Source organism: Anabrus simplex, chromosome 1, assembly GCF_040414725.1.
Source record: "Anabrus simplex isolate iqAnaSimp1 chromosome 1, ASM4041472v1, whole genome shotgun sequence".
NCBI classification, from domain to species: domain Eukaryota; kingdom Metazoa; phylum Arthropoda; class Insecta; order Orthoptera; family Tettigoniidae; genus Anabrus; species Anabrus simplex.
Genome location: NC_090265.1, coordinates 1155489956 through 1155634134, shown reverse-complemented (window position 1 = coordinate 1155634134; position 144179 = coordinate 1155489956). Strand labels below are relative to the sequence as shown.

Here is a 144179-nt window from a genome sequence, read left to right as displayed (position 1 = left end):
TCTGCCGTGGGCATGCGAGAAGAATAACACAACAACATATCGTATTCGTCGTAGGAAACTACTGGTTCGCATAGTGTGGGGGTGCAATGTAAACATTTCAATTGTCAATTACTAGCGCGGTGCAGCAGTTTTAAGGCAGATGCTCCAATGGAAGTGGGCGGTGACTGCGCCGTGTGAGGGACGCTGCAGAAAATTGTTGTGAGTGGTGAGTAAATTGCAGAAATGTCAGGGACATTGCGAACACCTTTTTCCCGAGCCATGAAAATAAACCGTTTAAGACTGAAGTATCTCCACCCGGCTAGGATTCGAGCTCGAGACCCTGAGAATCGAAGAAAACGCTGTCCACTCACTAATGGAGCTGGGGAACAGAAGTATGACACATATGCAGTGCCTACTAAGTAGTTTCAATCCCAACCAACGTTCTACCGTCGGAGTTTCTGAGCCCGGTGAGTAGGAAGAACGTTTCCATAGTCTATTCTATAGATAGATACTGTCGTAGTAATAACCTGGAAGAAATGGGAAAACTACACAAAAAATCACTCGCAGAATGATCCGAAAGCATGTAAAGTTGGTGAATAATAATAATAATAATAATAATAATAATAATAATAATAATAATAATAATAATAATAATAATAATAATAATAATAATTGTACCTCGAGGGTACACCCGCCCCATTCATTCAAATGAAGCGCCTTGGAAAACGCCTTCAATATAAACTTGCAACTACATGGGCAAGAAGTTTGGACTATTCCTCACAGATATCTCTACCAAACGAACGTATGTTATGCCCTCTAGTGCGAAGAGGAACGATTAAAATTCTAAAGTAATTTGTTATTTTAAGGTTCCCTAAACTGAGTTGATTCGCCTTTGTTTTTTTTGGTGTATCACAGTTGTCAACAATTCGATCTGTTTCTGCCAATTTCAAAATTAACCAATAAGAAATTTTGTATGCGTATTTTTCCACCAACCAGCATTTTCTTCTACATATTATTTAATTATCCAATAAAAAATTTGGCGGGGGGGGGGGTATCAGGCCTTAGTCCAGATCTCTCTCGAACCTCCCTCTCGGGTATAAAAGCTGGCAATTTTTCGAGCCACCGTGTCTTCTTGATCGGCCAGTTTACTGAGTGTGTGCTAATAGTGGAGGCGGAGGCGTCTCGCCCTTCATCGAACAGTCCAGCGCAGTAAGGTAATGGCAACCATTTAATAGGTGATAGACTCTGAAAACTAGCTCGCGGGGAAGGTTTCCTATCTTCAATAATGTAACCTTAAATTTCCAATCTTCTAAAATGTAACTTTCTACTGTATATTTCAAACAAGCCTGAAAGCACTTAGCTTAAATTCGGGAATAGAGAGTGTGGCACTCTGTCGAGTTCCCCATCGACTTGAATTTGAGGTGACTATGTTCTGTAACCGTTTTCTGACTTAGCTTGGTAACTTAAATCTTCCCCATCTAGTCACCTCAGTAGTATAGGATTAGCCTCTGTAACGTCGGGCAGTGAGCCCAACTAGGGTTTTAAACTTCTAAGTGTCAGTGTCAAGGAGTGCAAGTGTCTGCCTCAGCATTATTTTGATTTTTGGGCCATTAACTTTAACCTGTGTTTTTTTTCTTCCCACAAAGGCCCGGTAGAATGAGTATTCGATACTCCTGTGAAACTTAGTTATTTCTGTTAAGTGCTTAGACCGTGAGAGTTAAGACAGTGAATTCTGTTTGTATTGTAAAATGTTGGTCGTGCCTTGAGAGGCCTGAAAGTGTAAATTTTAGTGAGCAAATATGCTCTGGTTGTTGAAGGTTGTCCTGAGAAGGCAGTAAAGGTATAAGCTTTGGAGCGTAGTCTCCTAGATATTCATAGAGCATAGACACTCTTTCTATTTTTTGTAGAAGTGTTATTAAAACTCTGTAAAGGAAAGTGGTAGACCTGTCTCCTTGACTCTTGAGTGTACGGAGCAATAGTGCTCAAGTAATGTTTGTAAAATCGGGATGATTAACTGACAAATTTTGTTGATTTTCTGATTTATCCTACTTTGTATTTAAACTATTGTACCTGAAATCTTGTTCCGTCGCTGAGCGACTTGTTTTGTAAATATGTGGCATTTAAAAGAAAAAGAGAGGAGAAAAGAAATATAACTTAAATTTTAAAGCTTTTAATTAATCTTTTGATTGTGGTAGATAGATCCACTCATGCCCGCACCTCCTTTCACTTCTGTCCACCACAAAGCACGGTAATAATAATAATAGGTAATAATAACAATAACAATAATAATAATAATAATAATAATAATAATAATAATAATAATAATAATAATAATAATAATAATAACTAGAGGACCAGGTAAGATAACTCGTCTTGATATGCCTGCCACAGTCATATTGTTTTACCTGCCCTTTCCAATAGTTTTATGGACATTTAATACCGGTAATGCAGTTCATAACACTGCTTTCCATACAATATTCTCTGTGCTTCGACCATTTGGACGTATCTGGATCTTAACATTTTGAAATGATCTTGCCCGAGATAATTCAACATACAATTGGCCGTGGCTGAATACTGGTAGACTACCCACGTTTTCAAGAGCTTGTCCCTGAGCTTTATTAATGGTCATACAGATGGCTAGTCGACTTGATAACCTTCCCGTCTGTACGTACGTAGACTATTTTCTCCTAGCAGCATGTACGTTATTGGGAATGTTCTGCCATCTGTTGAGTATATTCAGAAGATGGGGAAGATCAGAGAATCAAAGAGTATCTAGCGGAGAATGGTATTCTTCCATCATCACAGGAATTGTATACTCTTTGGCTTCACGGGTAATAATCAAGCACGGCTGCATGGAATCACATTACGAAGAATGAAAATCACACATATCAGAATATTAATGAAAGTGTTAGTCGCTTAGCAACCTGCTAAGTACAGAATATATTGCGGGTTAGGGTAAGCCTTCGCCTGTAATTATTGGAGTGATCATTTAATGAATTTATTTTATGATTACTCAAAGTTGGTTGAACTTAGAGACCTATCAACGTCTCATGATTCACCGGCAGGTGATTCCGGAGAGAATAAAACAGAAATGAAGCAAATCGATCCAGTAGAACGGACGGATGGGTTTGCCAAATCTGTTTTAGTAAACTCTTTTAGTAGGTAAATATAGATAAAATATACTAACATATCGTCAACTCAAAGTAAGATAAGCATTGCTCGCACGGAATAGAAGGATGCATAGTAATTGGGCTCTGATACGCATTACGTTTGAACACATTCATAATTCTTGTTCAAGAACTTGTTCCAACGTTAGACTAAGGCATCCATGACGACATGGAATAACCCTTCATCAGTCCCTGAAGCCACGCCACGACAGCATTGTATTTACATGTTATTGTTGAATAGTTTACCACCCAGGTGCTTCTTCTGCGTTCTGAACGGATGAAAATCACAGGGTGCCATGTCTGGAGTGTAAGGAGGATGGTTCAGATTTCGTCGCCCGGGGACCAACAGTGAATGATGCCAGTTACTCTGACAAACTGCAGTGTTTGCCGGTAGAAAATATCGAATATCTTCAAATATCGAAATTTTCGACGAAGAAAACATCATTGTTATGCGTTCTTGAACTACTTTGTGATAAAATACCTTCGTGGCTATAAATGTCGTGATTAACAAAAATAGAAGCACAAAAGGTCACCTTCCACGAGGTAGTTACTCAGAATATTTGATAAGTACAATCCAGAAGTGATATTCCCCTACAGTTATCAGGATTTGTTCTATCTCATTTTCTGTGTAAAGTGTGGGTTACTGCAGTTGTCCAATGGTTCGGTAATTTTTCATCATTCCAAATTTTTGTCAAGCATTGGTGAAGTGATTCACTAATTGATTCCCCTGCAGTTTTTCCACAACTCGGTAAATGTTTGGTCTTCCCCACAAACTTTATAATTTTTCAGTTTTTTAATGACTTAATTATCTTCATCAAAGCTGGGTGGATCGATATTTACTGGTGGAGTTTTAATGGGCATGTCCGTGTATATATGAAGTAGTTCTATTGGTACTTCACAATTCAATAATTTATTGAATGTGTCTGCTATATTTTGAGTATTATCTTTATTATTATGTGCCATCTTTCCGTTTTTATCTTTTAGCACAAGTGTTGGCGGTTCATATTTTTGAATATATTTACTAAACATTTTATAGTCATCTCTAGAAATGGCATTTCTGTGATGTATTTCTATTTATTGAGTAGTGCTTTTTGATGTTTTCTTTTAATATATCTTAATGTTTTTTTGGGTTAGTTTCTTTGCTTGGTAAATTCTTCATGCGATATCTCTGTTTTCTGACTTTGATGATTTAACCATGCCTGGTGTCTACTTTCAAATGCTTTGTCGCATACCTCATTCCACCACTGATGCTTTCTCTTTCGACTTTGTAAGGCTATTTTGCTCAGCTATATATTTTAGTTTCAGGATGATCTCTTCTAATTTATCTGTTTTATCAATGACTCGAGTTAGTTCTTTATACTGCTCATTGTTTATTAGTTTATGGGGATCATAAACATTTCTCAATTTACATTTTGATTTTGGTTTCTTTACTGGTGTGAATTTAATTTTGATTTTCACCATTTCGTTATGTAATCATTTTCTACACAGACATGATCTAATTGCCATTCTCCTATCCTCCAATCAGGGTGCTTACATGTATTAAGTTTATTAGGTTTTCTCATAAAATAGGTAGATTTTGATATCATATTATGGTTTCTACAAACGTCTACCAAACTTATGCAATTTTTATTGGTCTATTTTTGAGCTGGGCATTTTCCTGTTATATCTCTGTAACTCTTTTCTTTTCCTAATTGTGCATTGAGGTCGCCTATTAAAAATTTGATAGAATTTTTATTAATATTTGTCACTGTTTGATCTAGGAGGTTTCAGAATTCATCCACCTCTTCTCGGGGTTTTCTCACATTGCTTTCATCATTTGTAGGAGCGTGGGCGTTAATTATCGTGTAGATTTTATTCGATGCCTTTATTATAAGCGTCGCGAGTCTTGGGGATTGCGCCTGAAAATCTATTATTGAGTCAATTATATTCAAGTTAACTATGAATCCTGTGCCAAATTGTGGACAATTCCTCATTATTCTTTCTCCAAGGATGCCTTTGTTTACACCTTTGGTATTCCATGGGTTCCTGGTCACAATTCCTCATCTCTTGAATTCTTGATATAAGGATCCCTTGTTTGTATAGTTCATTAGTTAGGATTTTTAATTTTCCGACATGTGCCAGAGAGTTGATATTATATCTTCCTAAACAGTTTATCTTTGATTTAGTCGTTGGTTTGTCTTGGATATTTCCAGATGCTCCGACTCATCTGACTCATCTTTCAAGCGACTGCCCACCATATCCGAATGCAGTCTTCCCTGGCTAGTACCAAGCGGTGGAAATTTACCGAAAGGATTTCCGTCCATTCTTGACTGTCAAAGGCATAGAGCCTTGGATGGAGCAAGCTCCGAGTTGCAACTATTGTTGTGAATCATAGAGGTTACCTCAAAATGTTTTGTCGCTGTCATTTTACGGTTTTGAACGAACCCTCCTCCTTTTGCCGGGCTTGGGACCGGCAACAGCAACTGCTCAACTACTCAATACATCCACTAGGTACTGCAGGCGGAGATATATATACTGGGTATGAAAACTTACAGGGGTAAGCCTTGATACCTGAAAATCTATCAGTAGATTCTTATCTGGCGGCCACGTCAGATTTTATCTCAATAATATCGAGAATATTAGTAAAAGTAGTTGAGGAGTCTGACAGAAAATTACTGTTTGGCCTTTTAAAATAGGCATCATCATCACTACCAAGTAACTGCAGATGATATACATTAGTGATTGTAGGAATTGAGACCGGGTGAGTTGGCCGTGCGGTTAGGGGCGCGCAGCTGTGATCTTGCATCCAGGAGATAGTGGGTTCGAACCCCACTGTCGGAAGCCCTGAAGATGGTTTTCCGTGGTTTCCCATTTTCACACCAGGCAAATGCTGGGGCTTTACCTTAATTAAGGCCACGGCCGCTTCCTTCTCATTCTTATGCCTTCCCTATCCCATCGTCGCCATAAGACCTATCTGTGTCGGTGCGACGTAAAACAAATAGCAAAAAAAGAAAAATTGAGAACTCCAAGTCATGCAGGAGGATAAATCTGGTGCCCATCATGGTGAGGGAGGGGAAGAGTGAATGCACTCAATTCAGCGACGGGGAAAGATCACCATTAATCTAACCATAGAATTAGTAAATAATATACTAAAGGTAGCAGCGGCGCCACCGTCTGCGAGATAATCACTTTAGCGGGTGGATGATGTTGAAATCGCAACTGTTTGGCAAAACGATTACTCCGCCTTATTCATCAATTTAAATAGGGGACTTTTAAAACTGTGTGGATATAGATATGAATTAAAATTCGTATATGTAAACATTCTCTGATACTGCAGTATATTTGCGATGCTTCTCTCCAGTGAAAAAGAAAGCCTAAAAAGCATAAATACAGGAGAAATGCGTGATGAAGGAGGACGGTGTCCAGGTCCAGCTAAGTAATACAAAATCAATTTACTGTTCATATTAAGACTTCTAACAACATACATTTAGAAGGAGGGCATGTATGGAAATGACCAGGACTTTGGTATATGCCCTAATTCTGCCCCAAAACCGAAAATGTTCTCTCTCGTACGAAGAGAATGATCGAGTTTTTAGGCCTAAAAGCATTGGCGAGGTTTTGGGATAAAGTAGACAAAATATTGTCATCGCCGGTTAAGACGTTGGCTTTCTGAGCCCAAGTTGGCAGGTTCGAGCGTGGATCAGTCCGGTGATACTAGAAGGTGCTCAAATATGTCAGCCTCTTGTAGATAGATTTACCGGCACATGAAAGAACTCCAGTGGGAAAAAATTCCGACACCACAGTGTCTCCGCAAACCGTGTAAGTAGTTAGTGGGACGTAAAGCCATCATTATAATTATTATTGTCGATGTTTTCTAAACGTGATTACAAGTGTAAATATGACACTCGGTTGTGGTTTCAACCTATTATGGAGTTTTATTTAGCTTTTCGTGAAATGTATGATATGCTTTAGGAATTTAATTTGTAAAATGATTTCCGTTAAGGGGAAGAGAGAATGGTAATTTATATGATTGAAGAGAACTGAAAATTTCTTACAATATTGTTTACAATTTGCTTTACATCAACCCGACACAGGTAGGTCTAATGGCGACGATGGCATAGTAAACGACTAGGAGTGGGAAGAAAGCGGTCGTTGGCTATTTAAGGTACAGACCCAGGATTTGCTTGGTGTGAAAATGGGAAAACACCGAAAACCATCTTTGGGGCTGCCGACAATGGGGGTTTGAACCCACTATTTCCCAAAAACAAGCCCTAACCACACGGCTAGCTCACTCGGTTTATAATTTATATGACATTTAAAGGAATAATAATATTGACAAAAGTAAAGGACTCACGGTGTTGCACATCTTCTTGTGTGTGTCCTCCGCATCACAAGCTCTGCGCCTACAAGCTCCGCAACCCGCCGCAGCGCCGGAGTTTCTAGCAGCTAAGAGGTGTCTTCTCTGCGCCATGGCACGCTCACCGATGACGTCAGCCAGCGATAGATAAGGAGCTTCGTTCCGAGCCTCTCCAGGACTACCCCAATGTTCGACGACCAGACCACACCGCAAGTCAGACACGGAGGCATTCCTCTTAAAAACGTGTTTTGAACAGGTGGACAAATTGCTGGCCGTGAGGTCTCACCTCTGAACATTGCCTCATTATCCTGATCCCCGTAGCCACGTCGAGCCCCGAGTATAGCATTCTGCTACTCCCTTTAGTCCTCACCAGTGCTCCGACATACACCTTAGCATTCTGCTATTTGAATAAATTAATGCAAGTTCCTTGCAAGTATAAATCTAGTACCAGCATTCTGCCTCTCTCTACAAGTTACGCTTGTAATTTCACAGAAGATAGTTTTCGACTATCAGGACAATTTATTAGTGAAACAGACTATCTCCTCAAGATAGAACTAAGTGTATATAGAACTCTCGTATTGTATAATTGTACATATGCAACAGACATTCAATTTAAGATTTAATTTCAACATTAACTGCGTGCATTCAAACAAGTTTCAAGAAGAATTCAGTTTTATTTCATATATATTGTATCAAATCATTGAAACAATAAACTTTATGTTGTGTCACTGTATACCAAGTTCCTTGTATACAACACATCTGCTCTCTAAATTCTAAAATCTGGTAAGGTATGAATGGGGACGAAGGGAAAGCAACACCCTGTATATACAGAAAATATATTCAGTTGCTTTTAATACTGTAAATACACACAAAAAGTGAAAAACTGAGCTCAATTCCAGGCTATCAGGCACATCTTTTCTTATTTTCTGTTTGTATCAATTTGCTTTACGTCGCATCGACAAAGATAGGTGTTCACATGACAATAAGTGTCACGCAAATTATTATTTTATACGCACGGAAATGAATTTTAAGGAAACATACGGGTGAAATGATACGCCATTACCATTTATGAACCTCTCTATGCAGCCATAAGTTGCACAGGAGACTGGCATTATCCTTCAGAGGAGAGTTTACCTCGATTTATCGGGAAGCTCCAGTAGTGACAGTGCCAAACAACCCAGCTTTTGCCAAACAGCGTGCTTGCTCAACTTGGCACGCGATTGCAGCGCCAGTGCTACCTCTAGTGTATTATTTACTAACTTTATGAATCTAACTCAACAAGCAGCGTGGTAGCACTCAGTCTTGTTGGCAATTGAAATCCTGGATATATTCTGATAAGTGTGGAGTTAGCCAAATAGATATCACTGACAGTGAACACAAACAAACAGTTTTACAAAAATTTGTAACCTTTCGGCAAGGAAGACATGGGAGTAATGGGACGAGCTGTTCGACTAAGTGGTATGTTTCAAGCTGTCAGTGGAGACATGGTGTGGAATGACATTCGCTGACGAATAAGCCGAGTGGATTTTTTAAAAGTAGGAAAGATGAACTTGATTTCAAGTTCGAATTCAAGAGGGAAATTTGGGGCAAATATTCATTTATAGGAAGAGGTGTTAGGGATTGGTATAATTTACCAAGGAGATGTTCGATGACTTTCCAGCTTCTTTGGAATCATTTGAGAAATGACTAGGTTAACAACTTATAGGGAATGTGCCAACTGGGCGACAGCCCTAAGAGCAGTTCAGTCATAAATGATAAAAAATACTGCAAGATGGAAACGAGCCGTAGACGTAGAGAAGAGAAGACAAAAAATGAAAAGAAAAGATAATCACCATTGACGAAGCACCAAAATGTTTCCTCATCTGGACACATACTGATTATTCATGTTCTCAGACAGACAAGTATTATGTCGTCTCTGGACATAACCCGTCATCTTCTAGGTGCCGTTCGAAAAACAGCCCACAACTAATCGTTAGACTGAAAGTATGGTCACGAAGCATTTAGCGCTTGTACATGTCCACCCAGAATGATTTTTTGCGAAGTCATTTTCGTAGAAAAGAGCTAGTTGTTATATTGATTCCAGCTTACACGACGTGTTGCAGTCACCTTTGGGCTTGAAAGAAATACGTTTCATTCATGTTTCTCAACCTCAGCAGTGGTCCCAATCTGCCTTCGTTTGAATTAGGTCATCAGTAGAATGGAAATTCTGAGGAAAAGACTAGATCTGTCTGGGTGCCAATTTCAAAATTCCGATTTGCTGCCATCTATAAGCTAAGTGATATTGTTTTGAAGGGTTCCTACGGCTAATTTTGGGTGGCGTCAGAGTGTACTACGTCTGAAAGTTATAGTTACCGACCGAGTTCAAACCCATGATCTTGGAGTCGTGAGTCAATCATTCTGTCTCTGATCCAGGGAGTCAGCTATAAGAGTATTTATTTATTTTTATTTTCGTTGGCCTATGGCTTTTAGTGCCGGAAGTGTTCGAGTACATTTTCGGCTTGTCTAGTGCAGGTCATTGTATACGATACCCACGAGTGACCTGCGCATCTTGGTGTGTGATGATGATACTCTCATGAGGTAGGGAGTGGATGACGTCCGGCGTCGGCACATAGTCTAGCATACAGTAGGAGAGCTGACTAGAGTTGAAGGCACAACGTAAAAATTCAAGCACAATTATTAGCCCAAGTTGCGTCAATAGAGAAGACTTTGATTTATAATGCTGAAGCCACACGATGTAACAATAATAAAGTCCGACTCATTGGCTGAATGATCAGCGTTGAGGCCTTCGGTTCAGAGGGTCCCGAGTTCGATTCCCGGCAGAGTTGGAGACTTTAATCGTCTCTGATTAATTCTTCTGGCCCGGGGACTGGGTGCTTGTGTTTGTCCCCACACATTCCTCTTCATATTCAGACAACACACTACATTACCAACCACCACAGAAACCCTCCATACAGAGTTGGCGTCAGGAAGGGCATCAGACCGTAAAACAGGGACAAATCCACATGTGAGATACAGTTCGCACTTGCGACTCCACACATGTGGGATGAGGGGTAATAATAATAATAATAATAATAATAATAATAATAATAATAATAATAATAATAATAATAATAATAAAGCCAACTTGTAGGTTTACGTGTCTGATGATGTCGTGGTCATTGCCACGGGACCTGCTGTTTTACGTGTAATTTAAACCACAGAAACGTGACTTTCCTTTTCGATAATCCCACATGTAGCGGGCGGAATTTAAACCTCAGCCAGCCACCTTGGTGAGAATCTAGAAATAATGCTACTGGCCTACCACAATAGTCTTCCTTCAAATCGCTTAAAATTATTATTATCATTATTATTATTCTTTTCGTAATTTGGCCATCTATGGACCGCGTAAACCTGAAGGCACGTTGGTTTTTCTTCCCAAAACCTCTCCATTCTTTTGCTTCTCATCTCTCTCTCCTCTTCGGAAATGATTAGTTTGGGTCTCAATTTTAGAGGTTTCTCTTCAAATAATTTTAGACTGTCGACTCTTCTTCTATTGTGGATCATCTGCAGTGCAATTCTACTTCTTCCGCATCCTTCTTGACATCTTCTACCCACATGGAGGTGACCTTCAACCCCATGATGTAGTTGAAGGTTCGTTTAGACAGCCGTTTTTCATCTATTCTTACTAGGTGCCCGCAGAATTTCAGCCTTCGTTTCGACATTGTGTCCATGATCTTTTCGGTGTACTTGTAGAGCTCATCATTTTTCCTCTTCTTCAGTAAGACTACTGGTCCCAGAATTTTCCGCAGAATCTTCCTTTCCTTCTTTTCGAGTTCTTGCAGCTCACCTTTTTATTTGCTTAAAGTCAGGCACTCTGAAGCGTACTATACTGCCAGTTTGATTACTAAGTTATACAGTTGGATTTTTGCCTTATATTATAAGATATTGCCCGTTTGTTATACCGGTACCGGTTTTGTGTTAGTTTGTAGGCCAAATGTAATTGTCTGGCTCTTGCCTTGTTTGCCTCTTTATCCAGTCCGCTGAGTTGGATCCATTCACCCAGGTATTTGAACTTCTCTGTCCTTTTTATCTTGCCATGTTTTACTTCCATGTACCTCTCCCTTTGGTACTTTTCTCCATATATTCAGTCTTTTCATAAGAGACTTTAAGATCTACTTTTTCGACGATTTCATGCAGGCTCTTCAGCATCTTTCGAGCATCTTCTCGGTTTTTGGTTAAGATGGCAAGGTCATCTGCAAAAGCTAAACTCTTGATTTCTAGGTCCTGTCCTTTCTTCTCCAGGTGTATTCGACTTAGTCCTTTCAATTTCAAAGCTTCATCCCAGGTTTTCATTATTTTCTTCAGTACGATAATGAATTTCATGAGGGGATAATCCGTCTCCTTGTCTGACTCCTGTCGTTATTTCAAACGGAGCAGAGATTTCTCCTAGGAACTTTACTTTGGAGATGGTGTCTGTCAGTGTTAGTTTGATTATTTCTCTCATTTTGTTGTCAATTCCAGACTCCTGTAAGGTTTGTCTATCAATCGAGTTGTATGCTTTTATGAAGTCAACACAGATGACCATGGTGTTCCGGCTCCTTAACGTTCTTGTTCTCAGAATGCTTTTAAGGTCGAACATCTGTCCTGCGCACGATTGCGCTTCTCGGAAACCAGCTTGGTATTCTCCAATGAGGTGATCAGCTTGATCTTTAACTCTATTCAGCAGCGCTTTAGAGAGTATCTTATAGGCGATTGGAAGTAGAGAGATCCCTCTGTAGTTATTCGGGTCCGTTCGGTTGTTATTAATATCATCAATTACTTTATTTCATTTACTTAGGGCAAATTTCGATGTATTCTGTAATTTCAAGATTCGTGGTGCCTATCGTATTTCCATGCACGAATAATTCGAATTACAAATATTAGGAAAAAAACAAGATAAAGAAAAAACAAAGAACACTCATGGTCCACTTGGGACAACAGAGAGTTCTGTTCTGTTTCTTCTGCGTTGAGGAGTATCCTCTTTAAGTGTGCGCACCCAGTATAGTGCCATTCTCTCTTTTTCCCGCTTAGATTTTCTTCGATGTTGGAGGCATGGCCACAAATCAGGCGTCCTCCCTCCAGAGCGGCACCATGCGGTGAGGGAGCGCGGGATGATTTATAATGGTGTGTGGTCTGGACCGGGATTCAGGCTGAGAAGAGCAAATCTACATGGGTCTATACTCATTGTTCCTAACTTTCTCATCCTGATACACATGTCAGCTGAGCTGCAACAGTTAGTAAGAGTTGCCATTTATTCTCGTTATGTTTCCTGCTGTATTCTCTCTTCAAAACTAAATCGCTCACACTTTTTATTTTATTCTTAATATTTTATTTTATTCATTCTTCTCTGTGCTATAGAAAATGTTGAAATATACAACTTACTGTCTTATATATGTATACTTCCTTGTAGCTATTGCTCACCTGGTGCAGCCCTTGTAAGACAAACCCTCCGATAGGGACGGGTGGCATCTACCCTGTATAGGAAACTGCGAGTTAATGTGGTGGAAGATAGTGTTGCGTGTGATTCGTGATTTGTGGGGATGTTCGGAACTGTACAAATACCCATTCCCCGAGCAGGGGACACATTTTTTAAGGTTAAAAGTATCCGAGCCGGCTGGGAATCGAACCTGGAGTCCTCTGCATGGAAGGCGACTATGCTGACCACTCACCTAAAGAGCTTACTGTCCTATGTTCGGGTGAAGGACAGACAGGCTCTCTGAAACCTAGACACATTATCAAGTATTCTAACCCCTCGGCTATATACTTGGAGACAAAACATGACGGCCTCAGTACCTGGAAACGGGCTGGAAGCCAACAATCAATAACACCCTGCACCTAGCTGAGTTAACGAGTTCTAAGTAATCCTTGTTTGATATGGAGAGGTTGCCTAACCAATTTCTTCAGTCTTTACTCTTTATTCGCGCCTAGTGATCTTTATTATTATTATTATTATTATTATTATTATTATTATTATTATTATTATTATTATTATTATTATTATTATTATTATTATTATTATTATTTTTTGCTTGCTTTACGTCGCACCGACACAGATATGTCTTACGGCGGCGATGGGATAGGAAAGGTCTAGGAATTGGAAGGTAGCGGCCGTGGCTAGTGGGGCTCGAACCCACGATCTCCCGATTACTGGATACTGGCCGCACTTAAGCGACTGCAGCTATCGAGCTCGGTAGTGATCCTTTTAGCATTAGCAATAGTAGTATAAAAATACCGTAATAAATAAATAAATAAATAAATAAATAAATAAATAAATAAATAAATAAATAAATAAATAAATAAATAAATAAATAAATTTAGATCGAAATGTCAAATATTGAAGTCCATTAAACTGTTTATTTTTGCTCTGGCTCTTTTGGTGTTGTTTTTACACTATGCACGCCTCTGTTAGCCGAATAGATGGCATTGCCAGTTAAATAATTTCGTTTGACTATTTCCAGCCGAGTGCCATGTAAGATAGACCCTCCGATGAGAGTGGGCGGCATCTGCAATCTGTAGGTAACTGCGTGTTATTGTGGTGGAGGATAGTACTATGTGTGATGTGTGAGTTGCAGGGATGTTGGAGACAGCACAAACACCTAGTCCCCGAGCCAAGGGAATTAACCCTTTAAGGTTAAACCCGGGACCCTGCGGCCAAAGGATAGCACGCTAACAATTTACCCATGGAGCGGGACAAAACTCGTGTCCTCATCCTGTTGCGGTGCAGCTCTTTTTTTCAGGCACACCACGAATAGAGGTGAGCCGCATGTACCATTTTAACCATATGCCAGCCCTCCTGCTATTATTAAATTTCTAGCAGTACCGGGAATCGAACCCGGACCCCCGAGGACGGCAGCTAATAACACTAGCGTTACGCTACGGAGAAGGACACATTGACACTTAACACAAACAAACAGTGTTACGAAGATGTTGCAATCTTTGGGCAAGGAAGCGTTGGGAGTACGGGGATGCACTACCCGACTACGCGGTATGTTGTGAAATGACATTCGCTGACGAATAAGCGTGAGCGGATTGTGTAGGCATTTAGTAAATTCACTCAGGCTTGCAGACTATACGCTAAAAGACATAATAGTCTATAATGAAGTTGTATGTATGCATGGATACTATGCAAATGGTGGAGTTATACCTTATTGAGACTACAATAACTATATACCATCCCAGTCCTACCCCTATACTACCCAGCGTCACTGGAAGCCTAAAAAAAAGACATAAATAAAGAAAATTACCTTTAGTAGTATAACAACAGCCGCTTCTGTGGTGTAGTGGTTAGTGTGATTAGCTGGTACCCCCGGAGGCTCGGGTTCGATTCCCGGCTTTGCCACGAAATTTGAAACTTAGTACAAAAGCTGGAACGAGGTCCACTCAGCCTCGGTAGGTAAACTGAGTATAGAGGGGGGGGGGGGGGTTCGATTCCAACCTCAGCCATCCTCGAAGTGCTTTTCCGTGGTTTCCCACTTCTTCTCCAGGCCAATGACGGTGTGGTACAAAATTTAAGGTCTCAGCCGTTTCCTTCCCTCTTCCTTGTCTATTCCTTCCGATCTTCCCATCCCTCCCAAAAAGCCCCTGTTCACCATAGGAAATGAGGCCGCCTGTGCGAGGTACTTGTCCTTCTCTCTAGTTGTTGACCCCGACGCATAGTCTCACGCTCCAGGACACTGCCCTTGAGATGGTAGAGGTGGGATCCCTCGCTGAGTCCGAGGGAAATACCAACCCTGGAGAGTAAACGAATTTAGAAGAAAAAAGAAAAAAAAAAAGAAAATGGAGCTCGGCATTTAATGATCTCTACTATTTAATGAATAACTAGAAAATTAAGTAATGATGATAAAAGCGAGTAAATATGAAATCAATTAAACACATACGTATCAAGTATTTCATTTAGTTACGTCATGGTCTGGCTGTAACCGATTCACAGAAGAAAATCTTCAGACCTAGTGAGTTGGCCGTGCGGTTAGGGGCGCGCAGCTACAAGTTGCATACGGGAGACAGTGGCTTCGAACCCCACTTTCGGCAGCCCTGAAGATGGTTTTCCGTGGTTTCCTATTTTCACACCAGCGCTGCTCAGCCCGAAGGCCTGCAGATTACGAGGTGTCGTGTGGTCAGCACGACGAATCCTCTCGGCCGTTATTCTTGGCTTTCGAGACCGGAGACGCTATCTCACAGTCAGATAGCTCCTCAATTCTAATCACGTAGGCTGAGTGGACCTCGATCCAGCCCTCAGGTCCAGGTAAAAATCCCTGACCTGGCCGGGAATCGAACCCGAGGCCTCCGCTACCCCTCCACCGCGGGGCCGGCAGCCGGTGTGCTTGGAGTGTACAAATAAAGTGTGTAAAACGTGCATGGAAGATGTGTGATAACCTTGAGAAAAGAAAAGTTGACTGTAAACTTTGAAACTGTAAACGCAAGAGCGTCACAAATGGCTTGAGGGTTCATGTATTGCCTGTTGAAAGTAGTGTTTTAAACATTTCTAGTTTTTGCTTTAAACATATCCCAGTTCAGTTTTTATTTCATTTAATAATTAAATGGATAGTACTCCGCTAATTTCATTCCATGACGAACATTAATACTTATTGAATTTCGATAGATACGTATGTATACACTCATGTATTTCCAACTAGAAGTTGCTACGGCATTGAGAATTTTTTATTTTATAATTAAAATAATCCATATATTGCATCTCTGCTTCTGAAATCAAACAAAGGAGTATAATATAACATCACTAGTTATTTTTTACATCCATTGTTTTATTACCGTGCCAACAACAATACTAAATACAACAGCGGTATCTGAGAGCGCACGTCTGTGGTTGAGGGTTCATGAATGTTATTTTTACCAGCGATTCATCCATACTGAATTCACAGCAGCATTCAACACTTGAGTACAAAGTTGCAAGTTACTACAAGATCCAGACTGTGTACTTCTCGAAAGACGATATTAAGGACGATGAGTTTCTCGTCTGGAAAGTATGTCAATGTTGTTCACGAACGATCACAAGTTATAGTGGCATTCGGCTTTGTACTCAGAGGTTATACTTACGTCATCTAGTTCTATACTGCCGATGGTGATACCATTATAACATCGAAATTAATCAACGTTGAATGCGATCAGTACTTGTGTAATTCACCTTATGCTCTTAATAACTTTACAAGTTAACTGAGACTCAGGACATCTAATCAGCTATCTGTCTGCTTAGCTGCGCAGAAACCTTTTCTTTCATACCTGCAGTACCTAATTCCATGAAAGAAAGGAAGTAATAGTTCAAATATGCCAAATAAAATAGACTAATCTAATCTAATCCTAGTTGTTAGTCATACAATGTAATTCAATCATCAATATTTCAATCAACAATCATCAATGATCTGCACTTAGCGCGGTCGCCTGGAGGCAGATTCCTTCTCAGTTGTTTACCAAACAGTTTTTAAAAGTGTTCAAAGAGCATAGAAATGTATCATACACTTCTTTTGATAAATTATTCCAATCCCTTAATCCTCGTCCTATTTGCCTGATATGTCCTCTTAAATTCCAACTTTATTTTCATGTTATGATCGTTCTCATGTTTCAATTCTCCGCACAAGCTTATTCGTCTACTAATGTCATTCCATGCCATCTCTCCGCTGACAGCTTTAAACATACTACTTAGTCGAACAGCTCCTCTCCTCACTCCCTAGTTTTCCCAACCCAAACTTTGCAAAATTTTCGTAACACTACTCTTTTGTCGGAAATCGCCCAGAACAAAACGTGCTTTCCTTTGGATCTTTCCCAGTTCTCGTATCAAGTATACCTGGTGTGAGTTCCATAGACTGAAAGCATACTCTGACTGGGGTATTACCAGAGACTTAAACGCCCTCTCCTTCACATCCTTACTACCACCCTTAAATACTCTAATAACCATATGAAGAGATCTGTATTCCTTCTTTACAACTTCGTTAATGTGTTTATCCCAATGAATATGATTCCGTACATTAACACCTAGGTACATACAGTACAGTGATCCCCATGAGGTACTATCACCTCATCAACACAGTAATGAAAATTGAAAGCTCCTCTTGGTAAAATTTTCAACCTGACTTTCCATCCCGTTGATCATCATACCAATGTTTGCTCTCCATCTCAGAACATTGTCAAGTATTTTTCTTGAAGTCGCTTACAGTACTTCAACTTACTTATTACTCTGTACTGCATAAGACTTAATTTATTGTAAATCCAGTTCTTTATTCATAACATTTGTGTTCATAAGAGAACATAAAGGTCCAATACTATTTCCTTGCAGGACCCCACATTAATCGTTATAGCAGGGCCTCTCAAACGCCCAAAATCTCACGCGTGCAGACAGCGGCGCAGAGTTCCTGTGCACAGTGCATCGGTCCCGCTTGGCTCGGCTCGGACCAACGCTTCGTCTCTGGGCTACATGGTAAAGTTCGGCTCAACTCGGCTCGGATTTGGAGTGCTACGGTGCATGTGAGGAAGAGGGAGACAGGCGGAGCGAGCGAGACGGGCGTGGGGAAAGAGAGATACAGCGCTGTTGCTCCAAATCGAGGAGTGGGAGGGACTGCACTCTGGTCAACCAAGCGAAGTCGTCTTTTGCACCGTGCACAGTGCATGCACCAGGCGCATGCACCCTGAGAGGCACTGCGTTAGAGAATCAGATAATACCTCACCTATTCTATTTAAATACTCCGAATTGTTTTTTCCAGACATTTTGCCACCCATACAACCACTCTTTTGTTTAGTTCAATGGTTTACATTTACGTCAGTAGTCTCCCCTGATCTACCCTATCAAAAGTCTTGGATAGGTCAATAACGATACAATCCGTTTCACCTCCTGGATCTAAAATATCTGCTACAGCTTTCAGGAATCCTACAAATTGAGCATAACTGGAATTACCTACTTAACCAAAACTGCCTTCTATCAAACCAATCAGTAATTTCATAAAATTATCTAAGATTCAGAAGTAATGCTTTGCCAGAGCTTACGAGAAACACATAACAAACTGATTGGCCCTTATTTCAAGAAATCATCTCAATCCCAGCAGCTATTCTAGCTTCAAACTTTTATATCTTTTCGTAATTCTATTTATTATCAGAGGTAAATTTCAGTAATTCGCCAGTAATACTCTATTTGAACATTATCCTTATACCCAACTACCTTTACATACTGGTGGATGATTACTTCTGCCTTCTGTAAGTCCTCACTTATTCACTCACCTTGCTCATTAATCATCCCTGGAATGTCCTTCCTGGAACCTATTTCTGTCTTAATGTACCAATAAATATCCTTCGTTTGTTCCCTAAAATTATGGCTGCCAATAATATTTGCTATCATGTTATCCTTATCCGACTTTTTGCTAAATTCAACTTTCCAGTAAGTTCCTTCAATCTCTCCTTACTTCCTTACATCTGCAGGCATGAATCGTACTAACTGATAAAATAACTACACTGCAATTATTCTACTTAGACGTATTATAGTTATAAAATACCAGTAATAAGAGGCTAATTATGTACCCCTGTGGGTGGGGGCGGTAGAGCAACACCCACGGTATATCCTGCCTGTCGTAAGAGACGACTAAAAGGGACACGGGGGACTCTGAACTTGGGAGTGTGGATTGGCGACCACAGGACCCTTGGCTGAGTCCTAGTATTGCTTCCACGTACTTGTGCCGGGCTCCTTACTTTCATCTATCGTCTACCACCTCCCTTGGTGGGCTCTTGTTTTTTTCTGACCCCGAAGATATTACATATGAAGTTCTAGGGTGTTTTTTTTATTTTCACGCCCTTCGTAACCCTTGTCTTTCTTAGGCCGATACCTTCATTTCCCAAGGTTTCGGATCCCTTCCCTCTGATTAGTGTTATGTAGAGGGTGGTTGCCTAGTTGCACTTCCCCTTAAAACAATAATCACCACCACCGAAAGCTAACTACACTAATACGTTTATATAGGCGGATTAACATTAATATTTTTTGATATATTTCTTTTTGACCTGTTACAAGGATCTCGGCGACGCAATGATGAGAAAGGGCTAGGTTTCGCCTTAATTAATATATATAATTTTCCTGGTGTGAAAATGGGAATCCACGGACAACCATCTTCAGGGCTGTGGATGGCTTTCTGTCATTCGAATTCCCTTCCGAGTTAACATTTGGTTAACTGGGATCACCCGCTACTGTAACGTTCCTTTCTGTGTCGTTCCCCACAAATACTTCGCATCAGCGTTAGCACCAGATCTGTATACCCCCAAAACGACAAGTTTCCTATTACCTGTAGAGAGAAGTCTTACACCTAGAATTTCATGTTTCTCATCCTTAACGTTTTCGCACGTTACAAAACCTTCTTTCATCGGTATGAATACTTCCCCTCCTATCTTTCCCATCCTACCTCTGCGATAAACACCCCACTTCTGTGAGAGAATTTCTATATCCACAATATCACTTCTCAACCATGATTCAGTTCCTATTACAATATCTATTAAATTAATTCTATAGATTTCATTACAATACTTCTCTAGTTTAACACTATCACTTTTTTTGTTAAGAAGGAAGCCATACTTTCGAATGTCGACATAGTCAAATGAGACATAAAAATGTTTCCAGTCTGTGAAACACACAAAATTTCGATACAAATGATAACACTGTAAACATACCTGTAAAAAATACATACTATTATACAACGAATGACATGTTTTGTTCTATAAGAACATCCTCAGATTCTATGAAATCACTTAGTCATGCGTATATATGTTCAGTATTCTTTACCTTGGGTAAACTTGTCATTGATAGAGAATTAAGTGATAATATGAACAAATATTAACAAATAATGATATAGTTTTACAGGTATGTTTATAGTGTTATTGTTTATATTGAAATTTTGTGTGTTTGACAGATTGGAAAGATTTTATGTCTCATTTAACAATTTTGTCATCTTTATTCCACTTCCTGCGTCCTTTATTGTCATCATCGCTCACTAGTCTACTCCGTATCCCTGAGTATACCTCCCTATAACTCTTCTAAACAAATCCCCTAGGTCAGGGATGGCGGTCCTATGACACGCGTTCTACTAGGTGACACTTGAACACGACTTCTGTGGCACGTCAGACAACATACTAATATATTTTAATGTTTTTAACATGTAATAAATAGGTATAAAATCTAGCAACATTGCATATTTTAACATTACAATTTCATAAAGGAGTAGGTCTCAATTAATTCTATGGTCATATTTTTGAATTAGCTTAAAGCAAAACTGCTTCTTAAAATGTATGTTTAAAAAACATGTAATTTTCAGTGATGTCTACAAAATAAAGTAATGAAATATTCAGTCGAATGGATTTATATGTAATGCAATCTAGTACTTAAATGCAGTTATGTGGGGTTTCGTTATGATTATGATGGCACACTAGACGGAAAAATGTAACAAACAAGACCTATCATTTAAAGTTAAAAACTTCATGATTGTTCCGTATTGAATAGAGAAATAAGAAGATGTACAATATTATAGGGAAGGATCCACCTTTCAATACTCCGTAGTAAAAAGTAGTTACAACCTGTTTATTGGGACCGGTTTCAACACATTTCAAGTGTCATCATCAGCCAATTAGCGAAGATCTTAAAACAACTAATATATTGAACACAGGCAAAATATTAACATTGTATCATATCGTAGCAATTCAGTTAATGTTCAAAACACAATAATCACAGTGATTAGTTGTTTTAAGATCTTCGCTAATTGGCTGATGATGATACTTGAAATGTGTTGAAACCGGTCCCAATAAACAGGTTGTAACTACTTTTTACTACGGAGTATTGAAAGGTGGATCCTTCACTATAATATTGTACATCTTCTTAAACAAGACCTAGATTGACAAGCTAGTTGGTAAAGGTTTGCCATCCCTACCCTAGACCATTTGTACCATTGCGGTTCAAGTGATGGCCATCTGAACGTAGATCCCTACTCCCACTCACCCATTTGGATCTACAAATCTCACTCCCAATTTTCCACAGACCCACTCCATAGTCTCATTTAAATCCACAATCACTTTCAGTGTCCCTCCTATAGAGTATTCTACTGATAACAACATCTGCTTCTTTAAACGTCTCCCGTGCTATCGTAACCAGATGCCGCACATCCCCAAGTATGTTAGTACCTACTCCTGCTTGCCTTGTGTTGTTGGTATCAACGTACGAATTATCACCTCCTCCTAACCCTCCTCATTCCCTTCTAATTTCTTAACATCTGCCTTAAACGAATTTCTGGATAACATTCTACCCTGATTCCATTTCCTCCACACACTTTCCCAACATGCTTAACAATTGAATCAACCATGACAAAGCATCAACCCCACCTACTTCATTAGATCTTCTCCTGTCTTAGTCTCCCTTAACTTCCGGAGTGCAGAACCTACTTCCTCCCTATCACGATCCTGTTCGATCTCTTTCAACTTATCCTCCACTCTACGTTTTCCTTTCATACTTGTCCCTTTCTTCTTGCATCGCTCCTCCTCTGTAACACTTCTCTGCTCCCCACATACCCTGTGCTGTTCTACCGGTAGTGACTCATACCGATTCCTCGCCAACACGTCCCCTGAACTCACTTCGTGATGAGTTCCTTTAGTTCTCATTTTCCTTTCCTTTAAAACATTAGTCAACCTGTCCTCCACAAATTATCTCGCTTTTTTTCTCCTGTCTTTTGCCTACATACCGTGTCCCCTACATTGATTGAGGGAGACCTCATTCATTTCTGTCCTCCGTTTCAAGCCTAATTATGTCCTTCAAACTCGCTACATCTTCCCTCATCTTCCTCACACCCAGAGGCCCTACACCTGCCTCCATCAGCTATTCTTTTATTTCATCAAGGAAGTGTGAAGTAATGTGCAAATATCAACAGAAGTAAAATAGCGTATTCTATGAATAGAAATACATATTAGTATGTCAGAGGAAGGAAATAGTGTGTACTACACAAAGATTTTTAAAAAAATTTTTACAACTTGATTTACGTCGCACCGTCACAGATAGATCTTATGGCAACGATGGGGTAGGGAAGGGCTAGGAATGGGAAGGGAGCGGCCGTGGTATTAATTAAGGTACAGCCCCAGCATTTTCTTGGTGTGAAAATGGTAAAGCATGGAAAACCCTCTTCAGGGGTTTGAAACTACTATCTCCCGTATGCAAGCTCACAGCTCCGCGCCCTTAACCACGCGGCTAACTCGCCCGGTACTGTACCAGGGACAATTAGGCATGAGGTTTGTCAAAGGGGTTTCGGGTTCTTATGGAGTGGTACACAGAAGGGTATGCGAAATGATGGTATATTATTATTTAATAACATTTATTCTTTTCATTGAACTCGAAAGGTTGATTCCTTATCATTTTTCTTGATAATGATTTCTATACCGAAAATGGCTAGCTTTAGTTGAAGTTATCGAATGTAACGTATTTATAATGCACATAGACTTTTTAAAATGATGAACTTTTCTCCAAGTCTTTAGAATTCTTCTTAAATGAAAATAAATTATATCTTAAGGTAACAAATTCTTCTGATAATGTCTCTCTTGAAATAAGTTCATTTAGTGAACGGAAATAAATACAATATCTTATCACTTGTAACATAAATTCTGTTTTTGAGTTTATTGCACTCGAGACGCAAATCTATACTTATAGTTTACCTAAATTTAACACTAAGATTCGCAAAATTGTGAAAGTAGAAAATAAAGTTTGTCTTGTAAAATTCAATCTTGACCTTTAAACAATTGCGTTAGACCCAAATGATTGTAGTTCAAGTTTATAGTATTCGTCGAGCTACCCACTCCTAAGCCACTGATTTTACTGTTCCACGAATAAAAAGTTAGTCTGGTGGAACTACAAAGGTTTAGCACTTATATCACCTGTATTACTGGAACACTGGACTGGATTGGAAAGCATGTAGTTCAGTGAACCGCACGTTGAGTTCACTGTAATCGGATGTCGTGATGTCCGCCATGGTACCACGTTTGATTCCTTCGTCAAACCACAATCCGATGTCCCTCGTTGACAGGTGTAGATAATTGCGATAGGCACTCGTCAGGATTTATCGTATTAAAATATACTTGTAGAACACGAAAAAGTCCAACTCACTATCATTAACTTCGAGAGTGCCCTATTTTAATATGGCACATTATTTAGGATAGTGCACACGAGTGGGGTATTTCATCACAGGTAGAATATTTTAAGATTCTTGTACTAGAAATCATTTGTCCGTAATACGCCTACGTCTATCGTCCGTAATCATTATCACTCAGATATCACAGTATATTTATAGCACAGTTCAATTTTCCGTAAATCATGTCACTCGGAAATTACATAGTTCATTAGGAATAATTATGAGTGTCCTTATTTGGGAACGAAGTCAGATTTATAAGTAGTGTCACTAGGAACAGAGTTTGTTAACGAAATTATATTTCACAAATGTCGTTGCAAAAATCAAATTTGCCTTCACGTAATTTTATAAGTGTCTGGACGCAATAATAGAGTCTACTCATGAAGAGGTATTGTAAGTCTCGTAATATTTAGAAGTATTAACACACGCCAATAAAGTTCATTCGTGAATACAACAGTCTCTAAAATTCAAAGTTTGAATGTGGAAGAAAGAAAGATTGTAACTCAATGACTCACACTCGCCACGAATGTATCACCGTTCCACAGTCTTTAAATGTACACGTTAAATTACGATTGCGACCAGTGTATTTTAGAGGGCTAAGTAGTCTGTAATTTTCTAAGAAGTGTTCTTAATTCACACGTGATCGTTAGTATTAAAAAGCTTTAAGTAACTTCTTCTCACTGACGTCTTAAACTGTGGTTAGAAACATGAAGTTGATAACTATAACCACAATAAATCACTGTTCTATTGAAAAGCTTCTAAGTGAATTTACAAGTCTATATTCAATCGAAAAATGTCTAAGTGTCGTATCATTCACTGAATTCACACAAGTCTGTTTCGAAGATCCTTCGCGTACCGTACTAAGTTCGAGTGTCGAGTATAAATTCTTTACCTGAAATTTTAAAATGTTTGAATAAAGGCCATATTTAAGATCAATTTTAGATTAGCTGATAAATACGCTACAGCTGTGAGTGTTGAACTTGAACTACAACTGACCCTGTCAATGCCACTCTCCTTTTATATCCACTAGCCGGGCAATCACCTGTGCCTTGTGGAAAATTGCATTCCTATCTCACTGAATATTTTCCAATTCCATGGGTCGATATTCACCATAGTTACAGGAGTTTACGTTTAAACTATGGGCTACAAGGTGATGTAGTTTTTAAATTGAAATTCCAACGTGATTAGATTTTAGAAAATGTTCTGGAAATTTCTAGATCACCACGCACTGTTCACGTGCTATTACGTCACCAGTGACGTGGAACAGGTGATGTGTACTGCATGCTGAATGCTTGGCCGTGCCGTGCCGATGAGAACCTAAACTTAGGCCATTCCGTTACAATTGTCGGATTTTAGAATTTATGTTCCAAGTGACCAATGGTTCCTGGTGCAGTACACAAAGATTCCCCGAAAATAATGCAAGCAAGATACTGATAAAATAACTGCACTACAATTAGGCCTGTCCTAATTATAACTTACTAGGTATAACAGGTTAACTATGGAAATGTGTAGTTAAACTAAATATGGACACACAGGGTGCAACAAAAATGTAAGGCAGGACACACTCCTCACACGTAGACGAATAAATTATGTTATATGAACATGGGTCCAGAAAGGCTTTCTTTCCATGTTACACCCCATTTACTTCAACTCATAAATTATGGGAACCATGGACTGTTGGTTACGTCTGGTGACGGTGTCATTATCGTAGGTGCACTGTTGGTGTTTTATTTTACATGTCCCTGTTGCCATGCGACCTATGTCAATGCTTATTTAAAGATAACATCGACCGTTCCAGTGATCAGTGCAACCTTGGCAAACATGTATCAAAGCTCACGGAGGGCTTATTGAACATCTCCTGTGAGAAAGAGTTGCATGCGGTATGCTGGTACGTTCTGTTCTTGTGTGTTTTCCATGATTAATGAGTTAGAGACAATGAGGTGTTACATGGGAACAAAGCGTTTCCGGGCCCACATTCATAGAACATAATTTCTTCACTTATGCATGAATAATGTGTCCTGCAATTTGTGCCGTACATTTTTGTTACACCCTGTATAGGGTGGCGTACTACTTCCGTAGTAAAGTACTCTTGAGGTCAGCATTCGGCGACTTCCATACGAGAGTAAATTATTCCAAAGTATTTTAGTCCTTTCAAATACTCCTGGACTAAATTATAAACAAGTAAATAAAGCACAAATAGAGGTTAGAATTTACTCCCACGTCATGCAAGGAGTAAGCTACGATTAGACTTGTTCACTGATTAGAATAACGTGTCGTATACCAGAGGAAGACGTTTCAAACGTGTTTATGGATTACTTAGACTATATTGACGATCTCGGAGAAGGAAACGACAGAAATGTAATTGTGCGTACAGTGCGTGAAAGGCGAATTCGTATGACATGTACACAGAGAGAGACTTTAAGGAACGTTTTGGTCTTAGCAAGGGATTCTTTGCTTTCCTTCTAAATATACTTGGAGATCATTTACAACAAAATTCAGACCGGAATTAAGCTATATATCCCAAATTACAGTTGCTGTGTGTGCCTTGCTAGTATTTCGTACTGGAACATTTCAATTACTTGCCGGTGATCTAATTAACGTTCACCGCATGACTGCTGGCCGTATCTTTCATGGCGAGGTTAGATCACTATTGATGTTAAGAGGGAGGTACATAAATATGCCTGAAAATGATGATGAATGTTCGGAAAATAAAAGTAAATTCTTCACGTTGTCGGCTTTCCCACACATCGTGGGTCCAATTGACTGCATGCATATTCCCATTTTGTGCCCTCCCGTTGACAACGGTGAAGTTTTCAGAAATAGGAAGGGGTATTTTTCTATTATTTGTGATGCAAGTATGAAAATCATGAATATTGTTTGTCGATGGCCTGGCCCACGAATTTGGGATAATAGTGCTGTTGCAGCGAACTTAGGGCATGGTTTATATAATGGAATGTTAGTGGGAGATAAGGGTGATGCCTGTACAATATTCCTCATGACACCGTTCCTAGAACCAAATACACCTGCTGCACCAGTACAACACTGTTCATGCAGAAATCCGCAATGCTGTGGAACGCACTTTTGGAGTGAAAAAAAAAAAAAAAGATTACAAGTCCTTGAAAAGAAAATGCGCTTCACGCCTTCATCATGCGGCTACGCAATAGCAGGTACGTCCGTCCTCCACAAATTCGCTCTGGATGTACGCGATCTGTACGAAGAAACCACCGCCAGTTTTAATTTTTTTCCCACGTGTCCATGACTTTCTGATTTTTAGACTTCGCTTTTAAGTCCTTCCACAGAATTGTACGTTGCTCTTGACTGTATCTTCCACCCTTCGAAGCATTGAATTCTTTTGTCACGACTTTCCATGCATTCCTTTTCTTATGTCTTTAGTTGTGTTTCGTACAGTCTATATCCTATGCATAGATCTTCATTATCTCTACTAACATGCATTTATCTTTTCCGCTTACCGTACGTTTTTCCCCACTTCCTATCACACATAACATTTTTAAAGATTTTTTTAAAGAAAACATGCAAACACAACACCACTCCAGGTGTAACGAATAGAGTAAATTGCACTTCAGCTCTCCGAAGTTACTTCCGGAGTAAATAATTCCCGTAGTAGTTTACTTCTGTAGTATGGACTTATTTAGTAGATGCTATTTCCGAAGTAATTTACTCCAAGATGGTGCACGCCACCCATAGAGTAGACAGGGTTTTTATTATTACATTTATTTTTTCATTACGACTACTACGCACAAACAGAAAAAGTAAGCAACATACTATATAATAAGGGTAGCTACACTATAATTATAAACTGCACTTGAGCCTATCCTAAATAGAATAGGTTAACTAAAACAATAAAAATCTAGAAAGAAAAAAATTCATGTAGAGATTTCTTCTTCTACTACACAAATCTTAAGCAAATAATTAAGCAAATAATAAAATAACTACACTTGTTATTCTTCTGCTTCATCTATTACTGCTTTTCTCACACCTATGGGGTCGTGGGTGCGAACTGTGTTGCACATGCTGATTTGACCCTGTTTTTCGGCCGTATACCCTTCCTGACGCCAACTCAATATGAAGAGATGTAATGACTATTGCGTGTTTCTGTGGTGGTTGGTAGTCTAGTGTGTTGCCTGATTTTGAAGAGGAGAGGTTTGGGATAAACGACATATACACCCAGTCACCGAGCCACACATTCACTGTTTGTTCCGTGGTACAAGTATAGATCAAACATCCCCTATTCATGAGAAGCATTTATTATGTAAACCTGTACTACGCTGAAGAGAGAGTCGAGTGAGGACCAATAAATTATCTGATCATTTCGTGGACAGCCTCAGTGCACTGCAATCTACTTCCGAACAATACATCTAAAAACGCCGAGTAAACCTTTTCTATTGTCATGCGCTTAACCACTTTTGTGACCATAAAGTATATTAATGGTAATCCCAGCCTATCTGCTGATTATCCCAAGCAATAAATTAAGAGTTTATCTAATATGTTCGCCAATTGTGAGTGTAAAACCAGAAGAATGACTTATGGGAAGCGGACAAACAAAGGAAGAATATCATAAAAGAGCTCGTAAACGCAGTGTTACAGTTGAACTTTATTCGCAATAATTTGGTCTTTTAGTGGCCATCAATGAGACAGCGCAACGAGCCGAGATAAGCTCATCAAAGATTTATTGGAGACTCAGATTTCTTACCGGGGCATCAAACACTGGCCAGAGAAAACTCCCCGTGGCACATATAGCCCATTAGGCATCTAGGGTTGCCAAGGCGGCTGCTGCCCAGCCAGATAGCCAGCAGATATTAAAGGAGACAAACAGAAAATAATTCTATCTAATTATCAACGTGTTGAATGACAGTTAAACTTTCAGTAATTCTTTCCGAACACTACGACGGAAGAGACGTCCACCTCATTAACAATGTGAGAAATGACTTAAATATTTTATAGTTTCTTCCAGAAAACATACTAGAAAATAATTTTAGCTCATTACCTGTATGGGAATGACTTACACTTTTAATAATTTCTTCCGGATAACTTTTCAGGAAAGGAGTCTACCTCGTTATCAGTCTGAGGATTGCCGGTTAAACTTGCAGTCGCTTATACTGGATAGTCTTTGTAGGAAAGTAACCTACTTCGTTATCAGTGTAAGGGAATGGCTGTTAAGCTTTCAATAGTTTCTTCCAGATAACATGTTAGGAAAGGTGTCAACTTCATTATCAGTGTGGGGAACATGGGCGGTGCGTGATATTGTTATAGTGTTGCACAACTCCTAATAATTTTACACTTCATTTGTCGTCTTTTCTTCCAATTTGTTAGTTAAATTAACCTCGCACATATTATTAAATATGTTAAAATCAACCTTCTTTGGTCGTTTGATATACTAATACTTGGTAATTGATCAATAGATGCTGCCGGCTTCGAATCAAACTCAGGGGGTTTGCTTTTCAACGGCAACACGCAAGTGATAAGCATCAGGTACCACGCTCGCCGGTATCAGTCCCTGGGTGTTGCACAGGACCAGCAAACCCCCTATCGAGTAATAACTCCGTTAGATTGCACCACTCTCCGGAGATGACTTCATGCCGGCTTTCTCTCCTCTCGTAATGGTAATTTCTTTTCCACGCTATTAGGGTACGCCATACCGGTCCACACACAATAACATTTTGCATCAATGAAAAGGTAGGAAGAAAATTTTCAATTCAAGTGAGGTAAGACTGTAGTTATACAGCGTAATTAGCCTCTTATTTCCTGTGTTTTAATTGCCGGGTATATTTCAGTATTAATAAGAATGTAGTACATTATTAAACGTTAATAGTGTTTCCTGATATTTCTGTAACTTTCTGATATAAGTCGCCACTGGTGGGAAATGACTGTTAACAGTTCATTAGTTTCTTACGAATAATATGCTAGGAAAAGTGATCTGATTATCAGTGTGAGGAATGACAATTGTACTTTAAATCATTTCTCACGCACAATATATCAGGAAAGGATTCTATCTCATCATCAGTGCAGTAGATTAATATTAAACTTCTAGTCGACTTTTAATATGTCGAGGTAGGCTGTATGTTTCATTAACAGTTCTGGATTTCAGTTCCCTATGAGTAGAAACAGAGTGATGGAGTGTTCTTTATGTTCTTTGTTGATCAAACTTTGAAGCAATCATTATTTTTCAGTGTGAAGGTAATGGAATAACGATGGGGTGCGTAAACTTGGCTTCATATACATATTTTATGGAATACCTAATACTAGCTCTGGGAGAAGGTAAGGTGGGTTGGGAGACAGTGGGGTTTAGCTTAATAATTCATGAACGAGGCTTAGGTTCTCTGCAAAACCAAACCCCGTCTACCTGTTCCTCATTCGCCACGTAATGAAGAAAGACAGTGTTCATCAACCGTTTAGTGTCCCTCTAGACTTCTCATCTCTCTACAGATCATAGATTTACTACAGCCCTAGGGCTCTTATGAGGTAATATATTCCAAGTACATTATAACCTCAGAGGTCCATTGCTCCTGAGTAATCCATCCACTTTCATAGCTGGGGGAATTGTTGGGCTCGTATAAGTAATATTCTCAGCATTTGCTTACGAAACGTTCAAAGCAGTATCCGCGAAGTCTTCCATACCTACTCGGGAAAGAGTCTTTTACTGTTCGTAAATTCAGTATAAGGTCAAACAGAATTGTCAGCCCTAAAGGCTGGTCACCTGTGTCCAAGAGTTTAACCTCGTACTACTGAAGGTTGGGCGAATTTCAAGGGCCTTTTGACCTTCCGGCCCTGCGGAGTATTGGTAGTGAGCCTGCATCTTACCCACAGGTTCGAATCCCGGTCAGGTCAGTTATTTTTGCCTGTAAATGAGGGCATATTCGAGGTACACATCTCTGCCACGTTATACCTTTCAGTGGATGATCCATGAAGACCACGAACAACAAAGGTGAAAGATTACAGCCATCTCTAATCCCCTGCGAATACCTTGAACCACGAACTCACTCTGCCATCAATTCTTACTGCAGCCCAATTCTCAGCATAAATGCCTTGTATTGCTTTCAATAATCTACCCTTAATCCCACAATCCCTCATTATGGCTAATATATTTATTGCCCTCTGTACTCCGTAAGATGTCTTCTTTAGATCTACTAACATAAATGTCCATTCCTCTCTTACCATATTTTCGATTACCTGGAGCATTTTGAAATTCTGATCCTGACATCTCCTCTGCGGTCTGAAACCACACTAGTTTTTTCATACCCTCAAAAACTGATAGCACCCTGTCTTCCAAAATGCCGATGTACACCGCGCCTGCTATACTGATTAATACCAGGCGAATTGGCCGTGCGGTTAGGGGCACGCGGCTGTGAGTTTGCATTCGGGAGATAGTGGGTTCGAATCCCTCTGTCGGCAGCCCTGAAGATGGATTCCCGTGGTTTCCTATTTTCACACCAGTGCTGGGGCTGTACCTTAATTAAAGCCATGGTCTCTTCCTTCCAACTCCTAGGCCTTTCCTCTCCCATCGTCGCCATAAGACCTATCTGGTGTCGGTGCGACGTGATGCCACCAGCATCTTTACGCACTTAGCTAAAGGTGCACATTCGGGATTTTTCTTGAAACTTTCAGCCTCCTGACACTTTGAGTGAGGATAGGATTTTTTTTTTGTTTTCAGTTTAAATGATCCTGAAAAGACGGTTAGGCTACAACTTTAGAATTATGGTCGGCAATACTAGGAAATTTACTGCACAATTCACATTTCGTAATTCTTTCTTCATAGCGTTGCCACGGTAGTAATTCAAGCCAGAATTGCTGAAATTTCCGTTTGCCTGGCAATTGAAATTTCAACTATTTTCAATGTTTGACTTATCATTGTCTTGAACACCATAAATTTCACACTGGTCATTGTTGTCATGGACACTACAATCGACACTTCCATCATGTGCTTTCTCACATTCACTCTCCTCTGTATCACTTTGTTTTACATTTACGGGCCTGCTTACGAAGAAATCAGAAAAAGTGCACTGTTTTTTACTCGCATCAGTCAATTTCTGCGGCTTTGTTCGTTTCATTTCGCCAATTTTCTCAAGTACAGCACAGAAATGTAAAACACGTAAGGTACTACAGTAAGACACCAGCGTTAAATGGCTTCCGAGTTCGCGTGCTTCGATGTCTGATGCAATGCAGCCAATTTTCCACCACCGCACACGAATGAAAACAACCGTATTTCTAAAGTGCAAACCGTTCAATACAAAAATGCTGTAATTAAATTTAAAGTACAAATAATGTTCAGTGTAACTACAAGAATTGATAAACCGTCATTCCGTATGTTTAAAATGCAAAGAATGAATCCCACGGGAATTTATCAGCACTGCTTTGGCGGCAATAGTTTAGGAATAGCTAATCACTTTTGTTCTCGCGCCTGACATTCAGGAGCCGTCATCGGCTAAAATCGCTCATTATCGTCGTGGCAGGATATTTACACACACACCCTCCCTCTGCTTGACCTTTTCAAAACTAAGGTTTTCACTTTCCTCGAGCTCAGTGTATTGCGGAGTATTGTGAACATAATCATAGGTCCACGCTCACAATGCCACTGCGTGCCCAGTTTATAATCAGTTCTAACGCTGCTTCGTACACATGCATTATTTCTAACATCTTAAACAGAAAATAACTGGCTAATATTATTAAAAAGGTGTACATCTACTTACCAATATTCACATTATCATATCGTTATGATGGAAGCCCATATAGTATTTTAGATGCAGAAGTTACATGTAAATATTACTGCTTCACTTGAATGTTTCACCTTAAAATGACGATTCAATTTTCTATAATTAAAGCATGTAGAACACATGTTAAGCACACCAAGTTACTCACGATTACTTTAGAATGAAATAATACACTAGCTTCATTAATAATTTCACTCAAGAATTCTCAAAAATGAAATAAAGTCCTTGTTTTAACAAACTTCATCTGACTACCGCAAGCTACAGATTGAGAGAAAGCATATTTTTGCGCGGGATACTTGGGGAAAGCATACACTACAAGAAAGAAAAGAAAGAGTAGTCTGTCTAGAATTAAAGGATGTACCGGTAGAACAACATACTGGGCACACGAAATTATTCATGACTCTTTTATAATTCAATAATACAGTAACTTAATTAATCATTTCATTCCCAGATTGTCAAAGAATCAAAGGTGAGCAGAACTTGTGATGACATGATGCGATCGGCTCTATGAGCCGAGTAACAACGAATATAGCTGATAACGGCTCACGAGTGTCAGTCGCTAGACGGAAGTTTGCTAGTCACGGGAATGAAGGCGGTAATATGGTGTTTGTGGAATTATTTAACGTCGTAGCTCTCTGTATTTCTCCACAACTCTGGTCTGAGCCTTGCACTCGGCTGCCGATAACTGATCATCTGTAATGGAACTCGAATTGTTATATTCTACTTGTTTGACGGGTTACAACGATGTCTCTCATGATCGCGAAGCAACTCTCGCGCAGAACTGAAACGTCAAGTTCCAAAAGAACGAACCGCCAATTACAGAATTCCAAGACTGCCAAAAGCAGTGAACATGTTTATTGCCGATATTAGAATATATGAGCTACAGTAAACACGCGAAACTCTATAAGTTACTACTTGTTACTATACAAAGTGGTGGTGGGGACGTACATTAAGGGAACTCCGGATTTCGGAAAATACATTTTCAAAACGTAATTTGAAGATTCAGGCCCCAGATAAAAAAAATTTCAGGCGCCATGGCGACTGGGCGCCCGGTATTTTTCGATCACTGGTTATAGTTCTGGTGCCCCTACCCTCCCATGCGTTGCGGTGAACAGTCTTATGCTTGGAGATTGTATTCGTAAATGCTAATCCCACACTAGCAATGAAGTCCAGTAAACACTTCAAATTCCTATTATCTTCCATTTCTTCCCCACATTTACTCATCACCTTCTAATATCCTTCAGTATCATTTCCAACTTTCGAGCTCAAATCGCACATTAACACTATACTGCCTTTGCATAAAACTTGTGAATTTAATCTTTCTTTGCACCCTTACATCTTCCCTTACTGAAATACTATTAATTCCTGACACATCCAGACTCGTCCTCTTTGCTTACTCAGCCAGTTCTACTTTATTTCTACCATAAGCCCCATTAATGCTGATAGTTGCCCATCAAATTCCATTTCGTTCGCCAAGTTGTTTTTAGGGAGTCCCTCGCCTGACAAATGGAAGTTGGACTCCGTTACTCTCAAAGGTCCGAGGCTTGCTTAACATATTCTGACCGAGCGAGTTGGCCCTGCGGTTACGGTCACGTAGCTGTGAGCTTGCGTCCAGGATATGGTGGGTTCAAATCCCACCGTCCCTCCGATCTCCGTAGTGCACAAACCACTCACCTCAAACTTTTTTCTCGGCCGGGTGGCCCACATCTCTAATCGCAGCCCAGCCGAGCTCAAAAAAGCACAAATAGGCAGACGCCTAGTTGGCAGTCGCCTCCCCAATACCATGCCCTATGTACTCCTCCCCTGGGTAGATCTCTCTATCCCAGAGATAGAAATACAGCAAGGACTACAAACACAGTATGCCCAAGTTGTAAAATCCTTTCGTGTAATAGATGGCCGAACGAAGAGACCTTCAGAGCACATCTTGCTACAAGTCATGACCGACCAAGAAGTGCACCGCCTAATACTGCAGGGAGTCAACCTCAGGAACTACAACTACGTGGTAATAACACCGCCACAGAACATCCTAGACCAACTTCAAGCCAAACCTGAATTAATTCCCATCCTCCATGAGCCTCCAATAAAGACAAAACCATTGCCACTCTCCCTCCCTATCACAACCACTACCACAACCATCATAACCACTACCAGCACCCATGCCACAACCACAACCGCCACCAGCACACCCTGCCACTCCTTCCCGGTCATGACATCAACCCTCCCCCGCCTTCCCATCTACCAACCCCCCAGTCCACAGCAAACAACGTCCGAAATAACTCTGCAGGACTATACCGCTGACCAGGTAACACCATCCGAACAAGAGTACTACACCGACCGAGCAACGCCGACCGAGCAGCCACCATCTCCCATGTCCATCCACAGCTGTGTACTGCGTGGCATCAACCCGGACATCCCTACAAGAGCCATCATTCAGGAACTCCGCACTGCAGGCATCCCAGTGAAGAAGGCCATAAGGATCCGAAACAACCATGGCCCTACCTATATGGTCCGCCTGCAACTACCATCGGAACGAGATGTACAACAACTCATCAACAACGGAGCACAAATCTACGGAGAACATCACCGAGTGGAACCCTCCTTTTCACCACCCCCATCCACCCGCCAACCATCAGCCACTATGCATCCCCGCCCCCGGCCACCCCCCACACAAATTCCACCATATCACCAAGCTCTCCCACCTCTCCCCCACTCCAGCCCCTACCAGCCGCCCACACCCTCACTGGATCTCCTCCACTTCCTCATCCTGTCTCTTCACAACTGTACCACCACTCTTCATCTCCTAACCTCACACCTGCTCCCAACCATGGTCATCCCACCATACCCACAGTCAAACCTAATCCCAAATCACATATACTAAAATTGTAACCCCTAGTATAACACCAAAATTGTAAATCAAATGTAAATATGAAACACCATTGTATCTATGTATAACCATTGTATCCAAAAATGTAAATATGAAACACTATTGTAACACCATTGTATCTAACCTAATAAAAAGCACAAGAGCAGATACTGCACACTTAGCCAAGAGGCCAAACTCCTTCACATCTCCAAATCCCAAAGCTACTTCCCTCTTAACTTCAAACCCCATCAAATCCCTAAACCCCGCCAAATCTCCTGGCCAGAGAGAAGGCGTAACCTTCTAGGTGGCCCGCCCCTCCCCTTCGGGGAGGGGAATGAAAACATCCCCCTTGGTCCTTGGTCCCACCGTCGGCAGTCCTGAAGATTGTTTTCCGTGATTTCCCATCTTCACACCATTCCCATCCTCGCGTCGCCGAAAACCTTCGATGTGTTTGACGTTAAACCACTAGCAAAAATAAATAAATAAATAAATAAATAAATAAATAAATAAATAAATAAATAAATAAATAAATAAATAAATAACATTCTTAGCGCTGTAAATCCTGCGTACACATTGTTGCAGTGAGAATCTCTCCTGAAACGGGTTAGGGAAAATCACTGAATTATATAAACGTAGCCGTCTGAGCGCAAGGGTGGTCATGACTCAGAACATGTCCGAGATGCCCACTCCTATTTCATAGTACCGGATATCCCGACTCTTGCGACCACTTATTAGGCCACTCAGCCGCTGTTCATGGTTCACGGAGTAGTATGTGACCACAGTAACCCATACTAGGAACCATAATTTTATATAGGAAATTAAATTCTAAATCCTTTATGTAGTTTATAATCCTTTTGTTTGCAGACTAACAATTTACCCATTAATTTCGTTTTTATCAGGCACAGCGCACGTGAAAGCAAAACAAAAAAAATGCGTATAAACAGTTTAAAATATTAAATTCAATTCTATGTACACTAGGTAAGCTCAATTTTCATTAACAGGACCTACTAACCGTTTAGTTTGCGTTCTCACTTTTAAGGCTCCCATTCGTACATTTTCTTCTAACTTGCTTCACACACATTGTCTCGTTAAGACCGAGTGCAATAGTAAGTAGTCTCAAAATGTCTGAATTCTAGATGACAGATAATAATAATAATAATAATAATAATAATAATAATAATAATAATAATAATATTTCCTTTACGTCCCACTAACTACTTTTACGGTTTTCGGAGACGCCGAGGTGCCGGAATTTATTCCCGCAGGAGTTCTTTTACGTGCCAGTAAATCTACCGACACGAGGCTGACATATTTGAGCACCTTCAAATATCACCGGACTGAGCCAGGATCGAACCTGCCAATTTGGGGTCAGAGGCCAGCGCCTCAACCGTCTGAGCCACTCAGCCCGGCAAAAAAAAAAAGTGAATTTACATTGTATGTTGTCATGGCCGTGTTGCCTATGTGTAGATGGTTCCATAAATGGTCATAATTTGGAAGTGTAACTTAAGTTTTGATTCGTCCTCGTAGCTGTATTACCCGACCCTGCTCGGGTACTTTATCGACAGTTTACATTAGATATTTTATTACCTGTTAATTATGTTAGAACCAATTTTTTGTAGATTTCTTTATTGAAACGTTGCCTAATATTTTAAGAACTATTTTGTAGATTAAGAGTTATTTTTATGTGTTTAATTTCATATTCGCTATACAGATTATTTTTTCTCGGTAATTAAACTAATCTCGATCAGTTCTTACATTTTCTTCATCACCGCTCCTCACCATGCCTATATAATTGAACTGGTATTGAAATGGCATCCAGGGTGTCACAATACATCTGAGCAGCCGCGGAAAGTATGAATTCGACCCCAATATTGGTCGTTTTCGATTTCTAGGGGTGTCTTACCCCTCCAGTATCTTTTCGAGATAATGATTTGTATTTGTACGAATTTTGATTGAGAGGTATTCAGTAAGGTACTGTACACACATCTTGTAATTTTGATCATTTTCCCTTTCACATCTTTTACTTTAGTATTTGTATTACCTATTTGAAATGATTTTTGTGAGTTTTCTTAATTGTGATGTTCATTGATAAGTAATGAATTCTTTGTAGATTTTACGTTTTAGTTTGGGATTATTTATTTTTGCATTAAAGTATCTCCTAGTGGCGACCCAGATTGTATGGGCGTTAGCCTACTTGATCCTTTCAAACAAATAATAAAAATAAGTTATAACGTAATGTTACGTGTCGCATTTTAGACATAATTTACATGATTCGAACTGTCACTGGGACAGTCACCAATCAGATAAAGGACCCCGAAAAGTGTGTACTCAACACGAATCTTGGCCAATTTGAACATTTTATTTTTCACCCTTCCTGAATCACCATGCCGATGAGTGCTGAACTTGGACTTCATGGACATTCGATGTGTCACTCTTCATCTCAGTGACCACAAAAACTATGACCTTCAACTTAAAGGTATCCGGAGTGTCAGTATTCATCAAAGTGACCCCGAAAGTTTTGGAATCGACAGTAATGTTTGTCATTTTCTATTAATTTCGGGGATGTTTCTACTTTGTTGCAGTATCCCGTAAACTACGGCTCATGGAGGTCCGTGTCCCAACACTGGTCGATGTACGAGACTCAAATGCCACCTTGGAATGTCGTTTCGAGCTGGGAGCTGGCCAAGGGCTCTATTCCGTGAAATGGTACAAGGACGATCTGGAGTTCTTTCGGTATATGCCGGACAACAGACCACCCGAGTGGTCATTTCCGGTATCAGGAGTGACGTTACAGGTATGTACAATAGTGAAAATACAGTACAAACAATTAAATTGAAGGCCACGTAGGTAATATAAGGCTCCTCATATCGATGCAGGAAGGTAAGTCAAAAGATATTTCGAGAAAGCTACCGAAGTTATTCAAGCAATTGTCATAGCTTAAAATGTGGGTCTTCTTTCCTTGATGATAATCCTGTTCATTGAACACCTCTGATTAAGGGTTAAATGTTTGTTCTCCCGTATTATTTCATCAATGGCATTAACTAAGGCGTCTGATGTTAAAGAACGGCCATTGCACTCTTCATCTGCTCACAGTCCTTCGAGCCTCAGCAAATTCACAGAGCCAGTTCCATGCTTACTGGGTAGACGTAACTTTCTTTCCGTACATAGACGCTATCCTCTTGTGAATATTGACAGGAACCATGAATTTACCCGCGGGAAACGGACCTTCTCCCACGACCACTCATTTGGAGCCTTCGTCATTTTGTAACTGTCACTGTTCCAACGTTCTGGTTTACTGACTTGCACGCCTGTGAGTACAAATTATCGGGTACAGCGAACTCTGTTCCTTTGTTTCTAAACAGCTTAACTGAAACCATCTGATAGTTCTTTCACCTCAGCTCTTTCCATTTTATGTATAGGATCTCTCCTTTTATGAGTCGATTCCATCATACCCAACCTTGTTCCTTTCATGGATGCAGCTGTCTCCCTGTTGCCCTTCATCATCTATTTTTCATCTTTTCTTAAGTGCTAGGCTGAGTGGCTTAGATAGAAAACAGGATTTCTGAGCCCAAGTTCGTGGGACCGATCTCAGCTCAGACTGGTGGTACTTGAAGGTTAGCCTTGTTTGGTAGGTTGTAAAAGATCTACGGAAATCCATTTCTGCACTTCCTGGACTTCAGCCTCTCCAAAATCTGTAAAACTGCCAAACATTATCATTGTTGCTTTCCTTTATTTCCTCGTTCATGAACTCCATCGGTTTCCAATCTCATCATCCTGCTGGGGATTAGTGGTAGAGTTCATACCCGGCAGAGTTATTCTAATTTTTGAAGGGCGGAAATACGTCAGTTCGATACTCCATGTCTTACATTGTCGGCCTTTAAATTATCTTTGATGATCCATTTGGTGTTTACCCGTCAAAATTAATCAAAATTCAACTACTGACACCGAAGAGAGATTTGGTTTATCCTATCCTCTAGTAGGCTTAGAGTAAAATGGAACGTCGAAACTCATGAGCAGGCAGCCAGATGGCGCCAAGTTAGAAATGTCTGCACGCGATGTTTGAGACTGCACAGTTATTCTTTTCTTCCCGTTATGGCCTTATAGGGACCACGTGCGAATTTCATTTCCTCAGCCTTTGAAGTCTCCCCTTCCTTTCTTTCCAGTACTCTTTCTTCGCTGAGTTTCTCCTTCTTATATTATTATTTTTATTATTATGATCTATCATTATTACACACTGTACTTATGTTCCCCACTCATTAGGTCTACATCTTCATACCATCTCAGTCTTGACTTTTGTGATTCTGTCAGTTTCAGTGATCCTCTGATGAATCAATTCCTGTGCCTCGTTAAACATTTTATCCGTCATAACATTTTCAATCTGGCAACAGGCAGATTTCTTGTGTGCTAAATCATCAGAGGGGCTGTTTCTCTTTCACTCAATAGAACTGATCTGACAACAGTGATTTTGACGTTCTTTATGGTTGTGATGGGCATTTTGTTATCAGAGGACTCATAACATTTCTCACAAATATCTCATTCGAGAAAGGACTTAGATTCTTAATTCTCGCTCCACTGTTCTGCTTCATTTCACAGAAACAAGTTATCTGAAGTGTTCGCTTCCAGATGTTCCAGTTTACCTTACCATATCCCAGTTCATTTACACACAGACACTCGGTCTTCCCTCAGCTAACCTTTAAACTTCTGCTCTCCACGGATTCACACCATTCTTCTAATTTCTGCTTTGCCTCATTCTTAGATCTGGAACATATGTAGGACGATATCATCTGCGTGCACAATGCTCCATGCTGCGCTCATTCTGGCCTGTTCTGTCACAGTAGCCTTCACTATGTTAAAAAGGAGAACGCTTAAGTCCGAACATTGATGGGTTCATGACTACCATGTCAAGTCTTTCCCGTTTTATTTTAAAGTAGAAAAACCCTTACTGCTTTGCAGCACAGCGAATGTTATTATTATTATTATTATTATTATTATTATTATTATTATTATTATTATTATTATTATTATTATTATCATCATCATCATCATCATCATCATCATCTGTTTACCCTCCAGGTTCGGTTTTTCCCTCGGACTTAGCGAGGGATCCCACCTCTCCCCCCTCAAGGGCAGTGTCCTGGAACTTCAGACTCTTGGTCGAGGGATACAACTGGGGAGAATGACCAGTACCTCGCCTAGGCGGCCTCACCTGCTATGCTGAACAGGGGCCTTGCGGGGGATGGGGAAGATTGGAAGGGATAGACAAGGAAGAGGGAAGGAAGCGGCCGTAGCCCTAAGTTAGGTACCATCCCGGCATTTGCCTGGAGGAGAAGTGAGAAACCACGGAAAACCACTTTCAGGATGGCTGAGGTGGGAATGGAACCCACCTCTACTCAGTTGACTTCCCGAGGCTGAGTGGACCCTGTTCCAGCCCTCGTACCACTTTTCAAATTTCGTGGCAGAGCCGGGAATCGAACTCGGACCTCCGGGGGTGGCAGCTAATCACGCTAATCACTACACCACAGAGGCGACCATTATTATTATTATTATTATTATTATTATTATTATTATTATTATTATTATTATCATCATTTTACCTCTCGTCTTCCGAATGGTCAACGTAGTGGCCTTCGGCTCACCTTAATACACACCTTCATTTACGCATAACACTTTGCACTACCAACTACCACAGAAACACGCAGTAATACACTCCTACTGAAAGGGTTGCCGTCAGAAAGGGCACCTGGCCATAAAAATGTGCCAAATTCACACCCGACAGGAACATTGTTATTCCTTTTTCCATAGCACTTTAACGCCCTGTTAACGTCATGTTTTCGGCGAAGATTTGACAGGAAAAGTTTGACAGGAAGGAAGCGACGACTGAATCAATTAAGGCACAGCCCTAGGATTTACCTGTTGTAAAAACGGGGTTACCGACGATGGTGTCAAAAGCTATCTCTCTAAATCAAGCTTACAGGTACACTACCCGTACCCCTAATATTACTATTTGAGCATACCCTCCTGTGTAACACCTTTCTCGACATCTGTGATCATAGGTATAGGGTAGATCTTAGCACAGTCAAGTGAAATTTAATAGTGCTTAAATGCAGGAGACCAGTGCTAGTAGTACGTTTGAAGGCAAAATACTGGCACTTAGGGGTTATTTTCAGTTGATAGTTGGTGAAATGACGTTCAGTACGTAGTTATATTTTATATCTACTCTGCATTCTATGGCGAGCCTGTGATGTGTGATAGTTGTTAACAGCGCGATGATGCAGTAATGGTTTTTTAATGACTAATACATTATATTATCAACCCTATACCAACATATCCACAAATTAATTATAGCGTGGCTATGAAAACTTTACACTCTCGTTTACTGCGCACATATGGAAACTGATCGAAGAGTAGCAAATGTGTGTAGACATTGGCGGACACTACCTGCAATGTAATCTGTATTTATTTTGTTTCAAACAATGGTTTATCTTTCTTTCTTTCTTTCTTAATCTGCTTATCCTCCAGGGTTGGTTTTTCCCTCGGACTCAGCGAGGGATCCCACCTCTACCACCCCAAAGGGCAGTCTCCTGGAGCTTCAGACTCTGGGCCTGGGGATACAACTGGGGAGAATGACCAGTACCTCGCCCAGGCGGCCTCACATCCTATGCTGAACAGGGGCCTTGGCGGGGGATGGGAAGAGTGGAAGGGATAGACAAGGAAGAGGGAAGGAAGTGGCCGTGGCCTTAAGTTAGGTACCATCCCGGCATTTGCCTGGAGGAGAAGTGGGAAACCACGGGAAACCACTTCCAGGATGGCTGAGGTGAGAATCGAACCCACCTCTACTCAGTTGACCTCCCGAGGCTGAGTGCACCCCGTTTCAGCCCTCGTACCACTTTTCAAATTTCGTGACAGTGTCGGGAATCGAACCCGGGCCTCCGGGGGTGGCAGCTAATCACACTAAAAATGGTTTATGAGAATTGAGAACATAATATATACAGTGTGATTCAGCAGCCCCTTCCAATATCGTTTGCTGCAGCCCAATTAACTTGCAGGTGTACTGTATGGTACTAATGTTCAGTGAGCACATTTTGAACACGATTCTGAATCATAGCAAAATGTTATATCATCCGTTTGCAAAACATGACGCCTTGAAATCATGTAGCGACGTCCTTTTACCATGTATCTATGTTAATATTTCGTGCCTCGTGAAAGGGTGTAACGAAGAGGGGAATCATCATCATCATCATCATCATATGTTTACCCTCCAGGTTCGGTTTTTCCCTCGGACTTAGCGAGGGATCCCACCTCTACCGCCTCAAGGGCAGTGTCCTGGAGCTTCAGACTCTTGGTCGCGGGATACAACTGGGGAGTGTGACCAGTACATCGCCCAGGCGGCCTCACCTGCTATGCTGAACAGGGGCCTTGTGGAGGGATGGGAAGATTGGAAGGGATAGGCAAGGAAGAGGGAAGGAAGCGGCCGCGGCCTTAAGTTAGGTACCATCCCGGCATTCGCCTGGAGGAGAAGTGGGAAACCACGGAAAACCACTTCCAGGATGGCTGAGGCGGGAATCGAACCCACCTCTACTCAGTTGACCTCCCGAGGCTGAGTAGACCCCGTTCCAGCCCTCGTACCACTTTTCAAATTTCGTGGCAGAGCCGGGAATCGAACCCGGGCCTCCGGAGGTGGCAGCTAATCACGCTAACCACTACACCACAGAGGCGGACAGAGGGGAATCATCATCATCATCATCATCTGTTTACCCTCCAGGTTCGGTTTTTCCCTCGGACTTAGCGATGGATCCCACCTCTACCGCCTCAAGGGCAGTGTCCTGGAGCTTCAGACTCTTGGTCGGGGGATACAGCTGGGGAGTATGACCAGTACCTCGCCCAGGCGGCCTCACCTGCTATGCTGAACAGGGGCCTTGTGGAGGGATGGGAAGATTGGAAGGTATAGGCAAGGAAGAGGAAGGAAGCGGCCGTGGCCTTAAGTTAGGTACCATCCCGGCATTCGCCTGGAGGAGAAGTGGGAAACCACGGAAAACCACTTCCAGGATGGCTGAGGTGGGAATCGAACCCACCTCTACTCAGTTGACCTCCCGAGGCTGAGTGGACCCCGTTCCAGCCCTCGTACCACTTTTCAAATTTCGTGGCAGAGCCGGGAATCGAACCCGGGCCTCCGGGGGTGGCAGCTAATCACGCTAACCACTACACCACAGAGGCGGACCAGAGGGGAATCGATGCATTAAAATTTGGTAACAGTGCAGTAATTAATGTCTTAACCACAGAACCGGATGGCGTATGTACGCTGCTCTCGTCGTACTACCAGCATGTTTCCAGCAGTGTAGCGTAGCGGATGTGGTTTGGCGCTCGCCTAGCAACCGACGGAATGTGTCGGTGGCGGTTCGAATCGTGCATCCTTCAAATATTTTTTCATCGGTATGATGTTTGAATACGTAAACACAGGCCCACATTTGCCACATTCAAACAGTAGAATGGCGCTGTTATTCATCTTGTGCCCTGCGCATACTCCGCTGGTTAGGGCCTGAATATACTGTAATCTCTGCTGTCATTCGGCATGTTTTCCACAGAGGGATACGTTGACGTGCTCTTCATTTATGGGGAAGCAAGACAACACCCGTGCAGGCACTACGTCAGTACCAGGAACGGTATCCCGACAGGCGACACCCGGCTGCTACGACATTCCGCCATGTTGAAAGACGCCTAAGGAAAAGAGGCGTGATTTCCAACGAGCCACCAGTCCGCGATAGGCCCGTTACATCGGATGAAACAGAAGAGGGCGTTATGGAGGCAGCTCGTAGTAATCCACACATCAGTACAAGAGCGACTGCACAACAGGTGAACCCAGCCGCCATCCGTCTGGCGAATAGTGCATGAACATATTTTTTACAAGCTTTTTATAAATGGCACACCGACACAGATAGGTCTTATGGTGACGATAGGATTGGAAAGGGTAAGGAGTGGGAAAGGAATGGCGTGGACTTTCTTCAGGTATAGTCCCAGCATTTGTATGGTGTGAAAATGGGAAACCAAGGAAAACCATCTTTAGGGCTGCCAACAGTGGGGTTCGAACACACTATCTCCCGAATACTGGTTACTGGCCTCACTTAAGCGACTGCAGCTATCGAGCTCGGTGAACACAAATTTCACTCACACCATTTTGAGCTACACCTAAAGCTTCATGGGCAGCATTTCGAAGCTCCAATGGAGTTCTGTAAGTGGCTATTGTGCAGACTGACAATGATGCAGCATTCGTATCGCATATCTTGTTCTCGGACGAATCGCGCTTCCACAATAATGGGAACGTCAATCGCCACAACATGGACTGTTGGAGTCCCGACGATCCTCATTGGGTGCGACAGGCGGCCTATCAAGTACGATGGTGAGTGAGTATTTGGTGTGGAATCATAGGGGATTGGACCTTTTTTCTTTCAGGGCCATTCGACGGGCCTACGCTACCTGCACATTTTGCGTCAGGAACTCCCACTGCTGCTAGAGGTTGTGCCCTTGCACGATCGTTTGACGATGCGATTGCAAAAGGATGGAGCTCCACCACATTCGACTTTGCCCGTTCGTAACCTTCTGAACAAGGAACTACCAGCGAAATAGATAGGACGAGGAGGCTCTGTTCCTTGGCCCACCAAATCATGGGATTTAACGCCGTTAGACTTCTTCTTGTGGCGACATTTGAGGAAAGTCGTTTACACTCAAGCACCGGAATACCCCGACAAGTTCCGGCAACTGATCACGGACGCTTGCCGAGCAATTACACCTGGAATGCTTCAGCGCGCAAGACGATCTATTGGACACCGGGCCCGAATGTGCATAAACCAAAACGGTCATCACATCGAGCATTTCCTGTGATTAAACATTGTCAGGGCAGTTGTGTTCCTATTATTTCCGGTCTGTATGTGTCCGGCCTCCTAACAAATCGGCCCTTCCTAAGGCCACAAACACATTCACTCACACACAATTTGCGTGAAAGCGGGTATTGAACTTACATCGCGTGCTGTACGTATTAGAAAAATATTTCAAAATTTTGTAATCATTGTCCCGGGCTCGAACCTCCCACCTAACATGCAAGCCCGCTCCGCCACACCTTTACGAGCTAGACTACGGTTCCGTACAACGCATTGGGCAGCTTATGGCTGTCACATTATCAGTTTAGTGTTTCGCCGGCGTATCAGTTTCATATGATCTAGAAGGCACGCATATGTCTTCCAGTGTTTAATACGTGTATAACATTACGGCGCCCTATCATGGTGAGGCGGTAAATACCAAGATATCCGGTTGTGTTGTCTAAGCATACCGGCAGGGCAGATATTCTCAGGATGGAATGAATACCGTATTGTTGGTTGAATAAAACTACAATGGAATGGGCAGCTGAACCACGCTGTATAGTACCAATCACGTTGGAACGTCACAATTAATACAGATGTGCAGATTCAACTATTCATAATGAATTAAACCCTTTCTTATAAACGTAGAGTTACTATCGTGATGTTACGACGGTAAGTTTGCATCTTACCTGGAGACCCGTTGATCGATCCTCAGCTCGTGAAAGATAATTCTAGAGTGAGGGTTCAAATAGGATCACTCTGGCTAGTGCGATCAACCAAGTATCTGTTTGACATTGGAGGCAGTGGGGACTGTTATGCCAAGCAATCGGCTGAAGATGTCGTCAGACCGATCACCCGATACTTCAGTATCTACAGGCTATCCCATTGGACAGCAGCTAGACAGAAAAAGGCTCTTATTGGGCTGTTTGTACCACGAAGTGTGATTTAATCTGCTTATAGGTATGGCAAAAAATAGATTTTTGTTGATAAAATAAAGAAATAGAACTGATAAAAGTGGTCATCTTTCTTAGATATCCTGAAGGTACATCATGTCTGAATGTGAGATTATTATAACTCACCGGAACAAGTTAGTAGTGCTGGTTGCTGATTTTAAAGGAATAGCATAGAAAAGAAAATTGAAGGAGCATGGAGGTGACTTAGGCGTCACAAACATCACACTATTAGGGACGGAAGAGAGCAAAAGTTGAGCTAGGAAATTCGGATAGTAAATGATAAGGGCCTGGTACAATTAAGTGGAAGCAAACTGAATTGGACTGGATTCCAGTCCATTTGCCATCCGCGCTCGTGAAAGGCTTATAATTCTAGAGTGAGGGAAGCTCCTGAAAGTTTTTTTGATATTTGTTTTACGTCGCACCGACGCAGATAGGTCTTATGGCGACGATGGTACAGGAAAGGCCTAGGAATGGGAAGGAAGCGGCCGTGACCTTAATTAAGGTACAGCCCCAGCATTTGCCTGGTGTGAAAATGGGAAACCAGGGAAATCTATCTTCAGGGCTGCCGACAGTGGGATTCGAACCCACTATCTCCCGGATGCGAGTTTACAGCTGCGCGCCCGTAACCAGAAGGCCAACTCGCCCAGACTGAAAGGGTTATAAAGGAGGACTCTAATGCTGTCAATTTAAATATAAGTTGGGCAGCAACACAAACCAGTGTTAGGAGGGTTATTTTATGTCATGTCAATTGTGTTGTAGCTCTTTGTATATATAATCCCGTTGCTTACACGAAATTATGAGAGTACTGTAGCCCTTATAACAATGCAGAATGTCTCACTGGTTTCTTTTTTTTGCTAGGGGCTTTACGTCGCGCCGACACAGATAGGTCTTATGGCGACGATGGGATAGGAAAGGCCTAGGAGTTGGAAGGAAGCGGCCGTGGCCTTCATTAAGGTACAGCCCCAGCATTTGCCTGGTGTGAAAATGGGAAACCACGGAAGAACATTTTCAGGGCTGTTGATAGTGGGATTCGAACCTACTATCTCCCGGATGCAAGCTCACTGGTTTCGTTATAAACTCAAATCGTTTTCAAAACTGCTAGGGACCCAAAAAAAAATGTTTATACATTGAAAACATTAAAGATTATAATAAATGTTGAGTCAAATACCACTCATTGACTGAGTTATCGCCATATCTCAGATACCCGTAGTATAGAATTTAAAATTTCACACAGTAGTTGGCCTTATATCATAGGTGCGCATAAAGAAAAGGGATTGAAATAGGGGTTAAATCCTCGAAAAGTAAAATATTCATTCCGCCAAAACCATTTCCATACAAATATTTAATCGTTGTAGCAGAGATATTGAGGTATTTACTTGTACTAATGGGATTTAGATGTAGATTTTACCAAGAATTATTCCATTTCAGGTGGTCTCCTCGAGTTTTAACTTTATTCAAAGTCATCTTCAGCCTATAAATACAACAGATATAACATGCTTCGTTACATAAATACAGACTCTATATGTTAGTCGTACGAAGTAAAGTGCGTATACTGTAAACATGTAAAACATAAAATAAGAAATATATTTAAAAATCGCTGGACAAACCTTTTGTGTGAACGTTGGACAAACACAAATTACAGACAAATGAGAATTGGGTACCGGAAATAATGCAAGTTAAGTGGTAGAACTGCACCATTTATAATTAAAAGTGTAAAGGGAAAGAAGTTTGTTCGTTCATACATACCTCTTGTTATTTTTTCTGGGCACACTTTCGTATTTGTATAATTTCTAAAGAGTTCAATATGGAGCCCATGGTTTCAATGCAAAGAATATTGAGATTTTGATTCCGATTGTAAAAATATTGTTTATTAAGAGGTATTTGGAGAATTGTGACTCTGCGGGCTTATATAGTTTCTATGATCTGATATGTTGTTTCGTTATGATTTTAAAGTTTCGTCCTGTCTGACCGACGAAATCGGCACTGGAGTCACCGCACTGTAATTTGTATACACCGTTTTAATTTTTGTAACTGTTGGTATCCTCAGTTTTCAATAATTTGAGAAATGGAACTACATTTAAACTCTATGGAATAACACTGTCTTTGTAGCAGAGTTCAAAGGATTTCAGAAACTCGACCGTATTTCAAAATGTTAAGAAGATATAACGCTATTTCTTATGGCATAATCTATACGTGGTAGCAGGTTGACGAAACAGATCCTAACACAAGTTTAGAATCTCAGACCTAGATGAGCGGGATAACAGAAGAAAAAGCCCTAGACAGACGCATTTTTAAACAAAAATGCAGGATTGGAGGATACCTCAGATGAGGTCAAACAAACGAAACGACATCCCTGGTCAAAGGACATGAGAAATGCTTATATTAAGAGAATGAAGGACATGTGAGCAAGGATACGTGAAAATGGTTGGAAAACTAAATAAACATGGTCCAATGAGGCCGTAACGATGTAATAATAATAATAATAATAATAATAATAATAATAATAATAATAAGGTCCGCCTCTGTGGTGTAGTGGTTAGCGTGATTAGCTGCCACCCCCGGAGGCCCGGGTTCGATTCCCGGCTCTGCCACGAAATTTGAAAAGTGGTACGAGGGCTGGAACGGGGTCCACTCAGCCTCGGGAGGTCAACTGAGTAGAGGTGGGTTCGATTCCCACCTCAGCCATCCTGGAAGTGGTTTTCTGTGGTTTCCCACTTCTCCTCCAGGCGAATGCCGGGATGGTACCTAACTTAAGGCCACGGCCGCTTCCTTCCCTCTTCCTTGTCTATCCCTTCCAATCTTCCCATCCCTCCACAAGGCCCCTGTTCAGCATAGCAGGTGAGGCCGCCTGGGCGAGGTACTGGTCATACTCCCCAGTTGTATCCCCCGACCAAGAGTCTGAAGCTCCAGGACACTGCCTTGGAGGTGGTAAAGGTGGAATCCCTCGCTCAGTCCGAGGGAAAAACCTAACCTGGAGGGTAAACAGATGATGATGATAATAATAATAATAATAATAATAATAATAATAATAATAATAATAATAATAATAATAATAATAATAATAATAATAACGTTGTTTGTTTCGCGTCCCTTAATAATGACGCCATTGAACATGAAGCTCATTGGGAACCTTAGACTGACCAGGGTATTACTGCCCAACCAGATAGCATACATATATCGTTCGTGAGGTACAAGAGTGTCACAACTCAAATAAAATACGAATTTGGAGTTAATGTACTCTCTATAAATGCAGATTTGTTTTTCTTTCAGCAGCAACAGCAGCATGTCTTGTAGTTCAATATTCCACCAACAAATGGCAGACCGAGCTCGATAGCTGCAGTCGCTTAAGTGCGGCCAGTATCCAGTATGCGGCAGATAGTGGGTTCGAACCCCACTGTCGGCAGCCCTGAAGATGGTTTTCCGTGGTTTTCCATTTTCACACCAGGCAAATGCTGGGGCTGTACGCTAATTAAGGCCACAGCCACTTTCTTCCCATTCCTAGCCCTTTCCTGTCCGATCGTCGCCATAAGACCTGTCTGTCGGTGCGACGTAAAGCAACTTACAAAAAAAAAAAAAAAGAACAGGCAGAAGTGCCGCTGTTGCATTCTCTGCTCTGTTGTTTACATTGACTGCAATATTGGAGGTTCTCAGTTTGCATCTGGAGCTCGGCAGTCGCGTAGCGCATTCTTTTGATCAATAGTTTCCAGTGTTGCAGAAGAATTCAATTATTGTCTCGAGTCCGTCCGAAACTCATTTATTCAGAACTTGTTTTCATTTAGTTCTGCCACAATTGTAGCTCACGAGTGATATATTGGATTGGCACACGGTGCACTCGACACTGTCCTCAGCCGTAGTGCTTGGCTTTTCTAATCAGGTCCGATAACCCTCATGTTAGCATCTCCAAAGTTGGGCTCATCAGGCTGATAAAAAGCCAGTTAGTTTAGGATTAAATGTGAGCTTTATTTATTTGTACACTGAGTGGCCAAAAATCACGGGAAGGGGTGTTCCATTACGAAATGTGCTGTGTATGACCCCTGAGCATTACGGCTAGCTGCCGCGTAGCTGTAGTCTGTCACAGACACCAGTGTCCTGAAGATGGCAACACTTCGCGAGTTGACCAAATTTGAACATGGGATGATACGCACGGCGCATGGATCATAGCATTGCGGAGATTATATACGAATTCGGGTTTCCGAAGTCAACAGTGTCGAGGGTCGATCTTCAATATCGCAGAGAGAATGTTACCACCCGTGTAAACCCCCGCACGGGAAGACCACAGATGTTTAACGAAAGGGACATCACGTCGCCTGTGTAGAACTATACTGGGCGCTAGACGGGCTACTGTGAGACAAATCACCGCCCAGTCAAATTTTGGGAGTCAGGAACCCATTTCTACCAGGACTGTAAAGAGGAAACTGCACCGCATTGGCTTCACCAGCTGACGACCAACTCGTGTCCCTTTGTTGACAGCTCCACGCAGAGCTCAACGACGTGCATGGGCCCGCGAATATCGGCAATGGATCATGGAATAGGGGCGGCGTGTGTTATGGTCCGATGAATTCCGGTTCCAGCTTATGGACGCGGGAGAGTGTGGCGTATGCCCCTTGAAGCTATGGATCCTGCGTGTCAACAAGGTTGTGTCCAGGTGGGAGGTGGCTCAGTTCTGGTCTGGGCGGCGTTCTCATGGTCGTCATTAGGCCTCATTGACCGGCTGCAGGGAGCGCTGTCAGGTGCACGTTATGTGGGCATTCTTTCAGACTATCTGCATCCCTTTCTGGCCCCAGAGTATTCTGTTGGAGATGCCATGTTTCAACAGACAATGCGTCATGTCACCGCTCTGTGGTGGCACGCGGGTGGTTGGAGGAGCACTCCAGTGAAATTAGGACCATGGATTGGCCGTCCAGATCCCCCGATATTAATCCAATCGTGCATTTATGGGATTCTGTTGATGCTGGTGTACTATCCATGAACCCCGCACCAACTACACAGTACCAATTGTGGGTAGCAGTGCAAAATGCGTGAGTCCAGATCCCTCCAGAACGATTCCAACACCTTGTAGAATCGCGCCTCGCCGTATTGTTGCCGTTTTGAGGACTCGCAGAGGAGTAACTCGTTATAAACATCACATCCAGTGTCTTTCCATGACTTTTGGTCACTCAGTCTAAATCGTACTTCAAAAAATTAATAGTCTATTTTCTGCACATGAGATGTATTCTTTCTTCAGGTGAGTGTACTGTGCCTCTTTGTAGCAGAAGTGTGTTCTTATTTTTCCAGGGTAATTCCTCCAACGAAGACAGTGTCCGTGTCACGTTGACACAGCTCTCGTTCAACAGCTCGGGGACGTACGGCTGTGAGGTGAGCACGGAGGCTCCGATCTTCGAGACGCTGCTACAGAAACAGAATATGACCGTCATGGGTGAGTTGTGGCATGTAAAATAAGAACAAGAGTGTGATAACTCAGCAGCTGTTTAAAATGAAATATAATTCCAAGTCCGCCTGTGTGGTGTAGTGCTTAGCATGATTAGCTGCCACCCCCGGAGACCTGGGTTCGATTCCCGGTTCTGTCACGAAATTTGAAAAGTGGTACGAGGGCTGGAACTGGATCCACTCAGCCTCGGGAGGACAACTGAGTACAGGCGAGTTCGATTCCTAAGTCAGCCATCCTCGAAGTGGTTTTCTGTGGTTTCCCACTTCTCCTCCAGGCAAATGCCGGGACAGTACCTACCTAACTTAAGGCCACAGCCACTTCCTTGCCTGTTCCTTCCTATCTTCCCATCCCTCCACAAGGCCCATATACAGAACAGCAGGTGAAGCCACCTGGGCGAGATACTGGTCCTCCTCCTCAAATTTATCCCCCCCCGACCCAAAGTCTCGCGCTCTAGGACACTGCCCTTGAGGCGGTACTTGGAGGTGGGATCCCTCGCTGAGTCTGAGGGATAAACCGACCCTGGAGGATAAATAGTTTAAGAAGAAGACATAATTCCAAACTCTCTCAGATAGTGTGACTCAAAATAACGCAAAATATAAATCGTGCTGAGATAATGTAGCTCTTAATGGCATACAATGCGCTGGTCATATCGTCTTGTCATTTAGTAATAATGGAGTAATCGTGTGGTGTGTAGTGTTACTTTGCGGTCAAGGTTTATTACACGAACGACAGTGTGGGGGTCGCACGAAGAGAATTTAAATATCGAATGATATGGTCAAGTTCCATCAGCACACATAATTAACACATGCCCATTTTTCCACAACAGGCTGATAATACTTGATTCCAACAAGCCGGAGCAACGATCCACAGTTTTTTCTGCATGAAGTATATCGAAGGCAGCTATATGAAAATTACTGGACAACAAAATAATTTTAAGAAATGGCGTTGCATGGATTGCTTGACCATACAGCAGCGTGATTTCTTCTTATGGGGTCATCTTAAGAAGGAGATTCACAGTACTCGACCTGCTGTTCAATGTCCCTGTGACCATATGAATTTCTCCACAGAGAATGTGACCATCTATCTGATGTTCCGTTCAAGAAATAAATTATCCGTATGAAATTCAACAACGGTATGCTTTGTACTAGTCGGGGTAGTGTGCCTGCCTCTTACACGGAGGCCCCGGGTACGATTTCCGGCCAGGTCAGGGATTTTATCTGGATCTGAGGGCTAGTTCCAGCTCCACTCAGCCTACGTGATTACAACTGAGGAGCTATCTGACGGTGAGATGGCGGCCCCGATCTACGAAGCCAAGAATGACGGCCGAGAGGATTCGTGCTGCCCACACGACACCTTATCATCTGAAGGCCTTCGGTCTGAGCAGCGGTCGCTTGGGAGGCCATGGCCCTTCGGGGCTGTTGCACCATGGGGTATTTTTATACTCTGAACTGTTGACTAGCTTACCCTTACTGATATATAAATCTGAATGGTGATCCGTTTATTTTTATTTCGTGTAAAAACCTCTTGAGTTATTGATCTCAAGCTGGGCAAGCTTATAACTTAAAATATAGCCTATTCACTACCACGATATTTCTTAAAGTGGCCATGCAGCGAACGAAAATGTGAATTATGTCAGAGGAAAATGTTTACTGTACAGTTAATACGCTGCCTAAATAGTGAAACCTATTAAAATAGAGCCTATCAAGTGTATTTAAGAAATTAACTTCCTAGAAACAAAGGTTTATTAGCATTTTCTTTTTAACTCTAACAGTTTTCCAGGAAAAATGCTTTTCAATGTTTTGACGCATGCGCTATCCGATGAAAACAAGAATATCGTGTAAACTTAAGAAAACGAGCATACCTAGGTTTTAGATAATAATGTTATTTGTTTAGATCTCAGTAACCACTTTTGCTGTTTTCGGAGTCGCCGAGGTGCCGGAATTTAGCCCCGCAGGAGTCCTCTCACGTGCCAGTTAATCTACCGAGACGAGGCTGATGCATTTGAGTATCTTCAAATACCATCGGACTGAGACAGGATCGAACCTGCCAAGCTGGGGTCAGAAGGCCAGCGCCTCAACTGTCTGAGCCACTCAGATAGCTTTAAGAATTCAATTTTCTATACAAATGCTCAAATGACTTTATTTAAAAACATATCATTTACCAGAAAATGGAGTTCTTTTACGTATTAAAGGAGCATTTCTAGCAAACGAGCGAGGGTGTTCACCCATCCAGTGGGGAGTCGGAAGAATGTTAAGTAAAATGCATGGTTGGGGAAACCTTCAAGCTCTTGTGAAAGAAGTACTGCAAGGAATAGAATTTGATAACGATCAATGATCGCGTGCGTAGGGTAACGGTTACCATTGTTAGCTGCCGTCCTCGGAGGTCTGGGTTCGATTGTCGGTACTGCAATATATTGATGAACGGCTGGAGGGCTGCTGGTATATGTTTAGAATGGTATATGCAACTCACCTCCATTTGAGATGTGCCTGAAAAGAGCTGCGCCACCTCGGGATGAGGACACGAGTTTATTTATTTACGATCAATAACATATAACCGAATACGTATTTCATACAGTAGTATCGCTTTAGGAAATGTTTAAGTTATCACACGCGTTTTTTTCTGCGGCGGATTCAGCTTCCTTGGGTGCTAGTATAGAGGTGAGGCGAGCTGGAAGGATCACTCCTCCTACTTGCGCATTGATGAAGGCGAAGTCTGAGAAAGGAAAACCCGCTACCGCAAGGACTGGACTGCCTTAAATTTCTTGAGTCTAGTCGAGGCACTGGCATACGTGTCGCTTTTGCCAGCTACGTTCATACTGACAAGCTTCAAATATTGTTCGTATGGAGCGGTGTCTCAATGAAAGCAGAAGCGTTGAAATTCACATCAAACTAGAAAGTGTTCCATGCACGCGAAGCCATAGGTGAACGCTAGCAAAGTATATATATTCTCTTCCATTCATTTCCTTTCGAAATGTTCCTATTCTCTTTAGGTAACCTGTAGAAAGGGACGATGCATGTCGTAGATTGGATTAATTTAAACGATTAATAACATTTTCAGAAGTAGAAGATTTGAGTTTCTCGGTACATTTATATAAAATTCTTAGAAAATATATTCAAAGAATGTAAATTATTGGAATTTATTCAGGATCCTATAAAATGTATTATTGTGGAAGCTCCAGTGCTAACTAAGCAGAGAATGTGCGACATCGTCATTGAGTAACTTTTAAACACTATACCGCAAACGTGAACGGGCGTTGTGTGTTTATTGCGGTCAATCTTCTCTTTACGTCCATTTCTTTGAGCTTCCTGTGAACGTTATACGCATCTGAACAATGCTTAAGTCAGCTTTAGTGGAATGCCTTATCTAGTACTAACGAGCTGAAAATATAATTATGCCGGGCTGAGTGGCTCAGACGGTTGAGGCGCTGGCCTTCTGACCCCATCATGGCAGGTTCGATCCTGGCTCAGTCCGGCGGTATTTGAAGGTGCTCAAATACGTCAGCCTCGTGTCGGTAGATTTACTGGTACGTAAAAGAACTCCTGCGGGACTAAATTCCGGCACCTCGGCGCCTTCTAAAACCGCAAAAAAAGAAGTTAGTGCGACGTAAAACAAATAACATTAATTAATTAATTAATTAAAATATGATTGTCTTGCTGACATGAACCCAAACCCTCGTTCTGTTGGCTGACTACAGTTTCCCAAACAAAAGAAGGAAATGTTTTTTTTTTTTTGAAGAAGGAAAAGGAAAGTAAAGAAGAGGAAAGAAAAGAAAATGAAAACAATTTTCAGGACGCCTAACCAACTTTACTTGACAGAAACACTTAATAGTGACTACATCCCTCCACATAGAATTTGCGTCAAGAAAGGCATCCGGCCGTAGAACAGAGTCAAGTGTGCGACAGCAACACAGTTTTCCCCCGCGACTCCACCGTGGTCTGGAAATAGTTGTACTGTAATAATAATAATAATAATAATAATAATAATAATAATAATAATAATAATAATAATAATAATAATAATAATAATGTCCGCCTCTGTGGTGTAGTGGTTAGCGTGATTAGCTGCCACCCCGGAGGCCCGGGTTCGATTCCCGGCTCTGCCACGAAATTTGAAAAGTGGTATGAGGGCTGGAACGGGGTCCACTCAGCTTCGGGAGGTCAACTGAGTAGAAGTGGGTTCGATTCCCACCTCAGCCATCCTGGAAGTGGTTTTCCGTGGTTTCCCACTTCTCCTCCAGGCGAATGCCGGGATGGTACCTAACATAAGGCCACGGCCACTTCCTTCCCTCTTCCTTGCCTATCCCTTCCAATCTTCCCATCCCTCCACAAGGCCCCTGTTCAGCATAGCAGGTGAGGCCGCCTGGGCGAGGTACTGGTCATTCTCCCCAGTTGTATCCCAGACCAAGAGTCTGAAGCTCCGGGACACTGCCCTTGAGGCGGTAGAGGTGGGATCCCTCGCTGTGTCCGAGGGAAAAGCCGACCCTGGAGGGTAAACAGATGATGATAATAATAATAATAATAATAATAATAATAATAATAATAATAATAATAATAATAATAATAATAATCCTATGGCCTCAGCTACCGTGTGCAGATATTTCAATTTGACGCCATCTGGCCGTCTATTGTCAATTTCGACGTTACGTTTCATTTTAGGCCCGCTAGATGGCAGACCGAATAAACTGAAACTCCCTTGGGTGTCTGTGGCTGAGATTTAATGAATTTTGTCCGATAAACACCAAATGTGTCACCAGATATCTTTTACATGCCGACATCGTTCGACATGGAGTGTCGAATGGAGTTTCTTCCACAAAATCCGACTAACTCTGCCGGGTTTGAACCCGCTATCTTGGGATCCGGAGACCGGCACTCTACCACTAATCCACAGAGGCAGCTATAATAATATTAATAATAATAATAATGTTAAAATCATGTGCAACTCCTGTGAAAAGGGATTTGCCAGTACAATACGCAAAACAACATTTGCATTAATAATTCCTTCCGGTTAGTATTTCGAAGTTTATTCATACGTGCTTGGAAGAAATCTGTTATTATTTAAGAGTAAATCAGTCGCTCAAACTGTACAGTGCTTTCTTTGTGATCCCAAGTAGGCGTGTTCGATCCCGGCTCAGTATGTGGCATGAAGTTTCTCGCATACGCCAGCCTGGTGTTGGTAGATTTACTGGCGTGTAAAAGAAATGTAAGGGACAAAATTCCGAAACCTTGGCGTCTCTGGAAACAGTAAACGTGGGGCATAAAGCAAATTTCATTATTATTTTGCATTTGTTGATCTACACTTTCTTCGAATGACAATTTGCTGTGAAATACATATTTTCTCCATAAATTTATGCGAAGTTCTATGGCTCAATTAACACATTTTTGCAGCTTGTAAAACTATTTTTGTTCGGAAGTGTGAGGCACTTTTATGATGTACGATGAAGATGAACAAAATCGAGACTGTGAACGATTTTGAATGTATAATACTGTTATGGGGTTGCCCGTGCACCAGAAAGAGGTTAAAGAAGGTGCCGGGGTGAATGGGTCTATCTACAATATCAAGAATTGAATTAAAATTGTAAAAGGTTATATTTTTCTTTTAGAACTTCAAACTTAACAATCTTTCACTGAGTGATCACAATAATATATCAGGTACAATGACAATCTTGAAACAAGGCAAAGAAAATACAAAATTTGTGAATCCTACAGGTGCTGGGCTTCAAGCCCCTTGCATTACAACTCCTGAGCTCCCAGCTCAAATTTACAAAAGAGCACAAATTTATTCAAGGACAGAAATCCCCTAATTCAAAGAGCACTTGCTCCTAAAATTACAATATTTAGCCTTCCAGAAGCACTCTTTACAATTACAAAACTAGAAAAGGAGCTAGCAGACTCTCGGTTCCGTACTGCCTACTCAAGGCAACATTACATCACTCTCTGGTCTCTCAAACTACCGTTTACAAATGGAACTTAATTTTACAGGGATATTAAATACCCAACCTACTGGGTCTTCGTGGAATATGAATAACAGGTTAAATTAATGGCCCGAACACAAAATGAATGGAGGCGTATACTTGCACTCCTAGATATGAACACTAAAAGAACCTAAGGGGCTCTAGGCCGATGAAACTAATGAGGTGACTCGTATAGAAATTAATTTAACAGGTTACAGGTAGAAAACCGTTATAAAACGAAGTCACATCAAACCAAGATGAAGGGGAGCTCGAGAGGGTACATCACTCTCTATCCCCGATTTACAGTTAAACATTTTATGAAATTTTTACAGTAGCCGAAATATGAATTACATTTTAGAAAAGTAGGTTACATAGCTAAAGATTCGGACCTTTCCCTCGGATTAAACTGCGGAGGTAGCAAGAAAGAACAAAGTTATGTGGCCATTACCTTGTAGATGTTCTAGCTGCCGACGAAAGAGGCCGCCCGCCTCCTGCTAAACACACACACACACACACAGATAGATGACGATCAATTGGCCAAGAAACGTGAAAAGCCGCAGTTTATAAACCCTCAGGGAAGGTTCGAGATCATCCAAGACTAAACCAGCCACACCCTCTCAATTTAATTGGTTAATTTCAAAGTTACACTCAGAATCGAACAAGAAGCCTGTGATAGGTTGAAAATTAATTAAAGAAATTAGTGATTGGCTAGATTCAAAACTGTCGGAAATAAAAGGAAATGTCGCCAATCCAAAAATAAATGAACATCAATCAGTTACAAAAGCCTAGATATACAAAACTTCTTTAAATTATAAGTTCAATCACTTTGCACCAGGGTGCATGATCATAGTTTTTTGTGGTGTCATCTGTAGAAAAATGTCTAAACTTCTTGATGAATGGCAAACAAAACAAGGAGAAATTCACTCAGGTTAGGAAACTGCACAATAACAAAATTACATAATATTTCGGTGGTGACATCTTCTGGTTAAAGTTCCAAGTTGGTGTAGTTTCAGTTTCACTGTTTTACAATAGAGGAGTTCATTTAGGCGCTAATTTTGAATGCGCGGCGCTGAGGTGTACCTCCCGGTACACTTTCTTCGAATGACAATATGCTGTGAAATACATATTTTCTCCATAAATGTATGCGAAGTTCCATGGCTCAATTAACACATTTTTGCAGCTTGTAAAACTATTTTTCTTCGGAAGTGTGAGGCAGTTTTATGATGTACGATGAAGATGAACAACGAGACTGAGGACGATTTTAAATGTATAATACGATGCAGTTCCTTGTACAAAAATGTGCAAAATTGCCTCCACTCTCATGTTACATACTGTAGTTCGTCTGATCGCAGGAAAGTTGCTGCGATACAAAACTCACGAAAGCTGTTGTTGATGGTATCACCCTTAGTATCTGCCGTGAAAAAAGAAGAAACAATAACTGTTGTTCTTCCTGAAAACCCACCTTGAGATGACCTTGAAGTGAAATGAAATGGAGTATGTCTTTTAGTGCCGGGAGTGTCCGAGGACATGTTCGGCTCGCCAGGTGCATGTCTTTTGATTTAACGTCCTTAGGCGACCTCCGCGTCGTGATGAGGATGAAATGATGTTGAAGACGACACATACACCCAGTCCCCGTGCCAGCGCAATTAACCAATGATGGTTAAAATTCCCGAACATGCCGGGAATCGAACCCGGGACCCCTGTGACCAAAGGCCAGTACGCTAACCATTTAGCCATGGAGCCAGACGACGTTGAAGTGAAATGCACCGAGTGTTTCACGGTACTTTGATAAAAGTAACATTTTCTTAAATATTTTCTTTATTATCAGTCGTAGGATGTTCGACTCCTTCGCTGAATGGTCAGCGTTTGATTCCCGGCCGGGTCGCATCTGATTAATTCTTCTGGCTCGGGGACTGGATGTTTGTGATTGTACCAACACTTTCCTCTACATATTCAGACTACACATTACCAACCACCACAAGTACACTCAATAGTGATTACATCCTTCCATATAGAGAGTGCGACAGGGCATCCAGTCAAAAACAGGGCCAAGTCCACATGCGCGACACAGCTCGCACCCGTTACCCCACAGATGTGGGAAAAGCTGTGGGAGAAAAGAAGATTATCTGTCTTACGATAATGATATGTATATGACACAAACGATAGGAAAGTGCAATTAATACAAGTTTTGTAATAAAAGATGTTCCGATAGATCTCATATTAATGGATATATCTAAGAATAAGATAATTGATTTGATATTCCTATAAACCCCTACTCACGATGCCCTTAAAGTCATATGTACCGGGCGAGTTGGCCGTGCGGTTAGGGGGGCATGGCTGTGAGCTTGCATCCGGGAGATAATGGGTTCGAATCCCACTGTCGGCAGCCCTAAAGATGGTTTACCGTGGTTTCCTATTTTTATACCAGGCAAATGCTTTGGTTGTACCTTAATTAAGGCCACGGCCGCTTCCTTCCAACTCCTAAGCCTCTCCCATCCCATCATCGCCATGAGACCTATCTGTGTCGATGCGACGTAAAGCCACTAGCAAAAAACCGAGCTCGATAGCTGCAGTCGCATAAGTGCGGCCAGTATCCAGTATTCGGGAGATAGTGGGTTCGAACCCCACTGTCGGCATCCCTGAAGATGGTTTTCCGTGGTTTCCCATTTTCACAGCAGGCAAATGCTGTGGCTGTACCTTAATTAAGGCCACGGCCGCTTCCTTCCCAGTCCTAGCCGTTTCCTATCCCATCGTCGCCATAAGATATATCTGTGTCGGTGCCGACGTAAAGCCAATAGCAGAAAAAAAATGTCATATGCATTTGATAATACAAAGAGTGAAATTTAGTTGACATAATATGTCCAGCCGTTTCCTGTTTGCGGAGCATGAACAAATAGACACCAACAGTTAAAAATTTCAATTCCTACAAATATTGTTTTATAAAAATGCTTTAATCCAGTATTAACGGAGATATTTAAGAAGAGCCGTTTTGATTTTCGTATAAACCCCTACTCCATGTGATTACCATGAAGTCATATACATCTGGTAACACAAAATAGTTGGGCTGAGTAGCTCAGACGGCAGAGCACTGGCCTTCTCACTCCAGCCTGGCAGGTTCGATCCTGGCTCAGCCCGCTGGTATTTGAAGGTTTTCTAATTCACCAGCCTTGTATCGGTAGATTTACCGGCATGTAAAAGAACTGCCGACAAAATTCCGGCACCTCGTCGTTTCCTAAAATCGTACAAGTAGTTAGTGAGACGCAAAACCGGTACCAATATTATTATTATTATTATTATTATTATTATTATTATTATTATTATTATTATTATTATTATCAATTCGTTGTGCCCAACTAAGCAGCGCGTTTTGACCTACTTAGCATAACATTTATTCTTTCCTTTCCAATATCTCTTCATTCCTTCACTGTGTTCCGTTCTGCATTCTTCTGTCCATCATGTACATTTTCTTTTGGTCTCAATGCATATTTATGTTCGCTTATTCAGCTTCTAAATTTTGTTCTCACACCACACAGCTACGCGACCCTAACGGCACAGCCAATTCGCTTGCTACCAACAGTTATAGAGAGATACAGAGAGAGGTTAGTTTTTAAAAGCCACATAATAATAATAATAATAATAATAATAATAATAATAATAATAATAATAATAATAATAATAATAATAATATTTTTTACGTCCCAGTAACTATTTTTCACGGTTTTCCGAGACGCCGAGGTTCCGGAATTTTGTCTCGCAAGAGTTCTTTCACGTGCCAGTAAATCTACCGACAGGAGGCTGAAGTATTCGAGCACCTTCAAATACCACCACAACGAACCAGGTTCGAACCTGCCAAGTTGGGGACAGAAGGGCAGCGCCTCGACCGTCTAATCCACTCAGTCCGGCAAAGCCACGACATATGGATGTTACGTTTATTATTTAATGACCAAAGAATACGCTCGAACACTGTCCTAAAAATGCGAGAGAACGGTTTCTTATTATTTTTAGGAAAATTTCTTGACGACGTGAATTCATTGTAACCGATGAGGAAATAGTTCAGGTTTTACAAGTGATTGTGAAAATCATTTTCCCCTCGATGAAGAAGACCACCTGTTCATAGAAAGTGATGCTGGAGTGACACACACACGCACACGTTATAAGGGAAGATCTGAAGTCTGAAGTGCAACGTTCTTCTCCACGAAAAAATGTCGATACCAATGAACATGCCCATTCGTGTAAATTCTGACCCCAAAAATACATTATGAATGTGAAAACGACTTTGGATCCTCAAGGACATTACTGTACCCTATTTCAAATTAACGAGGCCTTACCAGCATACTAATTTCAAAAATAATTAAGATTTTGAGCATGGGAAGACCCTACATTTCAACATGGAAGAAAGTGGTTATGTACTTAAGCCCTTTGACATTTTCCGTTATGTTAAAGTACTTCAGTGTGCTTGTTGACAAAATGCGGTAGTTCAGGAAACTACTTGTAATGCCTAGCTAATGGATGCTGTTTTTTATATTACATGTGCAGAATTGACAGTCTTTCTGGGCTTGGATATAATGATGAGTTATCACTCAGTTCCATAATCAGAAGTGATTGGTCAACTGAACCTGATTGATCAGATCATTTTGTGGCTCGAGTGATGCCTGCTTATCGATTTGGAGAAATTAGGAAGTACTTACATTTTTCAAACAATGAGGGTCAACCAGACGGTGGCAGCTCATTATATGATCGTACCGGTAGAGCAAGACCTGTAATGGATTGCATAAATAAAACTTTCCAAGCTGCTATGAGTCCCTCTAAAGACCAGCCAATAGAGGAGCACAGGATTAAACTCAAAGGTCAAAACTTTACGAAGCAGTACAAAAAGGTAATACCATGCTAATATGTAAGTTTTGGGATCTTCTGTATGTATACAGTGTACAGTAAATGTAAGAAACCGATTTTAATTTGCAGTTTGATGTTCCTGAAATAGTACTAATTTGTTATTCTTGAGGTACACTGGGACAAATCATTTTTTTTAAACATACGAATTTTTTATAAAGAAACTTATTTTATAGTTGAAGTTAGTAGTAAATAAACAAGAATATCACGAATTATAATGAATGTGTATATCAATCAATCAATCAATCAATCAATCAATCAATCAATCAATCAATCAATCAATCAATCAATCAATCAATCAATCAATCAATCAATCAATCAATCAATCAATCAATCAATCAATCAATCAATCAATCAATCAATCAATCAATCAATCAATCAATCAATCAATCAATCAATCAATCAATCAATCAATCAATCAATCAATCAATCAATCAATCAATCAATCAATCAATCAATCAATCAATCAATCAATCAATCAATCAATCAATCAATCAATCAATCAATCAATCAATCAATCAATCAATCAATCAATCAATCAATCAATCAATCAATCAATCAATCAATCAATCAATCAATCAATCAATCTTGATCTGCATTTAGGGCAGTCGCCCAGCTGGCAGATTCCCTATCTGTTGCTTTCCTAGCCTTTTCCTAAATGATTATCAAAGAAATTGGAAATTTATTGAACGTCTCCCTTGGTAAGTTATTCCAATCCCTAACTCCCCTTCCTATAAATGAATATTTGCCCCAGTTTGTCCTCTTGAATTCCAACTTTATCTTCATATTGTGATCTTTCCTACTTTTATAAATGCCACTCAAACTTATTCGTCTACTAATGTCATTCCATGTCATGTCATATCAGTTTAGTTGCGTACCTGAAAGGATTAAAGAAGAGATAATCTGGTTATTACAAAAATATTTTAAATAAGCAATCTTCTATAATACAAATTTGACATTCAGACCCATATGAAGCTGAATGAAATGGCGCTCTAATTGCTTGTCTCGGAGCTTGTAGTCATAGAGGAGTAATCTCCATGGAAACGGAAGACCACATTATAGTCAATTACCGCTAATGAGACATAAGCCTCTAGCTCTCGCCCTCCGGACTTTCTGACGGAAAACTGCTCACTTAGCAGTGAGAGTATCTCTTGCACACCTGTCTGAATATTGTAAACCAAATATTTTAAAAATATGTGCTGCAACTCTATGATAGCGCTTATATATGAAATAATTACAGTTGTTTGGTAGTCTGGGTGGCTCGGATGATTAGAGAGCTGGCTTTTTGACCTAAAGTTGACAGGATCGATCCTGACTCTCTCCAGTGGTATTTGAAAGTGCTTAAATATACATGTGTCGTGTGGGTAGTTCTACCAGAACATAAAGCAACTCCTGTGAGACCAAATTACGGCATATTGGTGTCTTCGTGGAAGTAATCAATAGAATGTAAATCCAATAACATTATTATTATTATTATTATTATTATTATTATTATTATTATTATTATTATTATTATTATTATTATTATTATTATTATTATTATTATTATTATTATTCCGGGGGGATTTAGTGGACCAAAGAGGTGCAAGAAGGTGCTGCTGTAAATGGGTGGACAGAGAAAAGATGAGAGCTTAATATAAAACACTAAATTTTTATATTTTATTTCCTTTTTTTTTGAGTTTTTAAAATTTGAGAGATAATCTGAATTACCAACAACAAATAACAGTTAAAGAGATCGTCAGCTCGGATAAGAAGGGCGGACTATCAGTCCAAAAATCAGGTACAATAGAGAAGTTTTTCGACACAATAGTTTACAAAGGTGATGGTGATGCTTGCTGTTTAAAGGGGCCTAACATCGAGGTCATCGGCCCAGTTTACAAAGGAATGAGCCCTGAAGTTCTAAAGGTACATTAGTTCAAAGAGCATTTTTGCTCCCCTCACTTACGTCGTATACCTGTAGTAGTTTTAGCTTCAAACGTTAATACAATCCAGCCTTTTGGAGGCACCAGTTTGTTACACTAGATAAATTTCAAAAAACTGTGTGTACTGTCATTTCTATTACACACTCGTCTATAAATAATAACAATTTAATAGGGTCAACGCGTGCCCATTCCAAAGGGCCTAGAAGTACAAAAGAAATGGTTTAAGAGGATCGGCCACGAACAAAATGCTAGGAGGCGAAATACTTGCACTCATTTGAAATACACTCAAATTCCTACATGGGCTTATGGCCCGAATTTGGAGAGGCTAAGCCTATACTACAGATATACTACTAGATGGGGAAATATTAAGTACCAAAACAGTTTTGAAGAATTTAGAGTTTTAGAAAATCAGGTTCACCTCCATACCAAGTTGTGTGTGTTGGGTATTCAGCCCGAAGGCTGGTTGGATCCTCAACAGGTCCACCATTGCCTAGGTATCACTGAAGAGGCGTACTAGAGAAATAAGGAGTGAGGTAGTTTCCCGTTGCTTTCCTCACTGAGCCAGAAGTTGCTATTGCATATCAGTCTTCCAAGCCCACTGAAATGCGTGCACCAAACTACCCTATGAGCGACATTTTCACACCATTCATAGCAGGGACTGGCTGCGTAAGGAATGGTATTACTAACATCACTCATACCTCAGCCACTTTCATATTGTCAAAGCCAAGGATAAAGCTGAGACAGATCAATGAAAGTAACAAAATTGCTCTAGCCCATACCAGAAGACATAGTGCACTGTAAACACTGCATCTTGCCAGCAAAGACACATAGCAAGTTGAATGGAAATTAATAGAAAGTGAACATTCTTTATTCCCTAAGTTACCGAGCTCGATAGCTGCAGTCGCTTAAGTGCGGCCAGTATCCAGTATTCGGGAGATAGTAGGTTCGAACCTTACTGTCGGCAGCCCTGAAAATGGTTTTCCGTGGTTTCCCATTTTCACACCAGGCAAATGCTGGGGCTGTACCTTAATTAAGGCCACGGCCGCTTCCTTCCAACTCCTAGGTCTTTCCTATCCCATCGTCGCCATAAGACCTATCTGTGTCGGTGCGACGTAAAGCAACTAGCAAAAAAAAAAGAAATTTTTCCAGCAGGGATTTGGATAAAGTCTTTATACTTGCCTGAAAATTTATATCTAAAGGTAATAATTTCGTGTGGCTATTTCTAGCCGGGTGCAGCCCTTGTAAGGCAGACCCTCCGATGAGGGCGAGTGTCATGTGTAGTTAACAGCGTGTTATTGTGGTGAAGGATAGTGTTACGTGTGGTGTGTGAGTTGCAGGGATGTTAGGGACAGCACGAACACCCAGCCCCGAGCCATTGGAATTAACCAATGAAAGTTAAAATCCCCGGCCCGGCCGGGAATCGAACCCGGGACCCCCTGAACCGAAGACCAGTACGCTGACCATTCAGCCAACGAGTCGGACATTTAAAAGCTGGTATTAACTTTAGAATTTTACATTAAGAAATAAGTTTGAAACGTTCCCTTCGTGTTAACTGCCTGGAGCTATCACATGTTAAAAGATGTGTTGTTGGGGCTACGGCAAGACTGTCCCTGCCCTCTATTTCGCCGTACACACGCTTAGAACGGAGCGATGAAGATGGCAATACGGCCCTAAAGCGTCCAACTTTTATAACAACTCAGAGGAGAAAGTTCCAAAACTCTCTCGACTAAGGCAGAATGCCTGTACACACCCCCAATTTGAATTGGCTAGAAAAATATACACAAAAAATTCTGATTGGTTAACAACTTAAAGAAGAAGGAAGCCGTAGTAGAGCTGACAACCTCAGCACATAAAAGAAAAAATCTGCAAACCCTTAAGCTTTACCAATATAGTTCGCACATTCCCTTACAAAAATTAATAGTCCGCCTCCCGCCAGAGGGGGCACATAGGCCTATAGCAGAGACATGTAAAGATTAAAGGTCCAAGTACCTTCAGACGCATAGATTAAAATTCACAGCACAGATGGCCTTCCAAAAGGCGTGCAGTTCAACTAGACGGAGTAGTTGTACCCCCGGTGCAATTATTAACAGTGATGATTATATCTTAGAGTATAATATGAAAATCATGAATGTCCAAATAATAATAATAATAATAATAATAATAATAATAATAATAATAATAATAATAATAATAATAATAATAATAATATGGTGCATGGTGTGGGTTACTGTAGTCACGTTCTAGTTCGTGAACCATGCGTAACGGCTGAGTGGCCTTGTAAGTGGTTCTGAGAGTCGGGACACCAGTTGCTATAGAATGGGAGTGGGCGTCTCGGACATATTCGTATTCTGAGGCTCGGCCCTCCTTGTACTCAGGCGGCTAGGACTATACAATCCACCGGTGATCCCTAACCCGTTAGAGGAGAGATCCTCACTTGGACTATGTGTAAGTAGGGTCGCATCCTGCTTCATGAATTTACCGAGCTCAGAACATTGTAAGCAAGCCTCGAACCTATGGGAGTAACGGAGTTCCACTCTCATTTGACAGGCGAGAGACTCCTTAGAAACAACTTGGCGAACGAAATGGAATTCGAAGGGGAGCTATCAATATTAATGGGGCTTATGGAAGAAAAAGTAGTAGAACTGGCTGAGTCAGCAAAGAGGATGCATCGGATGTACTACGAGTAAGTGGTATTCGGGTAAGGGGGATAACGAGGAAGAGATAGGAGATTATAAAGTATACTTGACGAGTGTTAGAAAGAAAAGGACAGAGTGTGGGGTAGGACTGTTCATCAGGAATACTGTTGCACGCAACATAGTTTCTGTTAGGCACGTAAATGAGCGAATGATGTGGGTAGATTTGGCAGTTGGAGGAATCAGGACGAGAATTATCTCAGTGTATTCACCATGTGAGGGTGCAGATGAGGATGAAGTTGACAAGTTTTCTGAAGTATTGAGTGACATCGCAGTCAGGGTGAACAGCAAGGATAGGATAGTGCTAACGGGCGATTTCAATGCGAGAGTTGGAAATAGAGCTGAAGGATACGAAAGGGTGGTTGGTAAATGTGGGGAAGATGTGGAAGCTAATAGGAATGGGAAGCGTTTGCTGAACTTCTGTGCTAGTATGGGTTTAGCAGTTACGAATACATTCTTCAAGCATAAGGCTATTCACCGCTACACATGGGAGGCTAGGGGTACCAGACCCATAACATACTATATCCTAACCGACTTAGAATTCAGGAAGTGTGTTAGGAATGTACGGATTTTTCGGCGATTTTTCGATGGTACGGACGTCTATCTGACCTGTAGTGAACTATCTGTAGTCCTAGGATAGAGAAAGTGAAATCTGTCTGCAAACGAATAAGGGTAGAAAATCTCCAGAACGAGGAAATTAAACAGAAGTACATGGATATGATTAGTGAGAAGTTTCGAACAGTGGACGGAAAGCAGTTCAGAATATTTTGTTTGGTAGTGGCTTTACGTCGCACCTACACAGATAAGTCTTATGACGACGATGGGATAGGAAAGGCCTAGGAGTTGGAAGGAAGCGGCCGTGGCCTTAATTAAGGCACAGCCCCAGCATTTGCCTAGTGTGAAAAGGGAAACCACAGAAAACCATCTTCAGGGCGCCCGACAGCGGAATTCGAACCCACTCTCTCACTGATGCAAGCTCACAGCTGCGTGTCCCTAACCGCACGGCCAACTCGCCCGGTAGGTTCAGGATACAGGAAGAGAATGGTTGGAATACAGGGATGTTGTAGTAGAAACAATAGGACAATGCATAGGAACGACCGTGTGTAAGCTTATCAGAAACGGCTCCAAACAAGGGCCGATGCATACAGGAAATTGTAAGTAGATGAAAGAAACAGCAAAAAAGAAAAAAAAAAAAGGAAATGGTTGTTAAATCCAAAAAAAAATCGTGGGATGTTTTTGGTTATAACATGGAAACGCTAGGTCAAGCAGCAGGGAAACTTTACTGGACAGTAATAAAAAAATGTTAGGAAGGGTGTTGGGGAAGGAAATGAACAGTGTTTTGGGTAATTCAGGTGAACTCATAATAGATCCCAGGGAATCACTGGACATGTGGAGGGAATATTTTATAAATATTCTCAACGTGAAAGGAAATCTTCCTGGTGGAGTCGCGAACCACCAAGCTCGCGGGGAGGAAGAAAATGATGTTGGTTAAAATTACGCTTGAGGAACTGGAAAGGATGGTAATTAAACTCCATTGTCGTGAAGCAGCAGGTACAGATGAAATTAGATCTGAAATGGTGAAGTATAGTGGGAAGGCAGGGATGAAATGGCTGCATAGAGTAGTAAGATTATCATGGAGTGTTGGTAAGGTACCTTCATATTGAACAAAAGCAGTATCTGCACCTATCTATAAGCAAGGGAACAGGAAGGATTGCAACAACTGTCGAGGTATCTCATTGATTAGTATACCAGGCAAAGTGTTCATTGGCATGTTGGAAAGGTGGGTGCGATCCGTGGTTGAGAGGAACTTAGATGAAATCCAGTGTGGATTCAGACCACAGAGGGGCTATCAGGATCAGATTTTCAGTGTGCGTCAGGTAACCGAAAAATATTACGAGAGGAATATACAGTTGTGTTTATGTTTCGTAGATCTAGAGAAAGCATATGCCAGAGTATCGAGGGAAAAGATGTCCACCATACTGGGGGATGATGGGATTAAGGGTAGATTATTAAAATCAATCAAAGGCAATTTTGTTGACAATTGGGCTTCAGTGAGAATTGGTAAAATGAGTTCTCGGTTCAGGGTACTTACAGGAGTTAGACAAGGCTGTAATCTTTCATCTTTGCTGTTCGTACTTTACATGGATCATCTGCTGAAAGGTATAAAGCGGCAGGGAGGGATTCGGTTAGGTGAAAATTTAGTAAGCAGTCTGGCCCATGCTGACGACTTGGTTTTAATGGCAGATTGTTCCGAAAGCCTGCAGTCCAATATCTTAAAACTTGAAAATAGGTGAAATGAGTATGGTATGAAAATTAGCCTCTCGAATACTAAATTGATGTGAGTAGGTAAGAAATTCAACAAAAATTAATGTCAAATTGGTGATACAAAAGCTGGAGCAGGTAGACAATTTTAAGTATTTAGGTTGTGTTTTCTCCCAGATGGTAATATAGTAAGTGAGATTGAATCAAGGTGTAGTAAAGCTAATGCGCCGAGCTAGCAGTTGCGATCAATAGTGTTCTGTAAGAAGGAAGTCAGCTACCGGACGAAACTATCTTCACAACGGTCTGTTTTCAGACCAATCTATGCTTTACGGGAGCGAAAGTTGGGTGGACTCAGTATATCTTATTCATAAGTTAAAAATAACAGACATGAAAATAGCAAGAATGATTGCTGGTATAAACAGGTGGGGACAATTGCAGGAGGGTACTCGAACGAGTTGATTAAAGCCAAGTTAGGAGTGAACAAGATGGATGAAGCTGTACGCATAAACCGTCTTCGGTGGTGGGGTCATGTGAGGCGAATGGAGGAGGATAGGTTACCTAGGAGAATAATGGACTCTGTTATCGAGGGTAACAGGGGTAGAGGAAGACCAAGACGACGATGGTTAGACTCAGTTTCTAACGATTCAAAGATAAGAGGTATAGGACTAAATGAGGCCACAGCACTAGTTGCAAATAGAGGATTGTGGCGACGTTTAGTAAATTCACAAAGGCTTGGAGACTGAACGCTGAAAGGCATAACGGCCTATAATAATAATAATAATAATAATAATAATAATAATAATAATAATAATAATAATAATAATAATAATAATAATAATAATAATAATAATAATAATTGTAGCTCTCCTGTGTCATTAAGTAAATAGATTTTATTGTACCATATACTACGAAAACTCTTCCTGGAAATTTATAAATATTAGTACCAAATGTCTAATACAATGCGAGCTTAAAAAGCCTCATTGTGTCATAGAAAGGCAGCGCAGTCGATTAATCGTTGTGGATTCCAGATTAATGACATTTGAGGATTTTTAATTGCTATAGCTGTGTATCGTTGTAACTCTTGTAGATAAAATTCTAGCAGTCAGTGTCTCTCAAAATATATAAAAAAGTAATTGGAGAATGTTAAACAAATGATTGCATTCATTCTCTTCGTTTGGAGAGCTATGAACCACGTCATTTCAACAGTCTCCTTCTTCGGGTTCCTGCATTTTTTCTCGATGTGTTCAATTCTCTCCCCATCCCCGTCCTACCTGGCTTAGTCTCGGCTTTTACCACAAATCTTCGTGTGCTTGAAGTTTCTTCTTAAGCGAGTTACGTTCCTGGATGTCTTCTTGTGTGTTTCCCACTTCTTAGAACTTTGCATAGGTTTAATTATTATTCGAGTTTTATTTCTATATAACACAATAAAAGGCTATAGCGCACAAGTTTAAATAAACAGACACTTTGCAATAGCGTTGCAGTATTCTCCGTTAAATCACGCAGTATTTACTGTACTATTATGCAGTTCTTCAGGCTCTTCGTTCCAGACTGCCTAGTGAGATCCCACGAACTCTGTTTATCTTTCTCATCTAACTTCAGCGTCGGACTCGTTGGCTGAATGGTCAGCGTACTGGCCTTCGGTTCAGAGGGTCCCGGGTTCGATTCCCGGCCGGGTCGGGGATTTTAACCTTCATTGGTTAATTCCAGTGGCCCGGGGGCTGGGTGTTTGTGCTTTTCCCAACATCCCTGCTACTCACGCACCACACGTAACACTATCTTCCACCACAATAACACGCAGTTACCTACACATGGCATATGCCGCCCACCCTCATCGGAGAGTCTGCCTTACAAGGGCTGCACTCGGCTAGAAACAGCCACACGAAAATAATAATAATCTAACTTCAGCGAATATTTCAATTAGAAAATAAAATAACAACGAATATTTCGCCTTTATGATCTAGTGGTTAATGTGATTGGCTGCTAATCACAGAGTTCAGGGTACGATTCCCACCTCAGCCATCCTCGAATTCCTTTTCCGTAGTTTCCCACTTCTTCTCCAGTCAAATGCCACGATGGTAACTAACGTAAGGCTGCGGCCGATTCCTTCCCTCTTCTTTGTCTATCCCTTCCAATAATCCCATCCCTCCGACAAGGCCTCTGTTTAGCATAGCAGGTTAGGTGGCCTGGGCGAGGTACTGGTTCTCTTCCCCAGTTGTATCCCCGACCCAAATTCTCACGCTCCAGGACATTGCCCTTGAGGCGGTAGAGGTGGGATCCTTCGCTGAGTCCGTGGGTAGAACCCACCCTGGAGAGTAAACGGATTAAGAAAGAAAGAAAGAAAGAAAGAAAGAAAGAAAGAAAGAAAGAAAAAAGAAAGAAAGAAAGAAAGGAAATAGGAACGAAGAACTGTCACAAGAATAATCTGTACTAATTGAATATGGGAATGCATTCCATGCTTATCGGTAAATTCGCCTGAAGCGTATTTGAGTGTTGAAAAATCTTCTACAGGGCTTTCACCTAGCAGTGGTTCAGTCTCCATTGTTCCAATGAGCTATATGTTATCGTATTCTCTCCATTCTACACACTGCTGCTTGCCGTGCAACAAACTCTAATTAAAAATCTATTCTTGACTTAGGCAAGCGTAATGAAATCGGAATAAAACCAGACAAAAAAATATAATGAAATTGCGAATCATTAAACAGACCAGTGTTGCTTCCTCCAAAGTAAACAGGCGCTGCAATTGGATACAAGTTCGGTAATGAATAGGGGAGCTTCCCTTGTAATTATGGGCCTTGGAGAAAAGCCAGGAATTTGCTTTACATTCCACTTTGTCCTTCACCATGTTACCCACTGTTATCATTCTGACTAACGAGATGCTGTATCCAAGGACTGAATGTGGCAAACCGAGCGGTTAGGGTCGCGTAGATGTGAGCTTGCATTCGGGAGATAGAGGGTTCAAATCCCGCTGTCGGCAGCACTGAAGATGGTTTTCCGTGATTTCCCATTTTCACAGCAGGAAAATGCTGGGGCTGAACCTTAATTAAGGCCACGACGACTACCTTCCCTGTCCTATCCCTTTCCCACCATTTCGTCAACGAAAACCTTCTTTGTGTTAGTGCGACGTTAAACAAGTAACAAAAAATACAACATTAAAAACAATGAATGTGGCAACAATGGTGCGTTGATTTCTCCGCTCTTTTGTCATGCCATACCTCGGGTTCACACAGATAAATATTAGGATAATATTTTACCTCTAGTCAAAGCGAATCCTGCCATACAATCATGTTGGCACAGTATAACTAGCTCTCAGAATATCATATCCTACGGAAGTAATAGTGTCGACCAGGTGCTGTGTCGTCATCATGAGCACTCACTGGCTGGCGGGTATAACAATATTATCCTCCAATGCCACCAGTATTGCCGATTAGAGATCCTTATACGTCTAGAAACCAATTCTAGAACCACAAACTCTGTCGCAATGCCTGGCACACCAAATCTACCAAACATTCTAGTTACTAGAGAATCCAATGATCAGTTCTCTGATTTTGTTGTTCTTTCCTATGATATATTTTATTGGACTATTTAAAAAGTTATGCACTCTCGTGGACAATATGTCACCGATCAGACGCTGCATTCTCCGAGTTACTGAAGCCAGTTTGATACTTGTTAATGTTAGTCGTTAGAACGTCTTTGTGTCGTTTTTTCTGTGATCCATTTTTGCATTGCCCTGTAACAAACACGTTTTAGTTCTTAATTGAGTGGCCGTCAACAGCGGGTAACAGTAAACGACAAGGACTCTAAATGTAACATGAAAGTTATTGGTGTTCCGTATGCCAATATTATCAGCCCCTTACTTTTATGTATTACGGTATTTTAGGTTAATGTCGTTAATATCATCTGTGGTGGGAAACAACGCGCATTACCTCTATCCACTGAGTATTTTCATTTAATGTGGTATATTTTTACATTCCGATGTTTATACTTGTTCCTAAACAATGTTCTAACTCCACTTCTATTTAAGGTTCAAATATTTCTCATTACTTAAATTATCTTAATTATACAATTAACTTTGTTTCATTCGAATTTTCCCTTCGGTTTTGTAATTGAAATTATGCCAGTTTGAATATTAATTTAGTTTGCTTATTATTCATTTACATTCATTTTGTATTCTATTAATTGTATTTTAATTTTAACTCTTTGAATTATTATATTGTTTAAATTTTAGATTGAAAGGATAATATGGTTAAGTCTACATTGAACAATGGTCTGGTAAATAAATTCATAAATTCATCTTCATTACCGTCCTTTTAGCGTTCATTCTGCAAGCATCTGAATTTACTAAACGCCTCCACAATCCTCTATTTGCAACTACCCCTGTGGTCTCGTTTAGTTCCATACCTCTTATCATTAGAAACTGACTCTAACCATCACCGGCTTGGTCTCCCTCTACTTCTCTTATCCAATAAGGCCCACACCTAGTTCTCCAATTAAGGCCCACGTGGGCATATATGGTCAATTTCACGTATTAAACAATATGATGGTTAAAAAACATTTAAGCTCTTTAGGCTTTTTCAATCGTGAAATTACCAGCGTTTCGCCCCAGTGTAGCAGTGGGCTCATCAGTTGGAATGCTGCACCTTTCCAGGACGCTGGCGGCTAGTGCGTCGTTGAGATAAACATTTCAACTAATTTTCTGGTGGGGCAGTAGTTCAAGTTGGGGAGGGCATTAAAGAGGATTAAACAAAACTTGGAAAAGGGTAATTTAGTATAATATTTTATCTAACGTTTATTAAATAACCGTTACTGTTTGTAAATTTGCACGTTCCTTTTTATGTTAAATTAATTCATTCAAGAAAATACGTGCATGTTTGAGTTACAATGATTTGAAGAGGGCTATGATGGCTGTTGCAGAATCCGTAAAATATATAGGAAGATAGAAAATTACCGTAAATTAAAATGCATTTTCACTGTCAGGACAGCATCAAAGAATTTTGACATCCCCAGGCGAACATTACGCAATCATGTTGATTTTGGAGATTCCGTTAAGAAACTAGAACAGAAAGCTTGTTTGAATGACGCACAGGAAAAATAACTTAGCAAGAGGATTTTTCGTCTTGCGGAAGTAGGTTATCCAGTTACAGCCAAAGTCCGTCCATCGTCAATCTCCATCGCCGCAAACCAGAATGAGAAGACTTTCACCCTCCCGGAAATCAGGTAGAAATAACGTATAAGGATTAAGTGAACACTGCTACCTTTACCAAATAGTTCCATATTTTGCAAAGTATAAGCCTGGAGGTAAGTTGCTATTGATTTTTGATGGAACGTCATCGCATTTAGATCCAGATATTTGGGATGCTGTTCATGAACATGACATCAGACTCTATTGCTTGTCCAGAAATATTACTCACCTATGGGCAAATCAATGTTCAAACCACTTTAATCACACTGGGATGAAGACATTCATCTCTACTGGTCCAAAAATAACAAAGCAGATGAAGTGTTCGGCAAGATATTCAGTAAAGTGTGGCCGAAATTAACGTCCCCAGCAAATGTTATCTCCCGGTTCCGTGCAAACAGGTATTTATCCATTTGACCCAAACATAATTCCTGGAAGTGCCTTTGCTCCGTCGCATACTACGCAGGAGCGTATTTCACCAGAAGCCTTGCTAACTGAACCTCAGCCGGAACAAAACTCGCGAAATCAAGAACCATCTGCTGCATCTAGCAAAAAGAGACGTCCTACTGACAAGTGAAACGATTCCAGCTCAAGCGTGAGTAAACAATTTTCAGTTCACGACGGTTCGAATGATTTAGATTCCAATGATGATGTTGAAGAAGAGGAGCAGGAGGAAGAAGAACTCGAATCTTCTTTCCAAAATATTTTGTAAACGTCTGAGTTTAAGAAGAAAACTCACACTTACAAGACTCAAGTTGTTGTTTGGTGACAAAATCCCAAAGCGCCATGCAAATACGGTGACAAAACTAGATATAATTCCTAGAGTTTGTTATTTTTAGCATTTGCGATAAATGCGAAATATGTCGAAACTTTTTCAGTGTATGTGCCTTCATCTTATATGACCCGTACGAATGGTTTTTAGCGATTTTGAATTAGCGATAAAATGAGAAATTGATTCAAAATGCTAAATTATACAATTTATGCGAAATAGATGCGAAACTCGCTGTTTTATACGAAATAAAAATATATTTTTAAAAACGATGCATTTTTCTTAAAAATAAGATATATGTTTTATTTATTTCAGGAGAAATAATTATTACGGCGCCCATTGCGATATTAAAGCGGTAACATGCTTTGACAAACACTTCCGTCCTGCTGCACGGAACATTTATAAGTTCATTATCGCAATTAGTTGGTCGGAGAGATTTATTCTCTTTATTTTCAGCCTACCCAATTGATGTCAGATGATACCTGAAGCTATTTTCTCTGTGTAAACAGTAACTCTGAGCTGAAATACGGAAAATAAAAAGCACCTCATTTTGCCGCTCGTTGTAAACAATCATGGCGGCATCCAAGCGCGGCATGGATGAGTTTATTCGTAACTGGTTTGAAAATAGTGATGTTGAAAGTGGAAATGATTCTCTGGAGAATGAAAATACTTCTTCTTCTTCAACTGACGGCGATGAAAGTGATTCCGATTTCAGTTCTGAGATGATAGTGCCAATTGAAACTACGTGACAAAACCAGAATGCAACAAGAACGAGTGAGAAGTCTAGTATATTTTTTTTTCCAGTTGCTTTACGTCGCACCAACACAGATCGGTCTTACGACGACGATGGGACAGGAAAGGCCGAGGAATAGGAAGGAAGTGGCCGTGGCCTTAATTAAGGTACAGTCCCAGCACTTGCCTAGTGTGAAAATGGGAAACCGCGGAAAACCATCTTCAGGGCTGCCGACAGTGGGGTTCGAGCCCACTACCTCCCGGATGCAAGCTCATAGCTGCGCGCCCCTAACCGCACGGCCAACTCGCCCGGTCCTAGATGGTAACATCGTCTCTCAGGCCAGGGAGATGTGTTCGGAGAAGGTGAGAGGATCGTAGCCTATACTAGGAACTGTCCCGCCATTCGGGTTAGTGCAGGAGAATGGGAAACCACGGAAAACCATTCTCAGGATAGCCGACGGTAGGGAGCAGCCCCTCTTCCGTCTCCCGAATACAGAGGCGTAGAGCCGCGGAGTGCAGAACTGTAAGCTCCTTTCACACACACACACGGAAGACCACCCAGCATTTGCACAGATAAGTAGGAGAGCATACAGCTATAAATTTCCACAGTAAAGATTATTTTTTGATGAAGTTCATCTTGAATTGTAACTCATTAACTCAAAGTTGGAAATAATCACTACACTAGGATTGCCACCAGACTTGTGTCGTACGGGACGTCTCGTATTTCACGCAGAATTCAGCTGTCCTGTATTAGCTGTTGTTGTCATTGCTTCAATTAAAAAAACATACAACTGTGATCTTTGGCATAACTTTGTAAGATCCTCGATATATACAAAATATTTCATACACCACCAGTGCTTAGTGTTCCTGGTTGAAATGAGTCTGTTGAACGCATATTCTCCTCGATGGCAAACAAGTGGGCTGATACGAAAAACAGATAATTAGGTTCGCTAAGAAAGAAAAGTTCTGCTTTCAACAATACAGTCATATAAAAATGTCATGTCAACCATTCCATACCATGATAAAATCTGACGTTGATATTTTAAAGGCTAAAAACTCAAACAGCAAATACACCTGGAAGTAATAAGGTAGTTTAATCCTGTTCTCAAATCAAGTGTCCATTATTTCCACATAATGTCCCGTATTTTCTGTGATATGTCCCTTATTTCGTTTTGAAAAATGTACCAACCTTACATTACGCACTAATTAGAGACTGTGATTGAAAAGTTCTACTATAAATTACAGACTTACGAATACTGAGTGATTACAACACATGCATTTGAATCATTGCACCATAATCATATCCTCATACAAATATTGTTGGACGAAATTCTACACTTTATTTCTCACTATTGTCTAGGATTCGCACGGTTTAAACCATATGGGCAAATTATGGATACGCTGTGTAATCCTTGCACTTGTAATAACTGTGGGTAGTATTAATTCCCGGATGATAAGGCTTATTATTCACGCAATGATTTTCTGTGCCATCCAGCATTTACATTGCATGTACATGAACAGCAATATTCTGAAGACAGTCCATGGATTTGAAACAGACAAATACTGAACGGATATCTCTGTGCTCACCAATTCTGTAAGTACAGACTACTCTCCCCACTAACCTCTAGGGTCTAGTTCTCAACGCTGCTTTAATATTTGAAGCGATTATCTGGGAATGGAACCACAAGCATGTGTGTAGAATGTATCTTCTCTCCCTTATTTGTATGCATATCCTGGTAGAATCAATACTGGGTTGGGCGACATACCTGCGGCGTTTGTTCTCCTTCACAGTTTCAAGTAGAATCACTTGTACGACCAGCTACTTACAGTACAACCTGATACATCACTTCAAGCTCTTCTTCTAGCTTAACATGACACTTGTTCAAGCTGAATAAAATGCCTCTCCAGATAAAATACAAGGTGCCAAGTAAGTAAGATTTCCAGAATCATTCATTGAAGAAAGACAAATAGGTTAGTATTGTATATAAGTTTTGAATGCAAAGATTTAATGGGTTTGAATATTATTTTATGAATAAGAAATGCCACTATTAAGTGCGTACAAATTGAATTTATGCACGATGAGATGACGTTGAGACAGGATGAGTTTTCTTCAAGTTTCAGCATTTTATCGGTTTCTCCCGTTCCGTTTATTGATCCCAATGACTCATTTTTAATCGCTCAAAGAATGTAAGAGAGCCTGGCCTGTCTGAACGCTCGTGTGCATTGTATATGATAACCTACCCATGAGCCCACATTAAATATTTTAGAAATCTATTTCCCTTCGTTAGAAAAGGCGTAGAAAACCCGTCTTACAATCCAGCACCGAGCATGGAACTAGAAGAACAGTCTGGCTAAGGTCCTCTAGAAGACTTTGAATATGTCCCTAAATCAACGGCACCATCTCAATTAACAATTAGGAATTTCAGAAATCAACGGCACCATCTCAATTAACAATTAGGACTTTCAGAAGACTACCCATTTTAACACTGTGGCCACCAGCAGACTTTTCGTATATTATGTGTTATGGCTATGTTCTTGTGGAGTCGTGCAATGAGTGAGTCTAAGCCCATTCCGTCAGATAATACTTTACGACTCTGCTAGTTTGGTCAGGGAACGAGCCTGCTTCTAGAACGAACGGAGAGGGACTCACAAATGAAGGAATCTGAACAGAGTCGAACCAGATTCACTACTGATCAGTCAAAGTGGGAGATATTTGAACAGCGAGTTGTGTGTGTATCAACCTGAACTCAAAACTCGATAATAGGCTCAGTATACCAGTACTCTCAGTTGTGCAGTTACTCAACGGGGATCAAACTGCCTTATTTCTGCTTCGTGTGTGTGCGTCATATGTGTTATACACAGTGAATGAGTAAAGAAATCGTCTGTATAAGAGAAATGTTCCTAGAATCACTGCATATGGCAATAGTGTACCAATGAGTGAGGCAATTGAGTTTCCAAGTTTCCGAGTCGCCCGAAGCTGCCCATACTCGTTCTACTGATCGTCATAAAACAACATGGATAGTTCGGTAGGATCATTTGTGTACAGTAAAGTGCAGCGTCTTTCCGAGTTAGGGTCTTTTAAAGACTCACTGACAAGCATAGGCGCCCATATGACAGTTTCTAGAGGGGGGCCCAGACCTGGGGGTACGTTGTAATTTTAATATTTTGGAAGATAAATGGCGATTTGTATTTTGCGTTAGAATAACCCACGGTATCCCCTGCCTGTTGGTGGGGGACGGTACTGCCGCTTTTACGTAATACTGACTTTTAAATCATTTTCTTGAAAGGAAAACACGTAACTACACTAGATTTTTGCCTTTCCCTGAAAGCTAGAGGGGGGCCGCGGCCCCACCTTGCCCCCGGGTATGGGCGCCTTTGCTGATAAGAGTGCTCGAGCAGGTTTTGAACAAGTCTAGACTTTCAAGTAATGATCGAGTCCCATCTCCTTTACATGAGTTTGAACGCGTCTGTACGCCGTTCTTCACAGCTCTAGTTCTTTTTTTTACTGAATTTATTGCTTTAGATTAATGAGGTGATGAAGAACATTCCTTCCAATGCAGAATATGTCGTGTGACAAAACACAATGCACGTGCCTTTTTCATTATAATGCTCAAGGAGAGATATAACGTGGCCATGCTTATCAGCTCTTGAGAGCAGTAGCGGCGATTGGGAATTAAAAGTGCGGGGGCAAAAAAGTATACAGATAACAAACAGCACCCGGGTTTGTGGGATATAGCGGACGGGGGGAGGGGGCGTATAAACATCAAAATTAAAATAAAGGGTGCAAAGTGGTAAGTTTTTTTAATGCCCTCTCAGCGAACTTTGACAGAGAGGTAAAGATTGCCAGTTTACCAACTTAAGTGCGGTAATAATAGTTTTCTGAAATTTTGATTCAGTACTGTACTGTACATTAAAACTTTCACGAAAGGAAGAATATTTCACATTCCTTACAATTAAAAAGAAATACGGCGTGATTATACAATAAAAATAACTTATTTGACTACACACTAAAAAGCTAACAGACGCTAAAGAGACTGCCAGACTGACGAATGCGTGCGGCAAGCGAGTGAATCATACCTCAGTGTCCATGACCTTAGAAAAAATTATACCGCTGCTACCCTTCCTCACAGTAGAGGCAAAGTCTTCACTACTTGCTGTGGCGCTATACAAGTAAGTTAGCCGGGACGAACGACATTTTGTGCGTATTTCCGCAAAAATTGTGTTTCAAATTAAAGAAAATAAACGAAAGAATTAGCTGATAAGACAACAGAGCTTGTACAAATTGCTTTTTTTTTAAGCATTTCCTATAATTCCTAGTTTCATCCGGCTAAAATGGAATAAAAGTGTAACAGTTTCATCACAAAGTGAGGGGGTGGGGGGTGGGCAACTGCCCCCACTCGCCCTCTCCCTAATCGCCGCTACTGTTTGAGGGAATAAATTTGATGTACAGCACAATAAAAATCGCTAGTTGTGTAAAAAACTGTAGTTACAGTATAGTGTTATGAAACAGAGTTCATAATTACTTTCTTGATCTAGGAGGATACAGTTGTACGAAATATGGTTAAATATAGTTAATATAGTATGTTGGTGTAAAAGAGTAAGTGTTGTGATGAATAAAATTGTGTTTGGCGTAATGATAAATCAAGCTTCCTTGTACCTCGCAGGTAGATATCTCCAAGTTTTTGTTTCAAATGAATAAAGAAAACAAATATCATCCTGGAAACAATAAACAGAATAATTTTCCATTATTAGGCTTACTATAATTTGACAGCAGCGTGGGTTTAAGAAAATTAAGTTAAGAAAAAATAAAGAAAAACAATTACTGAGTAATGAGCCACCAGCGACCATGAGTTCCTTTTATTAAAACACTCGGCCATCATTCCGTAACAACCACTGATATTTTGTCGGTGAAGTTTACTTCCACCTGTATGTCAGAAAACCAGTTGGTTTTGCTATCAGGAAAAGTGGTTGGATACAGTAAAATCCTCTTTGATGTAATATAATGATATCCTCTGTTGCAGCATTGCCCAGGTCAGAACCAACGATCTACGGAGTACATCCGTCCTACTCCATAGGGGAACGTGTGTCTGCCATTTGCACGGCCGACAAAAGCTATCCTGCTCCAGCCGTCACGTGGTACATCAACGGCATAAAGGTGAGTGTTGGTGATAGTGATTGTTGTTTTAAGAGGTAGGACGTTCTTAACGCCCGGCCTCACAAACCTAGCACTGCCGAGGTCGAAAGAAAACAAGAGTTGACCAAGAGAGATCTGATAGTTACAAGCATATGGAAGCAATATTAGAGTCAGGTAGGGGCAATATGGTGGCTAACACACGCTCCAAAGAGCGCCCTGGAAGTTATCCCTTACAGTTGCCTCTTACGACAGTCGGGGGATATGGTGCATGGCATATTCTTCTTCTTCTCCTTCTGCTTCGTCTGCTTTTCCTACGTTTTCCTTATGCCTAGAATTTTCTTAGTTACCTGGGGTAGACACTCCAGTTATGCGGTCGGATGTCTTCCCTGCATTCACTATTCAGTGTGTCTGTGATGGTTTGTTGTGTGTAAATGATGATGTGTATTAAAATGAACACGAATCACAAGCCGCCGACCTTGAAGAATTAACCTGCACATAAGTATAACATAGATCACAACATCAAAATATTGCTTATATCGTTTGAACAGTTATTTTGACAGTTGCAACAAGGATGCAAAGACTTTTATCAAATAGTTGAATTTTGTCCTGATTTTATTTTAATTGAGTTTTCTTTCTTGACTGAAGATGTCCAGAAAACGGGACGAAACATGTCTCATTATTATAGAATAATATAGTCTTAATAATAAAGACGTTTCATAGTATTGTAAAGGTGGAATATTTGACATAAGGATTTCACAAGTTACCACATGTAAGTAATAGAATGTGTGGATGTTCTTAACTCGATGACTAGCTTTACAAATATATAAATCTGAATTTAAATTGAAAAATATGAAAATTAATATTCATTAAATAAAATACACAATCGTCGAACCTTGTACTCACACTTACTTCTTACCTGCTTACTTACACATACGTTATTTGATGGGCGCCAGCTACAACTCAGTGTAGCAATAAGAGAATGAGAATCTTGACTATTTCTAGGGTGTGGGGTAATGAGCTTACTTGTGACAACATACCATATGAGTTCTGGGAAAAGGAGATTGGTGTTCGGTTTCCCAATCAAATTTGAGGTTAAGAAATTTTACTGTATAAATGAAACGAAAGATTAATTTGATAGAACAAAATATATTCTTGAAATTGTATATAAAAATAGTAAGTCTTGTTGCGATAAAACAGATAAGAATATGAAATTATGACATTGCAACTGAAAGAAACTAGGCATGAATTTGAATTCTTCTTGACCGGACATTTAACAATTTATACGAAATATATCCCTCACTGGTTCACTTGACTGTACCTTCAACACTTTGTGGTATAATTACGACGTATTCCTTAGATCTGGTGTTTACTGTAGATGTGTCACGCCTAATTTGGTGATGTATCCATGTGACTTCTTCTTCTCCATATCATATGACTTTTTTGTAAGTCTGTATGGTATGAGTTCATTGCAAGTGTATCCTTCTATGACTCCATCACTGTTCACTATCCACTTCTTCTCTCTTCACCTTCCGTTTAACTTATGACTCCCGTTGACTGACTGAGGCCACTCCATCTCGTTCACTTAATGGCCAACTGTAGCCTCTCCTTCCAACAGAATAACGACTTCTTCGCTGTTCAGCTTCCGTTTAACTAATGACTCCCCTTGACTGACTGAGGCCACTCCATCTCGTTCACACTCCGACCAAATGTCGCCTCTCCTTCCAATTGGGAACATGCATCATTTTCAATTTTTTTTTTTTTTGAAAAGTACACCAATGAAATAGTACGTAAACGTATTACATTGTGGTAAGTTGCCTTGTTTTCTACCATTAAAAAAACATTTAATAGTGCCTTTCCGCAAGGCGAGTGAAACGGCCTCTGACGTAAGCGGCGCGCTGTGACGTCACGATCCAGTACCGCATGCAGCTCTACCAGCCGTCGTGCATCAGCCGTTGCTAAAAGCCGATTGTTTATTATTCATGATGGCGAATAACTTCGAAATGACAGAAGAAAGGTTCGAAACAGCACAGTCAGACAATCTACCATGTGTAGATGTCATCATTCTTGAAAAATGTGACTTTTGTGGCCGCAGAAATTTGCGGATAACAAGCAAGTTTGTAAGTGGCGTCTTTTATATACGTGCAATGTACTGTAACCCATAGTATTAGGATAACAAAGAACCTGGATAGATATCACATCACTTTCAACATTTCCTTCTAGATTGATTCCCCTATTAAAGAATAACATTACATTTTCGGGCTTTCAGCATTAGTAAAGTAAGAAATCGGATTTCAGCACTAACATAAACATATAGGTAGTATTATAGTACTAGTCCGCTTCTGTGGTGTAGTGGTTAATGTGTGCCACTCCCGGAGGCCCGGTTTCGATTCCCGGCTCTGCCATGAAAGTTGAAAACAAATAGTACGAGGACTGGAACGGGGTCTACTCAGCCTCGGGAGGTCAACTGAGTAGAAGGGTTTCGAATCCCACCTCAGCCATCCTCGAAGTTGTTTTTCGTATTTTCCCACTTCTCCTCCAGGCACCTAAGGCCACGGCCGTTTCCTTCCCTCTTCCTTGTCTATCCCTTCCGATCCTCCCATCCTCCAACAAGGCCCCTGTTGAGCATAAAAGGTGAGGCCGCCTGGGCGAGGTAATGGCCCTCCTCACCAGTTTCAGCACCATACCCAAAGTCTCACGTTCCAGGATACTGCCCTTGAAGTGGTAGAGGTGAAATCCCTCGCTGAGTCCGAGAGAAAACCAACCCTGAAGGATAAACTGATTAAGAAAGAAAGAAAGAAGGAAGGAAAGAAAGAAAGATCATAGTACTATAGGGCTATAATCTATCATTCCCCAAAAAAATATATATTTATGGTTGGGACAACTGGCCCACCCACTTCCGGGGCCCATGAAAGAGAAACATTAAATATCTTTGTGGAGGGAAAAGTTAAACATGATAAAGATAAATATGACTTCATCTAGTTTTCACAAGTCGGGCTGAGTGGTTGAGACGGTTGAGGTGTTGGCCTTCTGAGCCAAACTTGGCAGGTTCGATCCTGGTTCAGTCCAGTGGTAGTTGAAGGTGCTCAAATACGTCAGCCTCGTGTCGGTAGATTTACTGGCACGTAAAAGAACTCCTGCAGGACTAAATTCCTGCACATCGGCGTCTCCGAAAATCGTAGAAGTAGTTAGTGGGGCGTAAAGCCAATAACATTAATTACGTTTGGCTTTTAACAAGCTGAGCATATCAGGCAAGAAAAGTGTCCTGGTGACATTTTAGTCGTTCAATACAGGAATGTCTTTGGGTGCTCTGACTTTTACTTTTTTTTTTTTTTTTTTTTTTGCTGTTTGCTTTACGTCACACTGTCACATATAGGTCTTATGGCGACGATGGGACAGGAAAGGCCTAGGAATGGGAACGAAGCGGCCGTGGCCTTAGGTACAGCCTCAGCATTTGCCTGGTGTGAAAGTGGAAAACCACGGAAAACCATCCTCAGGGCTGCCGGCAGTGGGGTTCAAAACCCACTATCTCCCGGATGCGAGCTCACAGCTGCGCGCTCCTAACCGCACGGCCAACTCGCGCGGTATTTTTACCCTTCGGTTTATTGACTTGGCTTGTATAACCTAAAACTTAGGCTAAGTTGGATAATATTTTAAACACCTACATCACTATTTTCACCTGTGTGCAGTTATGTTATTTATTTCATTAATATTAAGATAATTATTATAATTGAGCATTGTTTACTTATAAGACCCCAACAGACAAGCATTGGTTTTGTGTAGAGTTTTACATTTGTTAAATTCACGTTGTTTCCTTTCATGATGTACGCGCCTATTCTTTGTTACATTATAGAGTATTTAGATATAGCCTAAATTTCTTTACCAATTAAACTCTTCAATAAAGACATACATAACTGTCGCATGCCAAGATAAATTGGTAGAATTAGAGCTGTCAAAATGGTTCATAACCCCTTTGATTTATTATCTTGACATGGATCACCCAAAACATAGGTTAGGTTTGGAGAATACTTTAATAATCAGCATTAATGCACTCTTTATTACTTTCATATTCCAAGATGTAATTGAAGCATTTAATAAAGCATCATACATTAAAATTTAAAGTTTTACCACTAGAATAGCTGACATGGAAAAGTGATTGAAAATTCAAACAAATTCATCTTACGTTAAAATCTTCAAAAAAATAAACTGTAGACTTTTCCGATATATCACCAGCATTTCTCCGGCTCGCCAAAATCCATTTCTCCCTAGTTTTAGCGTCTTTGGAACATTTATAAACAACTTGTTTGGGATAGTATGCGATGTGTTATTGCACATCGGAACTCTACACCATTTATAAGTTTTCTGCCTCATTGTCTGCGCAGGATTCATTTTAAGTCTAAAATATACCACTCATATTATTATCCAATGTATACACCTCGAATTTAACCATACCAGACACTAACGTAAAGTAGAAATACGCGAAGTGTATCCTGCTTCTCACAGCACACTATGTGTTATTTCGTCTGCTAATTCAGTCAACCTGTACGATGACATCAGACCAATGAGATCGCGTTCTTGCGTCACGTGACAGTTTCGTACATTGATTTAGAGTTTTATCATGTTTGGAGTTATTATTTGTACATTCTGATCACATTTTTGAATTCTGCATGAAATTTTGAATCAGATTAGCATATTTTTAATTAAAACCCCGGATCATGCATGTTCCCTATTGAATAATGACTGACGCTACAAGATACAGCCACCTTTTAAGGACGTTGGCTGACGCACCTACGTAATCTCCAGAAATAACTATTATCTACTCCCACCTCGCGACAAATGTTACATACAATGGTGAAATAGCCCAGGACTCCCTAGGAAACTCAAAGAAACTAAGCACAACGCTAAATGCTCACGATGACGTAGCCATGACGTAGCGATGACTTGACAGTAATACCAGCAGTATTGCACAATGTAGCAGTGTCATATCCACATCTGATATACAGCAACTCTTTACTGTACATGTTTCTAATGTTAATCTACACACACGTATATATGCATACATTTAACTACAATCACGCAAGCAACAAGCATTGCAGAATAGAATTGAACAAGAATGATAATACAATAATAGTAATCTCACAGATAAAATAACAATAGTATGGACATAATAATAATAATATTAATAATAATAATAATAATAATAATAATAATAATAATAATAATAATAATAATAATAATTCAATAATAATATCACAGATGAAATAATAATAATACTAAAAATACAGATATCACCTTGTAACGGGACTTGAACCGTTTCAAATGGTAAGCATATATTCTTTGTTTGATAGGAAAAGCAGTGTCCTGTTTATTAAGCGACATGATTTTGAAATGAATTGCTGTACAGGATGGTCGGAAACAGTGTTAAATGGTTAAAAGAGCGTTAGAGGGATGGTCATACTGATAAATAAGTGGAAAAAATAATTAGATATCTCGCAGCCTTGTCATTTTATAAGCTACTGAAGTTAGCCAATCAGATCGCTTTGCGTGCGATTCCAGATTGAATTTGCGAGGCAGTGTTACTAAATTTGCACGTGGTTTATGACTGGCTTGAGAGCATCAATAAGAAATAAACTTCTCCAGGGGTGGGACTTGAACAAGGACCTCCCTGCTGATAGGCTCTACTAGAAATAAGCACACTGAAATCCATGGTGCGTTGGTGTTTGATGATCATTTCTCGGCATGGCTCTCAAGCCCGACGAAGCCACGTGTAGATTTAGCAACACCGCCTTGTAAACCCTATTTGAATTCGCCCGCGATTCGATCTGATTGGATAACTTCAGCAGCTGATGAAAAGATAACGGCGCGATAAACGCTCTAGTGTTCATATACTCAGTTCACGTTGTTTCCAACCGCCCTGTATATACAGAGTGGACGACACCTATTGCACCAAACTCTTAAGTGATAATGGGCATCAATATTCAATGTACAATATTCTTCTTCTTATTATTGTACCGGGAGGTACATCCCAACGCCGCGCATTCAAATTCAGTGCCTAAACGAACCCCTCTATTGGTAAAACAGTGAAACTGAAACTACACTAACTTAGAACTTTACTCAGAAGATGTCACCACAGAAATATGATGTAATTTTGTTATTGTGCAGTTGCCTAAACTGAGTGAATTTCTACTTGTTTTGTTTGACATTCATCAAGAAGTCTGAACAGTCTTCCAGAGAAGACACTACTAAAAACTATGATCATGCACCATGGTGCGAGGTGTAAGAAGTTATAATTTAAAGAAGTTTTGTATTTCTAGGTTTTTGTAACTGAATGATGTTCATTTATTTTTGGGTTGGCAATACTTCCTGTTTCTTACCACCAGTTTTGAATCTAGCCAATCCCTAATTTCTGTATTTAATTTTCAACCTATCATTGGCTTCTTGTTCGATTCTAAGTGTAACTTTTGAATTTATCCAATAAAATTGAGAAGGTGTGGTTAGTTTAATCTTGATCTCGAACCTTCCCTGAGGGTTTATAAACTGCGGCTTTTCTCGTTTTTGGCCAATTGATCGTCATCTTACTGAGCGTGTGTGTCAAAGCAGGAGGCGGGCGGTTTCTTTCATCGGTCAACCGAACATCTACGAGGTAATGGCCACACAACTTCTTTCTTTCTTGCTACCTCCGCAGTTTAACCCGAGAGAGAGGTCCGACTCTTTAGTTATGTAACCAGCTTTTTTAAAATGTAACTTCTTCCGGCTAATGTAAAAAATTAAATCTTCAACTGTAAATCGGGGATAGAGAGTGAATTACCCTCTCGAGCTCCCCTTCATCTTGGTTTGAGGTGACTACGTTTTTATAACTGTTTTTAATTCTGTAATGTGGTAAAGTAATTTCTATTCGAATCACCTCAGTGGTTTGGGAGTAGCCCCTGTTTCATCGGCTTAGTGCCCCTTAGGTTTTGTTAGTGCTCATATCTAGGAGTGCAAGTATACGCCTCCATTCATTTTGTGTTCGGGCCATTAATTTAACCTGTGATTATTATTCAACGAAGGCCCAGTAGGTTGGGTATTTAATACCCCTGTAAAAATAAAGTTCCATTTGTAATTGGTGGTTTGAAAGACCCGAGATTATTGTAATGTTGCCTTGAGTAGGCAGTAAGAAATTGAGAGCCTCTTCGCTCTTTTCCAAATTTTGTAATTGTAAAGAGTGCCTCTGGAAGGCTAGATATTCGATTTTGGTGAGCAAGTGCTCCATGAATAAGGGGATTGCTGCCCTTGAATAAATTTGTGCTCTTTTGTAAATTTGAGCTAGGAGCTCAGGAATTGTAAGGCGAGGGGCGTGAAGCTCAGGATTTGTAAAAGTCACTAAATTTTGGATTTTCCTTGTCTTGTTTAAAATTTGTCATTTTACCTGTTCTTTCATTGTTATGAAAAATTGTTAAGTTTGAAGTCCTAAAAGAAAATATAACCTTTGTTAAAGTTTTAATCCAATTCTTGACATTGTAGTTAGACCCATTCAACCCGGTACATTCTTTAACCTCTTTCTGCTCCACGGTAACCCCTTAACTATTATTATTATTATTATTATTATTATTATTATTATTACGGAGCAAATGGCTGTGCGGTTAGGGGCTGTAATTTAATCAAGGCCACGGTCGCTTCCTTCCCACTCCCAGCACGTTCCTTTCGCATCGTCCCCATGAGGCTTATCTGTGTCGGTGCGACGTAAAGCACATTGTGAAATAATAATAATAGGTATTATTGTTATTATTATTGTTACGGAGATTCCGTGGAGCACATAGGTGTAAGAAGGTGCGGGCGTGAATGGGTGGACAGAGAAAAGATCAAATCTTAATTTAAATCTCCAAGATTTAATTTTTTTCTTTCCTTTTTTCTGAATTCAAATTTAGATGAACAACGCCAAATAATAGTTGGATAGACAAAGGTGAATCGTCAGCTCTACTAACAATAATTATTTGGAAGACCCTCAAAACATCAGGTACACAATAAATTACAGAGTGAGCTTGAAGCTCCACTGCTCCATTCATTTAATACTTTAGGATACTATTTTCCAAGTTATTACAATCGAGCCTTTCCAAGACAATCTAAATTTTACATTAGATTAAAAAAACAGTTTTCACTGTCTTACTCGCTCGACAGCGTAAGTTACATTTAAATATGAAAGTTAAACTTTAACCGAGGCAATAAGTGCCCACTCTACCTGGCCTCAGTGAAAAAAAGAAAATATTGAATATATCGGCCGAAAACCAAAATGTTAGGCGGCGAACACTTGCTCTCCTTTGTAATACACTTGACAGTTCTCAGAAACCCTATGTAGGCTTATGGCCCGAAGTTACAGAGGCTAAGCTTATACACTGAGGTGACTGGAATGAGAGAAAGAATTAAATACCAAAATGGAGATAAAAATTTTAAGGTTTACAAAATCATAGTCACCCCAATACCAAGTTGATTGGGAACTACCAGAGGGTTAACGCTCTTTTATTCCCTAAGTTAGAATAAAGTCCTTAGACTTGTTCGAAAAATTACATCGAAAAGTTGATACATTTACATTACGAAAGAAGTTTGAAACCTATCACATGATTAAAATATGTATGCCATTACCTTGAGCTGGTGAGCCTTCCGACGACTAGCAAGGCTTTCCCCCTGCCTCCGTTACGAACACACTCTAAACTTCTTGTCTGGAGCGATGGAAAAGACAACATGGCCCAAAAGGCCCCAGCTATTATAGCGGAGAGGAAGGTTCCAGAACACTCTGGGCAGAAGCCCTGTACACATCCTCAATTTATATTGGCTAGTTCAATAAATATCCAAAATCTGTGATTGGTGGAAAATTTACATGAAGAAACAGTGCTAGTAACCTAAGAACACAGAAAAGAATATACAAAAATTACAGTTTAGCCAACTGATAAAAAACAAAATTCACTTGAAAATTAAGTGTCCATCCTTTCACCAAGGAGGGGGGGGGGGTGTTGGCACATAAGTCGGCAGTAGAGACACCTGAAGTTGAAGTTCCAAACTTCTACAGCTAGTGTGTTCACTGGTCGTATTACAAATGGCCTTCTAAAAAGCGCTCAGTTTGAATGTACGGAGTGGGGGTATACCTCCGGTATTATTATTATTATTATTATTATTATTATTATTATTATTATTATTATTATTATTATTATTATTATTATTAATCAGTTTAGAGGGACTCTAACTTCTGTTAACAGGCCGAACGCTGGCTGCTGGACATTGATCCTCCACACGACGAAGTGGACGCCCAAGGATTCGTGACCCGATCCCTTCCTCTCCACTTCATAGCAGAACGTCGTTTCTTTGAACGTCCAGGAGGGGCCATGGAGTTGAGGTGTACTGCGACCGTGGGGGACCGAGCTTGGCAAAAGTTGGTCACCCCTGTACTAGCAACGCTCACCAATCAAAAACTGGCTCAAGAACAGTTCGACAACTCAGGTAAACTTCTGTGCTGACGAGTTTTTTTCTTGATTGATAAACATGTTGTTTCTTACAGTTTGAGGACTGTTATTGACAAAAGTATTCGTTATTCACGCTCCACTTTAGAATTGGGAAGCTGCGCAGTTTGAATATTAAAGTTTCGAAATCCGGAGCTGGTAACAGGTATACTGAAAGTGATTTTTGTCCAGCGTTATCCCAATACTCCTTCCCCGTACATGCCCGTATAATAATTAAATTCGTCAGGAATGCTTTGTAATCGTAAATCAAAAGAAAAAGAATCACATACAAAAATATACCAGACTAACGGATAAGATGATGAACATGCACACACTACATAAGGGTGATGGCTAATATGTCTCAAGTCTCAAAAGTTGATTTTGATACAATCGATATCTCAGCACGTGTCAGGAGTGGGCATATGCGAACATGTGAGATAAGATTTATAATTTAAACGAAACTCTCGAGCAACCGACTGAAGCCATTATTGAGATGAAATCTGTGGTACTAATTTTCCGTTTTTATGCCACTATGGTACATAGATTTTGCGACGAAAGGTATGATTTCAAAGCCCGATATGATTCTGGTGCTTGTAAAATTCTCTGTTCATAAAGACTGCGATATGTTCAGTACATAGATATTGAGGCAACTGAGTTATTTGTTTCCTGGATTTGCTGAATAAATAAGAATAAAACATGTTCCTTCTTCTATTACATTCAAAAATTTACAATTCACAATTTAGAGGTCATTCAAATGCAATATGAATTTCAGCAAGCTGGGCAACTTTTAAAAGAGCCTTCTCAAAAGTAAGTTTTTTGACATATCGCGTTCCGCCTTAGTACCACAGAAATAACATACCTTGAAAGATCGTGGGAAGATTTTTAATAGATATTACCTTGCATTACAAATAGGAATTATTTGGAAGACGATTTAGGTATTTGATTTCGAATTCTTCTGTTTTCTAGAGTGTAGTTGTTAACACTTCACTAGAACTAGTGCCACACGATAGCCTCGCACTTACACATACAAGTACCAGGATGAGTAGCGCAGATGGTAGAGCACTGGTCAGCTGAGCTCAAGTTGGCGGATTCGATCCCACCGGTCATTCCGGTGGTATTTCAAGGTGCTCAAATACGTCAGCCTCCTGCTAGTAGATTTACTGGCAAGTAAAAGGACTCCTACAGGAAAAAATTCGGACAAATAGATGTCTGTGAAAACTGTAAAAGTAGTTAGTGGAACGAAAAACCAATTACATTATTATTTATTTACAACTATGGCCATTTAAAACCTAGGGACTGTTTAACCTCGCCCAGAAATACCTGCAAATTTCTTCTATCCCAAGCTTCACCAACATCTCCTTTAACGCCCTGAAAATCCCGAGTTACTTGCTCACTCAAGTGAAAACTTGGACTACCTAGAGGTGTTCCTCCAACTGGCCGTCCTGTTAGATTTTCATGATATAGGCCATCATTACATCGGATATGCCCTAACCAACTCAAAAGTGTACTTCGGATTATAGCTAATAATAATAACAACAACAATAATAATAATAACTACTGTATGTTAATCATTCAATCTGGTTCTGAAATCAGGAGCTTTTAGATACCTGCCCAAAAAGCAGAAACTTTGGAAATCACCAAATCCCAATCTTAGCGAGTTGTGGTCGCTCGGAAAGCCCAGATAAATGAACTAGAACTTATGGCTCCTCCTATGAACCCAGAAGATGACATGCCACCAACAAAAAATAAATAAATAAAAGAAGCCCTAAAAAGTCTCAAGAACAGGTAAGCCAGTGCAAAAGACTCAATATCAGCAAAAATGCTGAAATGGGATGAACCGGAAATCCTGGACGACCTGCATCATATTTTCCGGCAAATATGGGAGACAGAAAAGCTACCAGACGAATGGAAAACAGCGCTGATCCACACACTCCATAAGAAATGAAACAAACAATATGTTAACAACTATAGAGGCGTGTCGCTACTCCCAGTCGCTTACAAAATCCTCTCCAAGATACTTCTGAACAGAACTGAAAGAATCCTAGATAAGCAACTTGGAGAATAATAAAAATATAGTAGTTTCTTTCATTGACTTCAAAAAAGCCTTTGACTCGGTGGGCAGAGAGACCCTAGATAAGATCATCAGAGAATTTGGGGTCAAAACTAAACTCTAAACTGGCAAACATTATCAGAGAAACCATAACAGGCACAACTTCTAAGGTGAAATTAATGGGAGAATTGTCTCAGTCACTTGAAATTAAGACACGTGTGCGACAGCGTGATGGATTATCACCACTATTATTCAACTGTGTCCCAGAGAAGATTGAGAGAATTTGGAAGTCGGAGCTTGAAAATCAAGGGATAACTCCGATCTGCCTAGGAAGAAAATCGGGAGGAATCAAAGTCAACTGCTTGGCTTTCGTTGAAGATTTTGCGATACTTTCAGAAAACCTAGAGGAAGCGGTCATATAGATCCTCCTGGAAAAGATCACTAGGAAGACGGGACTTAGGATTTCAAAAGAGAAGACCAAGTTCATAATGAATGATAAATATGGACTACAATTCCTTGAAAAAGAGATTGGACAGATTCAGAGGGTTAAAAATTTCAAATACCTTGGTGAAATCATACAAGAGATCGGACTAGAAAAAGCTGCTGTAGACGGTCGTATCTCAAAAAGGCACACAGCTTATAGACTGACTACAAACATCTACAACAAGAAATGCATGTCATGGAATTCCAAATTAAGGCATTACAACACTGTAGTGAAAACAGAATATCTGTATGCCAGCGAGTGCCTCTCGATGAATTACAAGTTGGAGAAGGTGGGGATCTTAGAAAGAATACTAATACGAAAAATCTTGGGCCCAATCCAGACTGAAACCGGCTGAAATTTTTTTGGGAACAACAATGAAGTCTAGAAAAATGTGGAGAAAATTTCAGAGACAATGAAAAAGAGATCGTTGTCATTTCTCGGATATTTATACAGAATGAAGAAAACCAGACTAACCGAAAAGTTATTCGACTACCTGTGGAACAGAAGGCAACGACGGTATGGATTGAGGAAGTTCGTAAAGATCTAGAGAAGTCCAACATCCAGGAATTTCAGATGTTCAGATGTTAGACAGGAAAACATTGCGGGCCATGATTCAAATCCTGGAAGGGTTTCAGTTCGAAAGACGAGAAGAGCCTGGACGGATGAACAGAAGAAACAGCATATCAATCAATCAATCAATCAATCAATCAATCAATCAATCAATCAATCAATCAATCAATCAATCAATCAATCAATCAATCAATCAATCAATCAATCAATCAATCAATCAATCAATCAATCAATCAATCAATCAATCAATCAATCAATCAATCAATCAATCAATCAATCAATCAATCAATCAATCAATCAATCAATCAATCAATCAATCAATCAATCAATCAATCAATCAATCAATCAATCAATCAATCAATCAATCAATCAATCAATCAATCAATCCAATCAATCAATCAATCAATCAATGCTGATTTGCATTTAGGACAGTAGCCCAGATGGCAGATGCCCTATCTGTTGTCTTCCTAGCCTTTTCTTAAATGATTTCAATGTTATTAGACATTTATTGAACATTTCCCTTGGTAAGTTATTCCAATCCCTAACTCCACTTCCTATAAACGAATATTTGCCTCAATTTGTCCTCTTGAATTCCAACATTACCTTCATATTGTGATCTTTGCTACTTTTAAAGACGCCACTCAAACTTATTCGTCTACTGATGTCCTCCCACGTCATCTCTCCAGCTCGGAACATACCTCTTACTCGAGCAGCTCGTCTCCTTTCTCCCAAGTCCTTCCAGCCCAAACTTTCCAACATTTTTGTAACGCTCCTGTTTTGTCAGAAATCACCCGGAACAAATCGAGCTGAATTTTTTCCAGTTCCTGAATCAAGTAATCCTGGTGAGGGTCCCATACACTGGAACCATACCCTAGTTGGGGTTTTACCAGAGACTTACATGCCATCTTCTTTACATCCTTACTACAAACCCTAAATACCCTTATAACTATGTGCAGAGATAGGGCCCATACGAAGGAATACTGGAGGAAGAGGAACTTTATATATAAAAAAATGAAATTGTAGCGTGATTCTCAGTGGTCAATTCGCAAATAAAATAATAGTAATAAGAATAATAATGATGGCATGTGGCCTCCGGAGAAGTCTGGTGGAAGTCTTTCGAGTTGATATAGGCGACCTGCGCGTCTGTGGGGATGAATTTTATTTTGAAATATTATTGACGAGCTGCTTTCCTTACTCAGAACCCAATTTTCAGCCCCATAGATTATAGTAGAATAATTGTTTTATATCCTGAATTTTGTGGTTTTTATAGTAATTATAAGCTTACAAGCTTTCTGGCTAGCCTCGCAATTACAAATTGTGATTTGTATTTTTATTATTGTTTAGAAATGACCCATTTATAGATAGATAGATAGATAGATAGATAGATAGATAGATAGATAGATAGATAGATAGATAGATAGGTAGATAGATAGATAGATAGATAGATAGATAGATAGATAGATAGATAGATAGATAGATAGATAGGTAGATAGATAGATAGATAGATAGATAGATAGGTAGATAGATAGGTAGATAGATAGATAGATAGATAGATAGATAGATAGATAGATAGATAGATAGATAGATAGATAGATAGATAGGTAGATAGATAGATAGATAGATAGATAGATAGATAGATGGATAGATAGATATGGTTTATTTTAATTGGCAAAGTTAAGGACAAGTGTCTGTGTCTTATACTTAACCAGTGGGGACAGTTTTCTGTGATCTTTTTATTCCTACTGGGCAATACCTGTTGCAGACACGGCAAGGAAACTGAAGCTCTTGCACATGTTCTAGGTTCCTGCCATTATCGGGATTTCCTGAAAAATACAAGACATATGAAGAGGAACAAGATAGCATCAGACTTGCCCATCGTAAACTGTAAAGTATTAATAGAAGTCCACCGAGCTCGATAGCTGCAGTCGCTTACGTGCGGCCAGTATCCAGTATTCGGGAGATAGTAGGTTCGAACCCCACCGTCGGCAGCCCTGAAGATGGTTTTACGTGGTTTCCCATTTTCACACCAGGCAAATGCTGTGGCAGTACCTTAATTAAGGCCACGGCCGCTTCCGTCCCAGTCCTAGCCCTTTCCTGTCCCATCGTCGGCATAAGGCATATCTGTGTCGGTGCGACGTAAAGCCAATAGAAAAAAAAAATAGAAATCCGCTGCGTTGCAACCGACGAAACTGCTCGTAAAGTTGACATCCTGGACAGTCGATAAGAAAACGTGATCGGACTTCATTTCTTCAACAAATCTACTGTATGTGTGACCAGCACTTACTTCAAGAAATGTCCGACCGACGCACCTAATCACCAACACTAGTGGGCGGAAATGCAATCAAGATTGATTACTGGATTGTGCGCGACGTGATCTGAAATTGGTGAATTATACCAAAGTAATTACATACGATAGCGTTGCTCCCCAACATCGTTTGCTTTGTTACATCCTCGATCAAATAAGAATAACCAAATCAGTAACCCAAAGACCGGACTCAAGCGAATCAAACGACGGAAACTGAAAGCTCACGAGAATGAGATGAAAACTATTTTGGCCAACTTCACAGTATACATCCCTAATCAAACCACCAAAGACTTGCTGAAATATGCAGTGCAGCAAATACACGTTGCTGCCAAGAAGAGCTTAGAGAAAACAACAACAACAATAATGTTATTGACTTTACGTCCCACTAATTACTTTTACGGTTTTCGGTGACGTCGAGGTGCCGGAATTTAGTCCCACGTGCCACTAAATCTACCGACACGAGGCTGACGTATTTGAGCACTTTCAAATACCACCGGACTGAGCCAGGATCGAACCTGCTAAGTTGGGCTCATGAGGCCAGCGCCTCAACCGTTTGAGCCACTCAGCCCGGTTGTTAATCCGGGGTTAATGTATGTTTAAACTGACCTGTTTTCGTTTTTAAATAATTTGAAAATCTGCCGAGGCGAGCGAGTTCATAGTTATTTAGTAGGAGTAAGGGGTGTATTGGTTCACAGGTTAAAGAACTGTAATGAATAAAATAATTATTTAGTACCGGTATCCAATGAAAGAAAGCATGACGATTCTTTTGAACTATTTCCGAATCTGCGAGCAGTGAATCAAGTGAATATGAAGATAACATTTCAAGCACCGATAGATTTACTGTAGTTCAGAGGGAAACAGTTCTGAATATGATGGGCCCGATTGTTGGACATTAATTCGGAAACAATATTTATTCCAGAGTACGAGTGGCTTTATATAAAAATAAAAAAAATAAAAAAAACAGGTTGCAAGGTGTGCCAAAAATTTACAAGTTTAGGAGAAAAATAGATGAAGTGAAAATTTCTTCTCAGTGGGCCTATAGAAAAAAATACCTTTGAAAGGGAAGTAAACGGTACAACTGGAGATATGAACAAACTGTGAGATTCAGTTTTTGAAGAAATTCGGGTGAGTACCGCCGCCCTTTTTCTTAGGAAAAAAACACACTGATGATGATGATGATAATGATGATGAGCCTCTGTGGCTCAGATGGCAGCGCGCCGGTCTCTCATCGCTGGGTTCCGTGGTTCAAATCCCGATCACTCCATGTGAGATTTGTGCTGGACAAAGTGGAGGCGGGACAGGTTTTTCCGAGTACTCCGGTTTTTCCTGTCGTCTTTCATTCCAGCGACACTCTCCAATATCATTTCATTTCATCTGTCAGTCATTACTCATTGCCGCAGAGAAGTGCGACAGGCTTTGGCAACCGGCACAATTCCTACCCTCGCCGCTAGATGGGGGCTTCATTTATTCCATTCCTGACCAGGTTGAATGACCGGAAACAGGCTGTGGATTTTCATTTTCTTCATTTTCATGATGATGATGATGATGATGATGATGATAGCAATAAAGATAATAATAAAATGTTATACCCTTCAAATCACCGTTAGACACTCTTCTACCGGGCGAGTTGGCCGTGCGGTAGGGGCGCGCAGCTGTGAGCTCGTATCCGGGAGATAGTTGGTTCGAATCCTACTGTCGGCAGCCCTGAAGATGGTTTTCCGTGGTTTTCCATATTCACAACAGGCAAATGCTGGGGTCGTACCTTAATTAAGGCCACGGCCGCTTCCTTCCCATTCCTAGGCCGTTCCTGTCCAATCGTCGCCATAAGACCTATCTTTTCCAGAAAAGTAAAAGTCTTTCATAAATGTAGAAATTCTCTCTTCAATTCATACCTCTAAACAGGCTTCGGTGGTGAGGTCATGCGAGGCGAATGGAGGAGGAAAGGTTACCTAGGAGAGTAATAGACTCTGTTATGGAGGGTGAGAGAAGTAGAGGTAGACCAAGACGACGATGGTTAAACTCAGTTTCTAACGATTTAAAGATAAGAGGTGTAGAATTAAATGAGGCCACAGCACTAGTTGCAAATATGTAGAGCAGGGCCTCTCAAACGTTCAAAATCTCACGCATGCATATCGAGGCGCAGAGACTCCGTGCACTGTGCATCGTTCCGACTCGACTTGACTCGGATGGTGTAGTGCGCTGAGAGTGACGAAGCTTTCGGTGACAGACGGTTTGTTTATCAGTGAAATAGATAAGCGCAAGACAACAACATAATAATGGAGCAACCTGTTTCAAAGAAAGCAAAGACTTCCGAAAGTCCATTTCAATCGAACTGGGAACTTTCGTATTTCTTTGTCAGTCGTGACGATATAGGCAAATGCTTAATCCGTGGGACAATAATTATGTGATAAGTTAATCAAAAATATCTATTTTCCATTACAAAGGCTTTGCTCAAATTCTACGAGATTTTTTTCTAAGGAAGATTTTCCTAAGCTGCATCGAGAGCAGCTAAGATTTCTATATTTGGTTCCACATGCATATGTGAAAGGTATTTTTTCCTGCTTTGACTTGTACGAAAACTAGATTGCGTGCGAGTAGGCCTATTTCTGATTGTAATTTAAAGAAGGCTCTCAAATTGCTGTCCGCCGGTCCCTTGTTGCAGGCATAACTGGTATCATTGCAAAGATAAAGGAAAAGAAGAGCTTGAGAAGATAAATTGTCTGCTCAAACCAAATTGAAAGAAGAGTGTTTTAACACCGGTAACGTTGTCCCATACAATAGTGTCACCGCTCACCGCACATAAACATTTCGCAGTGAGGGGAGGATCAGCAGCGAAAGTGGAGAATGCGAAGACAGGCCGAACGGGTAAGACATGTGTGGGGGGAAGTGGAGTGGGGGTTTGCAATCTGGTCCACCTAGTGAAGTCGTCTCCTGCACCTTGCGCCCGTGCATTGCACGGCTCATGCACCCTGAGAGGCTCTGATTTAGAGTGTTGTGGCGATGTTTGGTAAATTCACAGAGGCTTGCAGACTGAATGCTGAAAGGCATAACAGTCTATAATGATGATGTGTATATGTACGTATTCATACCTCTAACTGGGATTGCTGTGTATGAATTGCATTTTGTTGTGGACCGAGGCTGTACGTTCTGCATGCTCATACCGACTTGACACGAAACGTGTTGGCAGCAGAGATGCTGGTAGGACGTGCACCTAACACCCCACTGTGTTCATTTTGTTTCTGCTAAATACATGATTATTCTGTATACTGTATAATATATTGTAGGTAAACATAATTAACAGCGAGCGGGACCAGAATTAATTACCACCTGCCATTGACCGTGTACGCGAAGTTCATGTGTGATATTGTATTAACATGTGTTGTGCTCCAGCCTTTCAACGTATGCTGTGTTAAGATAATATTTAGAACCACACACCCGTCATTTGTTGTTCCCATAGAATAGAATAGTCATGTGAAGCTGAATACAAACAAAGGATAACAAGAGGAAAATATGTTTGTTTTAATATACATACCTACTCTACATTCAGTCTTTCTTTTATAGGCAGTGATATGCATGTTTAGCCTTTATTATAAATAAAGGATCGACACATATTACATTATGTGTAATATCTTGATTGTGTTTATTGTGAATATGTAGTTAATTGTTTATTATAATAATAAGGATTACTGTTTTAGGAGGAAGTACATGTAGGTGATCATCCTCTTTTAACACTAATAAGAAGGAAAATGGAAGAGGTCTGATACTTTGAAGAATGAAGGTATCGGAAAAAGAAAGGAAAAGGCGAGGAAGGGCGTGAAAATAAAAGACTCTCTAGGGCTCGCAAACCTAATTATCGTAGGGATCGGAAGGGGAAAAGTTTTGAGTAAGGGAGATAGGTTAAGAAAGATGAAAAGTGAGGAGCTTGACACAAAATGGAATGGTGTATGGCTTTTAGTGCCGGAAGTGTCCGAGGACATATTCGGCTCGGCAGCTGCAGGTCTTTTGATTTGACACCCGTAGGCGACCTGCGCGTCGTGATGAGGATGAAATGATGATGAAGACAACACGTACACCCACCCCCCGTGCCAGCGAAATTAACCAATGGTGGTTAAAATTCCCGAGCCAACTGGGAATTGAACCCGGGATCCCTGTGACCAAAGGTCAGCACGCTAACCATTTAGCCATGGAGCCGGACAGCTTGACACAAATAAGTGGAAACAATGCCAGGTTCAGCTTGGGGAACCATGGCTGCCATTTCACGCTCCTAATTTGAGAGCTCCTGTTTCACTTTTCAGTCGTCTTATACGACTGGCAAGGGATACCGCGGGTGTATTCTACCATCACATCCACGGCGGTTATTGTGATAGAAATCCTAGATCCATCTCTCATAAAATATAGCACTATATATTCTGGTCCGGCTCCACGGCTCAATAGTCACTTCATTCGGAGGGCTTCAAGTTCGATTACCGAGGATTTCAGTAGCCTCTCGGGGCTTCTTCATATACACACCACACTACTAACCACCACAGAAACATACAACTCTCCTAAGAGAAAATGCATCCCGCCGTAAAACTGGGTTTAATCGACACATAACGTCAAGACCAAATCAAACCAAACGCCATAGCGCTTCAGCCCTGAGAGGCTTTGGTCTATTCAGCGACCGCTGCTCCACCCGAAGGCCTGCAGATCACGAGGTGAAATGTGAACTGAACGTCGAATACTCTCGGCCAATATTCTTGGCTTTCTAAACCGGGGTCACTATCACAATGTCTGATAGCTTCTCAATTGTCTTCACTTAAGGTGAGTGGACCTCAAACCAGCCCTCAGATTCATGGAAAAATTCCTGACTTGGCCGAAAATCGAACCTAGGGTCTCCAGGAAAGAAGAAGCCACGGTAAGTGGGATTGGCACACATTCTGCCCACGCCAAGTAGTTAGGAAAGAGACTGGAATGAAGAAGAAGAAAAACCATTTCTTCTGCTGTGGTCATTTTCTTTGCTTTGGTTATCTGTCGATCGCTGTTTTAAGGGAAAGTACAACAGGTCAACCATCTCATCTGAACTTTAATCATAGGAAAATAATGGAAGAGTTCTGACAGTTTGAAGAACAAAGTTACCGGAAATAATAATAATAATAATAATAATATTAATAGTAGTAGTAGTAGTAATAATAATGTTATTGTTTTACGTTTCATTAGTACAATTGACGGTCTTCAGAGATGCGGAACTGCCGGAATGTAGTTCTACAGGAGTTCTTTTACGTGCCAGTAAATCTATCGATACAAGGCTGACGTGTTTGAGCACCTTAAAATACCACCGGACTGAGCCAGGATCGAACCTGCCAAGTTGTGGTCAGAAAGCCAGCTCTTCAGCCATCTGAACCACTCAGCCTTACTTCAGAAAAAAGAAAAAAAACTGGAATTGTCCAATAAGTGGTGCTTGCAAATGAAAGACTCGCTGGACATCGGCCCAATTGACCAAGAGAATTCGGATACAACAGATACAAGTGAGGAGCCGGGCAAGATAGCAGATTCAGCGAGGGGCCGTGGTGACCGTTACAAGCTCCCAAGCCGAGAGCTCCTGCTTTGCGTCCTTTTAGTCCCTCTTACGAAAGCTAGGGGTCGTATCCTTGGCTTTGACAATATGAAAGCGATTGAGGTATTGGTGAAGTGGGCAACGTCGCTCTGTATATAGCCAACCTCTGTACAATAAGAGTGACAAACTATGCATTTAAGGTCAGTTGGCGTATGCATGTCGGTGGATTTGGCAGTCTGATATGTAATAGCACCTAACCGAGCGAGTTGACCGCGCGATTAGGGTCGCGTAGCTGTGAGCTTGCATTCGGGAGATGTGGGTTCGAACTCCACTGTCGCCAACCCTGAAGATATTTTCCGTAGTTTCCCATTTTCTCGCCAGGAAAATGCTGGGAATGTAAAATAATGCCACAGCCACTTACTTCACACTCCTAGACCACTCCAACCCCATCTATCTGTGTCGGAGCGACGTGAAGCAAATTGTAAAGAAATAAAATATTATTAATAATAATAATAATAATAATAATAATAATAATAATAATAATAATAATAATAATAATAATGTTATTTGCTTTACGTCCCACTAACTACTTTTTAAGGTCTTCAGAGACGCCGAGGTGCCGGAATTTAGTCACGCAGGAGTTCTTTAACGTGCCAGTAAATCTACCGACACGGGGCTGTCGTATTTAAGCACTTTCAAATATCACCGGACTGAGCCAGGATCGAACCTGCCAAGTTGGGGTTAGAAGGCCAGCGCCTTAACCGTCTGAGCCACTCAGCCCGGCCAAAAATAATAAATAAAATATTATAGCACCGTCCGGCTGCTACCGTTTTCCTTATTTACGTAGCAAACTTCTTCAGGTCCGCCTCTGTGGTGTAGTGGTTAGTGTGATTAGCTGCCATCCCCGGAGGTCCGGGTTCGATTCCCGGCCCTGCCACGAAATTTGAAAAGTGGTACGAGGGCTGGAACGGGGTCCACTCAGCCTCGGGAGGTCAACTGAGTAGAGGTGGGTTCGATTTTCACTTCAGCTATCCTGGAAGTGGTCTTTCGTGGTTTCCCACTTCTCCTCCAGGCAAATGCCGGGATGGTACCTAACTTAAGGCCACGGCCGCTTCCTTCCCGCTTCCTTGTCTATCCCATCCAATCTTCCCATCCCTCCATAAGGCCCCAGTTCAGCATAGCAGGTGAGGCCGCCTGGTCGAGGTACTGATCATGTTTCCCAGTTGTATCCCCCGACCTAAAGTCTGAAGCTCCAGGACACTGCCCTTGAGACAGTAGAGGTGGGATACCTCGCTGAGTCTAAGGGAAAAATCAACCCTGGGGGGTAAACAAATTAAAAAGAAGAAACTTCTTCAGTGACATTTAGGGTATGGAAGATGATAAGGAAAGTTGGAAATCCTGTCACGTCCCCGTGGTTCCGATAATCACGATGTTAACCATCACGTAAAACTATGAGCTTTCTGTGTTTGGGACCCGAACATCCTTCGGGCGGAGAACTAACCACTTGTACAATGCGCTATGCATCTTCACTTACACATAAAATATGTTATTTTTTCATTAAAGAGAGCTAACACTTCCCTAGTCTTGAGGGTTGAAGGGGAAGGAGACTTCTTGAAGGCACGCTGAGTTTTCACCTGTGACATTTCTGACCATTAAGTTTCAGATTCGAGATGGCAACTAGGAGAATTGAGAAGCTAACTGATGCCGAGAGGTACTGGTCAAGTAGCAAACATCCCTTTAAAGCCCAAAATCTGTCTTATGATAGCCCATTATTTCATAATGAAACTGAAATAAACAGAGTAATTAATTACAAATGTATGAATATCAGATCCATAATAGACTATATCGTAACAGACTTTGAACTCAGGAAATCTGTTAGGAATATCTAGGGTAGAGAAAGTGAAATCTGTCTGCAAATGAATAAGGGTAGAAAATCTCCAGGACGAGGAAATTAGACGGAAGTACATGGATATGATTAGTGAGAAGTTTCGGACAGTAGACAGTAAGCAGGTTCAGGATATAGAAAGTAAATGGGTGGCATACAGGGATGCTGTAGTAGACACAGCAAGGGAATGCCTCGGAACAACTGTGTGTAAAGATAGGAAAAGGCGAACATCTTGGTGGAATGATGAAGTGAGAGCAGCCTGTAAACGTAAAAAGAAGGCTAATCAGAAATGGCTCCAAACAAGGGCCGAGGCGGACAGGGATTTGTATGTAGATGAAAGAAACAGAGCGAAACAAATAGTTGTTGAATCCAAAAAGAAGTCATGGGAAGATTTTGGTAATAACCTGGAAAGGCTGGGTCAAGCAGCAGGGAAACCTTTCTGGACAGTAATAAAGAATCTTAGAAAGGGAGGGAAAAAGGAAATGAACAGTGTTTTGAGTAATTCAGGTGAACTCATAATGGATCCCAGGGAATCACTGGAGAGGTGGAGGGAATATTTTGAACATCTTCTCAATGTAAAAGGAAATCATAATGGTGGTGTTGCAAACAGCCAAGCTCATGGGGAGGAGGAAAATGATGTTGGTGAAATTATGCTTCAGGAAGTGGAAAGGATAGTAAATAAACTCCATTGTCATAAGGCAGCAGGAATAGATGAAATTAGACCTGAAATGGTGAAGTATAGTGGGAAGGCAGGGATGAAATGGCTTCATAGAGTAGTAAAATTAGCGTGGAGTATTGGTAAGGTACCTTCAGATTGAACAAAAGCAGTAATTGCACCTATCTATAAGCAAGGGAACAGGAAGGATTGCAACAATTATCGAGGTATCTCATTGATTAGTATACCAGGCAAAGTATTCACTGGCATCTTGGAAGGGAGGGTGCGATCAGTCGTTGAGAGGAAGTTGGATGAAAACCAGTGTGGTTTCAGGCCACAGAGAGGCTGTCAGGATCAGATTTTCAGTATGCGCCAGGTAATTGAAAAATGCTACGAGAGGAATAGGCAGTTGTGTTTATGTTTCGTAGATCTAGAGAAAGCATATGACAGGGTACCAAGGGAAAAGATGTTCGCCATACTGGGGGACTATGGAATTAAAGGTAGATTATTAAAATCAATCAAAGGCATTTATGTTGACAATTGGTCTTCAGTAAGAATTGATGGTAGAATGAGTTCTTGGTTCAGGGTACTTACAGGAATTGGACAAGGCTGTAATCTTTCACCTTTGCTGTTCGTAGTTTACATGGATCATCTGCTGAAAGGTATAAAATGGCAGGGAGGGATTCAGTTAGGTGGAAATGTAGTAAGCAGTTTGGCCTATGCTGACGACTTGGTCTTAATGGCAGACTGTGCCGAAAGCCTGCAGTCTAATATCTTGGAACTTGAAAATAGATGCAATGAGTATGGCATGAAAATTAGCCTCTCGAAGACTAAATTGATGTCAGTAGGTAAGAAATTCAACAGAATTGAATGTCAGATTGGTGATACAAAGCTAGAACAGGTCGATAATTTCAAGTATTTAGGTTGTGTGTTCTCCCAGGATGGTAATATAGTAAGTGAGATTGAATCAAGTTGTCGTAAAGCTAATGCAGTAAGCTCGCAGTTGCGATCAACAGTATTCTGTAAGAAGGAAGTCAGCTCCCAGACGAAACTATCTTTACATCGGTCTGTTTTCAGACCAACTTTGTTTTACGGGAGCGAAGCTGGGTGGACTCAGGATATCTCATTCATAAGTTAGAAGTAACAGACATGAAAGTAGCAAGAATGATTGTTGGTACAAACAGGTGGGAACAATGGCCGGAGGGTAATCGGAATGAGGAGATAAAGGCTAATTTAGGAATGAACTCCATGGATGAAGCTGTACGCATAAACCGGCTTCGGTGGTGGGGTCATGTTAGGCGAATGGAGGAGGATAGGTTACCTAGGAGAATAATGGACTCTGTTATGGAGGGTAAGAGAAGTAGAGGGAGACCAAGACGACGATGGTTAGACTCGGTTTCTAACGATTTAAAGATAAGAGGTATAGAACTAAATGAGGCCACAACACTAGTTGCAAATCGAGGATTGTGGCGACGTTTAGTAAAATTCTCAGAGGCTTGCAGACTGAACGCTGAAAGGCATAACAGTCTATAATGATAATGTATGTATAATGTATGTATGTATGTATGTATGTATGTATGTATGTATGAATATTTATGATAAACATTGATTAGTTTATAAAATTTAAGGTGGTCCATTAATAGAACATTAAGGCTCGCAACACACATACTGTTTTGATACCACAAATATGCTACATTCAACCACAATGTGCTACAAGTTCGTATCGACCTTATTCCAACCACTCCACAAACACAGTACTGTTATAGATTTCGAAGAGGAAGCAATTTTGTGGCTTTTATAACGTCGACAAAGATAGTATCGTCAAAGTAGAGATCATCGGGTTGGTCGAATTACAGAAAGCAAGCGAAAATCAGGTTTCCATACTATCAGTCCGAGAATGTGCCATGACAAGTTTTGAGGCTATTATAGAATGATCCGAGATACATTAATTATTTACAATTGCAGTTTTAAACAGTTCCAAAGAAGCTTCTATGATTTCCTCTTTCCTATTTGGTTGCAATAAGCAGCAGTTGTCTAGTCCCAAATGCTCAGTAAAATACGAACAGAGTCCCGCAGGAACTGGTTTAGAGACTCGGTTCGAATTAGACCGGCTAGTGAACATGATGCAATTGTTGAACTCATCTGAATATAAGGCCAACACAAACACCCAGTCCCCATGCCAGGGATAGTAATCATTTACAATAAAAAACCCTTACCCAGCCGGGAATCGAACCCGAGGCCGACGGGTGACAGGCGGACGCGTTGCCCCCAACACCGCGGGGCCGGACTGACAACAGCGTTACTTTTTCTTCAAATTCAGATAGTGAATAGAAACTGTTTAATATCAGCCATTTTAGATATGTTTTGAAGTTACATAAGGGCACATTTTTCCAGTGGATAGGTAGCTTATTGAATAATTTAATCTCATTATGTCTATAATTTTCTTGTGTCTTTTTCAATGTAACGTGTGGTAAATCTAAATCATTCCTTCTCCATATATCGTATGAATATACATTTATACGAGGTTTCAGATCATCGAGATTTTCTTTGATATTAGGGAAGCCTAAAGTGTACGTTACGCTAACTGCTTTTACGGTTTTCGCGAACGCCGAGGTGTCGGAATTTAGTCACACAGGAGTTCGTTTACGAACGTGCCAGTAAAAATACCGACACTAGGCTGGAGCACCTTCAAATACCACCGGAATGAGCCAGGATCGAACCTGCCAAGTCGGGGTCAGAAGGCCAGCGCCTCAACGGTCTGAGCCACTCAGCCCGATTATTATGGATGCAATGAAATAAGTATAGTCATAGGAGAGTCATAATAGCATCAAACTTATCATTCGGAAATCAGACACTGACAATGAGCAAGATCCTTTTCAGAAGCTCTCCTGGTTTCGATTCAAGAGAGAAAGCCCCCATGAACATGAGTGATAGGTTTTTCATCATCATCATCATCATCATCTGTTTACCCTCCAGGTTCGGCTTTTCCCTCGGACTCAGCGAGGGATCCCACCTCTACCGCCTCAAGGGCAGTGTCCTGGAGCTTCAGACTCTTGGTCGGGGGATACAACTGGGGAGTATGACCAGTACCTCGCCCAGGCGGCCTCACCTGCTATGGTGAACAGGGGCCTTGTAGGGGGATGGGAAGATTGGAAGGGATAGACAAGGAAGAGGGTAGGAAGCGGCCGTGGCCTGAAGTTAGGTACCATCCCGGCATTTGCCTGGAGGTGAAGTGGGAAACCACGGAAAACCACTTCGAGGATGGCTGAGGTCTACTCAGTTGACCTCCCGAGGCTGAGAGGACCCCGTTCCAGCCCTCGTACCACTTTTCAAATTTCGTGGCAGAGCCGGGAATCGAACCCGGACCTCCGGGGGTGGCAGCTAATCACGCTAACCACTACACCACAGAGGCGGACTAGTGATAGGTTTTTATTTTTTATTTTTTTATTTTTTCAATCGGAACATTTTAGGTAAGTGAAATGCAGGGAACTGGTTTTGCGCAGGCTTTCGACGAAAGGCCTGCGCCATGGAGCAGTCAGTGGAAGACCATTACGGATGCCAGATAGGTATAACGAAGTATCTCTATTATCCATGACACCAGCAGCCATAAGATGTAAAAGGTATTACTCGAACCTATCTCATGGAAGGAAGGAAGGAAGGAAGGAAGGAAGATGAAGGAAGTAATAACAATGAGAACATATTTTATGCATTATATTTGTGACATATAACTTTTAAGGAGTTTGATTCTTTCCTTATAGATAATGGGATAAACATATTTATCTGGATTCTCTGTGAGAACTTCGTGTTCGAATTTAAGTCCGTAAATGTGAGCAATAAGCATAATTATTTTATGTAGATACTGCCTGAATGTCCGTATTTTGCACGTGATAATGCGTTATATTTTATTTTTGAACGAAAATGAGGATTTGTTTTGCTTGAAGCTTAATAACATGGTTTGTAGCTCAACTCGAAAAGAAAAAACAAACGCCTAGAAGTGACTATGCATCATTTCTCACGGGAAGTTTTTATTTTCAGCAGGCCCCATTGCCCACTGACGTTTTTGTCAGTGTGAAGTGATTAGGGTAGTTACTCCGATTTCATTCACCCCCTTAATGTCAAAATATCGAAAAAATGTCATTACTCTTCTTGATTAGCTCTACCTGTGTGGGAAGTGTACAATTTAGTGATATTGTGCTTACGGTAGTTACCCCAATTTCACCCTTTTTATCACAAAACATGGGAATTAAATATATTTTCCTAACTAGCTTATTTGGAACATGTGTGCCAAGTTTCAGCCCTCTACCTTTGTGAGGAATGTGATAATTAGTGATGAATGAGTGAGTGAGTGACTGAGTCACTCAAGGCTTTCGCTTTTATATAGATAAATTCTAGAAACGAAGTTAAAAGATTTTGTAATTTTATGCCACTATCATGCCTTTGCTGGCGGGACCTAGTGTTTACAGTGCACTATGTCTTCTGGTATGGGCTAGAGCAATCTTGTTACTTTCATTGATCTGTCTCAGCTTTATCCTTGGCTTTGACAAAATGAAAGTGACTGAGGTATGAGTGATGCTAGTAATGCCATTCCTTCTGCAGCCAGTCCCTGCTCTGAATGGTGTGAAAATATTGCTCATAGGGTCAGTTGGTGCATGCATTTCAGTGGGCTTGGTAGACTGATATGTAATAGCAACTTCTGGCCCGGTGAGGAAAGCAACGGGAAACTACCTCACTCCTCATTTCCCTAGTATGCCTCTTCAGTGATGCCTAGGCCATCTATGACAGCTGATGGCAGAGCTGTTGAGGATCCAACCAGCCTTCGGGCTGAGGACTAAACATACATACATGCCACTATCAACTGAATATATGGGCTTAATAAAATCACTTATAAGCTCCACCTATCGTAATACAAGTGCTGAGAGCCAATGTTTGGTAACCAGCACTCTGTCAATAACAGATCGTTGCAGCATACCCCAGCCAAGTTACTCATTACAATTCACAATAGCATTCGTCATGACAGATTGGAGAGATCAGCAGATTACTGGCTTGCGGTATAGATGCTATCAGACAGTATTTAGGTCACAATGAATGAATTATGGCGAAACAAACAGCTTTATTTATTGATTAAAGTCGTTAGTAAAGTTTATCGATACGTTCAGGTCACAATCTGAATTTACAACATGGAACCTAAGGCTATCTGTTCAACCTCTCGTTCTGTTCCAGGAGCCTCTTCATTTTCACTTTTGATATTTTCCTTCTCTTCGGATATTATCAATTTGGGGCTCGTATTTTGGTAGTTTCCCTTCGAATGTTGTCAATCCTGTTTCTGAGCTCCTCCCTGCTGTTGATCAAATAGCTGCAGGTTCAATTTCTTCTGCATCCCCCATGACGAATTCCACCGCTATTGTTGTAGCCTTTAACCCTACGATGTACTTAAAGGACTTCGTCACTCGGTTCTAGTCCATTTCCACCGGATGTCTATAGATTTCCAATCTTCGCTTCCGCATTGAGATTGATATTTTCAGTGTGTCTATGAAGGACCCAGTTACTTCTTTTCTTCCATAACCGATCAGTATCTCCCAGCGGTCCCAGAACTTTTCTTAAGATTTTCCTTTCCTTTTTCCTTCTTTTCCTCTTCGATTTCCTGCAGTTCCCTTTTAATATTCACTGTCAGGTACTCCGAGCCATACAGACACCCTGGTTTTCTTACTGTGCTGTAATGCCTTATAGGACAGTACTCGCTTGTTGTATCTGTTCTGAGTTAGTCTGTAGGTGAGTTCCAGCTTTCTAGCTATTGCCGTATTTGCCTCTTCATCCAACCCATTTGGTTGTATCCATTCCATCAGATATTTTAACTTCTCCCTTCTTTTGATGGTTCCATTTTTCACTTTCACGTCTCCCTCTCTTCGGTGTCTCTATTCCATGTACTCTCTCTTATAAGATATTTTAAGACCGGTTTTCTCACATATTTCTAGAAGAATATCTAGAATTTTTGGGCATCTTCTCGGTTATTGGCAAAGATAGCAAGACCGTCAAGAAAAGTTAAACATTTAACTTCCAGGTTCTGTCCTTTCCCACCAAAGTAAATTTCCTTTATTCCTTCCACTTCGGAACCTTTCTTGATTTTCTCCAGAGCGATGTTGAAGGCGATCGGTAATAGGCCATATTCTTCTCTGACTTCTGTCTTTATTTCAAAACCACCAGGGATTTCTCCGAAAAAGTTGACTTTTGAGGTGGTGTCCGTTAGGGTTTGTTTTATTATTCCTATCACACCCGAACTTCTCTAGGGCCTTGGATATATTTAGTCTATACTAATATTATAAATAGAGAAATTTTGTGAGTTTTTCATATGAAAGGTAATCTCGGGAGGGATGTCAGTACTTATTTTACCATTATACAGCTTACTATAGGCTATATATATAATTATGCCAGCGTATTAGGGAACCTTATAGTTTAAAAAAAAGCAGGGAAAGTCGAAAAACAATATTATCTCCAATGAGATTCATGAAGACTAACACCAAGTGATGATGATATATTGACCTGCATCGACAGTATGACTCCAGATAAAAAAAAGTTATATAAAGCGCATTATTCTTTAGCCTGCTCTGGAAGCAAATTTGGAACACATCAGAGTATTTATTTATTTATTTATTTATTTACTTACTTACAGTTCGGTCCAAAATAATATCCCTACCTACAAATTGTACTTAATGCATGTCAAAACAACAACAAAAAGGCTATATTTCATTGGTTTACTAAACATTTTTGTTTAAAAGTTAAGTTGTACAGAACATGTTGCATCAAAATCCGCTTGCATTAGTATTTTGTGTGTCCACGTCATGCCTTTTTAAGCACTTGAACTCGTTGGGTCATTGACTCGACAAATTTTTTTGAAATGAAATACCAAAGAGGATAGAATAGTGTGAAATACAGTAAACATCAGTTAGTTACAAGAATTGATACTAGATGGCACTTACATACTTGGAAGTTTCATTTCACTCCACCAGTTGTCTCTAGTTTGTCTTCCCTCCAATTTTCTGCCAGCTGTAGTTAGTTGAGCTGAATTGTGTGCCTTTTATGAAGAATTGTGTGAAAACCTAATTCCGTAAGTATCCAGGCAGTTTTTATACTGTGCTATTTAAAGCATAAATAACAATGACTTTGTGTTTCAATGGTTATTCATACAAATATTTGGTTTCATAGGTTATAGGAAAGAGAAAATACCTTTCTCCAAGGAAGCAAGGGATGGTTTTGGAACTCAAAGCAAAAGGATTCTTGAATAGTAAAGTTGCTACGAAATTATCATTTGGCCACAAAACTGTAGGAAATATATTGAAGAAACAATCTGAAACTGGAAAGTCAAGTTTGAGGTACAAATGTGGTCGGGAGAAAATGTCCTGTCCCAGATTGTGGACGGCAATGAAAATGATGGCAAAACAAGACAGAAAACTGAGTTCAAGTTAGATTGCTTTTAAGATTGAGCAGGAGTTTGGAACCTCAATTTCCCATCGAACAGTGCTAAGACTCCTTTCTGAACTCAACCTGAAGAAGAAAAAATCTTGCAAAAGCCCTCCTAACACGAAAGCGTGTCGAAGAAAGCAGTGGCGGCTCGTGAAAAAATCATCCTACGTGCTACAAAAAACAAGCTAAATACGCTGTTTTAAATCTGCATATTGCCATGATGAACAACGCATACTTCAAACTTGGTAATACTACTATACTACTACTACTACTACTACTACTACTACTACTACTACTACTACTACTACTACTAATAATAATAATAATACAACTTTTCTCACAATTTATAACTCAGAACAAACAAAAACAACATTAATTTGGAAGCAGATGAATTCTTCGACAACTGTCTACGAGATAAATAATTCATTGGAGAAATATTGTTTTTACTAACCTAATGGCGCAACTTACATCAGTGCAAATAGAATCGTGGGAATATAGATCCCCACTAAGAACACTAATTTAATTTCACTTTATATACACTGCAGTGGATAAATAATTTGATAAATCTTCGTATAAACTTTAGCACTAACACAATGACAGAAAAAACACGCACCAGTAATATAACCGCGAGATTAAAAACCGCACAAAGCAACTGAAAGAGCTGCCAACTGATTCATTGAGACCTCCCCTATTACCAGAGTAAATGTCCGGCTCCATGGCTAAATGGTTAGCGCGCTGGCCTTTGGTCACAGGGATCCCGGGTTCGATTCCCGGCAGGGTCTGGAATTTTAACCACCATTGGGTGTACGTGTTGTCGTCATCATCATTTCATCCTCATCACGACTCGCAGGTCGCCTATGGGAGTCAAATCAAAAGATCTGCATCTAGCGAGTCGAACATGTCCTCGGATACTTCCGGCACTAAACGTCATACGCTATTTCATTTCACCAGAGTAAATTACATTATAATGCGGGATAACATTTAGGGTCAGTCAAAGATTCTTTGACTCACCTACGAATTCCTTATTTTTGACACAAAAGGAAGATGGATATTTTAATAAGCATGCGTGAGATAGATTACCTCCACTTACTCTTTACTTTCCAACCCAGACGATGCTACTCTCTAGTGGCAGATTCGCTTACCACGTTCAACATAAGCACGGCCAACTGGATCCCTCGCTGCGCTCCGGGTAGCAGGAGACATCGAGTAGTTCTACCCCCTTGCGGGAGAGGAAGTAACTATAAACGGGATCAGTGAAAGTTGATCCCGGTTTACGGTATACTCCGCCGGCTAGGGGGAGTGTTGCAAGCTTGGCTGCGCCTGCGTATTGCTTCCTTCAGGCTACAGGCAAGGGCTCACTTCACATGAGCACGAGCCTTGTTCCCCGGGAGAACGGCGCTAGGTGTTCGACAGATCTCGTCCTGATTTTCACAAAACACAAATTCATATCGTACTCAAAACACGAAAAGGCACCAGGATAATTGTACTGTACATAAATAATATTCCTTACAGTTCCAAGCTACGTGCTGGAGCCCGGTAGCACGTACTGACCGGCCGCCACTGGAAGAAAGAGAAAAGTTTGTCGATCTGTATCAGCACTGGACATCCGAGGACTGCAAGAGAGTGATTTTTTTTCGGATGAGAATAAATTTATTGTGTATGGCAATGACAGTGGTTTGGAACTGTGGATGGAGCCAGGAGAGGAATTCAAGAAATATTGTGTAGTGGAAGCGAAGAAGTTCAGTGAAAGTGTAATGCTGTTGGGAGCAATTACTGCTAAAGGAAAGGGAAGAATTAAGATTTACGCAGGTTCAATTACAGGGTTAAAATACTGTGATATCCTTAAACATGAGGTATTAAATACAGCAAGGGATCATGTCAGTGAAGAAAATTAGGCCTTTCATTTCCCAAGATGACAATGCTAGCTGTCACCGTGCCAGGGTTGTCCAGGAGTGTTGCGCAGATCCGGGTATTGAGCAGTTATGATGGGCCCCAAATTCTCCCGACATTGAACCCTATTGAGAATACGTGGCAAATATGTCTCAAAAACGAAATAAATCTACAAGTAGAGTAGAGTTAATTGAGAAAAGTTTTCAAATCTGGTACCATGAAATTCCACCTGGTACATGTGAAAAACTTGTTGAGTCAATGACACATCCATTTCAGGCTCTTAAGGCACGAGATGGACACACAAAATATTTACGTAAGTTGATTTTGATTTAATATGTTCTGTACAACTTAATTTAACTTTTAATCTAAAAAAGTTTATTAAACCAATGAGATATAGCCCCTTTGTTGTTGTTTTGACATGCATTAAGTAAAATTTTTAGGCGGGGATATCTTTTCGATAGAACTTTATTTATTTATTTATTTATTTATTTATTTATTTATTTATTTATTTATTTATTTGACATCTAATAGCCCCAGAGTTTCATTATGAACTTTCAGATGTTCTTTATGTGTTAGTTCTTAGAATCTTCCCTCAATAGACTTTAGTTAAATGATGGTCAGATGACTGTTGCATGTCATTATAATTCCAACATCACCGGGCGAGTTGGCCGTGCGCGTAGAGGCGTGCGGCTGTGAGCTTGCATCCGGGAGATAGTAGGTTCGAATCCCACTATCGGCAGCCCTGAAGATGGTTTTCCGTGGTTTCCCATTTTCACACCAGGCTGTACCTTAATTAAGGCCACGGCCGCTTCCTTCCAACTCCTAGGCCTTTCCTATCCCATCGTCGCCATAATACCTATCTGTGTCGGTGCGACGTAAAGCCCCTAGCAAAAAAAAAAATTCCAACATCATTTGTCATGATAGGCAGTTGTACTTTAAAGAATGTAGGTTTTAGTGGCTCACAATCATTTATTATTATTTATGGATTAAAGTCACTTTATACCTAACTTGTATACAGGGTAAAGCGAAATTCGCGCACTCGGGCGTCGCAGTGCGACTCCTCACATGCCAGCAATAAAAACATGTCTCTCACAAAAGTTCGTCCTGCGAGTATATCCGGGAGAAAAAGGACGTTAAAGGGTGGCAATCTGTCAACACTGTAACCACATGTAGGGTAATTACCTCTGTCAGCACCCATTAGTCGTTCTGTACAGTTGGTGCAGTGAATACAGTTTTGGGTTAGCATGCAGGAGGTCGAGGGGTCGATCCTGGTTTGAGGTGTATGTGTTTTATTTCCTAAATGTAGTCCAGGTGGTATGGTATCTGGCATCTTAATCGTCAACAGCGATTGCAGCGGGTCCTCTAGAAACCATTTGCACTTACATACTACGATCCTAGAAAGGCACGGACATTCGTTTTCATTGGTCAGCTTTGAAAGACGCCCTTTCCACGTCGTAGGCGTGAATTTATTTCATCTACTAGGTGCGTTACAACGTGTTCAGCGTTACTAAATTTTGTAAATGTAGGATACATGTGACCTAAGAAACGGTGTCTTACTGTATTACAGTATGCAATGTTCGATGGAAATTAACAAAAAAAAAGTGCGTCCCAACGCAAGATCGAACCCTTGAACTCCTGCATGCCAACCCAAAACTCTATCCACTGCATCAACTGTACATCACGACTAGTATGTGCTGACACAGACAGTTACCCTACATGTGATTACAGTGTTGCCAGATTGCCACTCTTCAACGTTCTTTTTCTGCCGGATGACGTTTTTTTTATTGCTGGCATGTGAGGAGTCGCGCTGCGACGCCCGAGTGCGCGAATTTCGCTTCACCCTGTATAGGTGCAATGCATATGGTATGAAAATTAGCCTTTCGAAGACTAAATTGATATCAGTAGCTAAGAAATGCAACAGAATTGAATATCAGATCGGGGATACATATCTGGAACAGGTAAATTATTTCAAGTATTCAGGATGTGAGATTGAATCAAGGTGCAGCTAAGCTAATGCAGTGAGCTGGCAGTTGCGATCAACAGTAGTCTGTAAGGATATCTTTACGAAACTATCTTCACACCGGTCTGTTTTCAGACCACGTTTGGTTTACGGGAATGAAAACTGGGTGGACTCGGAATATGTTATTCATAAGTTAGAAATAACGGACATGAAAATAGTGCGAATGACTGCTGGTTCAAACGGTGAGAACAATGGCAGAAGGGTACTCGGAATGAAGAGATAAATTATTGTTTAGGAATGAACTGGATGGATGAAAATGCACGCGTAAACCTCTTTGGCGGTGGGGTCATTCGAGGCGAATGGAGGAGGATAGGTTAGCTAGGAGAATAATTGACTCTGTTAAGGAGGGTAAGAGAAGTAGATGGAGACCATGACGACTCAGTTTCTAAGATGAGAGGTACAGAACTAAACGAGGCCATAGAATTAGTTTCAAATGGAGGATTTTGGCGGTAGTTAGTAAATTCACAGAGGCTTGCAGAGTGAACGCTGAAAGGCATGCGGGTGTATGATGTATGCATGTATATTTATATATTAACAAGTCTTTAACAAAGAGCCAAGCTTTCAGCCAAGTTTCCTTGGCTTTCATCACGCCAAAGCATATGAAGGACTGCTGCTGACAGTAAGCATCGAAATGCTTCAATGAACGTGGCTATTGAGCGAATCGCGACCACATTATTCACTACACCCCACCGACAGGATTCAGAAATCGTCACGCTTTGCTGTGGTGGTCGGGAGGGAAGCTACTGACTCCTCGCCCTCTGCCGACAGTTTCTGGAGTGCGTCGCGCTGTGCCATGGTGGTGTTACATACGTATTTCTGGATTACAGATCTCCATGTATTTGACCACTTTGAGTCTTCCCTGTTGAAGTTATTTGTGCGCAGTTCTATCTCGATGACTTACGTCACAAGTCGAGCAGAGTAGTCTTTTACAGGTGCGATGATCCTCGCTTGGTCAAAGAGAATTTGTATTGCAGAAGTGTTCTGCTGTGGCAGACTGGTTTATATGTAGCATTTTCTGTGGTAGCTGAAACAGTCACATTCTTAACTGATCTGACGTGTTGTTTCACCCTGGTGCTAATAAGCCTTTTTGCCACGCCAATATATGAATGACTACAACCACATGGAACTACATGGACGCCAGGTGTTTCAAGAGTTTTTTTTCTTTGACTGGTCAAAACAGCGATTTGAGCTTCTGGTCTGGGGTAGTAGAGCTTGTACAGTTTGCAGGTAGCATCAGTTAATAACCTCGATAGTAAATTTAAAGGAATGATATAGTCGAATACAGTCCTGATTGATCCTATTTTGGGGAGAAGTAATCGTCTTATTCTCATTGTTTAAATCATTGTTCACTGATTAAGTGGTTGTTTATCTCGAATACCAATGCTCGGCATACTGACGGATACGTTATAACCTATGAAATTAAATTATCTTCCATAATTATCTTAGAATACAGCATAGTTCCATTAAGAATAGTCGTCTAAGCAGTTATGTCTTATTTTAATAACCAAGAAAGGGAAACTCTTTCTGTTTTGATCCTTTTTAAAACACGTATACCAGCTTTGAACTTTGTGTGACTGTTGGCGTTGTAAGATTTAGACACGGGCTTAGACTAAATAGTCGCAACAATTATTACCTCACACTATTTTCGGATAACATAGTCAATCATCAGATGAACTACTAATATTTGTAAGAATGTTCAGATATTCATGATTTTATTGACTGGATGATTAGTTACTTGGTGGTTGCTTGGGTTCTTATTCGGTTATAATCTTGCTTCACTGGCTTCATTGTTTGCTGATGGTTTGACCAGCAGGTTGACTGCTTCATTTGATTAATTTACGAATTGAATTTGTTGACTGAATGGTTGAATTATTGTTTGTGTACTTGTTGCCTGAAGTTTTCCTTCTTTTAGTTCTGTACATTCGTTCGGTTGGTGTGGTTGATAAAATGTTCCGTATTTATTTCTTTTCTCATAATTATTTTTTGGTGGAATATGCGATGATTATTATCACGTTAATAGTTATAGTCCTTTTGTAGAATTATTTTAAAATTTATTCATTTAGTTAATATTTTAATTTACTGGACATTTAATTTACGCACATACATACATAATTCCTCTCAGCGTTCAGCCTGCAAGCCTCTGTCAATTAAACAGTACATAACGCCACCACAATCCTCTATTTGTAACAAGTTATGTAGCCTAGTTTAGTTCTACATTTCTTATCTTTAAATCATTTGAAACTGAGCCTACCCATCATATTTGTCCTACCTCTTCATTTCTTACCTTCCATGACCGAGTCCATTATTCTCCTTAATTTATAATAAGCGATTTAGTACTTAATTGGGCGATTCCTATTTTTTCTGTTGAGATAGTAATCTTAATTCTTGTTTTCTTTGTTTTTGTAGTCGTCCAGTGAACCAAAACTAAGAAATTCTATTTTACAAATGGCCAGGAACTCGACATGGTTTCTCGGAGTGTGAAACTCTAAGAGTATGCTCGAATTACCATGTGGTGAGAGATAAGAGGTGCATGTGGTATTGATACAAATTTTAGAAGAAGAATTCACCTATCAAAATGTTACAGTCCATTTCTGCTTTTAAGTAAACAAAACTATAACGAAAAATTATAGAATAATTACTAAGGCATTGATTAGATACGTATTTAATAGAACTCTTGCAAGTTTCCCATGTCATGAGGATTATTAATTTGTTCTGACTTTTGATATATAGTATTTACTTGTTTCATCGAGTTTTGTAGTTGCTTCTATATAAATCTGTGTCGCACTGTTGTGTTTCAAGGTCACCCAGACCTGCAAGCGGTGCCGCTGTCTCTACTGATGGCGAATCTCTTGGCGGCGGCGATGTTTTCCTCCTGACGCTAGGTAAGTGTACGGAGGCCACAATGTGAAATGTGAAGGTGGATTCACGCCTATGCCCATCCATACTACCGTAGTTGTGCTCTGATCCTTTGTTATGCTGATAAACAAGACGGATAAAACAACTTGTAGTGGTCCTGAAAACATTGCAAATATACATCAGACATTGAATACGACATTTAGCAATACCATTTTTTGAGGATCAATTGTGTTTGGAGTCAATATTTAGAGCTAAATAGTCAGTCAAATCACTCCTAGGTCTGTGAATAGTATTTCCCAGTTTTCTCCTTTCTCAATTCAGTGAACTTTCATACAATATTTTCAGTTGATCAACGAGGACGGTAAGTTATGACCTAATATTCAGTCAGGCAGCACCACAGGAGCATACGTAACCCAGAAAGTAATTGCCGACCAATTCGTCTCTTGTCCCATACCATGAAAATGTTTGTAAGAACCTCGACCATCCATCTCTCCAACCAGTTATGCGGATTCGTTAAGAGACGCGGGACCACAGATGCTATATTTGCAGCTCTACAACGAAAATGAGAAACGCCGAAACATTGAATTTTACAAATAGCTTTCCTTGATTTCGAGAAATCCTTCGATCGTGTTTAACAACAGCTGATCTGGTATGCCCTGCACAATCGAAAGAATGGTACGATAGTCAGTGGACACTCAACTATATCTTTAATAACATCTCGATGACGGATTGATGTGCGTCAGTCAAGGAGAGGATGGGTGAATACTACTTTCTCTACTTCTCATTGATTGGGTTAAGAGAGTGTTCGCTAACAGCACGTGCCTATTGCAGTATCCTGCATGCTAATACGACAGCTTCCCTGCGACAGTTGGTGTGCGCCAGACATCGACAGAGTCGCCACCGTTTTTCGTCCTCTCCAAGGACACTTTTACCTGGGATGTGCAAAATAAGACCTCATGTTGAGGGCGTGATGAATGTGAAGCATGGCATGAACATCTACACCAAATTGGCCTTCATCTTAATATAAATAAGACTATTAGGAGACTGTCCCCTTTCATGGTTCTATTCAAACTGTCCCAACGAAAGTAAACACCTTTCGATATGTAGGATTTCAATGACAGTGATGGCTGTACTATGGCAAGGAAGAATATAACAGGTCTCCATTCTAAGCTGTTCTGGGACACCACTGCGACCTCGAAGGATATCCACTATTAATGCCCTTTCGGACGGATTGACTTTCGTAACACCTGGATATCTTAAATTTTATTGCAAGAAAAGAAGATTGTTCCTTCAGTGATAGGGCGTTGACAGGCACATCAACAATTAATCAATTTTATTTTATTTATTATAGTGTGATTTTTTCTTGTGATTCATATTTTACTATGATCCATGATGGTACTCCTAATAGAGAATGTCTTCTTACGTCACCTTTTCGTCGACACAAGTACAGTTTTGAAATCATTTTAAGTGTCATTAATCTTGTGATCTACTGTTTTTATTCAAATCCACTTGACCATTTACCAAATGTCTAATGTATGAATGTTAATGTGTGCACTAATGTATTTTATGTGTTTGTATTTGTAGCCTTAAATCAGGAGGTTTAACCCCCCTTCTTTCGCTTATGACGTCACTATGTCCTAATGGTAATTTTATGATTAATAGCTGAGGGTGACCGCTATATAAGGACGAAACTAGTACTGTTTGAGGGTAAACTCTATTGATTACGTGAATAATAAATTAAAGTTCGTGTAAAAGAAAGGTGTCCAGTCTGACAAGCGAATGCCGTCTAGTCTAAGCTAGACTAAACTGGACATTGGTGTGACAACCTTCATTCAACAGCACTGGTTGCTGTGTCGTCTCTCAGTATGTCAAACGTTCTTTCCATGCAAGAAGGAATTTCCTTACATGGCCATGTAATTAGTAACATCTTGATGACGGATTCGTCTGCATCAGTCGACAATAAGGTGCGTGAATACTGCTTTCTCTAATGCGGACATATTTTGAGGGAAATACTGGAGACTGTTGCAAGCACTGCATATCACTCGCATGTTCATAGTCGAAGACACCATGAACACCCAGATTGATTGCTTATTGATGTGTTCTTTAAACAGATTCCATATGTATATCCTGAATTTGTATTTGGAGACAGGTGCTCTGTTGGCCATATCGACCAATCAAAATTAAACCTCGAGACATGAAGAAAAAAACAATACTTGGATATCCGTAAGCCCCAGTTATGTGTAGAATTCTCAGTAATTCTCTATTATATATAAAATCCCTATTCCTTCTGCCATTCACAGCGACATTGAGAAAATGCTAATGTTTCAACAACTGAACTTGTGCCATTTATACATTGTTATGCCTTATTAAAAAAAAAAAGAAAAAAAAAAAGGAAACTCTCACGACCACAACTATTGTACTTTTTAAAATAAAAATACGTTTCATTCAGCGAGCTGTTTATCTCATACTTTTTAAAAGTATTTTTTAGACTTTTAAAATATTTTTACTGATATTTTCTCATTGTTTCCTAGTTTTCGTTTTCATTTTCTGCTTAAGGACGACACACACACTCAGTCCCCGAGCCAGCGGAAATAACCAATTAAGGTTAAAATCCCCGACCCGGCCGGGAATCGAACCCGGGGCTCCTTGAACCAAAGGCCAGCACGCTAACCATTCAGCCATGGAGCCGGAGAAAAAGCACAAGGAAACTCTCACGACCACAACTATTGTACTTTTTAAAGGGAAAATACGTTTCATACAGGGAGCTGTTTATCTCATACTCGCCATGATGACATTCACAGGTATACCTATCGGCATGAGTGCAAAGTACGTACATCCTGACTTCTGTTGTCTTTCACAGAGATATTGAGAAAACGGGAACGTTTGAGAAGCTGAACTTGGCACCAGATATAACAATAATGCAATGGCAACCATCATACTTGAACTGTTAAGTGATAAATACAATCTTTCATTGAAGTGAATGCATCATTTTAGGATTAGACATTATTTTGCATGTTTGGTTGTCAGTAAAATGCCTTTCATTTAGCAAGGTGAGATTGTGATTTCGTTTCACGTAATAACATTAACGTCATCCATTGGCATGAAACTGAACCGTGGAAAGGGCGTCTTTCAAAGCTGACCTATGAAAACGATTGTTCGTCCATTTCTAGGATCGTAGTATGTAAGTGTCCGCCTCTGTGGTGTAGTGGTTAGCGTGATTAGCTGCCATCCCTGGAGACCCGGGTTCGATTCCCGGCTCTGCCACGAAATTTGGAAAGTGGTACGAGGGCTGGAACGGGGTCCACACAGCCTCGGGAGGTCAACTGAGTAGTGGTGGGTTCGATTCCCACCTCAGCCATCCTGGAAGTGGTTTTCCGTGGTTTCCCATTTCCCCTCCAGGCAAATGCTGGGATAGTGCCCATCTTAAGGCCACGGCCGCTTCCTTCCCTCTTCCATGCCTGTCCCTTTCAATAATCCCATCCCTCCACAAGGCGTCTGTTCAGCATAGCAGGTGAGACCGCCTGGGCGAGGTACTGGTCATTATCCCCAGTTGTATCCCCCGACCCAAAAGTCTGAAGCCCAAGGAAACTGCCTTAAGACGGTAGAGGTGGGATCCTTTGCTGAGTCCGAGGGAAAAACCGACCCTGGAGGGTAAACAGATTAATTAAGTAAGTAGGTAAGTAAGCAAGTAAGTAAGTATGTAAGTGCAAATGGTTTCTAGAGGACCCGCAGCAATCGCTATTGACGATTAAGATGCCAGATTACTTTTCACATAGCAGTTTCGAATGTCGAAGATAGGCTTCCGTACTAGTTGCCTATGAAATTTAAAAAAATGCTTTACGTCGCACCGACACAGTTAGATCTTATGGCGACGATGAGATAGGAAAGGGCTAGGAGTAGGAAGGAAGCGTCCGTGACCTTAATCCAGGTAGAGCTCCAGCATTTGCCTGGTGTGAAAGTGGGAAACCACAGAAAACCATATTCAGGGCTGGCGATATGAAGGTGTAATTGTACAGATGTGAAGCGATTTTTTGTCAACGACGTGTACATCAGCCAGTCTGATATAATTAAAGCTAACTTTTACAGTCAAATATGGTTAATGGCTGCCTCCATATGTTGCTCTTTCTCGAGAGATGGACTTTCTCTTGGCACAGACCAGAGAAAAATGTAGTTTCCACCGAAGTCCCAGGCTCACTTACGGCTGTGACAGATGTGGAAGATGCTCAGGTAGAGGTGGTGCTGAGTAATGAGATTAGACGCACTATATAGCACCTGGATGATATTAAACGTGTTATTTATAAGGCCGTGAGTGTGCAACGATTGCAATTTATGTTCCGGTGAGAAAAGGAGTGGCTTCATTCTTCATTATGCCTAGTTCGCCTCATTTCATTATGACACCACAATCGTATTTTGCTATTGTTATTTTCTTATAACTTCATATCTACCTATTTGCGATCCTATTTGAGGATATAACCAGCCTCTAGGGCAAAGACTTAGCACAATGGATACCATTCTATATCATTCATACAGGGTGCTCCCAAACTTGTGGGAAATAATCTGGGGATGGATAGTACAGCACAAAACAACAGAAACAGTCCCTTTGGACATTTGTCCTACGGTCGTACGAGCTAAGCCTGTATTAGTTATTAGCTAGAATGGGGAGAGAGATCGTATTTAGGATTAAGTTTGGAGTCAGGCATGCCGTTACGGACGTTTCAGTACTTCACCAGAATGTGCAACAACGTTGTCATCGAATACGTGCAATGTCGAGAGTTTTCGAACGTGTCGAACAGGCAATGAGGTGGCGAGTTCAGGCACATGGTGGGCATTTTTAGTAAGGTATGTAAACTCGTATCCTCGTCCCTGAGGTGCTGCAACTCTTTTCAGGCACACTCTCTGCACGTACCACTGTAACCACATACCAGCCTCTTGTAATTCCTAAATCTCCGACAGCGGCGGGAATCGAACTCAGGCCTTCGATGATGGCAGATAATAGTGCTAATCGTTACACTAAAATGGCGGGCATTTTAAGTAATTCATGTTTACACAAGAATGCAGAATCCGTGCTGGTACATCAATATGGCATCAGCTACTCGACGTGGGATGTGGGATTACCAAAGTTGGAAAGTCTGTAACTCGCAAACGATCTATCGCAGGGCATATGTTCATAGGGGCTTTTTATGTTGTTTTGGAGAGCACTATCCACCCCACGATTACTTCCCATATATTTCGGAACAAACTGCATAAATAATGAAGCAATTTATTTCTGTACACCGAGAAAGCTGGCCGTGTAGTTAAGGTCGCGCAGCTGTGAGTTTGCATTTGGGAGATGTGGGAACGAATCCCTCCGTCAGCAGCCCTGAAGATGGTATTCCGTGGTTTCCTCATTTTCACACAAAGCAAATGCTGGTATTGTACCTTAATTAAGGCCTTGGTCGCTCCTCTCGCACTCGTATCCCATCCTCACCATAAGACCTATCTGTGTTGGTACGACGTAAAGCCAATTGTAAACGAAAAAGTCTACTGCCCTAATTCTTTCCTATCTCTCCGTCGCCGAAATCCTGCTCTGTGCTAGCACGACGTAAATAAGTAGCAAACATATATATATCTGTTTTCCAATAAGGATACTCTTGAAAATATTTAAAAAAACATAATTCCATCTTTTATGGCATTTAATTGAGATGTTAATGAAAATGAATATTTTCAATTCCATTTTTTCATGAAAGTGAAATGAGACGTTAACGAAAATTTGAATTAGATAGGAAATACTTCTTTAAAAACCTGTATTGATTTTTCTGTACATAATTTATATAAAGAGATATACTGTACTGAAGTTTGTGTAAACTGTATGTTCTAAAATTTTGAATATAAAGTTCCCTACTATTTGAAAATTCTTCAATAAAAATGTACCTGTGGTACATATACCATACAAAGTTTGTTACATTTGGCAAAGTGTTATGGGTCCGCCTCTGTGGTGTAGTGGTCAGCGTGATTAGCTGCGACCCCGGAGGTCCGGGTTCGATTCCCGGCTCTGCCACGAAATTTGAAAAGTGGTACGAGGGCTGGAACGGGGTCCACTCAGCCTCGGGAGGTCAACTGAGTAGAGGTGGGTTCGATTCCTACCTCAGCCATCCTGGAAGTGGTTTTCCGTGGTTTCCCACTTCTCCTCCAGGCAAATGCCGGGATGGTATCTAACTTAAGGCCACGGCCGCTTCCTTCCCTCTTCCTTGCCTGTCCCTTCCAATCTTCCCATCTCTGCACAAGGCCCCTGTTCAGCATAGCAGGTAAGGCCGCCTGGGAGAGGTACTGGTCATCCTACCCAGTTGTATCCCCCGACCCAGAGTTTGAAGCTCCAGGACACTGCCCTTGAGGCGGTAGAGGTGGGATCCCTCGCCGAGTCCGAGGGAAACACCGACCCCGGAGGGAAAACATTAAGAAAAGAAGAAGAAGAAGAAGAAAATGTTAAGGGAGAAAAATGGGAATAATATGTAAAATTATAATCGGTGGAAAAATGAAACAAAGCATTAGCAGAGTCGTGAACGTGGCCCTCCGGTCCTGGATTTTTAAAGAAAACATCAAATTTATGATATAATATGATATGTGCGATATTTATCTGTCAGAAATAGGTTAATCCAGACAAAAGTTAAGATGGTCATTGCGGCAGATAACCTCAGCTAGGTGCAGATAGGTACGATCTGCAATCAGGCGGAGATACAATTCAACAAGGTTTAGTTTGGAGTTCGCTGATTAATAATCTCTCTGACTATCCGTGTTCATGTGTGAACCGCTGCTCGACCAATCAGACACGATTCCTAATAAAAGTTACTGTGCCGTAAAATGTAAGTTAACGTACATCTTTTAGTCTACAGAGAAGTAAATTTCGTCGTAGTATAGGATAGAATACAATGTTCTATATTTAACAGCTTTTACGTTCAAAATGATGATAACCGGTACCTAATCGCGGTTATTACATTTTTCACAAACTTTCAAGTAATTCCGGCCATCTAAAACTACAAGTAACAAAAGTTGTATAAACTACAATATCCGATCATTTATGTACCCCATGGACCGTACGTGCTTTGGTAACAAAGACATTCACGAATTTTGATTTTTCGTGCTAAGTCAATCATCGCCGAACATCGCGGACATGAAAATATTGCTCAATCGTCATGGTAGCAAGTTAAATGTCAATGACTGTCTTTGTTGACGTGATTGCTATTATAATGTACAAAACTCATCAGCCCATTCTGAATACAAAATAATTAAAACAACCATCAAAACCGCGAAGAACTATAATACGAGAAAACAGAATCATGATAGGAGGTAGAAAAGAAAGACTCCCTTGAGCTCGGATGCCCTAATTTCACAGAGCCGGAAGAAAACTAAATGTGGTTGCTTACAATGTCCTAAGCCCATAAAACCTATCAACAATAACATTGCATTGACTATTGTTCATTAAGGTGAGCTCTCTCTCTCTCTCTCTCTTCGGCTGTCACTCAACCCTCTAACGACGGGTTCAACAGCCATTTACTTATGTTATTGCGTGCATGAGAATTTAAACTCAAATATATCAGGAGAGAAATAGCAAAAACGAGCACATACAAGATAACTCCCTTCTCATTTGAATAATCTTGTTCTAATTAATCATAATTATGTATTACCGCTCACCTCGTTACAGAAGATGCTTTGTGAAAGGCGTGGAATATTTACGCTGAGAGACAGACAGAAAATCTCTCTTCAGAGCCTCAACAATGCTGCGGAAAGTTAGATAAAAGATAGCTGATAAGATCGTCCAATCGCCATGAGAGAATTTTCAATGCATACATAATGGAGCGCTTGAGAGTCTGTGGAATTAAAAGTGATCTGATCAGCTCGTGACAATGTTACGAAACTGTTTTAAATAAAGTGAAATGAAATACTGCATCCCCTTGAGACAAAGAATCTCGGAATGAATGGAATGTAATCGCATTTCCACTGAATGCATGGATAAATTCCAATAATTTTTTTTCACATATTTTCTGTACATAATTTCAATGCAATTTTCTCTATCAATTCTCGGATAAATTGGTTACGGTGTCATACTCTTTGAAAACATATGTTAATTATGTTCAAAGAAACACTTCTCCGTTTATATATCTATGACGCGCTTTGGAGCTCAGAAGAATGTGACCATTCTTTGTGTCTTGAATATGCACGAACCTTCTTCTTCCTCCTCTTATTCCTCCTCTTTTTCTTGCGTCTACTCCTCACAGAAAGTTGGCAATTATTTGTATGTTTTCCTTCCCGTATCACGGTTTCTGTATCGTCGAATCACTGTCACCTAGGATAATTTTATCTGTTCACGTAAATTCCTTCTACTTTGCTTTCTACGATAGACTACATTGAGCTGGACTTCCCATTTCCGAAGATCTTATCGAAATATGTTGCTTTCCTGAGGTTTTTTTAGGGTAAAGACTTTGCATGGTAAACCATCGCGACGGAGGACCTCATTGGTGATGTTAAATTATCGACATGTGGTAGTATTCTTCCATAAGTAATACGAGGTAAACGCAATAGAAACATGTGCAGGGTGAATCAAATCAACGCAGATGAACGCTTAGTACGTTGAATGCTATGATAAACACAATTTTTCAAGCGGGAACCCAGGTCCTGAAATGCACGCTCTGTGCGCACTTCAGTGAGTTGGCCGTGCGGTTAGGAGCGCGCAGCTGTGAGCTTTCATCCGGGAGATAGTGGGCTCCAATCCTACTGTCGGCAGCCCTGAAGATGGTTTTCTGTGATTTCCCATTTTCACACCAGGCAAATGCTGGGGCTGTACCTTAATTAAGGCCACGGTCGCTTCCTTCCCATTCCTAGCCCATCGTCGCCATAAGACCTATCTGTGTCGGTGCGACGTAAAGTTTTTTTTTGCTAGTGGCTTATCCTTCTCCTGCACTAAGACAAATTCTGGGACAGTTCCTAGTATATGCCACGGCCGCCAACCCCCTCACTTCCTCCGATCTGCTCCTTCACCGAATCAAACATCCCCAGACTGGGAGACGGCGTTACCTTCCAGGAGGCCCGCTGCCCTTCAGGGACAGATTAAAAACTTGTGTAGTAGTAGTAGTAAAGCGGGCTGGCGACAATGGAGCCCCTAGCAGAGTCTGGCATTGATTTCACTTACTTGTACCCCGCTCCTCACGTTTGCCTTTCCTACGTCATCGACCATGAAATGTCGTATGGCTTTTAGTGCCGGGATATCCCAGGACGAGTTCGGCTCGCCAGCGGCAGGTCTTTCTATTTGACTCCCGTAAGCGACCTGCGCGTCGTGATGAGAATGAAATGATGATGAAGACAACACATACACCCAGCCCCCGTGCCATTGGAATTAACCAATTAAGGATAAAACCCCCGACCCGGTCGGAAATCGAACCCGGGACCCTCTGGACCAAAGGCCAGTACGCTGATCGTTCAGCCAACGAGTCGGATGTCATCGACTATGATAAACACTTATTCTCTTCGAATCCGACGGTATTATATTAACGAGGCCCGGCGGGTCTTCCATTTATCGCCTTTTGTTGCGCTTCTCTTTTCTTTTGCTATTATCTTTTCCTTTGTATTTCTTCTTTCTTTCTTCCTTCCTTTCTTTCTTTCTTTCTTTCTTTCTTTCTTTCTTTCTTGCTTTGTGCACTTCCCTTCAAAATAACCACGACCGAGATAGCGGTGCAAACGCCTTCCAAATGGTACCTCTTCGGGCAGTTTCAAAATCAGTTTCTGAGGGTTACAAGTTTCTCTTGATACCAGAGTCTACACTTAGTGCTGAAAATGTAGTGACATTATTTCAAGGCTCTAGGGGGAAATATTTGCTGAAATAACTGTACTAACGTTTAGTGAAATTTGTAACTGTTCAGTAGCAGGGCACGAGCTCTTGGGTTTATTTAGAGAATTATCTCCTTCTTAGTGAACCCTACCCGCGCCCAGGTGAGACACAGCTATCACTCCGGCTAGTCAACTGTAGTCCCAGGGTATCCACAAACAAGAAAAAATGTTTAATTTTTCTATAAGTCAGGTTTTACGTGAATTCCAAGAAAGACACCACGACCGTACGCGATACCATCCGATGAACGTCTTCACCTTACCGCATAGTTCGCAAACTCATCTTCTACCATAATTTCAAACGCAACTCACTTTAAAATTACCTTATATACTAAGTCAGTCTACTGTCTGTCACTATAAATGATCACTCATTGAATTGTGAAAATAATCAAGAAACATATTTATTAAACTAATGAATTGTTGAAAGAAATGAGAATGAATAACTTCATGAACTCCATAATTATTGTCTCAAAAATAAATGAATATTATTCCGTATAAATTAAAGTTAAAGTTAGCGCTGGCTTATTTTAAAATTATAATGATATTATGAATCCAATATTTCTTAAATGAAGTCAAAACATCTCCAATTATCCTTGAAAAATTAAGTTAATCATTCATATGCATTAATATGACATAATTACATCATCATTAAGAAAGATTTAGGATTCCTCCACACAATTTACACGTTTTACAATGTTAAAATCTGAATTCGTTGGCGTCGAAATATCATCTGATGAAAAACATTATGACGACTGACTTGTTAAGGTTTTCTACCCTAATGCCACTTAAAATCACGGCTCCTATTCTAATATCTCTTCATTTAAATTTCTAACTTAAAATATAAAACAATACTCAACATATAAAGTAACCTATCTCCCTATTCTACCTGTATAATTCTTAATTCATTGTATCACGGCTCAATGTGCGTTCAGCCGTTAAGCTTATCTCACATATACTACGTGTGCAAGAAATTCACCAAGTATCTGCGGTGTGACATCTCGGTATTATGCTTATACGTCAGTTACATATGTCATCTTGCCTACCTCACATTCTATATTTCTGAGAATACGACACGAAACACATATATCTATCTATTAACAGCTGTAATTACATCCATATCATCTTCGATTCTCAACTATATACGTATTTTGACCATCCATAAGTTACTTCTGCGGCGTATTCCTTTTCAGTACTTGCATCGTCTAACTGCATCAATTCCATGCATATTTAACGTCTATTCATCACATATATGCCTCATTAACTATCACAACGCGTAATATTATACTTAAATCATCTCATAAAGCTCCATATTATCATTTATAACCTTCAATTAATACCTTCTTAACTTTCTCAATAGCTATGCTCAACACGTATAACCTTCTTTATATCATTTGCTACTATTGAGACATAACTTCATTTCACTGTTTTCACTTGCACGCTTAATTATCTCATGCTTAGGCTATTCTATTCCACCACATATACCGAAAAAACACATGAATTAAGAATTATATTACTTAATATAAACACTTAGTTCGTCTCTCGTCACCTCGGGCCTCAGTTGCTCTTCTTCCGTTCGTCACATGGCTGGTATTCTGGCCATGGTTCGATGACTGGCTGGGTTTCTCATCTTAGGTTGATCTGGCTGGGCGACACCCTTCTCTCATCTCGGGTAGTTTTAACTGCTCGGATGATATCTCCCTCCAGGTCGGTCCGTCTGGGTGTTTAGCAGACCATCATCTTCTTTGAAAAACTGCCGATAAGATCAAATACTTCTGAGAAGTACATATTCATTTTAAATTTTAACTAAAGTAATATTTCTTCTAAGCTATTTTTTTCCAGTCTTCTTTTGATAAATAATTGTCCAATTCTTTAAGTTCCAATTCTTCAGAATTTAAATTATTTAATTTCGGAAATATTATTTCTTTTACGACTTCTCCTTTAATGCAGTAATTCAATGCTATTGCTTCCTCTCCCTGCGGCTTCCAGTTTCTGTTTTCGTAGTTGTACCGATCTTGTACTTCGGGACAATCAGTACACGTATTTGGATGAATTTTCGTAATTCTCGGTGTATTTTATATCCTCCACCTTAATTTTATATATTGTTTCGCTGTCTTCTTCAATATTATCGAAGCTTTTCCTCGGTATTTCTATTACAATCTTGGTAATCTCCTTATTTCCACAGAGCGATGTCAGTCCATTTCTTATTCTGTCGGGTTATTTTTTTCAAGTGAATTTTTTCTCAATAATCTCTTCTATTTTACTTGTTTTTTTTTAAAACAATCTACTTGACTTTTCTCTGTTCTGCACCGCCTTCATAATATAGTAGTTTCGAGTAAGTCATGGCCTCCTATTGTGTTTAAATGTTAAGACTTTCTTATGTACTCTTTTTATCTCGAGTGGTCTATACCTTCGGCACGCGCTATTTTGGAAAACGTCCATAAATGCAATGGGCACATTAGATATAGAACCAAACGAGGTCTCAGCACTAGTTACAAAATACAGGATTATGGCGGCGATTAGTAAATTCACACAGGCTTGCGGACTAAAAACATTAATGAAGATGTATGTCTCATTCTTACGCATTCTCTGGCTACAGACACAAACAGATTATCACATATGCTCAAGGGATGTTTGCCCTGTAGGAGCATAGAACTCTTAAAATTCTGGCAAGCGTTTTATTCCGACTCGCCACCTGCAGCTCAAATCAACATGAGGTACTTTTTGAAAACCTTTATGTGCTGCTTTAAATTTGCTGGGGGGGGGGGGGGGAGGGGGTGAGGTGGAGATTTGAACGTGCGCTTCGTGTACGGCCTGGTGTGCACATTACCTCCTCGTTCGGTAGTGTTGCCCTTACTAGTTGCGAGGTGTCGGAACATAATATTTCTTGACGACCGAGCCAGAGCTCACGTCGTCCCACGTCAACGGTCGCTTCATAAGTCCGGAGGGCGTCGAGTCCCAAGATGATCTCATCAGTCATGTCCACTATGAAGGTTCAGATACGTAGACGTCTCCGGTGCAACTTCAATTCCAGTACCGTCTCCTTCAGGACAGGTATGGTGTCCCCAAAAGTAGTCTATTGCACGTAAGGGTGGTTCGGTTTCTTCTCCACCTGCCCGTTGGCGAAGTACAGTGAGTGCTGTTCCCGTGTATATCATGACGCGGCACGACCTGTTTCCGACTCACCCGTCGAAAATCAGGCTGTCGACGCTTCCCTCAATGGCCACGTTCAGTGTGAAGCGAGGGGCTTGTAACGACGGTGCTTGTCAGCAGTGTCAGCCTGCCGGCAGTGCTTCCTAAAATAGCCACGCTCACCACATAGCCAGCTGATGACTCCTCGTCCGTCCTGGTAATGGTAAGCGTCACTCCGGTAGTGAGGTGCGGAATTCGAGGTTCTCTTGAACCCTGACGTCTCTTATCCTCGCTAATGACTTCGAAGTTGCTGTTATTTCTGCCGCTCTCATCCCCAGGGCGATAGTGAGAGTGTCCTTAGGGCAATGCTTCCAGCCGAGCATAAGGTGTTACAGAATCTCGACGTCGTGAACCCATCGGTGACGGTGCAGGCAGTCCCCCGGTATACAATACATGCATCGGTGGGAAGCAGCTTAACGCCTTGTGGCCAGCTGTTCTACCTCTGCGTTCTCCCGCCCACTGCGTCGCCTTCTTCATTTGGATATGGTAGGTAGCTGCCAGCAAGTGGTCACCGTAGCGTCCTTCGAACACCCACAGAATCTATTCGAACACAGCGCCCGACATCTTAGTCGCTCGTCCAGCACCCTGGTGATGGGCAGTACGGCCCTCTCCTCCGGCGTCAACCTTTATGATTTATACTTTCGTGAAGTAGGTATCATTGTCGACGCTGATAGGCCTTGGATCTGGTTCTGAGGCTATCGTCCTTTCCCGTAGATCCATCAATTTCTAGCCTCAAGTCACGAAAATTGGATTCCACAATTTGAGATATGATCATGAAATGTTTTTCTATTTCACCCACCTCTTGCTTGAAGTATCGAATATTGGGCCCTACAACACGAGGCATTGCCTTGAACTGATTTTGGACAATTTCACTCACATCCTGCAAAATGTCCTTTTCTTAATCTTACTTCAATAGCGTGTTCCTCCTCCTCCTCCTCCTTTTCTAACTTGTACTGTCTATCCTTAGGTTCGCTCAACTGGGATTTAATTACATCCTGGCTGGCCATAAGTTTATCTTGACATGATTTAAATTGTGGCTTAAGTTACTGCTGACCGAAATGAAGTTCATTCTAAGTAGACTGAAGTCGTGTCTCGAGTTCATCCTGAGTAGGTCTAAGTTGATAGTGGCTTTACGTCACACCGACACAGATAGGTCTTATGGCGACGATGGGATAGAAAAGGCTTTGGAGTTGGAAAGAAGCGGCCATGTCCTTAATTAAGGTAAGCCCCACATTTACCTGGTGGGAAAATGGGAAACCACGGAAAACCATTTTCAGGGCTGCCGACGGTGGGATTCGAACCCACTATCTCCCGGATGCAAGCTCACAGCCGCGCTCCCCTAACCGCAAGGCCACCTCGCTCGGTGTAGCTGACAGAACTTATAAATATTGTGTGGAAGCTAGACTTCTTCACAATTATTCTAGAAATGTCTTCGTACTAAACGTGCTAACGATTAAATTCCCTGACACCGCTAGTGACGAGTTATCAGGGTCCTTAGAAGTGAAATTACCACACAGGGAGGTAGCATGTTTCACTAAACACTACATTTATTAAAATACCATTTACAGTTACAAGTTCACTAGTGTTTCAGTTTTCTTATTCATCTTTTTAGCCACTCACTCATTCGGACAAACACACAACACTTCTATGTGCCGTACTCCTGTTTTCCTACTGCTCCAGAACGCTTCACTGCACACCACAGAATGAAGTGCGTCTTGATTACAGTACTCGTTGACGTACAGCTTTCGTGACCGTCTGGTATCTCATTCGCAATTGACGCAACACTGATTAACTCAAGAGTTACTCGGTCTCACTGGGTTCGCTCCTTAGATAACCCGACAGATGATACTCGTGGTACCGAGCTCGATAGTTGCAGTCGCTTAAGTGCGGCCTGTATCCAGTATTCGGGAGATAGTGGGTTCGAACCCCACTGTCGGAAGCCCTGAAGATGATTTTCCGTGGTTCCCCATTTTCACACCAGGCAAATGCTGGGGCTGTACCTTCATTAAGGCTACGGCCACTTCCTAACCACTCCTAGCCCTTCACCGCCCTATCGTCGCCATAAGACCTGTGTCGGTGCGACGTAAAGCAACTTGCAAAAAAAAAAAAAAAAAGAGAGAATAAAAAATGATACCTGTGATTTCCACTTACAGATCATTCTGGGCGCATTCTTCATTATCAGCTTCCAGCTTCTTCTAGAAGCTTGCTCTTCGCGAGCCTCAGCTGTTGGCGCGCCCACACTGCCGCTGCTCCGTCTGTATTGTCATCATCCGAACACCCCGCACACTCTCGACCTTTCTTGTCTCAATATTTATTCGTGACTTAAAATAAGGCAAATGAAGTTCAAGGCTATTTATACAAAACTAAGAATTGTTTATAATTTCACTGAATGTGTTGCTGCGATCATTTACCTCCCTAAGCAGTGGTTTCGACTGTTATTTCTACTGCGAAACAAATTAAATAATCAATTTCAGGTATCTGCAAGGAACATTAATCACTAAGAATATGTGTTCTTGTTCACAGGTGGCAGCGGTTGTGGACCGGTGTAAGGCAGTCAGTAAGCGCTGGTGATAGCAGTGAAGAATCCGTGGCAGTGATGGAAGTGATTTTGAAAGAAATATGTGAAGTTTATTATTGTGTATCTTCAGACGAATTGCAGGTGAACTTGTGATACAAAAACTACGGACTAATTTGTCAAAAAACCGGAGTGGATGTGTGTGGACGAGAATAATGTTCATGGACTGTAAACTGAGTACCTTAATCCCAACAGTATTCTTTACCAATCGTCAAATAAATGTCTTCTTGTGATCTCTTTCTTATTTTGATATTTCCAGCCATATTAATGTTCACTCCTCTTCTACTAGCAGGGCATGCTGTAGATCACTCTCCCCAAATAACCATGTGTGATTCGTTTGATGAAAAATGTCGTTTTGATGTGAGGCCGCTGAGAGAGATGAACCTCATGTCTTCGTCTCTTATTGACCTATGCAAAGCTGTAGTGGTGGTGGTGCTGGTGGTGATGGGTATTAACTTAAGAGGAAGTACAATTGGGTAACTATCCTAAGACTGATGAGAAAGAAAGTGAAAGACGTCCGAAACAAGAATGAAGGTAACCGAGGGAAGGGCCACAAGGTCATGAATAAGACCGACTATCTTGGCCTCGGAAACCTAATAAATTCGGGGTCGGAAGAGAACAACTGTTGACCACGGCAGGTCAAATTGATAATATTAAAGTGAAAAGCTTGACGTAAGTAAGTTGAAGCAATATCAGACTCGTTTAGGGAACCTCTCGTATGTGGGCAGACCAGCATAATACGTTTGAACCTCTGATGCAGCAGCCAATATTAACGTTATGCACACGTGTCCTTTACCTGCATAAACTTTATCTGATTTATAATGGAATAGCCCATTATTATTATTATTATTATTATTATTATTATTATTATTATTATTATTATTATTATTATTACACATTTGTCTGTTTTATGGATTTAATTTAATTCAGTATCACCCAATTAGTTCACACACACACATACAAACACAGAATTATATTCAACCATGAATGATCATACTACAGTACACTAATTGCTGTCTATTTACAAGTCTCTCACAGCAGGACTTCAGCTGGGCAGTCTTTTACATGGATCGGACTATAATCCTTACTGACAGATCTCCTTTGCTTCGACTCCGCACGCCTAGTCACTTCACACCAACAACTGTGCGCCCGCAGGTTCGAACACAAGACTGCTGACCACCTAAACACGCGAAGACAGTTCCCTAGTTTGACTCAAGACGAATCAGTTAATCTCACACACGTAACACAGTCAATTCACGCGGCCACCACACATTGAACTACTCAACACTGACAACTAAGCAGCGGTCACTTAGTAGCAACAACTCAACAATGTTAACGAGGACTACGATACTCCTCACAACAATGACAATTAACACCGCTGCAACTCTACTCACACCAATTGTTCCTTACAGTGACTCCACGGCGGTCTACAGTCACGCTAGTACACACAGACTACTTCACGGAGTACTCCAGGCAGTGCACATACAGTACTCTATCAACATTCCAACACCACGACGATACTGACTCCACTATTACACCCACGAAAGCCACCACTACTGCTGTCCTAGTCCAACTGCTCACTGACTGCTCGCGACTAGCCTCGTATGTATATCCTAATGACGGAGCACTACAATCTTCAGGGGTACGCTAGAGACGGAACATTCTCGTTTTGTATTCGAGAAGGCCCTCGAGTCCGACTCGTTGTCTGAATGGTCAGCGTACTGGCATTCGGTTCAGAGGATCCCGGTTTCGATTCCCGGCCGAGTCGGGGATTTTAATCGCTTCTGATTAATTCTTCTGGCTTGGTGACTGGGTGTATGTGTCCGTCCCAACACTCTCCTCTTCGTATTCAGACAACATACCACACAACCAACCAACACAGAAACACGCAATAGTGATTACATCCCTCCATATAGGGTTGGCGACAGGAAGGACATCCAGTCGTAAAACAGGGCCAAATCCACATGTGCGACAGCTGTGGGCAAAAGCTGTAGATAAAGAAGAAGAAGAATTCGAGAAGGCGCTCAAGGAAACCAAACGAATGGAGCATCAGAAGGAGAGACCATAGCATGTCTTCGGGTCAGCTGTGAGGTTACCGTCCTTGATTACTAATTCCATCCAGGAAATAACGAAGGATCTACGGCAGGGCTGGCACGTACTATTATTATTAATGTAGAGTATGTTTCTTTTTCGGAGGAGCTACTTGGTCAAAATCGATGGGTGGACAGTGATGTCAACAACGTATAGCGCATGCATGTACTCTGCAGTTGTCATGCTTACCGTAAATCATTGCCAAGTACAACTTCAGAGTGTGAAAAAAAAGAAGCCTATTTATACATGGCGTGTTCCGTTGATTTATTTGTGAATTTTAAACACTGCCAGGACACGTATTTTTTGCCTACATACAAGTTGAATCTTTATTATAGACTTTTGTGCCTTTCAGCGTTCAGTCTGCAAGCCTCTGTGAATTTACTAAACGCCATTACAATCATCTATTTATAACTAGTTCTGCGACCTCGTTTAGATCCACAACTTTTAAATTTAAACCATTAGAAACTGAGTCTAACCATCGTCATTTCGGTCTCTCTATACTCCTCTTACCCTCCATAACAGAGACCAATATTTTACTCGGTAACCTATCCTCCTCCATTCGCCTTCCATGTCCCCACGACCGAAGTAGTTTTACGCGTGCAGCTTCATCCATCAAGTTCATTCCTAAATTATCCTTTATTTCCTCACTTCGAGTACCCTCCTGCCATTGTTATAACCTGTTTGAACCATCAATAATTCTCACTAATTTCTTGTCCGTTACTTCTAACTTATGAATAAGATATCGTCAGTCCACCCAGCTTTCACTTCCGTACTGCACAATTGGTCTGAAAACAGAGAGATATAAAGATATTGTCGTACGGGAGCTGACTTTCTTCTTACAGAATACTGTTGATCGCAACAGCGAGCTCACTGAATTAGCTTTACTGCACCTTGATTCAATCTCACTTACTACACTATCATCCTGGGAGAACACACATCCTAAACATTTGAAATGATTTACCTGTTACAGTTCTCTTGAACTTCTTACCTACTGACATCAATTTAGTCTTGGAAAAGTTAATTTTCATACCATAGTTATTACACCTATTTTCAATTTCCAAGATATTAGACTGCAGGCTTTTGGCACAATCCGCCATTAAATCGTCAGTAGAGGCCAAACTGCTTACTACATTTTCACCTAACTGAAACTCTCCCTGACACTTAATACCTTTGAGCAGATGATCCATGTAAAGTATGAACAGCAAAAGGTGAAAGATTACAGCCTTGTCTAACCCCTGTAAGTAGCTTGAACCAAGAACTAATTCTACCATCAATTCTCAATGCAGCCCAATAAATTGCCAACATAAATGCCTTTGATTGACTTTAATAATCTACCTCTAATCGCATAGTCCTCCGGTACGCTGAACAATGTTTCCCGCGGTCAAATAGTAATACCTTTCCCTATGGCACCATAGTTCCGATTGGCTTCGCCTATCAAGCGACCGCTGATCAACCCGAACGCCTGCAGATTATGAGTGACACGTGGTAAGCCCGACGAATCCTCACGGCCATTTCTTGGCTTTCTAGACAGGGCCTCAATCTCATCATCAGGTAGCTCCTCAATTGTTCTCACTTAGGCTCAGCGGACCTCAGAGCAAGTCCTCAGATCCAACTGAAAATCCCTGAAATGTCCGGCAACCGAACCCGGGGCCTTCGGCTGTTAGCCAGCCCAGGCGCGCAACGCCTAAGTCATAGCTGTGTTCACAACCCCTACCCCATAGCTGTGTTCACAAACCCTACGCCATAGCTCTGTTCACAACTCCTACACTATAGCTGTGTTCACTACCCCTACACCATAGCTGTGTTCACAATTTCTACACTATAGCTGTGTTCACAACCTCTACACCATAGCTGTGTTCATAATCCCTACATCATAGCTATGTTAATAACCCTTACACCATAACAGTGTTTATAACCCCTACACCATAGCTGTGTTCATAACCCTTACACCATAACTGTGTTCACAACCCCTACACCACAGTTGTGTTCACAACCCCCACACCATAGCTGTGTTCATAACCCCTACACCATAACTGTGTTCACAATCCCTACACCATAGCTGTGTTCATAACTCTTACACCATAACTGTGTTCACAACCCTTACACAGTAACTGTTTCACATCCCCAACACCATAGCTGTGTTCACAACCCCTACCCCACAGCTGTGTTCACAGCCCCTACACCATAGCCGTGTTCACAACTCCTACACTATAGCTGTGTTCACTACCCCTACACCATAGCCGTGTTCACAATTTCTACACTATAGCTGTGTTCACAACCCCTACACCATAGCTGTGTTCATAACCCCTACGCCATAACTGTGTTCAGAACCCCTACACCATAGCTGTGTTCATAACCCCTACACCATAGCTGTGTTCATAACCTCTACATCATAGCTGTCTTCATAACCCTTACACCATAACTGTGTTCAAAACCCTTACAGCACAATTGTGTTCACAAGCCCTACCCCACAGCTGTGTCCATAACCCTTACACCATAGCTGTGTTCATAACCCCTACACCATAGCTGTGTCCATAACCCTTACACCATAGCTGTGTTCACAACTCTTACGCCATAGATGATGTTATCATATAGTAATAGTAGCAAGAATAATTATAAATGCATTGTAAATAGTTTTGTGATATGAACGCACTGGAACTGCATTCTATATAATTGCAAGTCAGAAACGTAAGCGTTGAATTCTGTACCTGGATTTCTGGAGGTAAACATGAATTGCGTACGGCGAGCCGTTCGACGTCACTAAACTATTGTCTACCAATCTACATGTGCGCCGGCCTCGCGGTGTAGTGTGCCTGTGGGGCGCCGGGTTCAATTTCCGGTCAGGTCAGAGATATTCACCTGATTCTGTGGCTGATTCTAGGTTTACTCAGCCTACGCGATTACATTTGAGGAGCTACTTGCCGGTGAGTTAGCGATCCTGCTCTAAAAAACAAAGAATGACAGCAGAGTGGATTCGTCGTGCCAACCACACGACACTTTGTAAACCGCAGGCCATCGGGCTGAGCAGCTGTCGCTTGAAAGGCCATTGCCCTTCGGGGCTGGTACGCCATGGAGGGGAATCGACGTGCGCGCTTATGCAAATCGTATGATTCTGTATGCTGGGTATTCAGCTCGAAGGCTCGTTTGATCCTCTACAGGTCCACCAACAGCTGTGATAGCCTAGGTGTCACTGAACAGGCATACTAGGGAAATGAGGAGTGAGGTAGTTTCACGTTGCTTTCCTTACTGAGCCAGAAGTTGCTGTTATATACAGCATCAGTCTGCGAAGCCCACTGAAATGCATGCACCAACCGACCCTATGAGCAATATTTTCACACCATTCATAACAGAGACTGGCTGAATAAGGAACGGTATTACTAGCATTACTTGTACCTCAGTCACTTTCATATTGTCGAAGCCAAGGAAGAGACTGAGACAGATCAATGAAAGTAACAAATTTATTCCAGCCCATACCAGAAGACATAGCGCATTGTAAACACTAAATCCCGCCAGCAAAGGCGTATGATTCTATGTGGTAATGATTTGTGAAGCCCGTCTCTGTGGTGTAGTGGTTAGTGTTATTAGCTGCCAACCCAGGAAGCCAGGGTTCAATTCCTGGCTCCGCCACGAAGTTGGAAATGTGGTACGAGGAATGGAATGGGGTCCACTCAGCCTCGGGTGGTAAACTGAGTAGAGGGGGTTCGATTCCCACCTCAGCCATCCTCGAAGTGGTTTTCCATGCTTTCTCACTTCTTCTCCATGCAAATGCTGGGATGGTACCTAACTTAAGGCCACGGCAGCTTTCTTCCCTCTTCCTTCCAATCTTCCCTTCCTCCACAAGGCCCCTGTTCAGCATAGCGTGGGCTATATACTGTTCCTCCTTGCCAAATGTTTCGCGCTCCAGGACACTGCCGTTGAGGCAGTTGAAGTCGGATCCCTCATTCAGTCCGAGGGAAACACCAACTATGGAGGGTAAACGTATTAAATAAACAATGATAATAATAATTAATGATAATGATGTCCGACTCGTTAGCTGAACGGTCAGCGTACTGGCCTTCGGTTCAGAGTAGTTTCTAGTTTTAGTCTAAGAGACGTAAGAAAGATGAAAGAAATGTGAGGAAGAAGGAACTAGAGAATTGTCAACAAGTACGTTTGTAAATAGTGTTTAAATTTAAGATTCTAATAAGTAATGAGTGGCTGTGAGGAAGAGGAATTGTTGGACTGTTTAGAAATTTTGGACTGTTTAGAAATGTAAATAAGTGGTAAGAAAGGTGAGGAATATGGAAAAGGCAGATTTGATTGTTGGCAATTCGGTGGTTTAATATGTAAGTTCAACTATAGGGGGAAAAAAATAGGGAGTAGTTTCTAGTTTAGTATAAGAGACGTAAGAAAGATGAAAGAAATGTGAGGAATAAGGATATGGAGAATTGTCAACAAGTACGTTTGTAAATAGTGTTTAAATATTAACTATAGGGTGTAGTGGTTGAATATAACCAAGCAGTGTAAAAGTCAACGTATAAGTATTATGAGAGAGATGAACAGCGGCAAGGAAGAAGTGAGAGGGGAAGATTGGAATGGAACGGGGGGAGGGGTATAAGATGTAGACGGGTGGGGTGGTACAGTCCCATCCCATGGTGAAAGATGAAGCATGTCCGCTCACAGAAGATCAAGTGAATCAAGATGGGGGAAGGTATGAAGTAAGACGACTCGATTATAGGCGGAGCAGTAGATAAAAACGTGACGGATCGTATGATGAACTGGTCAACCGCCAATACGATTCGTCACGCAAAAGAGGAGGGAAGTACGAGCTATAGGTAGGGGTAACATATGACCCGAGAGGAGTGGCTGATAGCGGTGCTGGGTGGGATGGTCCTCTCCTTACTAGGGAATTCCGCGTGCAGCCAGTGTCTTTTTTTCCTCTTGGTTTAGTTAGCTGTAGATAGTAGAATATGTGTTAGTACATTAGAATTGAGGTAGGGGATGCCCTAACATGCGGTAGGTGTTCCTCGCATGCCAGAGACATCTCAATAGTTTTAGGCAAGGTGGCGCAGTACAAGGTACGGATTCCGCCGGTGCTGTCACCACTAAATGAGTAGAGTAGATTGTAAATAATTTTAAGTTTTACAAGGTATATAATAGTATGTTAGTTTATATTGTTTTGTTTTGTTTTTGGGTTTAGGTGTATTTCAAGGTCTTTATTGCCTGTAACCGATGGTGTAAACTAGGGTGGGCAATAAAGAGTATTAATTGATTGATTACTAATCCCATACAAGCACAGAAATACAGCAAACGCTTCCTATTCCTATAAACTTCCATATCTTCACCCCATTTATCAGTCACCCTTTCGTATCCTTCAATTCGATTTCCAACTCTCGTATTGAAGTCGTCCGTTACCACTGTCCTATCCTTGCTGTTGATTCTCACCACGTCGTCACTCGCTTCTTCATAAAACTTGTCAACTTCATCCTCATCTGAGCCCTTATATCGTGAGTACACTGTGACAATTCTTGTCTTAATCCCTCAAACTGCCAAACCTATCCATATCACTCGCTTATTTTATGTGCCTAACTTAAACTCTATTACGTGCAATAGTATTCCTGACGAACGGTATTACCACACATCCTGCCCTTCCCTTTCTAACGCCCGTCAGGTACACTGTACAATCTCTTCCTCGTTTTCTCCCATAACCTGAATATTATTAACTCCTAACACATTCAGATGCATACTATTTGCTGACTCAGCCACTTCTACTGTCTATCTTCCATCGCTCTTTGAGTCTAACCCTTCGTAGGGGTTTAGTGGCATCACGCGGCAAGCCTTTAAGTTATCTGCCTCCAGGAGTCTCTGCTTTTGGCATGGTGAATTGCTTGCTGTAAGCTAATTCTGGTCAAGCTCTTGATCTGGTCCATCAATCCTTTATCCTTTATCCTTTATCCTTTATCCTTTATTATTATTTTTCTCTAGATCACAGTAAACAAATACCAAATTGATCCGTTGAATGAGAAAAATAACAGCGTTCAACTTTAGCCACACACACAAACTTCTACTAACTGTAAAACAAACAGACATAGTTAATATACATACAAAGAAAGAAAAGAACACAAAAAGAAAAGAACACCACATAAAAACCTACTGTCCGGCCGAGTCATTACCCCTGGTGAGAAGAAGGCCACCCTCCCGATGATGACCCAGCCGGCCCTGTCCGTGGAGACCTCCTGAAGGCCCCAAGATCTAACCAGATGACAATGTTTCCCCTCTCACCATTCCATTCCTAAAAGTAATCCTTGGACATGCCATGAAGTCCGTCGGATACTCCGGATATGTGACTCCCTCTGATAGGGTCACCCAGTAGTCATCCTCTGTGTTTTCATGTTATGTCCAGCCTAAGGATATTTGTCTTGGGCCCTTCCCCACCCCGACTTCTTACGGGTGAGTCCTCCTCACCCTTGTCCCTCTTTCTACACCATCATTTCTCTATACTTCTCCTGCAAAATTCCGCCTTAAATAATCACTTCTAGAATACCCATCCCTTACCATTACGACTACCCTTACATGTTTTCCCTCTCACCTATCCATTTCTAAACGTACCCCTTGGACACGCCATGAAGTCCGTCGGATACTCCGGATATGTGACTCCCTCTGATAGGGTCACCCAGTAGTCATCCTCAGTGTTTTCATAACATGTCCAGCTTAAATATATTTGTCTTGGGCCCTTCCCCACCTCAACTTCTTACGGGTGAGTCCTCCTCACCCTTGTCCCTCTTTCCTTTCACCCTTGCCCCTCTTTCCTTTCCATCTACACCATCATTTCTCTATTCTAACTAAACTACATATAAACAAACAAATGGCCCACGGTCATTTCCCTCCATGAACCGTTGGCCATAGAAAGAAGAAGAAAAAAATACACACAGAAAGGCCAGCACATACTTAAATATAAACATACTAACAACTTACTCCTATTTCATTACCAACACAACACTAAATCATGCTACAACAATACATACCACTTTCTCTTAAATTCCTTACCAATACATCTACCATCATTCTCCCATCTTCCACTTACGACTTCGACCCTTACTAACAGTTTACTCGAATTTTCAACACCAACACATCAATAACTCATACCACAAAAATAAACATAGAATACCACATATGCAATCCCGGTGCGAGACTACTCCTTCTATCCACTGTCCTTGCCGACACGGCACATTACATCACCGCCATTGTTTTTCTGCTTGACCTACTCCGGATTGCTGAGTCCGGACAACCTTACCTCACCATCCGTGTCTGTGTTTACATTATTCCTCTCCTGTTGAAACTTCATTCTTGCTTCATCCTTGCTTAACCATGCTTGATCTAATTCATTACCAAGCCATACTCTACATTAAATTTGCCATCTCGTCCACAAAACCACAAATTTGCCAACTCTCACAAATACATATAGACCCCTATGTACTACTTCTCTAAGGTACAATATAGTTAAAAGACATACCTCTACCATCATTTCTCCAACTCAACATTGTAGCAATGAATACACCACACACCACTCCATCTCCACAGTTCCACCACAGATAGATTTACATATTACAACAATACATACACCATCACTTCTCCTTATTTCTCTAACACCCCATTTCCTCATACCACACACACTTCATCTCCCACACCACTTTTCAACATCCAGCCAACTTCACTTGCCACTTCCTCGCTCCTTCACTCAATACCCACTCATATTCATACTCCTTGGATATGCCATGAAGTTCATCGGATACTCCGGATATATGACCCCCACAGGGTCACCCAGTAGCCATCCCCACTGCCTTCATGCCACGTCCAGCCTCTAATGAATAATACATCGAACACTAATATTCATCAATATCTAATACTACAACCCTATACCATCAATTCTCCATCACCACATTTCAACCTCCACAATCATAACTCCACTCCCTCTCCACATTCACACATTTCATCAATAACTAACCATCCACCAATTACGCATTGTACATCCAATTACAACATTACTTCTCTATCATCACATTTCAGCCTCCACACTCATAACTCTGCTCCCTCTCAACACTCACATATTTCCTCATATATTTCATCAATAAATAACCCTCCACCAACTTCTCATTATACATCCAATTACAACATCACTTCTCCATCACCACATTTCAACCTCCACCATCCTAACTCTACTCTCTCTAAACACTCACATATTTCATCAATAAATAACCCTCCACCAACTACACTTTATACATCCAATTACAACTTCTGTCCTCACTATTCAATACTCTAATGTTTTTTACTT

General features: G+C 41.0%; 1 protein-coding gene across 1 annotated transcript; it reads left to right on the top strand.

Annotated features, from left to right (window-relative positions):
• Window positions 1-37637: 37637 nt before the first annotated feature.
• Window positions 37638-133878, top strand: LOC136858316 (uncharacterized). Its single transcript, XM_067137766.2, has 7 exons — window positions 37638-37701; window positions 37808-38019; window positions 51304-51445; window positions 80873-81006; window positions 90213-90453; window positions 118102-118184; window positions 133726-133878. Exons 1-6 carry the CDS (start codon window positions 37638-37640, stop codon window positions 118176-118178), a joined length of 870 nt encoding a protein of 289 aa, XP_066993867.2. The 3' UTR covers window positions 118179-118184; window positions 133726-133878.
• Window positions 133879-144179: the final 10301 nt, after the last annotated feature.

Bases quoted from the DNA above. Each gene is read 5' to 3' on its own strand.
- LOC136858316 (XM_067137766.2), top strand. From the start codon at position 37,638: ATGGACATTCGATGTGTCACTCTTCATCTCAGTGACCACAAAAACTAT. The intron at 38,020-51,303 runs GTATGTACAATA...TTATTTTTCCAG, and splicing joins TATCAGGAGTGACGTTACAG to GGTAATTCCTCCAACGAAGA. The intron at 51,446-80,872 runs GTGAGTTGTGGC...CCTCTGTTGCAG, and splicing joins ACAGAATATGACCGTCATGG to CATTGCCCAGGTCAGAACCA.